Source organism: Hyperolius riggenbachi, chromosome 3 (genome assembly GCF_040937935.1).
Source record: "Hyperolius riggenbachi isolate aHypRig1 chromosome 3, aHypRig1.pri, whole genome shotgun sequence".
Lineage (NCBI taxonomy): Eukaryota > Metazoa > Chordata > Amphibia > Anura > Hyperoliidae > Hyperolius > Hyperolius riggenbachi.
Window position 1 is genome coordinate 99,381,357 of NC_090648.1, and position 144,179 is coordinate 99,525,535.

General features: G+C 43.6%; 2 protein-coding genes across 7 annotated transcripts in view; both read right to left on the reverse strand.

The window, feature by feature from the left end:
* SORBS3 (sorbin and SH3 domain containing 3) overlaps positions 1-15,763 on the reverse strand; it is a 101,629-nt gene extending 85,866 nt beyond the window's left edge. For 3 of the 6 annotated variants that reach the window (XM_068274675.1, XM_068274680.1, XM_068274674.1), the window contains exons 1-3: positions 15,587-15,622; positions 15,058-15,171; positions 259-426 (exon numbers count right to left, since the gene is read on the reverse strand). In XM_068274675.1, the coding sequence (XP_068130776.1) occupies positions 259-426; positions 15,058-15,171; positions 15,587-15,607 (303 nt within the window). In that variant the 5' untranslated portion in view covers positions 15,608-15,622. Of the gene's footprint in view, positions 1-258; positions 427-4,799; positions 4,891-15,057; positions 15,172-15,359; positions 15,554-15,586; positions 15,623-15,659 lie in introns of those variants that run through there. The other 3 variants (XM_068274676.1, XM_068274677.1, XM_068274679.1) reach the window with 3 other exon arrangements.
* A 22,075-nt stretch (positions 15,764-37,838) lies between these two features.
* Positions 37,839-107,484, reverse strand: PPP3CC (protein phosphatase 3 catalytic subunit gamma). Its single transcript, XM_068274686.1, has 13 exons — positions 107,267-107,484; positions 107,024-107,148; positions 99,698-99,809; positions 93,950-94,095; positions 90,555-90,694; positions 90,397-90,474; positions 87,109-87,203; positions 79,117-79,242; positions 77,706-77,783; positions 75,031-75,112; positions 67,613-67,710; positions 51,041-51,061; positions 37,839-41,234 (listed from the first exon to the last, which is right to left on the reverse strand). Exons 1-13 carry the CDS (start codon positions 107,430-107,432, stop codon positions 41,077-41,079), a joined length of 1,425 nt encoding a protein of 474 aa, XP_068130787.1. The 5' UTR covers positions 107,433-107,484; the 3' UTR covers positions 37,839-41,076.
* Between the last annotated feature and the right edge of the window lie 36,695 nt (positions 107,485-144,179).

Sequence of the window (144,179 nt, forward strand, 5' to 3'; positions counted from 1 at the left end):
GTTAGGCTGAGCTGGAGAGCATTGCAGATTACTATAGGAAGGAAGCATTCCTTATATGGGAAAGACCCATTGGTTTTATTTATTAGATGTAATTTAAAGAAAGTGTTTACTCTTGGACTCCCTGAAACACTGTGGACGTAGGAATGGACTACACATAACAACATCACATTCCACATTACATTGCTTGTTTGTTGGGCCTCAGTCAGATCACATTTTCTCCATTATTACAGCAATCCAGCACAGAAAGTTTATACTTACAGATCTGGAAGCAAATGGCATCCCATCTTCATCTGTAGGTCCAATACCGTCATAGCGGATCCAGCGCCTCTCTACTCGCGGGCTCGAGCTGTCACATGTGTCATCAGAGTTGTCAGAGGTAAGGACCATTGTAGCCTTGTACACCTGCCCATTGCCTTCAGAGACAACCTGTTTCATTTTAACAACATTGGAACAAGCGGTTTAGGTTTTCATTATGACAAGAGGGTCACACAGGCAACCTTTACAGAGTTGAGTTGCAATAGGCCAGTTGCCCAGCAGATATCGCCTGCTTGTTGGGGAAATACTTAATCAAACCTACGAGCATCAATTTAAAGAGGAGCTGCAGTGAAAATAACATTGTAAATAAAATTGCTTTTTTTTTTTTTTTTTTACAATATTAATTTGTAGATTATTTAGTCAGTGTTTGTCCATTGTAAAATCTTTACTCTCCCTGATTTACTTTCTGAAATTGATCACAAGCTACATCATCTTCAGTCCTGCTAGGTGATCTCTGCGGAATGTTTGTGATGGAGCAGAGTGGTCTGTACATGCAGATAGGCACCCAGTATAACAAGTTAGGAGTCTTTACTTGAAGAAAAACATGCAGAGATTTATTATACACCACCATCAGGAAATGCAGCTTATTTACAACAGAGAGAATACAGCGTGAATACAGGAAATAACTATCCCATAAATACATCCCGCTTTACACACAGTGACATCTTGTGGTTGTTTTCTATACTGCAGCTTAAGGTAATAGTGTTGTTAAATCTCTTACAGTTTGTTTGTTTACTGAGAGATCCACAGCCAATACAAAATACACCAGAATGCTTTGGAAGGGGGGTGAGGCAGGGCTTCTCAGCACACATTGTGCGACACGTAGTGCCTGAATTTGGCACAGCACTCCGTGCCCCACGTATGCAGTTGTGAGACCTCAAATTACTTCTCTCTTCGTGTTGCTACGACTCGGTGGTTTACAGGAAATCTACCAACACTGACCAGTAGTACCTCATTTTTGACACCTGCTGGAACACCAGAACTCTGCATCACCGGCCAGATAGGGGAACTTGTGACCTAAGAAAGGTCACACATGGGTGAGTTAGTGAGGGTTAATACTTTGGGCATGTTATGTGCCCAGGAAAGTTGTTCTGAAAACAGGTACTGGTTAGTTTAAACTCTGGCTGGCATGGGGGTGGTGTATAAAGATGGTGTGGTGAGCTGGCCATGTGCAATAATTCATTGGCTGGGTCACAAAGCTCAATTTTTTTTGTCAATGCAACCTGGTGAGGTAAGGAGTCCACAGGTGAGTAGTTTAGTGTTAGGAGTATTCCCCTCGGTTCCCCTACAGATTAGCTGTATATTCTACAATAAGTTGTTTTTTTTATAGTTGGGTATACGTAGCTGTATCAGAGTCAGGCTGCTTTGGCCTATCAAAAACCCATCTGAGCAGTTTGTGTCTTTATTTGGCTAGTTGAATTTGTGAGTGTGAGTGATGGGCATGTCTAGGAGAACTTATGGAGAAGCATGTGATCAGTTTGGTCAGGTCATAGATAGAGACGTTGCGAACGGTTCGCCTGCAAACGGTTCCAGGCGAACTTTGGGGGTTCGCGTTCGCCTGCACCAGGCGAACTTTCGCGGAAGTTCGATTCGCCCCATAAAGCTCTATTGAGCAAAACTTTGACCCTCTACATCACAGTCAGCAGGCACATTATTGCCAAACACACTGCTCTCACTGCTGGAGGCCCGCCCCCCCTCCTCCAAGCAAGGTCCTTATACCATTTGACTAGTCTGCCTACACTAATTATTTAAGGGACAGCTGCTTCCCTCCTCCCACTTCCCTCCTCCCACCCTTCTACCTATATATGTTAAGGACATGTAGCACCATCCAGCCACTGCTTAAGGATATGTAGCATGGCCTTTCGTGTTCAACAGTTGTCCAAAGAGAACCCCAGATAGCCAGGTAGATTCATCTCTCTCTCTCTCTCTCTCTCTCTCTAGTAGGGAAGGTCACCGCTTTCCGCGGAATTGTATTTTTGCGCATAAATGGATTGAGCATAAATGGTACATGCTAGGCTGGCTTCAGCATGTAGTGTTGGTGGTGGCAAGGCCATGCCTGGCTACATATCCTTAAGCAGTGGCTGGATGGTGTAAAGGTTAAGGGCTCTGCCTCTGACACAGGAGACCAGGGTTCGAATCGCGGCTCTGTCTGCTCAGTAAGCCAGCACCTATTCAGTAGGAGACCTTAGGCAAGTCTTCCTAACACTGCTACTGCCTATAGAGCGTGCCCTAGTGGCTGCAGCTCTGGTGCTTTGAGTCCGCCAGGAGAAAAGTGTGATATAAATGTTATTTTTCTTTTGGACTGAGCATAAATTGTACATGCTAGGCTAGCTTCAGCTAGCTTCAGCTAGAAGTGTTGGTAGTATAATGGATATGTTAGTTACCTACCATACACTGATACCTGGGTTCAATCCCCAGCCATGGTATGTTAGCTGGCTTTTGAAATACTGGAATTCCCTGGCAGATGAGACGGGTAGAAGGGTTGGAGGGTTTAGAGGGTTGGAGGGTGGAGAGGAGAGGAGGAGGAGGGAGGGCCAGGTATTAATACACTTGAAACATGTTTTTTAACATTATTCCAGCCAGTAGAAATTTTTGAAAATTTTGAAGTTCGCATCCCCATTGAAGTCTATTGCGGTTCGCGAACTTTTTCGCGAACCGAACTTTCCGCGGAGGTTCGCGAACAGGGTTCACGAACCGAAAATCGGAGGTTCGCGACATCTCTAGTCATAGATATGCAAGTCTCTGATTTGCTAGTCATGATCATGTGCTAAAGCAGGATGTGATAACAGCAAATCATAGAGCTTTGCAAATTAGATGCTTCTCCAGGAGTTCTTCTAGACATGACCATCACTAGTAATAACTCACAAGAAGCACTGTGCTAAACCTCTGCATAAGCCTGTGCATTCTGGCAGAAGAACAATCCACTGTCAGGGACAATTGTAATAAAAATATAAATGTTATTCATGAAACAGTGGTGCCCTAATTACACATTCAAACGAGCACAGAACTGAGCCATTGTTTTTTACAAGTCAAGCCAATAAATAATATAAGGAGTCTTATCCCATACTGTTCCTACTGGATACTGTTGCTATGGTGGTGTCATCCACTGGATGAGAGTTTTGAGCACCCGTCAGACTGGTTTGGAGTGTAGAGCATACCCTGTGTATTGCAGCAAAGACAGATCTTAGAAGCTTGCAAGTCCCCATGCATCTTCCATTAGTTTGCTTGGTCTCCAGCACTGGGGAAGTGACTTAATTTCAAGGGGTATGGGGATAAAATATTGTCACTACTTTACAAACTACTAGTGTCCAATACTAATGAATATTAAGCCCTTGGCCACCTTCCTGTCCCCTGAAGGTTGTGGTGATATGGAAATAATAAAGTTGTATGTATGTGGTGTGGAGATCCCCATTCCATGTAAAATATATGAAATGGATGGGATTTGTGTCAGCTTGAAACCAAAAAAGAAAGATAATACTGAGGATTCACAGCAGCTGGACTTCAATCAAGCACCGAATATGCTTCAAGCAATTAAAGGAGGATCCAGAAGATTTCAAGCATACCTTTACATTTATCCACATGGAACCTCATTAGCCATGTATCTCCCAAACCATTTAGTTTGCCTAGGTCACCTTAAAATGGAGACATCTGCAAACCTTGTGCCATCTGCAAACACAGTGACCTGATTTTTCTTTTCAGCCTCAACATAGTTTATGCAGAAATTGAAATGTAACAGACTTAAAACCAATATAAGCAGTAGCGCTAACAGGAAACACTGATGAGGAAGGGGCGGGACCTTTACCTCAGGAAGCTGAAGCTGAGTGGCTAGGCATTCTAAGAAATGACGTAATGACAGGTCAGTCGTCTACAAATATATGGCCTATGAATTCTGAAAGTAAAGTCTGAAACACATCGATAGAATATGGGTATAAACTATGAAGTATGCAGCACTTTATTTTGGTGCAGGGAGTGTCACACCAATTGCATAGTTAATGTTCTACATTTATAGGTTTAAAGGTAAGCATGCAGTGCTGTACTCAGGTAAGAGGTGTGAGGGTGCGGTCACATCCATGTACCTTGCTATGCAGGCTGCGAATTCAGAATGAAACTGAAAGTCATTTCTTAGTCAGTCACAAAACTTTTTGAGCAGCACGGTGATGTAGTGAATAGCACTCTTGTGTTGCAACACTGGGGTTCCAGGTTCAAATCTGGGTTTTACCCCAAAAACATACAGATAAGTTGATAATTGGTTCCCCTCAAAAATGGCCATAGACTTTGATAAGGACATTAGACTATGACTTCTCTGAGGGGCAGCTTTTGGCATGTATATGTATGGTGCCAACCAGTAGCAGTTCTTCCATGAATCAACGTGAATCAAGTGCTTCAGGGTGGCAACGATTAGAAGGTGGCTCCCCTCCCCAAATGTACCCCTCCTCGCACTCCCCATCTCCGCCTTCCTAGATGCGCAGAGCCGCTTCACTCACCTGCTCTCAGCATTCCAGCGATGGGATCACCATCCGCCCATCCAGAGTCCTGTAACCGTGGCTACAGAGGTGTCTCATGTGACCTGTTACTTGCTGCTGGGTCACATGAGGCATCACTGTAGTCAGAGAGGAAGTAGGATTTCATGTGTGGCTGGTGATCCTTTTGCTAATCTGCTGGGTGTGGGTGAGTGATACAGCGCCGCTGCAGCACATATCCAGCATCCGGGGGGTCAGATGTTGCGGGCCAGCAGGGAGGAGATACTGTCTTGGAGGAAGCAAAAGGAAGTAAGCGTAGAGCCAGTGCCTGCAATGCACAGCCCAATTATTGTGCTATTGTAACTGGGCCCCTGTTTCAGGGGGCTGGTCTAGAGTCCTGCATCATCCACTCCCTTGGCTTTGTATAGTGCTATTTGTTAATAAAACGGTTTCCCAACAGTCTCTGGCATCTCTTGTCCGGGGAAAGGGTGCAGCACCAGGGGTACCCAGTGCAATATATTGCTCATCTGCTGAGTAGGAATGGTCAATGGCTTATATGCAAATTGTATGCCGCTTGGATTAGGGCCAACCAATTGGATTTTCTTTCATTTCCAATTGGTCCAGTTCTAAGCTAAATATAATTTGCATGAAATTTACATAGATTGAAATCCGGAATTAAAGCAATCCCAAGGTGGGCAGAAAAACAATAGTTAAATGCACACACAGAGAGAGAAGCCCCTGGATCCTTCCCACTTCCTCATCAACCCCACCACAGGTGGCAGTCCTTAGTTTATGGCTGCGTTCCATTTAGCACGAGTGTGGCCATACTGTGCCTGTGCGAGTAATGGTGTGTACACACTTGAAAGAATTAATGAAAGATCTTAGACCAATTTTACCCCCTTCCATGTAGTACGAGAGCCATACTCTACTACACAGTCTATTCTATGGAGCTGAACTCCCCATCAGATACAAATCTTTGCAAGATGCTGCACACAAAGATGCCCGTACACATTCAAAAGATCAGTATCTGCAAAAGATCCGTTCCTGGAAAATGCATTCATAGTCTATGATATCTGCAGATCTCAGATCTCATACACACCTTGTTTAACAGACATTCATCTGCAGATCTGAAGATCCATCCTGGTGGATCTGATCTGCAGATGAATGTCTGTTTAACTACTTCCCGACCGCCGTATAGACAAATGGCGGCCGGGAAGCAGACGCCGCAAGGACCGCCGTATTGACAAATGGCGGCGGTCCTTGTTTGGGCATGGGTGGAGCGATCGCGTCATCCGTGACGCGATCCTCCGCCTCCGCCTGTCGCCGCTCACTCGCCGCAACATCCCGCCGGCCATACGGAAGCGCCGGCGGGATGTTAACCCGACGATCGCCGCATACAAAGTGTATAATACACTTTGTAATGTTTACAAAGTGTATTATACAGGCTGCCTCCTGCCCTGGTGGTCCCAATGTCCGAGGGACCACCAGGGCAGGCTGCAGCCACCCTAGTCTGCACCAAGCACACTGATTTTCTCCCCCCCCCCGCCCCAGATCGCCCACAGCACCCATCAGACCCCCCCCTGCCCACCCCCCAGACCCCTGTTTGCACCCAATCACCCCCCTAATCACCCATCAATCACTCCCTGTCACTATCTGTCAACGCTATTTTTTTTATAACCCCCCCCCCTGCCCCCTGCTCCCTCCTGATCACCCCCCCACCCCCCAGATTCTCCCCAGACCCCCCCCCAGACCCCCCCCCCATGCACTGTATGCATCTATCCCCCCTGATCACCTGTCAATCACCTGTCAATCACCCGTCAATCACCCATCAATCACCCATCAATCACCCCCTGTCACTGCCACCCATCAATCAGCCCCTAACCTGCCCCTTGCGGGCAATCTGATCACCCCCCCACACCAATAGATCGCCCGCAGATCCGACATCAGATCACCTCCCAAATCCATTGTTTACATCTATTCTCTCCTCTAAACACACACTAATTACCCATCAATCACCCATCAATCACCCCCTATCACCACCTGTCACTTTTACCTATCAGATCAGACCCTAATCTGCCCCTTGCGGGCACCCAATCACCCGCCCACACGCTCAGATTGCCCTCAGACCCCCCCTTATCAATTCACCAGTGCATTCATTACATCTGTTCTTCCCTGTAATAACCCACTGATCACCTGTCAATCACCTATCACCCATCAATCACCCCCTGTCACTGCCACCCATCAATCAGCCCCTAACCTGCCCCTTGCGGGCAATCTGATCACCCACCCACACCATTAGATCGCCCGCAAACCCGCCGTCAGATTACCTCCCAAATGTATTGTTTACATCTGTTATCTTCTCTAAACACCCACTAATTACCCATCAATCACCCATCAATCACCCCCTATCACTGTTACCTATCAGATCAGACCCTAATCTGCCCCTTGCGGGCACCCAATCACCCGCCTACACGCTCAGATTACCCTCAGACCCCCCCCTTATCAATTCGCCAGGGCATTATTTACATCTATCCTTCCCTGTAATAACCCACTGATCACCTGTCAATCACCTGCCAATCACCTATCACCCATCAATCACCCCCTGTCACCCCCTGTCACTGCCACCCAACAATCAGCCCCTAACCTGCCCCTTGCGGGCAATCTGATTACCCACCCACACCAATAGATCGCCCGCAGATCCGACATCAGATCACCACCCAAGCGCAGCGTTTACTCTCCTCTAAACACCCACTAATTACCCATCAATCACCCATCAATCACCCCCTATCACCACCTGTCACTGTTACCCATCAGATCAGACCCTAATCTGCCCCTTGCGGGCACCCAATCACCCGCCTACACGCTCAGATTACCCTCAGACCCCCCCTTATCAATTCGCCAGTGCAATATTTACATCTGTTCTCCCCTGTAATAACCCACTGATTACCTGTCAATCACCTGTCAATCACCTATCAATCACCCATCAATCACCCCCTGTCACTGCCACCCATCAATCACCCCCTGTCACTGCCACCCATCAATCACCCACTGTCACTGCCACCCATCAATTAGCCCCTAACCTGCCCCTTGCGGGCAATCTGATCACCCACCCACACCAATAGATCGCTCGCAGATCCGACGTCCGATCACCTCCCAAGTGCAGTGTTTACATCTGTTCTCTACCCTAAACACCCACTAATTACCCATCAATCACCCCCTGTCACTGCTACCTATCAGATTAGACCCCTATCTGCCCCTAGGGCACTCAATCACCCGCCCACACCCTCAGAATGCCCTCAGACCCCAGCCCTGATCACCTCGCCAGTGCATTGCTTGCATCTATTCCCCCCTCTAATCACACCTTGAGACACCCATCAATCACCTCCTGTCACCCCCTAGCACACCTACCCATCAGATCAGGCCCTAATTTGCCCCGTGTGGGCTCCTGATCACTCGGCCAAACCCTCAGATCCCCCTCAGACCCCCTTCCGATCACCTCCCCAGTGCATTGATTGCATCTATTTTCCCCTCTAACCACCCCCTGAGACACCCATCAATCACCTCCTGTCACCCCCCTAGCACTCCTATCCATCAGATCAGGCCCAATACAACCTGTCATCTAAAAGGCCACCCTGCTTATGACCGGTTCCACAAAATTCGCCCCCTCATAGACCACCTGTCATCAAAATTTGCAGATGCTTATACCCCTGAACAGTCATTTTGAGACATTTGGTTTCCAGACTACTCACGTTTTGGGCCCGTAAAATGCCAGGGCGGTATAGGAACCCCACAAGTGTCCCCATTTTAGAAAAAAAGACACCCCAAGGTATTCTGTTAGGTGTATGACGAGTTCATAGAAGATTTTATTTTTTGTCAAAAGTTAGCGGAAATTAATTTTTATTGGTTTTTTTTCACAAAGTGTCATTTTTCACTAACTTGTGACAAAAAATAAAATCTTCTATGAACTCGCCATACACCTAACGGAATACCTTGGGGTGTCTTCTTTCTAAAATGGGGTCACTTGTGGGGTTCCTATACTGCCCTGGCATTTTAGGGGCCCTAAACCGCGAGGAGTAGTCTAGAAAACAAATGCTTCAAAATGACCTGTGAATAGGACGTTGGGCCCCTTAGCACACCTAGGCTGCAAAAAATTGTCACACATGTGGTACCGCCGTACTCAGGAAAAGTAGTATAATGTGTTTTGGGGTGTATTTTTACACATACCCATGCTGGATGGGAGAAATTTCTATGTAAATGGACAATTGTGTGTAAAAAAATCAAACAATTGTCATTTACAGAGATATTTCTCCCACTTAGCATGGGTATGTGTAAAAATACACCCCAAAACGCATTATACTACTTCTCCTGAGTACGGCGGTACCACATGTGTGGCACTTTTTTACACCCTAAGTACGCTAAGGGGCCCAAAGTCCAATGAGTACCTTTAGGATTTCACAGGTCATTTTGCGACATTTGGTTTCAAGACTACTCCTCACGGCTTAGGGCCCCTAAAATGCCAGGGCAGTATAGGAACCCCACAAATGACCCCATTCTAGAAAGAAGACACCCAAAGGTATTCCGTACGGAGTATGGTGAGTTCATAGAAGATTTTATTTTTTGTCACAAGTTAGCGGAAAATGACACTTTGTGAAAAAAAAACTATTAAAATCAATTTCCGCTAACTTGTGACAAAAAAATAAAAACTTCTATGAACTCACCATACTCCTAACGGAATACCTTGGGGTGTCTTCTTTCTAAAATGGGGTCATTAGTGGGGTTCCTATACTGCCCTGGCATTTTAGGGGCCCTAAACCGTGAGGAGTAGTCTTGAAACAAAAATGACCTGTGAAATCCTAAAGGTACTCATTGGACTTTGGGCCCCTTAGTGCAGTTAGGGTGCAAAAAAGTGCCACACACGTGGTATCGCCGTACTCGGGAGAAGTAGTATAATGTGTTTTGGGGTGTATTTTTACACATACCCATGCTGGGTGGGAGAAATACCTCTGTAAATGACAATCTTTTGATTTTTTTACACACAATTGTCCATTTACAGAGGTATTTCTCCCACCCAGCATGGGTATGTGTAAAAATACACCCCAAAACACATTGTACTACTTCTCCCGAGTATGGCGATACCACATGTGTGGCACTTTTTTGCACCCTAACTGCGCTAAAGGGCCCAAAGTCCAATGAGTACCTTTAGAATTTCACAGGTCATTTTGAGAAATTTCGTTTCAAGACTACTCCTCACGGTTTAGGGCCTCTAAAATGCCAGGGCAGTATAGGAACCCCACAAATGACCCCATTTTAGAAAGAAGACACCCCAAGGTATTCCGTTAGGAGTATGGTGAGTTCATAGAAGATTTTATTTTTTGTCAGAAGTTAGCGGAAATTGATTTTAATTGTGTTTTTTCACAAAGTGTCATTTTCCGCTAACTTTTGACAAAAAATAAAATCTTCTATGAACTCACCATACTCCTAACGGAATACCTTGGGGTGTCTTCTTTCTAAAATGGGGTCATTTGTGGGGTTCCTATACTGTCCTGGCATTTTAGGGGCCCTAAACCGTGAGGAGTAGTCTTGAAACGAAATTTCTCAAAATGACCTGTGAAATTCTAAAGGTACTCATTGGACTTTGGGCCCTTTAGCGCAGTTAGGGTGCAAAAAAGTGCCACACATGTGGTATCGCCGTACTCAGGAGAAGTAGTATAATGTGTTTTGTGGTGTATTTTTACACATACCCATGCTGAGTGGGAGAAAGATCTCTGTAAATGGACAATTGTGTGTAAAAAAAATTAACAAATTGTCATTTACAGAGATATTTCTCCCACCCAGCATGGGTATGTGTAAAAATACACCCCAAAACACATTATACTACTTCTCCTGAGTACGACAATACCACATGTGTGGCACTTTTTTGCAGCCTAACTGCGCTAAGGGGTCCAAAGTCCAATGAGCACCTTTAGGCTTTACAGGGGTGCTTACAATTTAGCACCCCCCAAAATGTCAGGACAGTAAACACACCCCACAAATGACCCCATTTTGGAAAGTAGACCCTTTAAGGTATTCAGAGAGGGGCATGGTGAGTCCGTGGCAGATTTCATTTTTTTTTTTGTCGCAAGTTAGAAGAAATGGAAACTTTTTTTTTTTTTTTTCACAAAGTGTCATTTTCCGCTTACTTGTGACAAAAAATAATATCTTCTATGAACTCACTATGCCTCTCAGTGAATACTTTGGGATGTCTTCTTTCCAAAATGGGGTCATTTGGGGGGTATTTATACTATCCTGGAATTCTAGCCCCTCATGAAACATGACAGAGGGTCAGAAAAGTCAGAGATGCTTGAAAATGGGAAAATTCACTTTTTGCACCATAGTTTGTAAACGCTATAACTTTTACCCAAACCAATAAATATACACTGAATGGGGTTTTTTTTTATCAAAAACATGTTTGTCCACATTTTTCGCGCTGCATGTATACAGAAATTTTACTTTATTTGAAAACTGTCAGCACAGAAAGTTAAAAAAATCATTTTTTTGCCAAAATTCATGTCTTTTTTGCTGAATATAATAAAAAGTAAAAATCGCAGGAGCAATCAAATAGCACCAAAAGAAAGCTTTATTAGTCACAAGAAAAGGAGCCAAAATTCATTTAGGTGGTAGGTTGTATGAGCGAGCAATAAACCGTGAAAGCTGCAGTGGTCTGAATGGAAAAAAAGTGGCCGGTCCTTAAGGGGTAGAAAGCCCTAGGTCCTCAAGTGGTTAATCAGCTAATTCATCCAAAAGTCCTGCAATGGGTTCTTATTTCATGTATCCGTTTCACCTTTTAAGTTGAATGACTGAAATTAATAGACTTTTGCACGATATTCAAATTTTTTGAGTTTTACCTGTTTATATTCACTTATAGTATAAACAGATGTGTGATATACATGCTTTCTATGTGTGATATACCAGATTTTTCAGAATATAAGACACACCTAGGTTTAGAGGGTTAACACCGGGGAAATAATATATAGTAAACCTGGTGCATCCATGTTCCAGTAGCATCTAGACGTTCTCCCCTATTGTCCTCCTGTGTTCCCTTCTGCCCACCATTTATCCTCTTTTGACCCCTGTGTCCTCCTTTACTTCCCCTGTGTACTCCAGTGTGTCCTTTACCCCGTGTCCTCCTGTCCCTCTGTGTCATCACCTTCTATTCCCCTGCGTTGTCCTCTGGTTCCCAGGTCATTTTGAGAAATTTCGTTTCAAGACTACTCCTCACGGTTTAGGGCCCCTAAAATGCCAGGGCAGTATAGGAACCCCACAAATGACCCCATTTTAGAAAGAAGACACCCAAAGGTATTCCGTTAGGCTTTACAGGGGTGCTTACAATTTAGCACCCCCCAAAATGTCAGGACAGTAAACACACCCCACAAATGACCCCATTTTGGAAAGTAGACACTTCAAGGTATTCAGAGAGGGGCATGGTGAGTCCGTGGCAGATTTCATTTTTTTTTGTCGCAAGTTAGAAGAAATGGAAACTTTTTTTTTTTTTTTTTTTTTTCACAAAGTGTCATTTTCCGCTTACTTGTGACAAAAAATAATATCTTCTATGAACTCACTATGCCTCTCAGTGAATACTTTGGGATGTCTTCTTTCCAAAATGGGGTCATTTGGGGGGTATTTATACTATCCTGGAATTCTAGCCCCTCATGAAACATGACAGAGGGTCAGAAAAGTCAGAGATGCTTGAAAATGGGAAAATTCACTTTTTGCACCATAGTTTGTAAACGCTATAACTTTTACCCAAACCAATAAATATACACTGAATGGGTTTTTTTTTATCAAAAACATGTTTGTCCACATTTTTCGCGCTGCATGTATACAGAAATTTTACTTTATTTGAAAAATGTCAGCACAGAAAGTTAAAAAAATCATTTTTTTGCCAAAATTCATGTCTTTTTTGCTGAATATAATAAAAAGTAAAAATCGCAGGAGCAATCAAATAGCCCCAAAAGAAAGCTGTATTAGTGACAAGAAAAGGAGCCAAAATTCATTTAGGTGGTAGGTTGTATGAGCGAGCAATAAACCGTGAAAGCTGCAGTGGTCTGAATGGAAAAAAAGTGGCCGGTCCTTAAAGAGGAACTCCAGTGAAAATAATGTAATAAAAAAAGTGCTTCATTTTTACAATAATTATGTATACATGATTTAGTCAGTGTTTGCTCATTGTAAAATCTTTCCTCTCCCAGATTCACATTCTGACATGTATTACATGGTGACATTGTTACTGTGGGCAGATTAAGGAGCTGTTGCTAGCTGGTCTGGCTTTAACAGACAGCTGTAAGCAGCTATTTCCTGTCTGAACATTGTTACATTGTGGCAGTTTGCCAGGAGTACCGTACGGTACCAGAGCCTCTTGTGGGAGGGGTTTCAGCACAAAATCAGTCATACAGCGCCCCCTGATGGTCTGTTTGTGAAAATCATTATTTTTCTCATGTAAAAGTGGGTATCAGCTACTGATTGGGATAAAGTTCAATTCTTGGTCGGAGTTTCTCTTTAAGGGGTAGAAAGCCCTAGGTCCTCAAGTGGTTAACAAGGTGTGTATGAGGATCTGCAGATATCATGGACTATGAATGCATTTTGCAGGAACGGATCTTTTGCAGTAGCTGATCTTTTGCAGATACTGATCTGTTGCATGTGTACAGCATCTTTGTGTGCAGCATCTTGCAAAGATTTTTATCTGATGGGGAGTTCAGCTCAAGATGATGCTCTCATACAACATGGAAGGGGGTAAAATTGGTCTGAGATCTTTCATTAATTTTTCAAGTGTGTATGTAGCATTAGGCTGGGCCTGAACAGTAGTACGGACTACGGAGCCGCATGCGGACAAGCAGATATGTTCTTGCGGCCACACTAATACACAAGCTCTTGTCACATATGTTCAGAGGGTCCATGTGTGGCAACGGTGAGTAGGGAAGACACGGGAAGCCACAGTCTATCCTACAACATCCAATTTTCAAAAAAGTGGATCAGAAAAATATACCACTCTTGATTAATTATTAGATTGAAAAAAATGGGAAATTCGATCAGATTTCTTGCCAGAATAAAAAAAAACTTTACATTTTTCTTTACAACTTTTTAGCAAATTGCTGTAAAATTAAATTTTTGTTGAGAATGTAATAAAACATGATCAAGGAATTCCATGTTATTGCACAGGTACAATAATATATACTGTACAGTAAATAACACTCTAAAGACTGATAGTTCTCATAATGCTAGTCATTTTTACTGGTAAATCTTTCCAGCCATACAAAATGTAAAAATGTTGAGAATTCATTTTTCCCCTCTGACAGTGTTGCCAATAAGAATTCCCATTTTTCTGTTTTTGAAAGTCAGATCTGTCTTTATACAATTCATAAGTTTTACTGTACTAAAAAAAATCTATCACCAGATAGGTAGGCCAGGCACTGGCGCCATAAATGAAGACTTTATTTTCGATCCTCAGGACACCAAACAATCCAAGAAATGATTGATCCCCGATAGGACAGCAGGCCACAAAGGCCCAGGTCTTGGGTGGCTGCTAAACATGGAAGTGGAGTTGCAGCGTATATAAAGGAAGGTGATAAATTGCAAGGGGAGGCTTCAAACAGGGTGAAAATCATGGGAAAGGTGAGTTTCTTTCTGCCCAACGGCGATGTACACAAAAGACAGGGGCTCTTGTAAAAGAATATTACAAGTGGAAGAGGAAGCTGCACATGTAATGAGACAGCAATGCTGCACAAGGAAGTTGAGCCAAAAGAAAGTTGCCCTAGGGGCATAAAAGTCGAAATTCGGCCTTGTATGCACTCATCTTCTCATAACCTGAGAGCACTTCTTTTGTGCAGCAGCGCCTGTTGATAACTGTAACTAGCTATCCTTGACAGGGTGCTGAAAAACTGCCTGTAATGATATATTCTTGTCCTTACTCAGAGGATAATCCACACAACTACCCGATAAGACACACCCTTTTCAAGCCACGCCTCTTCATAAATATGCCACACCTTGTATTTTTTTTTCCTACCTCTAGTTTTTTAACCCCAGATTTCTTCAGTCTTGATTGTCTGAGGTATGTTGACAAACAAGTATTGCTAATGGTACAAAGAAGATTTCCTCAGGCAGGTTTCCTCAAAGGTTTCCTCAGGCCTGATTTACCTGCATTGAGGATTTAGCCTTGTAATTAAGCATAGTTAAAGCATGGCATGCTGACATTAATATGTCCAGCTGAATAAACCCTTTTCCAGCTTGCGGCTTTAAAATGCAATCTTACCTGCTCTTCTTCTCTTCTGAAATTCTGGGAGGGTCTTTCTTTCTTTTGCAGGTGTGGAGGAATGAAATCATCCAGTGAAAAGGGTAGGTCGGTTTCTAGCCAATCCAGCGCCATCTAGAGGAAGAGATGCAGTACATCAAAATCCAATGCATGGAGCACCTCCTATACACCTGTACAGAGCTATGGGTGCCTCTCCCTAGTCACTCAGCTACCAAGCACTTCTGCAGTCATGGCCAGTCTCACACACACAATACCACAACACTCCTATGCACTCTGCAACTCTCTGCTTAGTGGAAACTCACAATACAATCCCAGTGCTTGTTCCCTTCACAAAGTCCTTGCTTCTTGGCACCCCATCACACCAAAACAAACGTACGCTGAAAAAGTTACACAACCCAGAGCACGTCACACCAGATCTGACAATGACATCTCCTGTCACACAGTTATGTGCAGGGAAAAAAATGTATTTTCTAGATTTCTGCAGCCTGCTAGCACACACCCTGCACTATGGTGTTGCAAATATACACACCCCGGCTGTATTTTTTTCCATTGTACACTGTACACACCCTACTCTGCGTGTCCCATTTGAGGCACACACCCACCTGTGATGTGAACTCTGCCCCTCGGAACCCAGATAATGTTTAACAGCTGAAGGAGAGAGGGATTACTGGGATGTGTGGCAGGGATAATAGTAGGAAAAAGGATGGAGAGTGGAGCTGTGCTAGGGTGATTATACAGAGAGACACAGAGATAGAGGGAGGGAGATTATACTGAGTGGGAGAAGGAGAGAATGTCACAGGGAGGCGAGAGGGGTCTGGGTGACTCACATGCTGGTGAAGGGATAAAAGTAAAAGGAAAATTCGATCCAGAGCCCAGGAAAGGAAAGAATGACTGGGCAAACCAGAGAGAGAGGAATAACTAAATGAAAGTGAAACACAAGGGAATTCTGCTAAGTGGCTTAAAGGGTAACTGTACTTTTTAATCATTTTTTTCACAGAAAGTATAATAAATTAACACTGACAGATATGGCCCAATTTGTTGGTACCCCTCTGCAAAAAAATAGTAAAACCCACAACATGTACTTGGGAAAAGTTAGAGTCAATGCAATGTTGAGAACGTAATGTAACATAATCAAGGAATTACTTCCTGTCTGTAAAATACAATTTATATTTTTGCAAAAATAAGTGTCATCGAGATACTTTAATTCTAAGGGATCTTGCAAGGATTGTGAGGTATTTATGGTAAATAGATAAAACCCTTGGTTTATTTTAGGACTACATATCTCAGGCTGACATTGAGAGTTTTTTTTACCTGGAAGCAGTTAACTGTATGTGAGCAGGGAAGGGGGGGGGGGGGCATTCAGGGGGGCACAGTGATTCTAGGGGGAGGGGGGGCAGTGCCCCAGCGTGCCTCAGTGTAGCGTCACCATGATCACTGCACTCACTGAGTAGCAGTGACCTATCAGGTATCAGTGGGCCTCATTCCTTAAACAACAACAGAACGATGTCCATTGACACCTTATAGGTTACTGCTACTCAGCGAATGCACTGATTGGCCTCAGTGACAAAAGCCGTGGTCCCACCCACAAGACCATTGGCACCAATATAAGGACAGTAGTTCAAGTTAGTTCTTCTCCATAGTGCGCTGAAGCTGCACTCAGGGACACAGCGCAGCTCCATGGCGGGGAGATAGAGGAGGACACGGGGGGAAGTGGAGGAGAGAGACCGTTGCTGTACCTGTATGTACAGTACTTGTGGGGGCACATACTTTTGGGGGAGAAAAAGTGCATCTTATGGTCTGAAATGATTTATCTCTCCTTAACTGACTTAACTCATGGTTTACCTCTCCTTATTTTACTTAAAGGACACCAGATGTGAAAATAGTAATAGTAACAGAAACGGGGGAGCAGGCATATACTATTACCTGTCCTGATGCCTGTCGCTAGCCCCATGCTCCTTTCTGCCCCCCCCCCCCCCCCCCCCCCCCCCCGCCGCAATATGCCTAAAAGCCCCAGGGACCCTCTTATGGGTCGCTGGAGTCGGGCTTTACTGCACAGGCACTCGCTGGGCTGTGTGCGTACTACAGTGTGCGTCCGTGGCCGGGAGCTCTCTGCACATGCATATGGCGTCATGCATATGGCATAGTTACGTCAATACGCATGCGCAGAGTGCTCCTGGGCACGGGTGAACGCTGTATGACGTGCGCAGTCCGGCCCGCACCTGCGCAGTAAAGCCCCACTCCGGAGACTCGAAAGAGGAATGGGGGGAGCGACAGGCATCAGGACAGGTAAGAGTATTTGCCTGCTCCCCAGTTTCTGTTACTATTTTCACATCTGGTATCTGGTAACTCATGATTTGTCTATCCTTATCTGTTTATCTAATTATATCTCCTTATTTTTTTATCTCATGCATTAGCTCTCCTGAAGACTCGTACACAAGCCTGACTAATGCTGGGAATACACAATGCGTTTCTGCTGCTCAATTCTCTTATCTTCCGCTCATTTTTCTTCTGTTTTTCCATTCACTTCTATCAGAAATCGAGTGGCAAAACGATTTAACAGTAGATTGGACATGTCGGAAATTATCTATTGAATCCATCTATCTGCTGCAGCAACGCATCATGTATTCCCAGCATTAAGTTGGCTGGAGCGGCCGATAACGACCGCCTCTGCTGATAATCAGGTGTGTATACAGCGGCCTCCGACTCCCAACCCACAAGTAATCTGCCCGGCGGATCAACTCACTCCCAGTGACAGCCAATCGCATTGTTCACGCCGCTCCCCCGCCCACAGCGTGACGTCACAACACTCGCGGTTCAGTTGAGGTGGAAAATAAGAAAGCTTTGTAAACCAACCCCTATGAGAGCTACAATCCAGTGAAACTAAGCAGTTGCAGTGCCATCCTACCGCTCTAATTATTGTGACAGCTGTCTGGGAGAGTAAGGGAGATGGCATACCCATCCTTGTCTTCTTTGGTGGTAAGTATTGATATTGCTGTCCTTATGGAGCTGGATGGAGACTATGGGTTATTTTCATTATGCTGCTGTAAACTTTACATGTGCAAGCAGTACACAAAATCATGTAACACGGTATGTAATTTAACTTGCGTCATACATGCAATGCCTGGTTATATGTAATGTAGGCATTGCATGCATACAAATTATGTAATTACATGTTACGCAATTTGTGTAAAGCCTAGTAAGCATTACATGCGCCCCCTGCGCACTTAAAGCACACCTGAACTGAAACATAAAATTAAGAATACACAAGTCATACTTACCTCACGGGTAGTCTACTCATCAATCTCTCTCTCCTCTTCTGCCTACTGTTTGCTTACTGTGATCAGTGGAATTCTTCGTCCTCCATTTTAAAAATGGCCATGACTCAGTAACTGCTTCCGGGTCAGCACTGCTTTAACCAGTAATATCACTTGAGCCATAGGGAAACGTACATTACCTTGCACATCAGTTATCCTTTCAGTTATAACCGAAAACAACTGATATAGTGAAAAAGGGATCTAAGGCTTTCAGGTTCCTGAGAGACAAGTCTGACAAGATCTTGTCAGAACTGGAAGGAATCGTTGTTAGAAGAAAATGGTGAGCTTCTGAGAGGAACTGACAGTGAGGTAAGCATGTAATATTAATTTGCAAGTACATCATACAGCCATATCAATCCCTGCCATGCACTGCTGAGGACCAAAAGTCTGGAAAAGGCAGTCTGCATGTGGAGTTGGTGTGGCTCTGTAAAATGTAAAGCTATAGGCTTGATAGACACCAGCGGTTCTAAATGTAAGCCTGCCTTCAGGGGCATAAAGAGATAATTTGCATTTCAGTAGCGGTGCATTGTGGGTAACCACAGATTTTCACTCAAACCTGAATGATCTCAAATTCCTTCTTTTTTAAGAAGGCAAACCACACTTGCAGGTACATCATGTGTTTATTTTAAATAATTTTACTTGGTTCAGGCTTACTTTTAACGCTTTTCTTGGTACAGTGAATTGTATAGTGACATTACCCCTTTACCTGTAAACTATAAGGTGTCAGGGTACATTTTTATATACGAGTGCAAGTGAATGAAATGTACTGTATTTCTTTTCGGACCTAGAAACTGGACCTAGTGACAGGCTATTGTTAGTAAAAAATACACTCCCTTTTAGATAGGAATGAAGGAACTTTGAGATAAACAACCGATGATGATCCCTTCCTATCACTGTGTCAACTGAAATAGGTGTGTAGAGGCCTAACAATCTCTTTCTTATTTTAGACACGTTCAATAAAGCTTACACCCACCTCTGGAGATAACATTCACTGCTTAAGACAATTTAACAATTTCCCTTATTGTTTAAACAAAGGTGTCAGCCTATAAACCAGTCGGGCATTAAAGGGAAGCTGAGGTGTGAGACCTATGGAAGCTGCCATATTAATTTCCTTTTAAAACAATACCAGTTGCCTGGCAGTCCTGCTGATCCTTCTGGTCAGTAGGATCTGAATCACAAACCTGAAATAAGCATGAAGCTAATCTTGTCAGATTTGTCATAGACATCTGATCTGCATGCTTGTTCAGGGTCTATGAGTGAGAGAAGACAGAGGGGCGGGGAGAGGCGGAGATTGACTGGAGTAGCGGCAGAGCTACTGTGCAAAGCTCCGCCTCTACCCAGAAGCAGAATGATGCGAGCCCTGGAAGTTTGCAGGTCAATTTCAGGGCAATAAATAACTCATTCTACTGCAGGGATGCAGCGATTCAGCTTCGAATTTAATGGTGAAGAAGGATGAATAAGAAAATAAGGTATAAAACGAGACTTCACTGTCTCTTTAATCTTTGTGATATTCTGGGGGAAGTTCTGGTGTTTAGCTAATTTTGGTAGAGGAGATCATCGCATTAAGGGTCACAATTTACCAGCCAGTGAGTCTGTTTAAGGTTAAAATAAAACAACACAACTGTATTTTGTCAGTCAAAACAATGTCTGACATCAACACAAATACACCACACGGGGTATTCAGCAATCAAACTGTAGGCATAGCACGTTGCTTCTGTGCCAACCCTGACCTCAGGTTATCTTCAGGGTTACTGCATACCACCTCTGTTCACTCTCAACAGCCGCACCGGCTCTTCAGTGACACCCTGCAACCCAGACCCCCCCCCCCCCCCCTCCTAACCTGGGTCCCCTCGTTCTGCACTCTCCCCCCTCCAGATATGCGGCAGGTGGGCAAAGAATAACATATCACTCCTGCGTTCCAGGCACTGGGGCGCTGCATCACCGTCACCTGCCACAGGTCTCCGCCTTCAATGTCGCTCACTGTGCTTCCTGATTAGTAGAAGCACAGTGAGCAAGAGTGAAGGCGGAGACCTGTGGCAGGTGAAGGTGATGCAGCGCTCCAGCGCCTGGAATGCGGAAGTCAGGTGAGTTTTTCTCTGCCCGCCGCACCTGCTGCATATCTGGAGGGGACCCAGGTGATTGAGGAGGTGGGGTTCTTCCCCTGCCACTCTCCCCACTGTCCTTCTGGAGCAACTATATTATCTACTCTGGGGGCAACTATACTAGCTCTACTGGGGCAACTATACTACCTACACTGGGGGCAACTATACTACCTACACTGGGGGCAACTATACTAACTATACTGGGGCAACTATACTACGGATAAATATACTACCTATACTGGGCAACTATACTACCTATACTGGGGGCAACTATACTAGGGCGAATATACTACTTATACTGGGGCAACTATACTACCTACATTGGGGGCAACTATACTATCTATACTGGGGGCAACTATACTAGGGCGACTATACTACTAATACTGGGGCAACTATGCTACCTATAATGGAGGCAACGATACTAGCTATACTGGGCAAACTATACTACCAATACTGGGGCAACTGTACTAGCTATCCTGGGGCAACTATACAATAGGCAACTATACTAGCTACCTATACTGGGGCAACTATACTACCTATACTGGGTATGACTATACTACTTATACTGGGGGCAACTATACCAGATACCTATACTGGGGCAACTGTACTACCTACACTTGGGGCAACTATACTAGCTACCTATTCTGAGGGCAACTTTATTACATTTACTGGGGCAACTATACTGGGGGCAACTATCTCACCTATACTGGGGCAACTATACCTGGCATTACCCACCGTAGCACTTACTATGCCGCACTCGCTCTTTTCCTTTTTTGGGGGGCGGGGTGTCTTTTAATACCCTGCACCGGGTGTCAAATGCCCAAAGTAAGACAAAAAAAAATAAATAAAAAAGACGAAGACAAACATTTATATTCCGCTTTTCTCCTGGCGCACTCAAAGCGCCAGACTAGGACGCACTCTATAGGCAGTAGCAGTGTTAGGGAGAGTTGCCTAAGGTCTCCTACTGAATAGGTGCTGGTTTACTGAACAGGCAGAGCCAAGATTCGAACCCCGGTCTCCTGTGTTAGAGGCAGAGCCCTTAACCATTACACTATCCAGCCACTTTTGTAAGCCACTGATGTATACTGTACATGTTTATATCCAAATGGAATATCCAAAGTTACCGCAGCTTCCACAGTATATGCCCTTATTCAATTCACTTTTTGTCCTAAGTTTTCTCCTAGGGTTTAATTTTTCATCTTCTCTTTAAATAACTTTTCAGCACTTTGCATTTGAAAAGGTACCACAGAGTAGGTGAAAAGTACTGTCAAAATTCTGAGTATTTTCTTGCTTGCTGTCGCTGAAACCTTAAAAAAAAGTTAGACACTCACCTATGGAGAGGGAAGGCTCTGAATCCCATAGAGCCTTCCTGGTCCTCTCTCCGTGCCCTCGGTCCACCCTGTTGGAGTTATTCTCCAATTGGTTGAGTATGCCTTCGGGAGTATCTGAGTGCTTCTGCCCATGTTCGAGTGCGCACTCGCACATACACAGTACAGGGCCATCCATTTTCTGAAGCACTTGGGGACCCGAGTGTTTCGGGAAACCTTCAGAGGACTCCCAAAGGTGTGGGATTTCATCTGGGGGACATCTTTGGATTAAGGGCACAGAGAGAGGATCTGGAAGGCTCTATTAGACCCAGAGACTTCCCTCTCCATAGGTCAGTTTCTACCGGTAACTTTTTTTTTTCAGGTTCCCTTCACATTTGCTTTACAAGGTATTTTATTAGGAAAGTGTGAAAATATAATCTAGGAGAAAACTTAAGAGAAAAAGTGAATTGAATACACATTCCATCACTGGATTTAGGGCCGGTCTCCACTAGGGTGCTCCGTCCGTTTCCAAATCAGATGCGGTACCTGTGCTGTTGTGAAACCACAGCCAAATAGCTATAGCAGTGCATGGGCCAGAGGCGGACATAGGCCCGTGCAGGCCGTGCAGCCGCACAGGGGCCCCATGCCATCTAGGGCCCATGCAGCTGCATCACAGTTAGGGCATGATTATTCTGTAGCCTCTTCTCTGTATTTCTCTCTGAGACCCAGGAGGATCAGTGATATATGCTTGTGGCCCAGTCCTACACAAGTATGAAATATGTGCTACATAAACACAGCGCCTACAGAATGTAACCTAACTCCATGTACTTTTATGTTATCGACCTTATTTGGATCCAACTGTAATCTGTTATGATTATGGCCAGTCACATGGGGCCCCTTCATTTATTCTGCACAGGGGCCCACTGTTGGCTTTGTCCGCCACTGGCATGGGCTATAGGAATTTGGATGTGTGGTACCAAAAACTGCAGCATGTTATCTGGAATAGCACCGGTATGCAATTCGGATGGCAAGCCTATTATCTGAATAGGCAGCGTTTCCCCATCCAACTCACATGTGGCGAAATGCTGCATATTCAGAGGTAGTGGAAACAGGCCCTAATGTTCCTTTTCTATAATGTTAATAATTATTATTATTATGTGACAGAGTTTTGGCATATTCTGTGATCTATATATTACCCTACACATTGATCTTCCTGTGCCCTGTACAGTATTCTAACCAGCAGATAGTGGTGAGAGTTGACATTGCAGTGTTACCGTAACCAAACCGCTGACTCTGGCTCATACTCACCAGGATACCTGCCTCCATGTAATTTACAGCAGAAACAGTATCCCCACACCAGATCAGCAGTGTAGCTCCGGATGGTGCTTTTGTCTGGGTCACTCTGTCAGAAAAATGACAGTGGGTGTCACAGTGTTTGCAGACACAGCACAGCATGATCTCACAGGAAGGATTTTCTACTTCAAAGCACTGGACAGTTGGCTAAATAATTTTACATAGTCTAGTAAAAGGTAAAAAGGGCAGTGCAGAATTATTGAGAGAAAAACAGAAAATGACTCACCAAGTAAACAAAATAGTAACAATATGCAAATAGAAGGACTGTACGAAAAAAGGCAGAGCCAAAATTGTTCTTTTGCCTTGGTCCAGTACAGTTTAGTAATCTAGGTTGCTTTGCATTAGCTCCAGTTCCATAGTTACCAAATAAAGTATTTTTTTTCTCTGCCTGAAAGAGTTAACATTTAGGTATGCAAGTGATAGTTTCTCTGAAGTCGGGACTAAGTCGGACTTTAGGGTAACCCACACTAAGACATTATAGCCATAAAACTTTCCTGGCAGAGAATGTCTTCTTAGTGCAGGGAATAGATAAAAAAGGTCAATGGTTCATATATATTAGCTTCTGGGACATTGAATGTGTCAGCATATGAGGCAATATAACATTAAACATTTTAAAAATTCTTTTTTTAACCAATACAAAGAAAAGGAAACGGCTGGATTCTAAAAAAAACCCTATTTTTTAGGAGTAGGAGGATAGATACAATTACTCATCTCATCAGTTTCATTTTAACCTTGGGTTTCTTTTAAGGACAATTTTGCAGGTTGACAAAACTATTTATTGCATTTTTTTTAAAATGATTGATGTCTGTGCCCCCACCTTTTTTTCTTTCACCTTTCCTCCTTTGCTTGTTTGACAGGAACTGAGGAGAGCAATAAACCTAAACGCCTAAATTAAAATGAGAAATATGCCAATTATATCAAATATTTGTTCATATTATAAAGTATGAAATCACCAATTGGCTAATGTTACTGGACCCTTTTCTACGATCTAACATGACACAGTAAAGGCTGCACTTGTTTTCCAGCTGACAGCAGTTTTGCATAAGCCCAGACCAGATTTACTGGATCACTTCAAAAATCATCGTTTCATGTTCTCAAGTGTTATCAAATGAAAAGTTTATTCTGGAAAACCACAGGTCAGCTGAGCTCTGACTTTTACAGAACATGCCGCAGGGTCACGTGGGCATAAATCTGGGAACAGTGCCATGCATTAACCTTCCACCACTGGCCCACACTGACCATGTGGGCATGAAAGGCCCATTGTGTTTTCATTGGCGTACTCTGTCCGCTTGAAATGCATTTTTCCCCTCTGGTGCAGCATAATATAATGAATGCTATGGGGGATATTTATACAGTGCAGATGATCACCACTTATAGAATGGAGACTTTCTGAGGATTCAACAATTCTTACCAAAATACTGCTGATTACCAATGTAATGAAGTGACAGCTTGATGGATAGTTTTACTCCAGCAGTCTGTTTATCATACAGCCAATATTAACTAGTTGACCACTGAGTGTTTTTTTCCCCTTAACCAGAGCTATTTTCACCTTTCACCCTTTTATTTGACAATAACTTAACCACTACTTATCGCAACAAAATGAACTATATCTTTTTTTTTTTTTACACCAATTAGGCTTCCTTTGGGTGGTACATGATGATTTTTTTGTAAATGCATTTTAAAGGTAAGAATAATAAAAGACTGAAAAAAATTAGTTATTTCAGCCATTATAGTTTTTAAAATAATACAAGCTACCATAATTAAAACCCACACATTTTATTTTACCATTGGTCCCAGCTTTTGCAACATTTAAAATATTTCCCTAGTACAATGTATGGCGGCAATATTTTATTTAGAAATAAGGCCTTGTTCACATTAGAAATCGCTAGCGCTATCACAAGCGCTAGCGATTTATGGGGTGATTTTGAAAGCGCTTTTACAAGTGCTATCAGATCGATTTTGGCTTAGAAAAGCGCTTTTCTAAACGCTTTTGCAGAGCAATTGATTTTTCACTTCTTGACGTTAGTCAGGAAGTGAACTCTTTAACCTGGAAATGAATAAATACAATGTATTTATTCAGCAAAGCGCTCAGGAAATCACAATACAAATACTTTTTCAAGCGCTTTGCGATTTCCCCATACCTGCCATTGAGCCAAAACACTCAGAAAATAGTACAGGTAGCGCATTTGTTTGCGATTTTTAAAAAAATCGCAATGCTCAAATGTGAGCACTGTCATAGGAAATAATTTAAACAAGCGCTTTTAGAGCAATTTGCAAAATCGACAGCGCTTAAAAAACCAGCAAACGCTTATAGCGTTTACAAGCCCTAAAGGTGCATTTTTTTCAGTTTTGCATCCATCATTAATTAAAAGCTCATATCTTCAAAAATAACAGTAATATACCCTCTTGACATACATATTAAAGTTCAGTTCCTAAGGTAACTATTTACGGTATGTATTTTTTTTTTATGCAAACATTTTATTTGGGTAACTATGAGAGAGCGTGGGAGGTAAGGGGTTCATTTTAAATGTATGTGTATGACACTATTAAAATAAATGTATGTAGGTGTAATTTTACCATTTGGCTACAAGAGGTCCTCATTCATTATCTTCCTGAGCATACTATTAGTACGCTAACAGGAAGCAATGCATGTATAAATTACTTTCATTATTCCAATGACCGCAGGCATCTCATTGATGACGGCGATCATTGAAACGGGAACTTAGATTAATAAATGGGAAAAACTTGCACCACAGCCCATAGCCCCTTAGCTACGCCACTGCATGGAGATACAGTTCAGAGGTCGTGTGTGCCATCTGAGGAGGTGGGATTGAAAGTTTTACAAACAGAAAATGTTATGGGGCCGGACGTCACCCCTAAGCCACAACAACTGTACAGATGGTCAATGAGATGCAAAAAAATTCTTGTTTGCATGCACATTTCCTGAAAATTGTATGCAACTGGTACAGTAAATTATTCAGGATACCCACTTTTACAGTAATTTTCCTGGCTTCAGCATCAGAAACACTTTCTATATCTATATACTGCTGTATATTGGTATGTAGGCCCGCCCTCCCAGTGATGCTTAGCCTAGGCTGTTTTGCTGTGCGGAATTATCCTCCCAGAGTACTAGGCATTATTTTCACTGGCTTTGGAATTTTTAGAAACAAACACCTGTAAGTACTAAAGATGTCATCACCAGTGATAAATTTCAGAATATAAATCAGGGAGAGGAAGGATTTTACAATGGGAAAACACTCAAATACATTTATAAAGGAATATTGTAAAATAACAATAAGCTATTTTATTCATAGTTCCTTAAAGCAGTGTTCCCCAAACCTGTCCTCAAGGCCCACCAACAGTGCATGTTTTGCAGAAAACCACAAACATTCACAGGTGGGGTAATTAGTGTTGCAGCAGAGCTGATTAAAGGGGCACTACAGCGGAAAAACTGTACAATTTAAAATATGTGTAAACAAGTCAGAAGTCAGTTTTTTCAGGAGTAAAATGAGCCATAAATTACGTTTCTCCTATGTTGCTGTCACTTACAGTAGGTAGTAGAAATCTGACAGAAGTGACAGGTTTTGTACTAGTCCATCTCTTTATAGGGGATTCTCAGGGATTTATTTATTTTCAAAAGCCCTTAGGCCCAGTGCACACCAAAACTCGCTAACAGATCCGCAAAATGCTAGCAGATTTTGAAACGCTTTTTCTTATTTTTCTGAAGCGTTTCAGCTAGCATTTTGCGGTTTTGGGTAGCGGTTTTTGTGTAGCAGAATTCAGATATTGTTACAGTAAAGCTGTTACTGAACAGCTTCTGTAACAAAAACGACTGTAAAACCACTCTGAACTGGCGTGTTTCAGAGCGGTTTGTGCATTTCCTATACTTTACATTGGAGGCAGAAACGCCTCCGCAATCCAAAAAATGCCTCACCCCGGGAGTATGCGTTTAAGCAAAACGCCTCCCGCTCTGGTGTGACCCACCCCATTGAAATATATTACCCTAGCGTATCCAAGAAACGCCTGAAAAAACGCTCGGTGTGCCCCAGCCCTTAGTGAATGGCAGATGCTTTGTCCAACTGCCAAAAAACTGTGTAGGGAGCAGGGAAGCTGGCCAGCATCAGTGTTTAAATCCTTTTTAGGGAATATCTTTATAAGGAATAAAAGCCTTGCTGAGAATCCCCTATGAAGAAATGGACTAGTCCAAAACCTGTCACTTCTATCAGATTTCTACTGCCTACTGTAAGTGACAGCAACATAGGAGAAATGTAATTTATGGCTCATTTTACTCTGGAAGAGACGTACTTATTTGTATATGTTTGCACATATTTTACATTTTTTCCCTGTAGTGCCCCTTTAACTACCTCTGTGACTTCATACAAAACATGCACTCGTGGGCCTTGGGACCAGGGTTGGGGAACCCTGCTTACAGAGACACTGAAGTCTTGTTTTACCTTATTTTCTTATTCATCCTTCTTCAACAGTAATGCTAAGCTGAATCGCCGCAGCTGAATGAGTTATTTATAGCCATGAAATTGACCTGCAAAGTTCCACAACTTTGCAGGTTGTACATTCTGCTGCCTGGTAGAGGCAGAGCTTTGCGCAGTAGCTCTGCCTCTATTCCAGTCAATCTCCGCCTCTCCCTGCCCCTTTCAGTGAAAGAAGACTGAGATGGGTGTGGAGAGGCGGAGATCGGTGGAGATTGACTGGAGTAGAGGCAAAGCTCTGCCTCTACCAGGAAGCAGAATGATGCGAGCCCTGGTAGTTTGCAGGGCAATTTCAGGGCTATAAATAACTCATTCTGCCACAGGGATGCGGCGATTCAGCTTAGAATTGATTGCTGCAGAAGAATACCAGAACCGAAGTACACATGAGAAGCAGGGGGGCAGGCATGTATGGTGAGCCGCCCTGATGCCCACTGCTCTCACGATCTCCTTTCTGCCCCTTCGCTGCTTCTAAATGCCCTCCAGCACCCTCATCTGGGTCGCGGGAGTCGGGCATTACTGCACCAGCGCTGGCCCAGCTGCATGCGTCCTACAGAGCTTGACCGTGGCCGGGAGTGCTCTACGCATGGCATCATCATGACATCATTTGCATCCGCAGAGCACTTTCGGCCATGGCCGCGCACTGTAGGAGGCGTGCAGTCGAACCAGCGCAGACGCAGTGATGCCCGACTCTGGCGACCTGGAAGAGGGTGCCGGAGAGCATTTAAAAGCAGTGGAGGGTCAGAAGGAGAATGAGGGGAGTGGTGGGCAGATCAGGGCAGCTCACCATACATGCCTGCTCCCCCCAATTCTCAAGTGTGCTGCGGCTCTGGTATCATTTAAAGAGACTCTGTAACAAAATTGTCAGCCTTATTTCTTCTATCCTATAAGTTCCTATACCTGTTCTAATGTGGTCTGTGTTACTGCAGCCTTTTCTAGTTGCACAGTGGCTGTGTTATCTCTGTTATATGATCTAATCTTCTCTCTTCTGTCGGCTGAGGCTGGAATGTGTGGAATGTGCTGCACTGCTTGTCATTGGCAGAAGCTATACACACCCTCTCCAAGCTCTGTATGCATCAGAGACTGAGCTACTCTCAAGCCTATCACACTCTAGTTAGAAGCCATGTCTTTTGTTTGTAAACACTGCCTAAAAATGGCAATTACAAGCCAGGATTGCAGCAGGGAGTGGCAGAAACAGCACAGAGGGGCCCAGGAGAACATAATGAATTGAATGGTGTGTTTTTATTGTAAGAATTTTAGCGTACAGATTCTCTTTAAGAGCTATAGTTAGCATATGAACAAAACTTAGGACACCTGAACTGAGATGGATATGCAGGCTGCCATATTTCTTTCCTATTAACCTCCTTGCCGGTTATCCCGAGCTCAGCTCGGGGTAACCTGGCGCGGAGGATTCCTCAGGCCCTGCTGGGCCGATATGCATATTTTTTTTTTATACACGCAGCTAGCACTTCGCTAGCTGCGTGGCACTTACGATCGCCGCCGCTCCGCGCCGATTCGCCGCTACCAGCCGCATCAGAGGGTGCCCCCCCCCCGAGACCCGTGCGCTGCCTGGCCAATCAGTGTCAGGCAGCGCTGAGGGGTGGATCGGGACTCCCTCTGACGTCACGGCGTTGATGACGTCGGTGACATCATCGCGCCCGTCGCCATGGCGATGGGGGAAGCCTTAATGGAAATCCCGTTCAGAACGGGATTTCCAGATGGGCATATGCGCCGGCGTCGATCGGCGCATGCGGAGGGACACCGCAGGGAGGGGGAAGCATGTAGCTAGCGCTAGGCTAGCTACATGCTAAAAAAAAAAAATATACAAAAAACACCCTCCCTGCCGTGCGCAGCACATTTTTAGAACGGGAGGGAGGTTAAACAATACCAGTTGTCTGGCAGTCCTGCCCATCATCTACCTCTAGTACTTTTACTCATAGACCCTGAACAAGCATGACAATCAGATGGTTCTGACTGAAGTATGACTGAAATAGGTCCATGCTTGTTCCTGGTTTGATTCAGCCACTACTGCAGCCAAATAAATCAGCAGGGCTGCCAGGAAACTGGTAATGTTTAAAAGGAAAAAAATATGGCAGCCTCAATTCCCATCTCGCTTCAGGTGTCTTTTAAGTTTGTCTTAAATAAAATCTGGTGCCCTGTGCTAGTTGAAGTGCTGAGCAGACTTGTCAAGGATTGAGCTCTGTGCGAGCCAAACAGAATCTTTGCCCACCTCAAAATCTCCAATGTGAAATGTTTTCTGTATTTGTACATCTATGAGTAAGTCAGGGGCTGCCATATTTTCCCTGCTTCTCTGGCAGTCACAGGGTTAAAGCTTACCTATATAATCCCATAAAATATACAAAGGTCACAGCAAATAGGATAAGCTGTTGTGCAGAAACCTCACGTACATACATACACTGATAAACAGATCTGTAACTATATAACCTTCCCCATTCTTCTCATCATCTGATCTGTAATACCTCAGCAGCTTATAAAAGTAGCAGAGTGAAAAGTAAGGACAGTTCGGATTATTTCTGCACCTTGTTGTGCCAGGCTAGGCAGTGCATACATTTCAAAGTTCTGCATGTTAAAATTAGTGTCGGATCTACCAGATATTAGAATATTGGCAACGTTACCAATATTCAACTATCCTGTTCTCATTAGTAGAATATCAGTAATGTTACCAATATTTTACTATTGCATTATTCTTTCCTATCCCTGACTAACCTCCACACTATCTATGCCTAACACTACCCTACCCCCACCTATGCCTAACACTAACCTACCGCCTACTTATGCCTAACACTACCCTACCCCCTACCTATGCCTAACACTACCCTACCCCCTACCTATGCCTAACACTACCCTACCCCCTATCTATGCCAAACACTAACCTACCCCCTACTGAACACTAACCTACCCCCTACCTATATCTAACCTACACCCTACCTATGCCTAACACTAACCTACCCCCTACCTATGCCTAACACTAACCTACCCCCTATCTATGCCTAACACTACCCTACCCCCTATCTATGCCTAACACTACCCTACCCTCTACCTATGCCTAACACTACCCTACCCTCTACCTATGCCTAACACTACCCTACCCTCTACCTATGCCTAACACTACCCTACTCCCTACCTATGCCTAACACTACCCTACTCCCTACCTGTGCCTAACACTAACCTGCCCCCTACCTGTGCCTAACACTAACCTACCCCCTACCTGTGCCTAACACTAACCTACCCCCTACCTATGCCTAATACTAACCTATCCCCTACCTATGCCTAACACTACCCTACCCTCTACCTATGCCTAACACTACCCTACCCTCTACCTATGCCTAACACTACCCTACTCCCTACCTATGCCTAACACTACCCTACTCCCTACCTGTGCCTAACACTAACCTACCCCCTACCTGTGCCTAATACTAACCTACCCCCTACCTATGCCTAATACTAACCTATCCCCTACCTATGCCTAACACTACCCTACTCCCTACCTATGCCTAACACTAACCTACCCCATACCTATGACTAAGGGTGGCCATATATGGTACAATTTTTCATTTTTTTTCCGATTAGATAATTTAGTTTGATTATTCCGTTAGATCGAATATACAGATTTTTCCAGCATGTTCGATCTGATTTTTCTAATAAAAAAACGGGATAATCGTTCGAATTTCTTGATTGAAAAAAAAATATTTTTAACTTTCATTCGATTCGATCATTTAGATCGAATAAACGGGATAATCAAACGATTTTATTGTACCATGTATGGCCACCATAACACTAACCGATCCCCTACTTATGCCTAATAATAACCTATTCCCTACCTATGCTTAACACTACCCTACCCCATACCTAATACTAACCTATCCCTGCCTTATGCCTAATAATAACGTGTGTACATAGAAAAAGGACACCCGGAAATTTGGGAGCTTGAAATAGCCACTAGAAGAATATCGTTAAATCCCCCCCCCAACCAATGCCTAACCTTAATGACCCCCCCCCCCTCCAACACTAAACACCCACGTCCCACCAAAGCCTACCTCCCACCACAAATGTAAATCCTGCTCATGCCTTACACTAACCTCCACCCACCTATGCTTAACACGATGTCCCTGCCACAACTCAGTACCTGAAGTCACCGCTGCTACTCACAGTTGGCCCATACTGTAGTCACCCCCACAAGCCAAAGTTCAATTATATAATAGCTGAACTCCAGTGCCCAAGATACACAGTGTGCGCTGCCATACCTGCAATTTATATTGTGGCCTATAGCGGCGCCTATTGACTGTTTGAAATAACACTGCTTTTTTTTCATCCCTGAATTCCCCGTGCTTCCTCTTGCTCAGAATGCTCATTTATAGCTTGGAGTTTGCTTCTAGGTATTTCCCGTTTACTGTAGATAGCTTTCCCAGCAATCCATTCCTGCAAATTGCAATGATAGTCTATAAGATCTGCAGATCATCATACACACATGATTTAACTGACATTCATCTGCAGATCAGATCCACCAGGATGGATTTTCAGATCTGCAGATGATTGCTTGATCTGCAGATGAATGTCAGTTAAATCATGTGTGTATGATGATCTGCAGATCTCATAGACTATCATTGCAATTTGCAGGAATGGATTTCTGGCAGGAACAGATCTTTTGCAGGAACGGATCTTTTGTGTCTGTACAGCATCTGTGTGTGCAGCATCTTGCAAAGATTTTTTTCTGATGTGGAGTTCAGCTCCATAGAAAAGACTGTGTAGAGGATAGCTCTCATACTACATGAAGGGTGGTAAGATTGGTCTGTGATCTTTCAGTTTCCAAAGACTATAGTCTGATGTGTGAATAAGCCTTTAGGATTACTATTATTAACTGACACAGAAGCAATAAACACATCAGACTCAATTCTTAACTATTTTGCTGTTTAATCTGAACATTTTTTTTCTCCCAGTCTCTTGTGGAAAAAAATCAGCATGTACTTTAAAAACATTTCCATATTTTTTGTTTGTTTTTTTCATCTTTTTTAATACAAGACAACTCAGCAAATAATAAACTTAATGAAGAGGAGAATGCTGTAGATGGGGAGCCGAGGACTGGGCACATCTTCCAGCTCCCCCAAGAAGGGCCATCTAAAAACCTGAATGTGGGTGGAGGAACAAGTGTTCATCATGGTGGTGTCATGGTAGAGGCACCGGAGAAGACCCCGTCCTCCTGTCTGGATAATCGTTCTCTTCTCCGGTGCTGTAAGACCCTGCAGGAGATGTAAGGATGAGATTGTCTAAGGTAACCCAACTCCTGAGTGCCTTATTGCCTTGGCAATACTGGCCCCCGTTATTAAAGAAGAACTCCAGTTAGAGCCGTAAAAACAAAGGCCACACAGCAAGCTTCCTGCTAAATTTCAAGAAAAGTCGTATGGCCTTCACATCCAAAAACATGACAGCAGATTAAAGCACAACTTGTAAGGGATACAGGATGGGTATTGTAAATTTCTGATATTCATCTTCAGTTTAGAGGTAGAATTCAGGATTTCAGAAACACCAAGCAGTATGCTGCAAGGGCAACTAACACATGCTTAGGAAATACCGTACATGTTCATTACGAAAAGTGTGTCAGTATGATCAGTTGTTTTACAGATGTAACAGGAACATTGTCTTTTATTTCTGATGAATGTCAAGTTTGAGCTCTCCTACCAAACTTTACTTTTAGCAACGATGGTCAATGAGATGCAAATAATTCAGACTTGCAAGCCAATTGTATGCAGCTTGAAATTTCCCACAACTGAAATTACTGTGGGTTCCTGATATTTTTTTTGTGGCGGGTTAGCAGCAGGGGGGGGGGGGCGTTAAGAATAGGCGTCGGTGGGAGATCTCTTAAGCAGCACCAAAGCTTCCATGGCGCACCCTATTGTTATTTTTTTTGCGTTTGGTTTGCGGCGGTTGCGCTTGGCAATGATGGGGGGTCTTTTAAGGTTAGGCATCTCTGGAGGAGTGGTTAGGGTTCGGCATCCACAGGGGGGAGGTTGGGGGGATGGTTAGGGTTAGGCATTGGGGTGGTTCGGGATCGGCAGGTGGGGGGAGTGATTAGGCATCGGCGTGGTTAGGGTTAGGCATTGGAGGGGGGTGGGTAGGGCATCGTAAAAAGGAAGGCTCTGTGAGAATAGGGTTAGGCTTAGCTGTATTAAAATATCGGAAACATTTTATTTACCAATATTTTACTATCGGAAATAGCACTGTAAAATAGTAGAATATCAGTAGATGTACTGATATTCTACTAGCAGCTATTTCCGGGCACAATTTTTGCATGTACCTCTTGAAACTGGGCCACTCAAATGCAATGCCTATAGATTCTGACTGGGTCAATTCCAAGCAACATACAATTTGCATGGGAGCTGGAACTATTTGTATCTCATTAACTGTCTATCTATTTGTCATTTCACCCTTTAACTGCCCCTTTTTAATCTCCCCCACCCCCAATTGCAGAGCGGTGCGTTGATAGTTACCTAACCTAAATGAAGAATTGACTCTGCCATTGCAGGAACGGGTATGTTAGCAAGCACTGTAACAGTGACGTCTGCCTTCAACTGCCAATCACGTCATATCATGTGATCAGGATCTGGAGAAGGATGTTAGCACTACAACGCTGATTGGTGGTGGAAGAGGAGAGCCGGTGTAATGACACTCTCTGCTGCCCACACTGTTCTGCTGCCACGTCACTGCATTTTCTTGTGTGCATGAGCTGCAGGATTATTTTTCTCCTGTTACATCATCGCATTTTCTTGCACGCATGCGCAGTACATATCAGCTTATTCTGCTGATATGTGCTGCTGATATCTCTGCAGCTAGGCACCCTACACTCGCCAAAGTTTGAGTGTATGGAGGGGACCTCCTGAGCTACATTTGTATAAAATTGAAGCACTGGTTCCCGAGATGAGGCATATGAACCTTTCATGGGAACCTCTAAGACACGGAGCTGGAAATTGGCTCAGAGGTAGCTAGGGGGTCTCATCCATCCCCTCAAAATTTGGGGTGTGTATGAGGCCTACAATGTAAAGAATTGGCCAGGTAACTGTATGTCACAATAACATGATGATGTGCAGAGCAGTGATGTAGGCAGCACTAGGACAGTAAAATGTGACATTACACCGGTCCTGTATCTAGATCAGGTAAATATGAAGTGCTCCCTGCGCTACTCTGCATTGGGCTGCATCAAGCAGCCCAAGTTTAGCCAGCTGAGGCAGGAGTGCCCCAAGTTATGTAAAAGGAGATAACTCAGGCAGGGCAGTTAAAAGGTTAAATATGGGATGCTTCAGCGACCAACTAATTTTACTACCACTGACTTTGCCAACATGTCTGTGAAACTACTAATGAATGTGACCTGTGCTTTGCACTGAAGGGAACCTGTTATGACGTATTTTCCATAAGCTGCTCAATCAATACCGCCCAAGCTCTTCCCAGGCCTGCTCTAAGACTTTGTCAAACAGCATAAAAAGTTGAAGGACATCCTGTTCCTGAGGGTTGCTCCTCCACCAAGATAACCAACAACTGTCACATCACAAATATATACAACACTAATCACTGGCGCAACATAATTAGCAAAGATCCTCCCCACCCCCCAGGGCTTCTGTAACTCTAACTTTTCCATGCTATTTGATGATTAAAGAGCTGTGCCGAAGATCTTTGGTTATTTATTAAAACATCATATAAACCAAAAATCCTATCTCTGGTCAATCGAAACTCAATTAGGACTTCTCTATCAGAAAAGTTGTCAAGCTCTGTGTGTACCCTAAATATCCTAGGAGAAATCACTATGACTCTTCTCCTATCCTCTGCACCCTCAAAAACCCCATCTTACACAACTCAAGTGTCTCCATTTTGATCAATGTTGTCATGCGGTGAGCAATGCAGACAGCTATATATAGATGAAAAAGGGGACTGTAATTTTCACACGTTTAATGCTCTTTGTAAAATACAAACTGCCCAGTTCCACACCTCCTCCTACATGTGTAATAAGTTAGCACAGATCAGGAAGTAGCAGGAGTGTAACTACAAGGGAGCAGCCTTTGCAACCGCAGGGGAGCTCAGAGCCCCCAACTACTACTTCACTCCCTCTGATAAAGGGGTCCATCCTTCAGATCAGGTGTTTTTGTAGCTATACGTGTTATGGGTTTGAAGATAATGAGGCCTTACTTGTTTTATGACCCTTGCAAGTCGGGTTCCAGTCTCAAGGAGTAGGCAAGGGAAAGAGTGTCAGTATTGGGGAGCCCTAAAGTTTTGCTACGGGAGCCCCATGATTTGTAGTTACGCTCCTGGGAAGTAGTATAGATCTAGAGGAGCATCACTTGTACCAATCAGAAAACTGACCTCTCCAGTACTCACTTTACTCTCAGGAAGGCTGAGCTGTGCATGTGGCTGTTTCTGCCGATGCATCCAGCGTAACTAATGTGAAATTTGTATGACATCCATTGTGATGTATTGATCTATACTAAGGGTATTGCTTCAATTTTATTAACAAATGTAGAATGTCTAATTCTCTGGTCTTCAGCTGTAGTAGTATTTGAAGCCTCATACGAAGGCATCACTCACAATCCCCGCATAGAGCCTTCTGTCCATTGATGTTCCAGAGAAGGAATATCTTATCATCACCCTAATTCGCTAATTATACCTCAGAAAGGAATTAAGAAAACAGGAAAGGTAAATCATCTGTATTAGTAATTTGTCTTTGGATATCATAGCTAGTGCCCTACTTTGGAGCTCTTCTCTAATGATTGGTCAGCCGAGTATTTTCATGCCATATTAATTAAAAGTTACAACTTTGTGTCACCTCAAGCCCTTGTGATAGAAAGGGTTTTCTCTGTAGATAGCCCTAAAATGACCCCCCTAACACTGTTTATGTGCCCTGTCAGGGGGGAGAAGATGCGGGGGGGGGGGGGGGGGGGAGTGTACAAGGTTCGATAAAACCCCTTCAAGAAAGAGAATAAATTAAGCGCTCTTAGTTACAGCCATATGCGGAGAGACCAGCTATATATGGCTGCATCTCCATCCGCAATACATTCTGTGCATGCAGATCCGCCCAGTCACAGCAGAGCCACCCACGGCAGTGCAATCAGAGTGTAGTGTCACCCACAACAGAGTGTTCAGCCTGCAGGCCTCTTCTTGTGCTGCCCTCTGCAGGAGTCTGGGAATTCTATGTGCAGTACAAGGCCTAGGTACACAGCAGCTGCTAGTGGCACAGCGTAGTGTGCTGTGATCATACATTCCATGTCACACAGTGCTCTGCAGAGGCGGGCTACTTCCTCCCGGAGACAGATCTGAGGTGAATCAGGCACTGGACTTCTCAGAGAAAGTGTTGTGGCACAGGCTTGCTCTTTACACCAGCACCTCTTACCATCACTATACTATTGTTCAAATGTTATAAATATTTTATATTTTGCTCCTTATAAAAGCATTTGGCTACATTTAGAGCTTCCCCTTAAACTGACCAAAACCGGCTACAAACTAAAATGGGAAGAGCGAGCTTAGGGGGAGAGCAGGGCTTGGCTTCACCTCGTCCTAAAGATTGGCCAATCAAGATGGCAGGGGAAAAGGAGGGGGCATAAAAAAAAAGAAATCAACCTGCGTTAGGCCAGCCTAAAGGTGACTACTTACCAAACCATTTTTTATATTTACTTTCAATTCAAGAATTACAATCTATTTTTTTTTTTTTTAATTGACTGATTGATTTTTTGATTTTCAAAAACTGACCAATGTGTCACATCGTTGTTGGGGTGTCTTGGCACCCTATGGGAAAAAAAAGATACAGGAGACAAAAAAGGGAGCCCGATAGTGCAGTATGTCAATAGTAGGTGTGTGGAGAAATCAATTGATTGAAAGGGCTACTCACAAAGGAGGGTTGCAAGGAGCAACCGACCACAGGAAGCAGGTGGAGACCATAAACCAGACTCCACTCGGGGTGGTCCTGGACGGACCTGGTTGCGGTCGCTCTCTTAGATGAAAAAGGATGCACAAAACATTAACCGTGGTAAAACAACGGGTGTTCTGTCACCACCCCTCAGACAAACATGTACGGGGGTATAACTATGCACAATAAGGGAAAGAAGCGCCCTGATTTGAATAAAAGCTTTTAAAACCAGTTTAAAAACGAAAAAGAAAAATGAGGTATCTTACCTCAATGACGAAATCTCTGTAAACTTACAAAAGATTTTTATTTGAGCAAATAAAAATCTTTTGTAAGTTTACAGAGATTTCGTCATTGAGGTAAGATACCTCATTTTTCTTTTTCGTTTTTAAACTGGTTTTAAAAGCTTTTATTCAAATCAGGGCGCCTCTTTCCCTTATTGTGCAATGTGTCACATACACGTATTCAATGTCTCCCCAATTATGAAAGGAAAATGACTGAAAACTCTGAGAAAACTGCTTGGGCCTATACATGAAGAAATAACAATCTACCCTACGCCATTTACATTTCCTAAAAATTGGTCAGAGAAATCCGCCGCTCTTGATTGAAAAAAAGGACATTTCTTAAACGAATAAAACAAAGCTTTCATTTTTTCTGTACTACTGATAGTTTTGATCAAATTGCCGTGAAATTGAATCCTTTTATTGTATCGTGTGTGGCCACCTTAAGTCAGATTCATGATCTGTGACAACTTTTCATTGTCCCCCCCCTCCCCCAATATTTGTCAGAGCTCCGATATACTTCCTCACAACTTCAAATAAAATGACAAACTACCACAGAGTATTAACCTTGTCAAAGCCCTGAGAATAATGAAGTTCTATTGTTCTACCTTTACAAACAGTTGCTGATATGAAGAGCAAGCCACGTGCTGCCACTCTTTGAAAGCATGAGCAAGCTTACCTGTGTGGGTAGCAGAAAAACATACCTCACAGTTTCTCCAACCAGTGCCTCATTAGCACCAATGCACTGCTGTGAACTCATCATGTTACTTGCAGTAGCCCATGTGGACATGCAGTCTGTTCCTGGGTGCAGTGCAGGTGGCTCTGTGGCGGGTCAGGGAATGGGGGGGGCATGGGGAGGGGGCGGAATACACAACTGGCCCTTGTTTTATGGTAAAATACTGCAGCTGTAGCCGCCAAACAAACCCTACATTAAAAAACAGGGCTTTTATATTACACATGTATAAATATATATATAGAGAACGCAAATGACATTTACAAAGAGAATACAAACTGCGGGACAGACCAGCTCTGTGTGTGTGTGGTGTGTGTATGTACTCACAACTCATGTTTTACAAACGTGTGTTTTCTTGTCAGTCAGCGTGTGTCCATGTTCCAGGACTTGTGTGACCTTTTCTACAGCAGATGTTTGTGGTACAATAGTTATGCACCTTTTATTTACACAAATACCTGTATCATAGTTGGCTTAGTTTCCCACTCGTGTTTATCACTGTGGTACCTAAAAATTGTGTGTATACAGCAGCAACATTCAGTGTGTGTGGCGCAGTATGGGTCACCTGTACAGAATGTATGTACAGCAGTATGGCTCCAGTGTGTAGAGCAAAATGGGCCCTACATGCAATGCATCATGGGTACCGTGTGTGTGCTTTTAGGGTGTTTGTGGTACAGTACAAGTCCCTTGTATGAATATGTGTGTATGATTCTACAGGAGTAGGTCTGTAGTTCAGTATGAGTATGTGTATAGCACAGTATGCAAATGTTTGCGTAGGAGAGGAGGGGGGGGGGGGGGCTGGGGAGAGAGTGTGTGTGTGTGTGTGTCCTGTATGAGTATAGGAGTTTAATGGGTTTATCTGTCCGTCAGTACAGATTATAAATATAAATTTACGCGTGCAATAAATGTCCCTGCATGAGTAGATGATAAAATAATTATCAACTCTGTACAAGTGTGTGTACAGTACAGCATAAACTCACTGCATGACTATGTGTATAGTAGTGTAGACCCACACTACTGCTATGTGTATAGTAGTGTAGACCCACACTACTGCTATGTGTATAGTACAGTATGGACCCACATTACTGCTATGTGTATAGTACAGTATGGACCCACTATATAGCTATGTATATAGTAAAATATGGGCCCACTATATGGCTATGCATTTAGTACAGTATGGATCCACTGTGCATATAGTACAACATGGACCAACTGTATCTGTATGAATGTGTTTAGTACAGTAATGAACCACTGTACAGCTATGTGTACAGTACAGTATGGACCCATCATATAAATGTGTGTATGGTATAGTATGGATCCACTGATCAGATCTGCGTACAGTATAGATGCGCTGTACAAGTGTGTCTGTAGTGCTGCACGGACCCACTATTCGAGTAGTTTAGCATGAGTATGTATACACTGTACAACTATGCATACAGTATGGATGCACTATATGATTGGGTATTGTACAGTGTAAGTCCACTGTACATGTGTGAGTTATGTACAGTATGGATCCACTGTATGAGCTTATGCACAGTACTGAATAGATTCACTGTATGGGATTACTGTAGGAGTGTGTGTACAGTACAGTATGGCTCCACTGAATGAGTGTGTGTATAGCACGGTATGAGTGCCCTGCAGAAGTATGTGTGTAGTACAGTATGGCTTCCAATAGAAATGTGTTTGGTACAGTAAGGGCTCTCTGGAGGAGTATGTGTACAGTACAGTATAGACCCCCTATGTGTATTGTACAGGATACACTTCCTGTAGTATATTTAGCACGTAATATGGGTTCCCTGTAGAAATAGGTGTACAGTACAGGTCCTCTTTAGGAGTGTGTGTCTGTTATACAGTATGGTCCCTCTTTATTGAGCAGAGCAGAATGGGCACCACCTCCATATGCAATACACAATCCATGTAGAAATACAGATCCTTGGCAGCAATATTTGCCCACACCTGTATGGATCTAGCTTGGGTGTACAGCCGGATAGAATGTCAATCCAGTGGTATCGGGGACACCCCGTGTATCTGGCAGTGTGAACAAAGCACTATGGCCTCACTGTATATATGTATAAACAGTGTGTGTACATCAGAATATCGCTGCCCAGGTAATCTGTGTGTACAACTGTATGGTACCCCTGGCAGTGTACTGTTACCCCCCTCACCCCGTATGTGTGCACAGCAGCATGTATACACTGTGTGGGTGAACATGTCCAGCTGTATGGCTCCCCTGTATGTGCACACATGTATACTAGGGACTCCCCAGATAGCAGAACTGTGTGTGTAAGTAGCAGTGGAGATTGCTGTGTATATGGCAGTGTGGATTGCCTGGTATGGATATGCATGTACAGCTGGATTGCTGAACAGTGGGTATATGCAGCAGTAGTCAGTCTAGGACCCCTGTGCATGTATTCCCGTGTACAGCGCTATGGAGCCAATATGCATGTACTACAGTTTGTACTTGGCCTTAGCCTGGATTGAGAGTCCTGCCCTCGAGCACATGTTGTTGGTGGAGATGGTGGGAGAATGGTGCAGAGATTCTTAGGGTCACTGCTGGCCTCTGTTACTGTTCTTATCAGCGGAGTTCAGATTGATGTCCTGGGGGGTGGAGGGGCGGCGGGGGGGCATGCGCTCATTGATCCGGTCCAGACCCCGAGCTTCTTCAAAGCTGCGGATTTTGTGCTGTGGAGAGAAGCCTCGAACAGCTGCGGAGAGAAAACAGACAAAAGCAGATGAAGGAGAATATAACAGATGCCATCAGTCATTTCACAAAAAGTGCACTGAGCACCCAGAGTACATTTTTTTGTTTTTTTGTTGTTTTAACAATGAACAGCTGCAGCCAGCTATGGGGCACTTGCCAATTACACCAGTTTGCCCCATGGAAGCACCAGCCCTGTATTTCCCCATCTCGCCACACCCGGAACATTTTTCATGCAACCCGGCTGGAAAAAATTCTGGGGAGAACACTGTAGACATATGACTATGGCAGGGATTAGATTGTGAGCACCTCTGAGGGACAGTTAGTGACAAGACAATATACTCTGTACAGCGCTGCGGAAGATGTAGGCGCTATATAAATACTATATAATAATAATATTTGAGGGAGCGTCCTTGCTTACTTATGGGGAGCTGCTCCTCTAGCCCCTCATCCATTTGGCATTCACTATAAGCATCCGCAGCAGCCAGCAGTTCAAAGATTCCACCGGTGGAGCGTGGTTCCGGCCTACAGAATGCATGTTGGGAGATATAATCTGCAGATGTGAGTACAGAGATGAATTTACATCTGCTGACTACATCTCCCGGCATGCATTGCAGCGACCGGATGCACGCTCCATACCACAGGGACAGAGGGCTAGAGGAGCAGTCCCCCCCCCCCCCCCATAGTTAAGTAATGGTGCTCCCCCCAACCCTGCAATGGCAGCCTGCACTACTAACCAGCCTTATGGGGAGGTTCCTTGTAAAAAAAAAAAAAAAAAAGTATCCTGGGTGCTCAGTGTACATTTATTCCTCATTATCAATAAGTATTGTGGGTGCTGCCCACAGCAGGTTATTCACTTCATGTCACAGACTGTCCCTGAGTGGATACCTCAGTCTAATATCTAAGGCCAGGTACACACAGAAATTTTCACTTCAGATCCTACTTCCGATGAGAAAATGATTGGAACGGACAAAAAAGAAAATATACAGGCTATCGATTGCCACATGCTAAAAAATATCAATACAAATGCTATCGTTCAGTGTGCATGTCCTTTCAAATCATTTTCAATCAATAACGAATTAGAAAAATGATTGGAAGTATACGCTAACTTTCTTCTACATCCGATTAAGGTCAGATCTGAATATTGATACGATCACTCGCTTGCATAGACTCTGAATTGGAAATTGCAGGCTTGACCGTCTACAACCAATTTTTAAAGAAATCAGTTAAAGGGACTCCGAGCAGTGCAGAAACTATGGAAAGATGCATATCATTTTAAAGATCTCTTTCTCCTCTTTCCAATGATATATAAACCGCCGCCGTACGCCTTTTAGTTTTCGCTATTTTCGCGATTGAAATTGCCGCGGCCGCGATTTCAATCGCGAAAATAAAGAAAACTAAAAGGCGTAGAGCGACGATTTAGGTGTCGCCAGAAAGAGGAGAAAGAGCTTTAAAATGATATCCATCTTTCCATAGTTACTTGTATTACACAGGACGACACTTTCCCCAGTGTCAGCAGCTCCATTCAGCAGAAAAAGTCGCCCTGTGTAATACAATCTAACTATGGAAAGATGGATATCATTTTAAAGCTCTCTTTCTCCTCTTTCTGGCGACACCTAAATCGTTGCCCTACGCCTTTTAGTTTTCTTTATTTTCGCGATTGAAATTGCGGCCGCGGCAATTTCAATCGTGAAAATAGCGAAAACTAAAAGGCGTAGGGTGACGGTTTATATATCATTGGAAAGAGGAGAAACAGAGCTTTAAAATGATATGCATCTTTCCATAGTTTCTGCACTGCTCGGAGTCCCTTTAAAGTGGACCCAAATTAAAAATACAAGATTTCAGAAATAAAATCTATTTTCTAAATTATAATAATAAATAGCATAATTTTTTCATCTGCATGATGACAAATATAAAATATATTTTACATTTATTGGAGGAACCCCCTCCCTTCCTTTCATATTGCCGGGATTTTTCCGGCAAACTGGTGAAGGAGATAAAAAACAAAAACAAAACACAGGCTGCTACTGATGATGTCACAGGGAGGTGATCTCAGCTTGTGTGAGATTTCACATAGACGACACTCCTGTGAGGGAGGGTAGCTGATGACAAACTGATGACAAACACACCCATGATCTAAAACCTCCTAATAATCTCAGAAGTAATGGCTGCCACCTGTATAACCCTAGTTATGAGTAGAGAAGAGTGAAAAGCATACACTGAAATGCTCATAGACTTGAAGGAGTGTTTATTTATCTTTGTATGTGTCAGAGTGGCACAACTAAATATTTTGAATTAAAAAAATGTTTGGTTTGGGTCCGCTTTAACTTAGCAGCATGTATTGGGATGATAGAAGAAGCTGGAGAACTCGAAGGAAACTCGCAAAAACATGGGGAAAACATACAAATTCCATCCAGACAGTGGCCTCAATTCACTAAGATCATGCTGGTGATAATAAGGTAAGTGAAAAACGTATCCCCACACATCAATCGGTATTCTCAGCATTAATTCACTAAAGAAGTTTGCCTTATTAACATGTAGTGATAAGTTTACATAGGGAGAGTTTTGTCTTACCACTCCAGACCTTAAACGATAACTGAGGTATAAAAAAATAGTTTAACTTACCTGGGGCTTTTACTGGCCCCCTGCAGACGTCCAATGCCCGCAGCGGTACTCAAGGATCCTCCGGCCCCCGCCGTGGCTCACTTCCATTTTCTGCGACTTTAATGTCACGGGCCACTGCGTCTGCGCAGCCCTGGCTCGCTCCCGCTCACATTGTCGGGAGTGTCCTACACAGAATCTAGTATGCTGAGCCATCAAATTTGGCTTGCAAATGGTTCCCCCCACTTTGCATTATATCTGGCCCACTCTAGACAACTAGGGAAGCTATATTGGGAATAAAACCCTAGATCAACAGGGAAGCCATATGGGGGAGGGAGAGGGAAAGCAATAGACACCAGGGAACTGAATAGGGGGAAGGATGGGAGAGTCACTAGCCAAGAGAAAACTGTATATGGGAGGGAGTGGGGCATACATGTAATTAAGGCGCCGGGAAAAAAATATGACAGCCTTCATGTCTCTCACCTCAGGGACCTTTTTAAGAGTACTTGTGCATATTTTGGATACTTTCTTCATGCAGTATATAGCAATGGTAGGCTGCTTGTATTAAACTTGTTATACGACTTCAGTTTATGTATTTACATTCTCCAATATTACTTTGAAGTTTGTATTTCGTTAAGGTGTGTCTGGTCTATAACTGAAGACAGTTTCCTGGAATCACACAATTCCTGCATACCTCTGCATTCCTTTTCCACATTGCTGTTTATTTGATTAATACAAGGTTTACATGCAGTATGGTAATAACTGGTGCAGGAAAAAACCTATGATCAGTTAACTGAGTTCAGTAATATGTAAAAAAAAAACTAAAACTTGGCAGATGAGCTTTATGTCCCTAGGCTAATACATAAGACAAGGGGAAATGATCTAGGTATGAAGGAAAAAACATTTTGCCATCTATTTAGGAAGGGGTTCTTTAAAGTAAGAGTGGTTAAAATGTGGAATATTTAAACATGCATGCAAAGAAGGTTTGCATGCTTTCCTTCCATTTAAGGGCATCTGCAGCTATAAGTATAAGTTAATTCCCTGTAGAGTTGATCCAGGGATTTTGTCTGACTGCCACCTGGAGTCGGGAAGGATTTTTTTCCCCTTAAAGTTTAATTGGCCCAAGCCTTGTGAGGGTTTTTTGACTTCTGTTGTGATATAGCAGCCATTTTTGAACTTGTACCTTGTGTAAGCCATATTTTTTTCATTTTATGTCTGCTGTGGAAGGGAAATACTAGATTAGACTTGTATGTCTGTTAGAAATAATTGTCACCTGGACACTGGGTGAATTAGGAAGTGATCTTGAATGGGCTGCCTGATTCAACCTGTCTCTGTCACCTGTGAAAGGTAAATCTGCATTTTTCTGTAAAGGGGCTGTGAATCTAAATGGAATATACCAGCTAAGTTAAATAACCCAAAGACACCTGGACATTATGTCAATTAGAAAATATCCTGCTGGCCTCGACCACAAGGAAACGGTTAATTAGACAATTACCCAACCATTTGTCAGAAATAGTCTGATGTTCTTGAAAGGCGTTTGCATCGCATTTGAAGTCTGTATACACGTATACAGCCACCAGTAGTTTCAAATACATAATGGGACTGTCTAAAGTCTAGAGTCTGGGAAGGTTGAAGCAGGACAGGAAACTGAAATTTGCATATAAAAGCAAGCTGTGGATATTTCAAGAGGTCTTTGCAAACCGTGAGGTCATTATCTGAGGAAGATAGATTATTTATGATTTGTAGCCTCAGGTTACACTTCTTGCTATAAAAATCAGAGTGGAAGATTCAGAACTCATAGCTCCCCAGGAGATAGCAAGAAGTTAGGACTACCCTGGTCTAACCAGCTGCGTCCTCCCGCAAAATCAAGTTCAGACCTTCGTGCAGGTAACGTGATTCTTCGGTTATTCCTGTTTTTATTTTTGGAAACTGCCTTGTTGTGTGTCCTTGAACTTTTTACTTTGTTTTCTTGTAAATATATATATATATATATATATATATATATATATATATATATATATATATATATATATATCTATCTTTCTGCACTGTTCCACTTTTTTGGAATATTAAATCTTTATTTAAAGGGACCTCAAGCAGTAATTAAAATCAAAAAAACTTTCACTTACCTGGGGCTTCCTCCAGCCCACCGTAGGCTACGAGGTCCCCCACCGTCCTCCTGACTCTTCTGCGGGACCCACTGGCGGCTCTGTTGGTGGCGACACCCTGGTCAGGTGTCAGGCCGACACTTCCTAGCTTTGAATCCTTGGGACTCGCTTCGCGTCATCGCGCCGGAAGCTCAGCATCATCACGGCAGCCGGCGCCATGACGCGAAGCTGGCGCCAAGGATTCAAAACTAGGAAGTGTCGGCCTGACACCCGATCCGGGTGTCGCCGCCAACGGAGCCACCAGTGGGACCCACAGAATAGTCAAGAGGACTGCGGGGGACCTCGCAGCCTACAATGGGCTGGAGGAAGCTCCAGGTAAGTGAAGGGCTGGAGGAAGCTCCAGGCAAATGAAAGTTTTGATTTTAATTACTGCTCGGGGTCCCTTTAATAAGCCTGTCTTCTGATGTACTAAGCAGAGCTCGCATCTCGTAGAGAGAGACTGCAGTGTGATTGTATTGCAAGTTCAGTGCCCGATTGTATGCTGGTATTGTGCCTCGCTACCGTGTGAGATTGTGTGTGTGTGTCTCATTCTTGTACATTGGCCTAAAGCTGACCCAATGTATGTAAACGCCAGTCGAAGTGTGTAGCAGTACCGTCGTGGATGGCTGCTGGTAGTGGCAGAGTAGTGTTGGCTTGAATAAGGCTGCCCCCCTTCTCAATCTGGTCAAAAAGAAAGCCCCAGATGGGAACTGTCTCTGCAGGATTGCCGTGGTGCTGGTTCCTGACACCTTCCCCTAGATCAACTGGGAGATATAAGGGTGCAGAAGAGGAAGGTACCTAATGCTTACTTATTTGTTTATTATTATTATTATTATTATTATTAGTCTCATTGGATTTGATGGATGAATGTATTTTTTTCAACCAAATTAAGGCTCAGTGCACATCAAAAAGGCTTCTTTTCCACCATTATCCCTGACCCACTACTGATCCTCCTTATGGCTGACCTTGCGGAGAACACATCCCAACAGGATTGATAACTATGCCGGGTGCCATGTTTTTGACTGTGTGATCTCTACATGCTGCAACCTATGGCTGAATACATCTATGCTTCCGCTTTCACTGCATGAACTATTGCCTAGAAGCCTCTGCTTTGTCGTGCTTGTGCCTCACTGCGCTTATGCTTTATCATATATGCTGGAACATTGTGTCTAACTAACAGCAAGCTTCAAGTCTTGCATTTGCTACATGTTGCCACATCTGATGACATACATCTATGGCAGGTTGCTTTTGCCTTCAAGGAACTGTCCTTTTTGACTCAATCAAAAATCTGTATATGGTCATCTTTGGATAACATCTTTGAGGAATATATTCTTCATCAGCGACCCCTGCGAGTGGGGGGGTCATTGTTCTAAGGCAACAGTGTGTGCGCATGTTCCATGAACTATCCATCCAGTGGAATACGACATCTTTCAGTCCATTCTTTTGCCAGCGCAGATACATAAATCCTTTGTCTTTTTGGATCTTGGCACCAGTTTTTTGGATTAGTGGGGACTGCAGCCCCATCCATGAAGGGTCAGGGAGTAGTGTGGAATATTAGCCTTACCTTTTGTATTGGTTTTAGTGGGTTTTATGTACTTGTATTGTAAGAGGGATAGTGTTTTCTTATGTATATATCATATTTGCTAGATACATTTTTCAATAAAGTATTTTACTTATCTTCATGCACCAAAGAGCCAATTCTCTCTCTTGTTTACCTTTTTGCACACCAAAAAGCACTAGCATAAAAGCAAACGCTTAGTGCTTTTTGAAGTGATTTTTTTAAGGTGATTCTAGGCATGTGCCTAGTGATTTTCAAAGCATGCCTAGTGAACAGCTTCTGTAACAAAAACGCTTGGAAAATTTCTTTGATCTAGCGCTTTTCAGAGCGATTTTCTACTTTCCTATACTTAACATTGAGGCTGAATCACCTCAGAAATCAGCAAAAATGCTGCAGCACCAGAGTTTGCGTTTGGGGAAAAAAATAAATGCTGTGGTGTGCACCATCCCATTGAAATACATTAGCAAAGCACTTTTCAAAGCGCAAATATTTTTAAAAATGCTCAGAACCGCTCTTGGTGTGCACAAGCCCTAACTATGTAACTACCATGTGTACAATTTGGAGTGCTGCTGCCTTGTTATAAATTGTACTAATACTAAAATCAAAGTGACATGCTCCCTGCTGGACAGGAAGTAGTTAGTGGATATTTAGAGCCAATACTGCAATCTATAAAGATAGTTGTGATGACATTGACCTTATGCAATAATGGGCTGAGTGGTACCATTCAGCAATGCACTACAGAATCTGCGTCATTTAAAGCACTTCCGTCGCATTGTGTCGCACCAAGGGTACTGTGGTCAGTCACATAGAGACTAATGGGCACTGCGACCTGGGAGCGGTGGGGGAGAGTACCACTACGTGACGTGACCATGTGCAAGGGTGTGCAAGGGGCCTAAGAATGTATGGCGGACAGTTCGTGACATGAAAACGGGCTCCTTAAAGCAGTGCAAAAGGTGTCAGTGCTATATAAACACACAATAATAATAATAAATATAGAAGTATGACTGTGCTCTTCCACTTGTATTTTCATATACCTATAGGAGAATGCTCAACATAGTGCATTACTGTTATAACAGTTCCAGTCACACCACCAGTGATCCACAAGTGCTCCGCACAGTGTACTGCGCACACTAAGCCCCCTCAAGCATATAAGCTCACCAAATTACATGCACCTCAAACATCAAGTGGGTATAGCTTTTTTTTCTCTCTGACTAATACACGGAACACTGTCCTGGGACAGTTGTGAGGTATGTGTAACTACTGAGGAGAAGAGAGTTCTAAGATTCATCTGCTGGCCGGTTTAAATTTATTAGGAGTTGAAGTCAGTGCATTATTCCCCGACTGATTCCAGGTACCCAAAAATGACTCAGACTCCACAGCCCTGGTAATTCGCAATCCATCCATCAAATGAAGACAACTTGGTTCAATTGATCCACACTCTGTCCTAACACCAGAAAATGGTCCAGTGTACATTTTTAGGTGTCATGAAATCAACGGAGGACCTTGTGTTAGTTGAAGATCTAGGGACTCATCATTATGACCTGGATTAAAGAAACTTTTAAGCAAGTTGGAGCGGCTTCCGTGTTTGAGTTCTGGAGAAAAAAACCGCTAGACCCACCTGATGTTTGAGGTGGATGTAATCTGGTGAGCTCATATGCTTGAGGGGGCTTAGTGTGCGCAATACACTGTGTGGAGCAGTTGTGGATCACTGGTGGTGTGCTGTGACTGGAACTGGTATAACAGTAATGCATTATGTAGAGCATTCTCTTATAAGTATATGAATATAGAAGTGGAAGAGCGCTGTCATACGTCTATATTTGTGACTTTTCCCTGAACACTCTAATAGCGATCACACGATGGACATGCTTAAAGAGACTCTGTAACAAAAAAAAAAGTTACTCAGAGAGGGGGGAAGCCTCAGGGTCTCAATAAGGCTTCCCCCTTCGCTGTAACTGCAGGCAATCCAGCGCTGGCTCCCCCGAAGCGTCCCACAATCCTCGCTCGACAAGCCTGACAAGGCTTGATATATTAACCTTCCCTGGCTCCAGCGGGGGCGCTGTTGCGGCTCTCAGCATGGAGATTGGACCCGACAGAGATCGGCTATTTCGGGCCTCTCTACTATGCTGGCGCAGGAGATTTGCGCCTGCGCATTACAGCGGACCTACAGTGATCGGCTATTTCCGCCTATCTCCGAGCGGAGAGCCGATACTGCGCCTGCACTGGAGCCGGGAAGGTAAATATTTACATCCCTGCTGTTCGGAGGGGCACAGCGAGACCGCCGTGAAACACAGGAAGACGGGGGAAGCCTCGATAGGATCCGGAGGCTTCCCCCACCCGAGGTGAGTACCCACCAGGGGAACGTTTTTTAGTTACAGGTTTTCTTTAAAGGGAAGGTTCAGGGAGTAGCATGCTTCGCATGCTCCCGATGGCGCGCCCGACCTGGCCACGCCAGCTCGGGCTTCTTCTGTGCTCCAATCTGCGTCTCACTGGTGCGCGCTGACGTTATCGGACATCCTCTGGGCTGTACTGCGCAGGCTCAGTAGTTCTGAGCCTGCTCAGTACAGCCCGGAGGACGTTCGATGACGTCAGCGCGCACCAGTAAGACGCAGATTGGAGCACAGAAGAAGCCAGGTCAGGCGCGCCACCGGAGACCACCGGGAGCCTGCGAAGCGGCGCCGAGGGCACGTCCTGCCTGCCACGGGTAAGTGGATTTGGATTTTTATTTTGCTACTCCCTGAACCTTCCCTTTAAGTTCAATAACATCAGAGTAATAAAAGAGTATATTCAATAAACTGTGGTAAGCAGAGTAACATGAGTAACATTTTGCCGCACGATAAGCAGAGTGCATCAATATGTAGTGAGACTTTATGTGTGTTATTCTGCTTACCACAGTTTAGTGAGAAATACCGCCTAATACCCGAAAATGGACGTTCTTTGATTTGAAATGCGGTAGCGAACAGATTTCAGGTCAATTCTGTCTTACAGGTAAACCTTGATCTACATTTCTGTAAAAAAGAAAAGATTTAGAAGTACTGCACAGTAATCATCTGACTGCACTATAGCACCCTCTTGTGTCAGTTTTGATACCTACAGTGTTAAAATGGACAAATATTACAAATGAAAGTAGTGTCTGATGGGAATCAGCTGATGCCAGATAAGCATGCTTTCTAGTTGCTTGAGACTCGATGTTAAAAATAGGCCTAGCTAATACAGTACTATTCCTCACTCTATAGACATAACATGAACTCTGCACACGATACAGTAATGGAAAGTATATTAACCTTGGGGGAGCCGTGGTACCCAGTCTAAGCACAGCAGAGCCCACAAAACACTGGCTTCCACCACTGTCAGTGCTGCCAATGATTAGTGCTGGTTGGTTGAGACTGCTGGTTAGCGGAGTTCCAGATAACCGGTACTCTGCTGTATTACTTGTTGTGATTATATTGCATACATTTATGACAGTACATGTTTTATATAGAGCCTGTTATGGTGAGAAATGTCTCTTACCTTCCTGAGCTTCAACTGTGGCTGTATAGGAAACACAAAAGGAATAAAGATTCAGCAGTCATTCAAATTAGAAGCCTAACCAAGAGCAGAACTGTACTTAGAGTCAGTGCTGGACTTCATCTATCAGCATTTCTGTTATAAGCTGTCCAATAAAGCTATCAGAGTCAAAACACTGCCACCATTTAAGGAGCAAAAAATAATTACATCTCACTGGCAACTACACAGCAAGAAACAAGCATACAGGGGGTCAATATGATGTCTGCTTAACAAAAGGAAATCTCTTTGTGACTTTGCCATAGCTCCCAACTGTTTCTCTTTTGGAGGGACAGCCCCTCTTTGGGAACTAAATCCCACTGCCCCTCTTTCTTCCTCATGTGTCCCTCTTTCAGGATTGATGTACAGATTTGCGTAAATATGCATTTTTCTACTGAGAAATGTGCTTAATTGACTCTAAACGTTATTCCCATCCTTTAAATTGATATATTGAAATGTTAATAAAAAGGAAAATGAACCAGGATATAAAGGACCAGTGTGGTTTGAATTATAAAATAACATGTTTTTCCTATGAAATCTTTACGGTATGTGTGACCAGGGGTGTGTCCAGGGCGTGATTATGGGTGTGGTAGGGGTGTGGCTTTAGTGTCACTCTTTCTTATCTCAAAAAGTTTGGAGGCATGCTTTTTCACTACAAATAAAATAATGTGTGTGTATATATGTGTATGTATATGTACAGTATATGTATATGTGTGGTGGGATGGCTGAAGGGGGTCATGGTGCCCAAACTGTTATGGGGAGGTCTTGGCGGCCACACTTGTTATATGACTCGTGCCAGAAGTGCTCACTGCAGGCGAGACAGAATAAGAGCCCATGATCCATACCTTGATAATGTAAGTATTATTGTGTTGTGTATAACTTTAACAGCTCCCATTGTTTTGGATAGGCATTTAAAGTGATCATCAATCCAGTTGTATGTTTATTTTTGCTCCGTTTCAAAAAAACACTCTGCCTGTCCCCACAAGCAAGGGGTTAAAGCACTCTAGCTACTTGCAGAACAAACGTTTTTAACAACTTTCCTTGACAGTTTTGTAAGTGAAAGGTACATAAGATGATTTATAATCAATCAGATAAGAGGGAAGATAGCTGTATCTGAGGAACATAGTCCGCCAGCAGTGGCCATAAACCAGTGATGACAGATGGAATTCATAGAGGCATAAAACAGATGGTTGGACAGTGGTTGCTGTGGTATTCAATGCTTGGTAAAACTGCCAGCTTTAGTAGCTAAGACTGTGTGATTTTAACCACTTAAAGACCACAGTCTTTTCGCCCCTTAAAGAGAGAGTCTGAAGCGAGAAAAAATCTCGCTTCAGACCTCATAGATAGCAGGGGCACACGTGCCCCTGCTAAAACGCCGCTATCCCGCGGCTTAACGAGGGTCCCTTCACCCCCAAATCCCCTCGGTGCAGCGGGGGAGCGCTTCCTGGTTGGGACAGGGCTAACTGCCGCAGCCCTGCCCCACGCGCGTCTGTCAGCGCGTATCTCCGCCTCTCCCCCGCCCCTCTCAGTCTTCCTTCACTGAGAGGGGCGGGGGAGAGGCGGCAATGTGCCGCTGATAGACGTGACTGGAGGCAGGGCTGCAGCAGTTAGCCCTGCCTCCAGGAAGAAATAAATCTCGACCAAGTCTACGACCAACTATTGCAGGGGTGGGTTTGGGGGTGAAGGGACCCCCGTTTAGCGGCGCGATAGTGGCGGTTTAGCAGGGGCACACATGCCCCTGCTAACTATGAGCTCTGAAGCGAGATTTATTCTCGCTTCAGAGTCTCTTTAAGGACCAGAGCCTTTTTCTCAATTCAGACCACTGCAGCTTTCACGGTTTATTGCTCGGTCATCCAACCTACTACCTAAAGGAATTTTACCTCCTTTTCTTGTCACTAATACAGCTTTCTTTTGGTGCTATTTGATTGCTGCTGTGAGTTTTAGTTTTTATTATATTCATCAAAAAATACATGAATTTTGTCAATTTTTTTTTTATTTCTGTGCTGACATTTTTCAAATAAAGTAAAATTTCTGTATACATTTTTGTCCAAATTTATTGTCCTACATGTCTTTGATAAAAAAAAATCCATTCAGTGTATATTTATTGGTTTGGGTAAAAGCTATAGCGTTTACAAACTATGGTGCCAAAAGTGAATTTTCCCATTTTGAAGCATCTCTGACTTTTCTGACCACTTGTCATGTTTCATGAGGTGCTAAAATTCCAGGATAGTATAAATACCCCCCAAATGACCCCATTTTGGAAAGAAGACATCCCAAAGTATTCACTGAGAGGCATGGTGAGTTCATAGAAGATTTTATTTTTTGTCACAAGTTAGCGGAAAATGACACTTTGAGACAAAAAAAAAAGTTTCTCTTTCTTCTAACTTGCGACAAAAAAAAAAAAAAATGAAATCTGCCACGGACTCACTATGCTCCTCTCTGAATACCTTGAAGTGTCTACTTTCCAAAATGGGGTCATTTGTGGGGTGTTCACTGTCTTGGCATTTTGGGGGTGCCTAATTGTAAGCACCCCTGTAAAGCCTAAAGGTGCTCATTGGACTTTAGGCCCCTTAGCGCAGTTAGGCTGCAAAAAAGTGCCACACATGTGGTATTGCCGTACTCAGGAGAAGTAGTATAATGTGTTTTTGGGTGTATTTTTACACATAACCATGCTGGGTGGGAGAAATATCTCTGTAAATGACAATTTTTTTATTTTCTTTTACACACAATTGTCCATTTACAGAGATATTTCTCCCACTCAGCATGGGTATGTGTAAAAATACACCCCAAAACACATTATACTACTTCTCCTGAGTACGGCGATACCACATGTGTGGCACTTTTTTGCACCCTAAGTAGCTAAGGGGCCCAAAGTCCAATGAGTACCTTTAGGATTTCACAGGTCATTTTGCGACATTTGGTTTCAAGACTACTCCTCACGGTTTAGGGCCCCTAAAATGCCAGGGCAGTATAGGAACCCCACAAATGACCCCATTTTAGAAAGAAGACACCCCAAAGTATTCCTTTAGGAGTATGGTGAGTTCATAGAAGTTTTTTTTTTTTTTTGTAACAAGTTAGCGGAAATTGATTTTAATTGTTTTTTTGGTTTTTTTTACAAAGTGTCATTTTCCACTAACTTGTGACAAAAAATAAAATCTATGAACTCACCATACTCCTAACTGAATACCTTTGGGTATCTTCTTTCTGAAATGGGGTCATTTGTGGGGTTCCTATACTGCCCTGGCATTTTAGGGGCTCTAAACCGTGAGGAGTAGTCTTGAAACCAAATGTCGCAAAATGGCCTGTGAAATCCTAAAGGTACTCATTGGACTTTGGGCCCCTTAGCGCACTTGGGGTGCAAAAAAGTGCCACACATGTGGTACCGCCGTACTCAGGAGAAGTAGTATAATGTGTTTTGTGGTGTATTTTTACACATACCCATGATGGGTGGGAGAAATATCACTGTAAATGACAATTTTTTTTTCTACACACAATTGTCCATTTACAGAGAGATTTCTCCCACCCAGCGTGGGTATGTATAAAAATACACTCCAAAACACATTATACTACTTCTTCTGAGTACGGCGATACCACATGTGTGACACTTTTTTGCAACCTAGGTGCGCTAAGGGGCCTAACGTCCTATTCACAGGTAATTTTGAGGCATTTGGATTCTAGACTACTCCTCACGGTTTAGGGCCCCTAAAATGCCAGGGCAGTATAGGAACCCCACAAGTGACCCCATTTTGGAAAGAAGACAACCCAAGGTATTCTGTTAGGAGTATGGCGAGTTCATAGAAGATTTTTTTTTCTGTCACACGTTAGCGTAAATACCCCTAAACACCGCCGATGGGCGTATTGCGGTTGTTTGGCCCCAGCCCTTGCTGCCGCCCATCGGCTTAAGGCGGTCTGCAAGTGGTTAATTGATATACCGTATACAAAACGTAATGCTATATAAAATGAATGTGAGTTAAGCAATTATGATTATTTTGATTTTAGGTCTGTTTTATTGACCCGAGGTAGCTGGTGACGACCCGTGAAACACGTTGTCAAGAGTATAAGGGCCCTTTCACACCTGGGTGGTGCAATATTTTTACTGCACCCCAGCATCGGGCAATAAAAGTCTATGGAGACTCTCTTACTGCCACTGTATGGCGCGTCGCGATGGAAGTGGCGTTTGTTTGCCACATCCCTGACGCTTTCGTGCACTGCAGCATACCCAAAAGAGAAAGTGATGGCAAGTGCAGGTCACTTCTTGCGTGGCTGGTGTCCAGACAGGGAGCTCCGCGTACTAACGCAGTGTTCCCTAAAGGCCTGTTTCTGGCAGTGTGATGAGGTGCAGTGAGCGTGGCTGTGTTTGCAGTGTGAAACTGTCCTAACTGTTTTTTGATCATTAAATATTCTTTTTTCCCCATTCACTTGTGTAACTCAATATATGAGGCAAAATACCTCTTTATACCTAGTGGCTGCAGCTCTGGCGCTTTGAGTCCGCCAGGAGAAAAGCGCAATATAAAATATATAAATTTGTCTTTGTCATTTGTCTTTATACAATAATTTTTCTTCTGTATGTTAACCCACACCAAATATAAATATAATGGGCGCCTCTCCAACAACCAAATCCCCTTTGTAGTTTTAGTAGTGTGGCAGTAGTTTGTGCGCTACCGCCGCTATTATTTCAGCTGTGTGGTCGGACATCTGAGAAGATCTTGGCTGTTGGGAAGTGATTGTGCCCGCTAATGGCACTAGCCCATAAAGTGAACCCGAAGCAGCATAATGAGATAATCATCTGACTATACAGTGCAAAACATATTAATAACGAGACTGTTTTTCTTGTTTTATTTTGCTGTTTGAAATAGTTAATTTTTATACATGCAAGTGACAGAGGGACAAAGGTGTCCCTTTTTGTGCCACCTCTGTCCCCTTTACTTTTTCTACCCCCCCCCCCCCCCCCCCCTCACTTCCAGTGTTCTCCTGTGCCCTCCATTTCCCAAGTGCTTTCAGTTTCCCCCTCTGTGCCACCTCTGTTCCCCTGTGCCTCCAGTGTCTCCCTCTGTGCCACCTTTGTTCCCTCGTACCTTTAGTGTACCCCTCCGTTTCCCCAGTGCTTTCGTGTCCCCCTCTGTGCCACCTCTTTTCCTTCATGCCTTCAGTGTCCCTATGTCACCTTTGTTCCCCTGTGCCTTCAGTGTCCCCCTCCTGGGCCACCTCTGCCTCCCCTCCCCCCGCCATGTCACCTCTGTACCCCGTGCCCTCAGTGTATCAAAGTAAAATGTCATTTTAGGCCTCAATCCCTCTATAAGCGCTGCTGTGCGCAGTTCAGCAGCGCGTATAGTAAGCGACACGTAAGAACAGTAGAGGGGCATAGACACCTCTTCTACCGTTCTCATCATACGAGTAGTGGCTGGATAGTATACTGGTTAAAGCGGTATCGTCACCATTAAAATCAAATTTCAACAGCAACTGGTATGAGTGTATTAAGTGATAAAGATGCTAATCCTGCATTCAAAACTTTTTCTGCTGTTAGGATTTGGAGTTATCACATACTTAAGGAACACTGGCCCTTTAGTAGTCGTGCCAAAGAATTGCATGCTGGGGGTTCTTTTTATCTATAATGTATTCCTCCTCTTCCCTCTATTTCCCTGCCAGCTTCTTATCTGAAACCTAATCCCCTACTTACTTGTGTTTACAAGCAAGGCTGAAGTGATTCAGCGATTGGAGGAGACAAGAAAAAAAGTAAAGGGCAGAAATGACATCACGAGTTAGCCTTAACTGTGGGCAAAAGACATGTCCCCCACCAGGAGCAGAATTCTTGTAATTTACTATATAACATTCACTGAAATCAAAACGTGGACAGTATAATACATGTGTTATGTAAGTAGATCAAGTATTTATCTACTTATGTATGTGTTTTTTTCCCCTGGCATAGTATGGCTGATCCTACTGCTTTAAGGGCACCGCCTTTGACATGGGAGACCAGGGTTCCTGGCTGTGGTCAGTACCTATTCAGTGAGTTCAAGGCAAGACTCCCTAACACTGCCAAGGTGGCCACTTAAGCGCGTCCCAGTGGCTGCCTCTTGAGCTCTTTGACAAATGTTCAGATTATTATATGCGCTGCACAGACGTGTGATGCGCTATCGCACTGCTGCATGCACTTCTCGGAAATTGCAGTGCTGACCCATTCACTGTGGTGAATGGAATCAGCAGTGCAGCGCTAAATAGCGCAGATGACGCATTGCGTTCCAATCGCACAGCCATCTTTTTTATTTGAATTTTTTACTTGTTCTCACAGAATCAAACCTTCACATTTTTTGGCCGTTTGTTTCGGTGGGTCGTTTGTGTGTCGGGTGTTTGTAAGTCTGTGACTACCTGTACATGACAAAGTTCTCTGCTCTCCCAGTATGGGATTTGAACAAATAAAGTATTATTGGACCTGTTATCTGAGCTTAGCTAATCACTGTCTGACATAAGGAAGGTACAGTTAAAGAGACACTGAAGCAAAAAAAAAATATGATATGATTTGTATGTGTAGTACAGCTAAGGGCGTGGCCATATGGGGACAAGGTAGGTCGTTTTTAGGAAGTTAGCAGAATCTTATATTAACATGATCTGAAAAGAACTATAAGGACATTTCATTTCATACCAAATTCCCTTTAAAGAACATATTAAAAACATCAGACTTGGCAGGATTGTTTATGGGGTTGCAGCAGAAATTTCCCCTGCAGCTGCATGCTGCTCAGACTTGTGCGGCTGCGGAGGATGGAATGGCAGAGGATGGGAACTAGGAGCCTCAGTACAATTCTTCCATACAAAGTCATTGCTGTAGGGAGCAGGAAGCACCCTGGGTGAGGCGCTGTGTGACTCCCAGAATCTAATGTACAAGCTGCTTTTCTGATACTCGAATATACTGAAGCCAGTGCTGGAAAGATATGATAGACTAGTTAGAAAAGCAGTGACGATATTATGCTGAACCTCTAAACATAAACCTGCACAGTGACATAGTGGTTAGGGCTCTTGCCTAGTAGCGCTGGGTCAATTATCAGCCAGGGCACTACATGCACAGAGTTAGTATGTTCTCCCCGTGTCTGTATGGGTTTCCTCCAGGCACCAAAATTTTCCTCCCACATCACAGTATTCTCCCCAGAATTTTTTTCCAGCCGGGTGGCATGAAAAAGTAGCTGGGTGGGTTGCAATCAGGGGAATGCAGGGCCGGCAACTCTGCTTACAGCATAGGACATCCCTGCACCCCCTATCATGGCTCATGAATCCATGAACCCCCTATCACATACCATTCATCCCTGCACCCTCTATCACGTCCCATGTATTACTGCACCCCCTATCACGTTTCATGCCTCCCTTCAACCCCATTACCTTCACCTAATACTTTACTGCGGCTCCACAAATCTCCCAATAGACAACTCAAACAATACTATTTCCTTATAACATAGGTTATTGCACTCTCAGACACATTTCATACAATACTGTACCACTATCACATTCCACCTATTACTGCACTTCAGTATGCTCCCTTACAGCACCCACCACACTCCACATATTATTGCACCGACCTACAGACTACACAGCTTATTAGTGATCACATCACATAACCCTTCTTACAGCATACTACATTACAGCACATACATTGCAGCATTACTACAACCATTATATTTATAAATACACAACCATTCCATGATTATTACACTCTGGAGTATAGGGCACCCCCCTGACCTGACCCAGTGTGCTTGCACTTTAACACCTCTTCCTCCCCAATGTCACCTCCTCTCCCTGCTCACCCTTTTGGAAGCCAGAATCTGAATGATGAGCTGGATGGCCTCCTTGATACAGTAGCGCCCGTCCACCCTGAACACCGCACCCTGTCCTGCTGCAACACTGTGACCCACTTCCTCAGCCCAGCTTCTGATCTGGTACAGCTGAGTGTTCACGTTGACTTTCTTCAAAGCCATGATCACACGGGAGACTGCAGCCCAGGGGGAGCACTGGCCCGGCCACTGTACTGTACAGTAAATCTTACTGATATTATAAATGTGAAAGTTTGGTTGTTTGTTACTCAATCACTCAACAATGGCTGAAATTTGGCACACACAAAGTAAATTACCTGGAATAACATAGAAGATACTTTTTATCCCCTTAACCAAAAAGTGGGCGGAGACAAATACAAATGTCAATGGAAAAATGTAAACTGTAGCCATTCTTACACTGTTAATGGCAGGGTTCTCAAACTTTGCACGGTTGGTCACTGGGTGACTGGGATTAATATTAAGAAAAGTGGGTGGAGCCTACAAAACCCAATCAAAATTCACCTGGACCCTTTACGTAATATATATTAATGGTGTAATAAAAAAAATCTCATACATCTTTAACCCATTTCTGCTACTAGTGGGTGGGGGGAAATTAGTCAAAAAGAAAAGAGTTTTACTAAATAAATCTCACAAGAGAGGTCCAGGGACACCTTAGTGCCTAACAGAATTGTTTATTTAAACACAGAACACACTCCCCTTTATTATATGCTCTTGTGGCAGAGCCGCTGGCATGGAGTATCAGACCATGCCCTGATCCTGCATGCCAACAACTGTTGGCTTTAAAAATTCTCATACAAAAGACATACTATACCTGACGAAACCCTGTGAGAGGATGAAACATGTAGGGGGGCGGAGCTAAGACAGCACAGCATGTGAGACCACTGAGCCCTTGCTGATCCCTGCCAGGTAGATGCATCAAGCGGGTAGATTTCGGGCTGAGGCTGCAGTGCCGAGACACCAACTGAGCACATGACGCATGGTCCTTGAATCCGCTGAGTGAGTGGCCTAGAGCTAAAGACTGTCACAGTGTATCGGATCTTTAAGATCCCTGACGACTCAAGCGCAGACTGCAGTTTGAACTCTGCATGACTTCACGTGTACACGCCGGCAGGAGGATGGATCAGAGAACGCTTCTCAGGGAATGTCGCTGTGATCCATCTTCCTACGTCGTTAGGTGAGTATTCAGCTTAATGTTCAAAGGCATATATTCTGGCTATTTCCTTCCATTTCCTGACCACCCGGACTGCATAACTGTCTAGGTACACTATCAAGAAAAACCCTATTTTATGCTTTATTTATTTCTATATCTACATGTCGCATCCTATTTTATTTAGGTGACAATACACCAACAAATTATAATCCCGCCCCGTACAAGTCTATAATTAAAGGATACCCAAGGTGACATGTGACATGATGAGATAGAGATGTGTATGTACAGCTCCTAGCACACAAATAAGTATGCTGTGTTCCTCTTTTTGTTTCTCTGCCTGATAGATTTAAACATCAGGTATGTAAGTGGCAGTTCCTGTCAGGACTGGGTCAGACTACAGTGTCACCCTCACTGATGCGAAATTCCAACTATAAAACACTTTCCTAGCAGAAAATGGCTTCTGAGGGCAGGGAAGAGATAAAAGGGGGTCAATAGTTCATAGATTTTAGCTCTGGCAACTTCAATGAATGTGTGACTGAGCAAAAACAATAACAACTTAAAAAGTAAATTTAAATATAAAATAAAACTGTAGAATATCTTAAAAAGTCATTTTTAGGAGGAAGATGATAGATACCATTGTTTATTTCATTCGTTTATTTTCACCTCGGGTGTCCTCTAAGACAATGGAAAGGGACCTCTATTGACCTTAAACAGCTGAGTGCTTATGATCTATGCTGATTTACCGCTATGAACCTGTAAGTTCACGTAATGTAAACAATACTCAGAGCCTCCTGCTAATAGAGTAAAACTGGTGAAATTGTGAGTGAATCCATACAGATCATTCCCTTTAAATAAACCCTCTCACAACCCCTAACTGCATGTATATTAGAACAGACATACTAATCCTCTCCGGCTCCCTGCTGTCCTCAGGTTGTCTTTGCCTTTGCCCCTTACGGGTCTGAAATATGCTGCAGTGAATGTAGAGAGAGGTCACCCATTAATCTCTGGCCCGTTCTTTGCATGACACAGCAGAGCTCCAATTTCCTAAACATGTCGCACATGAAGAACTTCTCCAGACACATATCACATTCCAGACCTCGTCCTCACACTGCAGGTACTGACGACCTACACATAAGGTCATTGTTTAGAGGAGGGTACGGCAGCGCTGTGCACTCTGACACCCGCTCCTTCATCCACAGACATCTGCAGACAGCAAATACTGTATCATACAATCACACAAAAAGCCAGAAATACCACACTGCAGCACAATCTATCTAGAGAGGAATGGGTACCGGTAACGAATTGTAATCTTGTTTTAAAAAAAAAACTTTCTTTACCAGTAATGTTTGCCATTTATTCAGGAGGTACCGTACATATTTCTTAATTGACACCCTTTTTATGTGCATATTTTATTTTCTGAGCACATCCTATGCTCAGTATACCAATTGTCCAGTAAACTGGCACACCTGTCAATATTACGCTAGGCATACAATGAAGAAAGTGGTCGGCACTGCCAATGTGGTGTTTATTGGTGATTCATGTCAGCCAATACATAAATTGGGTGCTGCATCGGTAGGTGCCGATGAGCCTAACGGTCGTTTCGAGTGTGGTGCTTCTTCCGAGGCTAATAGCAAGCTATCTTCTACCTGTGAGCTCTTACAAGACCATATCTTCTACCTGTGAGTTCTTATGAAACCTTAACTTCTACCTGTGAGTTCCTACAAGACCCTATCTTCTACCTGTGCGTTATTATGAGACCTAGGACCATATGCAATTCAGGTTTTCTCCTGCGTTATCTCCTTGGAGATCATTTTCATATTTTCTTTAAAATAACTTTTAGGCATTTTACAATTGAAAAAATACTCCAAATTTGATGAAAAAAGTACTATCAAATTTTTTTGAGTATTTCCTTGCTTGCTGGTTATTCAAAAAGCATTTTATGACAAGGTTGAAAATATCCCCTAGGAGAAAACTCGGGAGAAAAAGTGAATTGCATATGGGCCCCTATCTTCTTAGGAGACCCTATCTTCCTTCCTGTGAGCTCTTACGAGACCCTATCTTCTTCCTGTGAATTCTAAAAAGACCCTATCTTCTACCTGTGAGTTCTTACGAGACCCCATCTTCTACCTGTGAGTTCTTACGAGACCCCATCTTCTACCTGCGAGTTCATATGAAACCCTATCTTCTACCTGTGAGTTCTTACAAGACCCTATCTTCTACCTGTGAGTTCTTACAAGACCCCATCTTCTACCTGTGAGTTCTTACAAGACCCCATCTTCTACCTGTGAGTTCTTACGAGACCCCATCTTCTACCTGTGAGTTCAAATGAAACCCTATCTTCTACCTGTAAGTTCTTACAATACACCATCTTCTACCTGTGAGTTCTTACGAGACCCCATCTTCTACCTGTGAGTTCAAATGAAACCCTATCTTCTACCTGTAAGTTCTTACAATACACCATCTTCTACCTGTGAGTTCTTACGAGACGCCATCTTCTACCTGTGAGTTCTTACGAGATCCTGGGCCATATGCAATTCTCTTTTTCTCCTGAGTTTTCTCCTAGGTGATATTTTTAAACTTGTCAATAAAATGCCTTTTAAGCCACCAGAAAGCAAGGTAATACTCAAAATAATTTTGATCATACTTTCTCACCTACTTTTTGGTACTTTTTTAGTTGAAAAGTGCTGAGAAGTTATTTTAAATTGCAGATGAAAAAATATCTCCTGGGAGAAAAGTCAGGTGAAAAAGTGAATTGCATATGGCCCCCTATCTTCTACCTGTGAGTTCTTACGAGACCCTATCCTCTACCTGTGAGCTCTTAGGAGACCCTGGGCCATATGCAATTCACTTTTTTTACCTGGGTTTTCTCCTAGGAGATAATTTCTAATCTTCGATTTAAAATAACTTTCCAGAACTTTTAAACTAAAAAAGTACCAACAAGTAGGGGTGAAAAGGTACTATCGAAATGATTGAGTATTTTCTTGCTTTCTTGTGGCTTAAAATGCATTTTATTTCCAAGTTTAAAAATATCACCTAGGAGAAAACTCAGGAGAAAAAGTTAATTGCATATAAGCCCCTATCTTCTACCTGTGAGTTCTTAGGCGACCCTGGCCCATATGCAATTCACTTTTTCAACTAAGTTTTCTCCAAGGTGATATTTTCATAACTTTAGAAAGGTGGAGGGCGCTTAGGTAGGTAAGTATAACTGTATTGCCTGCTGCTAACTAGTTAGGTGTGGGGACCCACTCACCTCACACAGAATGATTATATTAGGTAAACAGATACTAGTTGCGCTGGGTTTAACTGGTGTCTTGTATTATTCCCTCAATATAGTTTGCGTTCCAACCGTTATTCAATAGAACATATGAAAATTTATTCATCAATAAAATACATGTATTACATTAATTACATGCAAGTCAAGAAATAGTGGTGTATAGTTAATTCATTCAACCTGGCAGTCATCCACAGACCCTCCAATGTGCACAAATTGCCAAAAAAAAAGGGTACCAATAAAAATATGGAAAAAATATAAAAAAATATGTATAAAAAATAGATCCTCAATATTTTGTAGAATGAACTTCCTCTGAAAAAAAGGGGGTGTTAATATGTCCCAATGTGAGTCACAGTAAGGTCTTGCGGAGGGTCAGTTCTCTTGGACCTATTACCAAGGTCAATCTTCCAATGTGAATGTACGTTTTTAGATACCGAGCATCAGAGCTGTAATCAGCATATAGGTTACGTGTAATTCATAAAGTTCATAGGTGAGCTCACCTCCTTCCTCAGAACGGCAGCAGTGATTTCCAGTTGTGCTGTTGACAATAGTATTCACGTACTCACGTACTCAGGCGGGGGCTGCTGAAAGAGTTGCGGGGGTCCAATTAGTGTATCCGAGCTCCGGCCGGTGGTTCGATAACACTGTACGACTCCGTGTTGTGTCCACGATCTTCCGTAATGATCGGGTGCAGTAGTTCCGGGTGATGGCTGGTCTACTTCCGGTGACGTCACCTGCCTCCTCGCGTCCTGTATTGCTAGGTTACCGCTGATTTGCGGTTAGCAAGGGTAATAGACAGGTTGGGTCTATAGTGCTTGCTGCAAGAGGTCCTCGCTAGTGCAATGTAGGATGATACCGAGGAAGGGTTAAGACTAACGCGTTTCGGCAGTCTGCGGCTGCCTTTGTCAAAGTCAGTTGTGAAGTGGACGGCCACATCAAGGCTGATATATACTGCTGCCCCCTCCCATCTTTCAAGCATATTGTCTCCTGGGTCCTAGTGTGTCTTGTCCCGCTTGAATAGCAGTCCACACATGTGTTGCATATATATTTTTCTGTATATATGTTTCTCTACTCCAGATAGTAAAAAATAAAAATAAAAAGGAATTAAAATATACACATATATATATATAAGAGCTACATGTACACAAGAAAAATTCGTGTACATATATGCAAAAGTTGTGTAGAAAAAAAAATAAATATATATATATATATATATATATATATATATATATACTAGTGGGGATATGGCTGCATCTGGATTCTTAAGGCACAACCATATTGGAACGATTTGAAATTTGAAAAACGTTTTCAGGATTACATAAGTGAAGTATACGTGTAAATGAAGGGGTAACGTTTCAGAAATAGATATATATACCCCCCTGTGTAGTAGAGGGGATAGGCAATTCTGTATACATGTGGATGGTCTGCCACATTGGATAGGTCTGCTGCAGCCACATACATTCGCAAAAAACCCGATTCACTCGATTTTTTCATCGGGTGGATCTGGGCCACATTTATTCATAAAAACCCAAATATCTCAAATTCTGCGTTCAGGCCTCTGGGGGACATGGTGTCTAGATTGAAAAGCCAGAAACTCTCCCTACTGGACATTTTCGCTATATAATCACCTCCCCTGGCATCTCTACCTACTATCTCCAGGCCCATAAATTTGGTGTCTTGAATTTTGCAATTGTGTTTTTCTTTGTAATGTCTTGACAGGGGATGTCCATCCCATCCCTTCTTCATATTTTTAAAATGTTCCCCTATCCTTTCTCTCAGTAGGCGTTTGGTTCTGCCTACATAGTATTTATCACATGGGCACTTGATGCAATAAATTATGCCTCTTGTGTCACATGTGATTAGTTGTTTAATTTTCATGCAACCATGTTGTGTGGTGATCTCCATGATTTTGTTATAGCCTCTCGTGTCCCTACAGTTGTTACATCTACCACATCTTATGAATCCTTCTCCAAGTTTGTTATTTTTGTCTCCCTTATTGGTAGCCGTGGCAATCTTGAGGCCCACCGTACTGGCTTTCCTGAATATAAAGGATGGTACTTCTGGAATGATGGTGTGTAATGTCTTATCTTTCTTAAGAACGTTCCAATGTTTCCTGATGATATTCTGTATCTTTTTGTTGTTTGTATGGTATTGTAAATTAATACGCATTTCATGTTCATTTGTTATCTTTTTGGGTTTCTTTTTCAGTAATTCTTCCCTATCCATGTTGCCCATGATCTGTATTGCTTTATCTGTCATTTTGTTGATAGCCCTTCTCCAAGAATTTATCTGTCAATGTCACGGCCTCTTGTTTAAATTGGTTTTCCTCTGTGCAGTTCCTACGGATTCTTGCCATTTGTCCCTTTGGGATATTCTCGAGCCAGGGTGGAAAATGACCCCTTTTTTTCAGAGGAAGTTCATTCTACAAAATATTGAGGATCTATTTTTTATACATATTTTTTTATATTTTTTACATATTTTTATTGGTACCCTTTTTTTCTGGCAATTTGTGCACATTGGAGGGACTGTGGATGACTGCCAGGTTGAATGAATTAACTATACACCACTATTTCTTGACTTGCATGTAATTAATGTAATACATGTATTTTATTGATGAATAAATTTTCATATGTTCTATTGAATAACGGTTGGAACGCAAACTATATTGAGGGAATAATACAAGACACCAGTTAAACCCAGCGCAACTAGTATCTGTTTACCTAATAATTTCATAACTTGAAATAAAATGCATTTTTAATCACCAGCAATCAAGAAAATACTCAAAATAATTTTGATAGTAGTTATTCAACAACTTTTTGGTACTTTTTTAATTCCAAAATGCTGAAAAGTTATTTTAAATACAAGGTGAAAAAATTATCTCCTAGGAGAAAACTCAGGTGAAAAAGTGAATTGCATATGGGCCCCTATCTTCTACCTGTGAGTTCTTAGGAGACCATGGCCCAGTGCTGCGTAATATGTTGGCGCTATATACATCTAATAAATAATAATAATAATAATAATAATAAGCAATTATTTTTTTCACCTGAGTTATCACCTAGGAGATATTTTTTATCTTTCCTTTAAACCAAATTTTCTGCATTTTACAATTGAAAAAGTACACAAAAATTGGTGAAAAAATACTATCAAATTTATTTTGAGTATTTTCTTGCTTGATAGTGGCTTAAAAACCATTGTATGACAAGTTGTGAAAATATTACCTAGGAGAACACTCAAGAGAAATAGTGAATTGCATATGGGCCCCTATCTTCTACTTGTCTTCTGCTTTGTCTTCCCTTGTTCCACATACTACACTTACCATAATTTTACCAGGTACTACCTTTGTTTTTTATTTTAGGTTCTCTTGACCGCACGTCTCATCATTATAAATCATAAACAGGTATGAGCAAAGGCCAGAAGTGAGGACTAATTTGATGGTGTAACTCATGGGGTATACATGCCACATATTCAAACGAACAGAAGATCGGACTAAAACAGGACTTCCACATTATACTCAGATTGTTAATGTGTGCAGTATTGCCTACAACTGTACAGCATCTGGGATAGCAAACAGAATATTATTGTCAAAAGTTGTTTAGGTCGGGCTTCAAGTTACATACAGTAGATGTGGTCAGACTGCAAAAAGATTATACAATTAGATATCAACCTGATTGACTGGTGTAACTAAAACAAAAAACAAAAAAAGCAGTGTGGCATCATAGTATAGCATTTACCCATGAGAAGATGCATACCTATTTCTGGTGTATGTGTATATTGTGCAAAACCAAAACTGTACAGTTTTCCAAACAGCAGTTAACGTGTATCCAAGGTGACATGTGACATGATAAGAGAAACATGTGTATGTACAGTGCAAAACATATTAATAACCAGGCTGTTTCTTTTTTCTTTTACTGCCTGAAAGAGTTAACCTTCAGGTACAGTATGCAGGTGACAGTGTCTCTCTTGTCTGATCCTTGTGGGATTATAGCATAACCCTCACTGATAAGGAATTACAGCCATACATTTTTTTTCTGGCAGAATACAACTTCTGAGTACAGGGGACAGATACAAAAAAGGGTCAATCGTTCATAGATTTCATCTGTGGGACTCTTGAGAAACTGCAGTTGACAAGAGACAATAAAACTTCTACTTTGTAAATATTTAAATAAAATAAAACCATGGGATATCTTAAAATGTAATTTTTAGGAGTAGGAGGATAGATACAATTGTTTATCTTATCAATTTATTTTCACCTCGGGTTCACTTTCAATGTTCCTTCCCCCTTGTACAAGTGTAATTCTTACCGCTTTCCAGAGTCTGTTTTCCACCCGAAAGGACCCCTTGGGGCAGTGTTCCTGTGGGCGTCAGTCCTTTCAGTGTCAGAACACTCTCACTCTCCTCCCTGTGGACCAAAACATTGACCATCACTTTAGAGTTGCCACTTGCAGCATTACATCCTCACCTTAAACTACAAGCTGTTCTGGATATGGAACTGCTGAAAGATCTTATCCATTACTGAGTGTGATTTTCAGAACTACATCTCATAGATATACTGTAGCTGTCTCATCTCTTGGTTGACCAACAGGCCCATAATACATGTACAACATGTCCTAATAAACTTTCCCGGACCTTTGTCGGCTTCACCCATCAAAATCATCTACTCACTGCTACAGATCTTAAAAAAGAATGGCCACGTCACAAAATGTGACTAAACTATACAAAGTGGAGTCACACTAGTGTCTGTAAGTACTTCTTACAATCCTCAGGTTGATCTCTGAGCATCTAGTGCGCCCCTTAAAGAGACTCCGTAACAAAAATTGCATCCTGTTTTTTATCATCCTACAAGTTCCAAAAGCTATTCTAATGTGTTCTGGCTAACTGCAGCACTTTCTACTATCACAGTCTCTGTAATAAATCAATGTATCTTTCCCCTGTCAGACTTGTCGGCCTGTGCCTGGAAGGCTGCCAAGTTCTTCAGTGTTGTGGTTCTGCTATGAACTCCCCCTTCCAGGCCCCTCTATGCACACTGCCTGTGTATTATTTAGATTAGGGCAGCTTCTCTCTTCTCTCTTATCTTTTACAAGCTGAATAAATCGTCCTCTGAGCTGGCTGGGCTTTCACATACTGAGGAATTACAGACAAAGGCAAAGCTGTTTGCAGGAAGAAACGAGCAGCCTGAAACTTCAGTGCATGAGAACTGCAGGGGGAAAGAAACACACAAATGATCTCTTGAGATTCAAAAGGAAGGGTGTTTACAGCCTGCTTGTGTATGGATGTATTTTCTATGTGTGGACATACTGTACATCAACCTACTTCCTGTTTTGGTGGCCATTTTGTTTGTTTATAAACAAACTTTTTAAAACTGTTTTTAACCACTTTTAATGCGGCGAGGAGCGGCGAAATTGTGACAGAGGGTAATAGGAGATGTCCCCTAATGCACTGGTATGTTTACTTTTGTGCGATTTTAACAATACAGATTCTCTTTAATGTCCAAACGCGTTCTAAACTATTCTGTTCTATACTAATCTACAGTATATAGCTTTCTTGACTTCGAGTTAAGTTTTTCCACTACCAAAACCCTCCACAACCTGCCCAAAAGCATAGCCTTAGAGGGCAAGCAGCACCTGGACCCATATGCAATTCAACTTTTCTTCTAGGTGAGATTTTCGCACCTTGCCATAAAATGCCCTTTAAACCACCAGCAAGCAAGAAAATACTCTAATTAATTTTGACCTTTTCATAATTTTTTAGGTAGTTTTACAATTGTAAAATGCTTAAAAGTTATTCTAAAGAAGATATGAAAATTATCTCCTAGGAGATAACTCAGGAGAAAAAGTGAATTGCATATGGGCCCTGGACTCTAAATGTAAGGGAAAAAGGGCTTCACAGCGACATTTAACACTTGAGGAAACAGCGGGGGGGGGGGGGGGGGGGGGAGCTACTGCTGAATATCCCTGTTCCTTCTAGGGGAAATTAGGAGAAAGTCTATCCGAAAGACTGGAGCAGCCACAGGAGGGGCGTCATCAAATGAACTCTTTAGGCCAGACATTCAGCCAAGAGTCAGCTCAACTGTTTCCATGGAAATAGCTCTAAAAATAGCCATCATTGCCAAATAAACTGTATATGAAAATGTATTTTGTAATTATCTGTCTTTGCAAAAAGGGATAGTCCCTTTTTGGAGGCCAATTCTACTAGTAAGAATCTGTAAAGATCTTTCTATTTCTCTTGGAGACTCCCTCTGACATGACTGAGGATTTCCATCCATTGCCACAAAGCCCTTCTGGTGGGGAGATCTCACCTCCTGAGAATCCACGAAATGTGAGAAGGCAGCAAGGGATTCACCTTACTGGAAACTACCTAAGACTGAGATATCAGCTTTGGTCTCTATTTGTGAAACAAACACCTTGTTACTAGCAGAACTCACTCAAGCATTTGCTTCAATAGCGGATCTCACAGACACACACTCTCAGGCTTATACAAAGGTTCTTTTATAATGGAAAGTAGACTGAACTGTAAATCGAGATGAACCACAGAGAAAGTTTGTTCCCTGTGGATCTCCAATCTACCACCTGCAAAATTAAATAGCCCATTAACTGAAAGAGGGGTCTTATAAGTCTCTTGTCAGATTACTTTCTCACTATTACCTGCTTACATGCCACTATCTGCTGCTTCCATAATGGTGACAGGGCAGGGGACCTTGTGGATCACATGACACCGTTATGTCATTGTGATGATGAAACACGTTCTCTACACCAGGGTTTCTCAACTCAGTCCTCAAGTACCCCCAACAGTGCATGTTTTGTTGAAATCCAGAGGTAGTTACCGAGCTCTGCTGAGACACCTCACCTGTGAATGGTTATGATTTTCTGCAAAACATGCGCTGTTGGTGGTACTTGAGGACTGAGTTGAGAAATCCAGCTCTACACCCATATGCTGCTTTTTGAGAATTAGAGATACAGACCACTCTGGGATTTGTGTAAGCGGCTGTCCACACTTCCCTCACAGCAATAAGGAAAGTATTAGCTTTCCACTAGGATGCAGATGACAATTTAAATACTTGAACAAAAATAAGAGAAAAAATATGTATGAATAATATGTATGAATTATTTATGATTATATTTATCTACGTAGAGCTCTAGCCTATTGGATGGCTACACACACACACGATACAATGAAATGATACAATAACATGATACAATTGTACACCAATTCAATAAAACTGATTGGTTATGCAGAAAAATCTAAAACTTTTTTTTAATTTGTTCAAGAAATCTGATCGAATTTCCCATTTTTATCAATATAAGTTGATTGAGAGTGGTGGATTTTTCTGACCAATTTTTATGAATATTGAATGAAGTAGGAAAGATTGACTATTTCTGAATGCATAGACTCAAGCAATTTTTTCAGAGCTTGCAATCAATTTTTTTCATAATTGGGAAAAAATGTAACACATGTGTATAGTACATTAACCACTTCAGCCCACAGGGTTGTTCATTTTTTGCATATGAGCAACTTTCACCTCCCATTCATTTGCCAATAACTTTATCACTACTCATCACTTTCCGCCACCAATTAGGCTTTCTTTGGGTGGTACATTTTGCTAAGAATTATTTTATTCTAAATCAATTTTAACAGGACTATTAAGAAAGAAATGAAAAAAAAATCCTTATTTATCAGTTTTTGGCCATTATAGTTTGAAATTAATACATGCTACCGTATTTAAAACCCATGTATTTTATTTTCCCATTAGTCCCGCTTATTACACCATTAAAATGATGTCCCTATCACAATGTATGGCGCCGATATTTATTTGGAAATAAAGGTGCATTTTTTCAATTTGCGTCCATCACTATTTACAAGCCTATAATGTAAAAAATTATATTAATATACTCCATTGACATGCATATTTAAAAAGTTAAGTCCCTTAGGGCACTATTGATTTTTTTTTTTTTTAATTGTAATTTTTAAAAAAAAATTTTATTAAAAATTTTATTTGGGTAATTTTTGTTGTGGGAGGTAAACAGCTAATTTTAAATGTAAAATAATGTATTTATTTAATAAAAAATGGATGTCGGTGTAGTTTTACTATTTGGCCACAAGATGGCCACAGTCAAAAAGTCCTGGAAGCGATCGATCTTGCTTCCAGGAACAAGAATGACGACGGGAAACTTTTTTTTTTTTTTTTACACAGAAAGACCGCAGCCTCTGATAAGAGGCTGTCTGTTTTTCTGTGGGGGACTTTGATCAATGAATGGGATCTATAATCCCATTCATTGATCGCTGGGCTAACGGCGGCGGGAGTGCACGCAACCTATCTGGATGAGAATATTCGTCCAGATAGGCTTAAAGAGAACCCGAGGTGGGATTTACTTATGCTAGTGGGGCACAGAGGCTGGTTGTGCACAATAGCACTGTTGCCCCATGGTGTGCCTCCAGGACCCCCCTGCGCGCCGCTATACCCCTCGCAGTGCTGGCGACACGCAGCGTGTCGCCAGCACAATGTTTACCTCTGCCTGTCTGTTAGCACCGCTCCCCTGCCTCCTCCGTATCGGCGCTACCCGCCCGCGTCCCTTCCCTCCCGCTGATTGGAGGGAAGTGGCGCAGGTGGGTCTTGGAGGCACACCATGGGGCAACAGAGGCTGGTGTTAGTGTGCACAACCAGCCTCTGTGCCCCCTAGCATAAGTAAATCTAGGCCCGGCCCTAGACCATTTGCCGCCTGAGGCAAACTTTAAAGAACTCGCCGCCGCAGGAAGTGACGTCAGTGGAGCGCACGCTGGAACGAGGAAGAGGTGAGTGATCCCCGCCCGTTGCCTCTTATAGCTGCAGCCAGCCAGCGACTTAACAAGCTGGAGGGGAGCGGAGGACGGGGGACCCAAGCGAGGGAGGGGGGGTCCGACCCCCCTCCCCGCCGCTAGGCCCAATACCCCCTTCCTGCCCGCTATCCCCTCCAGCTCGGGCGGCCCTCCACACCCACGGAAGGGCGGGTGTCGCCCCCCCAGAAGTGCCGCCTGAGGCAAACGTTTCACCCCGCCTCATGGGCGGGCCGGCCCTGAGTAAATACCACCTCGGGTTCTCTTTAAGTGGTTAATCAGATTTTTGAAATGTTACAATCAGAATCAGAAAATTTGATTGCAATTCTTGAATTGAAAAGAAATTTAAAAAAATTGTATGTTGTGTGGCCGCCTTTACACTGACACATCCATCAGATGAAAGAAGTTGTGCTGCAAAATCCAAGGCCACCAGCACAAAACACTGTATTTCACTTTATAAAGTGATGCCTTCTAATCGGGATCTATATCACATGTGCGTCCATTTTGAAAGGCACCTCCATATTATCAATGGTAAAAGGTGAGAGGTGTGTGTAGAAAAACTCTTCTAGGTTCCTTATCAAATGTGTACAAATCCTACAATGGAAGTGCCCTTTAAAGTATGGACACATATAAAGTCATTATCGCAATGTTTACTTGAAACTTAAGGCTCGTTCAGACGGACGTCTGAACCTGCTGTGTGGCGCCTCGCTCAAATGCTTTTCTGCTAGTAAGCAGAAAAGCATCTGCCAAACTTCGGCCAGATGCAACAAGAAAATGGGGAATGACGCGATCGAGCGCAGTGTTTGTGCTAACGATGGTAAAAGCCAGTACTGAAGGCTGTCCAATAATTTGTATGGACATTGCTTAAAGGAAACCAGAAATGTACACTTTGGCTCAAAATAGACATCTCCCCCGATAGATTTTACAAAAGAAATACTATATCTGGTATTTTTGCCGCTCTGGTGTGCCATTTTTTGTGGTTTTTTTTACTAAAAAACTCCATGCAAAACACAGTTCTTCACAAATGCGTATTATTTAGAGGGCTGAGTTCAAAATGAAATCACCTCTTATGACTAACAAATATAGATTAAAAAAAAGTTTTTCAATGTACCCTTACATTAGCAGCTCCTCCCATCTCATCACAGCTCTCTGTGATGCTGCAGTATACAGAAAGGGGAAAGCAGAGCCACAAAGGGGCAGGCTTGGGCTTGAAAAGATATCAGAGAAGACAGGCTCAGCTATAATGATTCCTGAGCAAAGTCAGACTGAATGCTCAGTCAGGGATTTTAACAAGCAGGCTGAGCAGTGAAGGATGAAACAGAGAGCAGGGTAGGTGTTTTCTCTTATGTTCCCACTGATATATATGGTAAAATACATGAGGGTGCTTCGCCTCTGGTACATTTTAAAAAAGAACTTTAACCAAGGATTGAACTTCACCCTAATCAGTAGCTGATAACCCCTTTCCCATGAGAAATCTCTACTGTTTCTCAAATAGGTCATCAGGGGGTCTGTATGGCTGATATTGTGGTGAAACCCCTCCCACAGTGTGATGTCATGACCAATGTCATAAAAGTTTCCTTTCTGTGAACCTTGTTGCATCGTGGGGAATAATGGCTGTTTCTAACTGCCAAGCAACCAGTATCTCCCTCTGTGCATATGTATATCTATAAATAAAAAAAACTTTTAGCCTATCGCATTGTTAGTGGGTGTGGTTATAGATAATGGCAGTCGGTGCGGTCTAGTTTTTTTTTCTTGTCTGCCAGTAGTAAAGATGATGATGTACTGGGTCATTGTGGATCAAACAACATGAACGAATGACATGGCGAATATCAATCATTTCTTGATCTCTCTTCTATTTTTTAACTTCTTACTTTGCAATGTTTTGATTTATCCCCCCCTATCCTCCCACACACACACTATTTTTCAGTTAAGTTCCTCTGTAAGCGATGAGCACTGAGGCTGTCGTTTATTGGTGGTTCAGCGCCTGTCTGAACTGGCCCTCACTCCCAAAGTCTGAACTGAAATACCACTTTCCTTCCCTCTGCATACTGTTCCTATACTTTCCACAAGAAAATTGGAGCCTGTTTGGCGTGCTCCAGCCAAAACTGCTAATATCTGAACAAAACCAAGAGGGACAATGGCTACGCTTTATGATTACATAAGCTTGAGAGAAAAAATGCTGCATGTCAGTCAGGGCTGGATTTACCATAAGGCACTGTAGGCACGTGCCTACAGGCGCCTGCCTGATGATAGAAAGGCAGCTCACTCCCCTCCCCAAGCACCTCCCTCTCTCCTTCCCTATGCAGAGTCCTGATGAGAGTGTAAATGAGAGGTTACTCACACAGCTCTCGGCATTCCACTGACCAGATCTCCCTTCAGTCAGGGGCACCTCTACCTACTTAATACTGAGGTTCCTCTCGCTACCTAATACTTGGGGACACCTCCAGCTACTTAATATTGAGGGCTTTTCTGGCTATCTAATACTAAGTGGCAGCTGTCGCTACCTGTGATGGGTAAGGGAAGTAAGGGAGAGGTGACAGCTAGGCCAGCCAGCACACTTGTGATGTGGTTCGGTGGCATTTGTAGGTTCATGAAGGACGAAGTCTAGGGTGCCAGGACATCTGTGCCTATAGGCTCCTCTGAGGTAAATCCAGGCCTGATGTCAGTAGTAAACAAAGATGTGCAAAAATTTCCATCGTCTTCATCTCAGTCCCATAAGCTCCATGCAGCCTAAGCACTAGAACTGGCCAAACATGACGCACAAGTCAATGCATCTTGTAGTGACTAGGTCTATATTTAGTGCCTGAAGGAGCAGCCCTTGGCGTATTAGGTCTTTAATGTGAATGACAGGTGAATAGCAAGCTGTGTGTGTTCAGGGAGATAAGAGGTCAACATGTAGCAGCTGCATCACCTGAGAACGGAGAACACTCTGGCCATCTTCCCAATTGCTCGAATCTTGTTCCGTATAATCTCTTTACGTACAGAGGCGCCACCTAGAGGAGATAATACAACATTACTCAGCTTTAATATTGCTATTTTTACAGCAATAAGGAAAACTGCCTATTGGCTACTTGCTGCTACCACAACCCTCTGCAATGTGCTTTACTGTACACTATAAGCAAAAAAAAATCACCTCTATATAAAACAAAAACAAGAAGGAGCACAAAACTCGCCAAATAAAAAATCAGAAGAATGACTTGATTGTTTTATCTTTTAAAATAATATATATCGGCCACAACAATAACACTACTGGCAGGAGACGTGCATAACATTATGTTACCAAGTTACAAGGGCACCTGTCAGGCTGTCAAGGGACAGAATATATTAGGCAGTCAGACAATTGGAATAAAGACAGTCCAAATCTTAGGACTTGTGTGTGTTTAGGGTATGTAGTGATTAATACAGTATAATCTCGTCATAGCCGGCCTTTGACCTGAGCGGTCGCTCAGGGCGCCAGCTTCCAAGGGGGCGCCTATAGCTGGTTACCTATACTGAGGGCACCTACACCTGATTTCCTATACTGGGGGCACCTATAGCTGGCTACCTTTACTGAGGGCACCAACACCTGGCTACCTATACTGGAGGCACCAACACCTGGCTACCTATATTGGAGGCACCTACGCCTGGCTACCTATAGGAGGGGATGGAGACCTTCAACTGACTTCATATACTGGGGGCACCTATGCTTGGCAACCTATATTGAGGGCACCTACACATGAGATCCTATACTGGGGGCACTTATACCTGGCTATCTACCTATACTGAGTCTGAGGGCGTTTTTTTTTCTTTGTGGGAGGGGGGTGCACTGCGGCTATAACACATGGTGCAAATTGTCGGTGCTGTGCTATCATTGTAAATGAAGGGTGTGTGGGGGTGGGGGGGGCAGCTAACTGTCCCACTGATTTTGTTTTTATTAATATTCCTGAGGTTGTAGCCTTAATTTTTAAGTATATTCAGGATAATGCACTCTTTCCATCCATTTGTCATCAAAAAGGTTGGGAACCACTGTCCTAGGAGGTAACTCAAGAGAAAAGTTGAATTGCATATGGGCCTGTGTGTGTGCGCGCACGCGTGAAGAGGATGAAGGGGGGCACAAAATCAGGATTCGCTCAGGGCGCTGTGAAACCTAAGGCCGGCCCTGAATCTCGTTATAGTAAACCCTGATATACTAAAACGTCTGGTATAGTAAACTAAAAGGCCAGGTCTAAATGTTCATTGTAAGACCTATGCTTTCTGTGTAAGTTGCTGCCTGATTATTGAGGGAATTGCCCCTCTTCTATGACTTGCTTGTGCATGGCTGCAATGCGACAGTATAATCCAGACTGCACAGAAATGTGGACAGAGGAGCAAACTATAAGTGCTGTACTTGCATTAACTGGTGCTTCCTCTGCAAGTTGCTGTGTGACTATTGCATGCAAATCCCTGCATATTGAGCACTGTGCGTTCGGATCTATAGCTTAGACTGTTGCTCACTTGCTAAAGCATTGAAAAGAAGAAAAAAAAATGACTCCCAATGATTGACTGAATACTACAGTATACATTATGTGCTTGTGTGTGACAATTTCTGATATAGTAAACTACTTTTACTGGTCCCTTGGTGTTTATTATACAGGAATTCTACTGTACCTACAAAAAGTGTGCAAAGGAAAGACAAACAGTGAGTACCCAATGCTCACTGGCCCACGTGGGGAGTAAATGGTACCTCGCCATCTCTGGCTGCCCATGTTGGTCGCTGCTCACTGCTGAAAGCACCTACAGTGGGCACATATCAACTGAATCACAGAGCAATGGAAGATGGTTGCCTGAACTGATGAATCACATTTTCTTTTTACTTCCCATATCTCAGGCTGCTCAAGCATCTGTGGGATGTGCTGAAAACACTGTTTCCATCTATGTTGGCTCCTCCTTACAACTTAAAGGATTTAAAGCGGACCTGAACTCAGAATGCCCTCTCTGCTCTAAAAGATACGCAACAGCATAATAACCTTCAAACAAAAAATATTTCTATGTTACAGCAGATACAAAGCCTAAAATAAATCTGCACTGTTTCTACTTCCTGATTCATGGAAGCAGACATACTGTTAACAGCCTGTGCTTTTCAACAAGCTTATCTGCCATCTTTGCCATTGGCAGTCATGTGACACGGGGAGAGATGAAATTACAACTAGTTATTAGACACAAATGAGGGGGAATTAGACAGGCTAAACTCTCTAAATACATCCAGGGTGCATTTCTTTGTTTTCCTTCTGTCCTGTGCAAGTGTTCAGGTCCACTTTAAAGAATGTTCTCCTAGTGCCTTGGTGCCAGAGTCAGACACCCCAGGACACATTCTGAGACCTCATGGAGTCCATGCTTTTGGAGGGGCCAGAGGTGATTAGGTGGTAGAAGCGGGATGTACGCGATATTTAGCAGGTCGTTATACTGTTTTGACTGATCAGTGTATGTGAACACCTGTCAGTTACCACATATATCTTTAAAATTAAATAAAAAAATAGAAAAAAAAAAAAAGACAAGACAGAACAAAAAAGAAAAATAGAGAAGTGAAAAGAAAGCAACAGTCAGAAAAAGAGGAGGTACTTCTCTTACTTTCCAGTGTGTCCTCTCCTTCCGTAATCAGTTCATCATCAGAGCAGATACTGAGGATATTCACCAGCATCTCGGTCACTGGGGCAAATAAAGGAACACATAATCAGTCACTGGTCAGCTGTGATGTTTTGGGATGTATCATGTATCGCCAGGGCTGGATTTAGCATAAGGCACTGTAGGCACATGCTTACAGGCACCTGATGATAGAAAGGCGACTCACTTCCCTCCCCGAGAGCCTCCCTCTCTCCTTCCCCACACAGACCCCCAAGCAGAGCATAAATGAGTCACTCACCCAGCTCTCTGCATTCCACTGATGAGATCTCCCTCCCAGTGCGGGCACCACTAGCCAATTAATACTGAGGGTACCTCTGGCCATCTAATGCTAAGGGACACCTGTATTATATTACTGCAGATCTATGCATTTTAAATGTGGACCAGTGAACTGCTTTGATTGCAAGATTTAATTGGTCCATTTTACAATTCATTTTCATAATTAGTATAATTCTGTATCATAACAGTTAGACCCTTGACACCCACTAGGCCCCAGGAATTAGCATAGTTTGCACTGTGGATGATCCTGCACTGCTTAAAGAGGAACTTCAGCCTAAACAAACATACTGTCATTAAGTTACATTAGTTATGTTAATTAAAATAGATAGGTAATATAATCTCTTACCCACCCTGTTTAAAAAAAACAAACAGGCAAATGTTTGTGATTTCATGGGAGCAGCCATCTTTTTGGTTGAAAGGAGGTGACAGGGAGCATGAGATACAGTTCCAACTGTCCTTTGTCCTGATCACCCCTCTCAGCTGCGCGCATTAGTCAACAAGAACAACATCAGAAATCCCATCATGCTCTGCACAGCATCAGGGGCATATTTCTTTGATAGGGCGGAGCTTAGCTTCTGTGCAGCTAAAAATGAGGCTTGAGTAAGAAAAACAAAGTTCTGTGAAACTGTTAAAGAAACACCAAGCCTTTTCAGTGCTGCTGAGTAAATTTTTAGTCTGGAGGTTCACTTTAAATTCACTAAAGGGTCACATTAGGCCTAGACACAGATTTCCTTTATTAGGAGTGACGGTTAAATCATGGAAATAATGGCGCCTTTATGTATTTACCCAACATGACATTCAGGAGGGAATTGCAAACCTCTGTAGATAACATACAATAGGAAACTGAGTTAAGCCTTCCGCACACTAATATGTCAAAGGCTAAACGTCTCAGTTCCTGTGCAGGAATGTGTACTTTCCCATGAATACTGCGGGGAGTAAACAGAAGCTCTTTCACGGAGAGGTTCAAGGTAAAGCCATACTGATCCTTTAACCATGTTTATTTCTATTGAAGCTCTATGTCCATAATGTAAGCGAGTTCACACCATGTCTGCCTTGTGTACACACACACTGCATCCATTACCTTTCTCCCCGACAAAGGGCAGAGACCAAGTGAACACATCCATGAAGTTTGGCAGCCAGTAAGGATGTGGAGAACAATTAAACTGACGGATGTTCATCACGTTATTCTCATATTTGAGCACTGCGGCTGTAAGGACAGAAGAGGAAAGAGATGATTTCACACAAAGCGCAGACGCCTACACAAACAAATAGAGCCAGTAGCTGCTTCCAACATAAGACACACGTACACACACACACTGAGAATACACACTGTGACTATACACTCCGACTCACACTGAGACTACACACTATAACACACTGTGACTATACACACTCAGACTATACACTCCGACTCACACTGAGACTATACACACATACAGTAAGACTACAAGACACCCTGTGACAATGCACATCCAGACTATACACTCTGACCCACAATGAGACTATACACAGACACCCAGAGACTATACATACACAGGGCTGGTGCACACCACAATGAGACTATACAAAGACACCCAGAGACTATACACACACAGGGCTGGTACACACCACAATGAGACTATACACAGACACCCAGAGACTATACACACACAGGGCTGGTGCACACCACAATGAGACTATACACAGATACCCAGAGACTATACACACACAGGGCTGGTGCACACCACAATGAGACTATACAAAGACACCCAGAGACTATACACACACAGGGCTGGTGCACACCACAATGAGACTATACAAAGATACCCAGAGACTATACACACACAGGGCTGGTACACACCACAATGAGACTATACAAAGACACCCAGAGACTATACACACACAGGGCTGGTGCACACCACAATGAGACTATACACAGACACCCAGACACTATACACACACAGGGCAGGTGCACACCACAATGAGACTATACACAGACACCCAGAGACTATACACACACTGGGCTGGTGCACACCACAATGAGACTATACAAAGACACCCAGAGACTATACACACACAGGGCTGGTGCACACCACAATGAGACTATACACAGACACCCAGAGACTATACACACACAGGGCTGGTGCACACCACAATGAGACTATACAAAGATACCCAGAGACTATACACACACAGGGCTGGTGCACACCACAATGAGACTATACACAGACACCCAGAGACTATACACACACAGGGCTGGTGCACACCACAATGAGACTATACACAGACACCCAGAGACTATACACACACAGGGCTGGTGCACACCACAATGAGACTATACACAGACACCCAGAGACTATACACACACAGGGCTGGTGCACACCACAATGAGACTATACAAAGATACCCAGAGACTATACACACACAGGGCTGGTGCACACCACAATGAGACTATACACAGACACCCAGAGACTATACACACACAGGGCAGGTGCACACCACAATGAGACTATACAAAGACACCCAGAGACTATACACACACAGGGCTGGTGCACACCACAATGAGACTATACACAGACACCCAGAGACTATACACACACAGGGCTGGTGCACACCACAATGAGACTATACAAAGATACCCAGAGACTATACACACACAGGGCTGGTGCACACCACAATGAGACTATACACAGACACCCAGAGACTATACACACACAGGGCTGGTGCACTCCACAATGAGACTATACACAGACACCCAGAGACTATACACACACAGGACTGGTGCACACCACAATGAGACTATACACAGACACCCAGAGACTATACACACACTGGGCTGGTGCACACCACAATGAGACTATACAAAGATACCCAGAGACTATACACACACAGGGCTGGTACACACCACAATGAGACTATACACAGACACCCAGAGACTATACACACACTGGGCTGGTGCACACCACAATGAGACTATACAAAGACACCCAGAGACTAAACACACACTGGGCTGGTGCACACCACAATGAGACTATACACAGACACCCAGAGACTATACACACACAGGGCTGGTGCACACCACAATGAGACTATACAAAGACACCCAGAGACTATACACACACAGGGCTGGTACACACCACAATGAGACTATACACAGACACCCAGAGACTATACACACACAGGGCTGGTGCACACCACAATGAGACTATACACAGACACCCAGAGACTATACACACACTGGGCTGGTGCACACCACAATGAGACTATACAAAGACACCCAGAGACTATACACACACAGGGCTGGTGCACACCACAATGAGACTATACAAAGACACCCAGAGACTATACACACACTGGGCTGGTGCACACCACAATGAGACTATACACAGACACCCAGAGACTATACACACACAGGGCTGGTGCACACCACAATGAGACTATACACAGACACCCAGAGACTATACACACACTGGGCTGGTACACACCACAATGAGACTATACACAGACACCCAGAGACTATACACACACAGGGCTGGTGCACACCACAATGAGACTATACACAGACACCCAGAGACTATACACACACTGGGCTGGTGCACACCACAATGAGACTATACAAAGACACCCAGAGACTATACACACACAGGGCTGGTGCACACCACAATGAGACTATACACATACACCCAGAGACTATACACACACAGGGCTGGTGCACACCACAATGAGACTATACACAGACACCCAGAGACTATACACACACTGGGCTGGTACACACCACAATGAGACTATACACAGACACCCAGAGACTATACACACACTGGGCTGGTGCACACCACAATGAGACTATACACAGACACCCAGAGACTTTACACACACAGGGCTGGTGCACACCACAATGAGACTATACACAGACACCCAGAGACTATACACACACTGGGCTGGTGCACACCACAATGAGACTATACACAGACACCCAGAGACTATACACACACAGGGCTGGTGCACACCACAATGAGACTATACACAGACACCCAGAGACTATACACACACAGGGCTGGTGCACTCCACAATGAGACTATACACAGACACCCAGAGACTATACACACACAGGGCTGGTGCACACCACAGTGAGACTATACAAAGACACCCAGAGACTATACACACACAGGGCTGGTGCACACCACAATGAGACTATACACAGACACCCAGAGACTATACACACACAGGGCTGGTGCACACCACAATGAGACTATACACAGACACCCAGAGACTATACACACACAGGGCTGGTGCACACCACAATGAGACTATACACAGACACCCAGAGACTATACACACACAGGGCTGGTGCACACCACAATGAGACTATACACAGACACCCAGAGACTATACACACACAGGGCTGGTACACACCACAATGAGACTATATACAGACACCCAGAGACTATACACACACAGGGCTGGTGCACACCACAATGAGACTATACACAGACACCCAGACACTATACACACACAGGGCTGGTGCACACCACAATGAGACTATACAAAGATACCCAGAGACTATACACACACAGGGCTGGTACACACCACAATGAGACTATACAAAGACACCCAGAGACTATACACACACAGGGCTGGTACACACCACAATGGGAGTATACACAGACACCCAGAGACTATACACACACAGGGCTGGTGCACACCACAATGAGACTATACACAGACACCCAGAGACTATACACACACAGGGCAGGTGCACACCACAATGAGACTATACAAAGATACCCAGAGACTATACACACACTGGGCTGGTGCACACCACAATGAGACTATACAAAGATACCCAGAGACTATACACACACTGGGCTGGTACACACCACAATGAGACTATACACAGACACCCAGAGACTATACACACACAGGGCTGGTACACACCACAATGAGACTATACACAGACACCCAGAGACTATACACACACAGGGCTGGTGCACACCACAATGAGACTATACACAGACACCCAGAGACTATACACACACTGGGCTGGTGCACACCACAATGAGACTATACACAGACACCCAGAGACTATACACACACAGGGCTGGTGCACACCACAATGAGACTATACACAGACACCCAGAGACTATACACACACTGGGCTGGTGCACTCCAGAGCGGTTCTAAAGCATTTTTTAAAAAGCTTGCAGGGTGAAAACCACTTGGCTAATGAAAGTGAATGGGATGGTGCACACCAGGGAGGTTCGTTTTTTCCACAGACGCAAACTCGGGGGCTGCAGCATTTTTTAGATTTCTTAGGCGTTTCTGCCTCAATGTTAAAGTATAGGAAAGTAGAAAATCACTCTGAAAAACGCTAGATCAGAGCGGTTTTCCAGGCGTTTTTGTTACAGAAGCTGTTCAGAAACAGCTTTAGGGCCCATTCACACTAGAAATCGCTAAACACTAATGCAAAACGCTGAGCGTTTTTCTGGCGTTTTTTCCTAGCGATTTTTCACTGTATAGAGAGCGTTTTTCCAGCGATTAGCGTTTTGCGATTTCTAGTTCAATTCAAATACTTTTACTGAAACGCTAATCGCTCCAGAATCGCTCAGAAAACGCTGCATGCAACGCGTTTGCGATTCAGCAAATCGCTAAACGCTTAGATGAGAACACTTCCATACACTTTCATTGTGCACACGTTTTTCAAATCGCTAGCGGTTTTCAGCAAAGCTGAAATCGCTCTGAAAACGCACAAGTGTGAATGGGCCCTTACTGTAACAATATAGGACATCTTCTACACAAAAACGCTCCAAAAACGCTAGGCATGTTTAGAAAACGTCTCCAAACTTGCCTAGGAATCGCTCTGAAATATGCTTCAAAAACCTCTAGCATTAGCAGATCTGCTAGAGGTTTTTGGTGTGCACTGGGCCATACACTCTGACACCACACCTACACACACACACATATACACACGTACACTCCCAGAGGCTATACACAAACACACAGGCTATTCCTGTGCATGCACACACACACACAAACTACATACAACACATACTACGATACAAAACTGACACTACACACATACACGGAGACTGCACACTCTGACACCACACACATACACTCCCAGAAACTACACACTAGGAGACTATACACACACACACACAAACTACACACAACACATACTATGATACAAAACTGACACTACACACATACACTGAGACTGCACACTCTGACAACACACACATACACTCCCAGAAACAACACACTAGGAGACTGTACATACACACACACACACACTATGATACAAAACTGACACTACACACACACAGATTACACACATGCACACACACACAAACACAGTGATTTAACACACATGTTGAGTGTACACAGACACACACATAGAGAAGTACAACCCAACAGGAGTGATCATGTGTAGCCAAACACAAACAGGTTAACAATTCTACATTATTTGCATTGTCTCACACCCTCCCCCCCCCCAGGTGATTCTGTGAAAGTAAGTCAGCTAGAGCTGCTACTGTAGTATAAAGGGGCCCATACACTGGTCAATTTCAGCAATCGATTTGATGGAATCGATTTGCAATTTGATCTGACAGGATGGAAAATCTAGGTCGACCTGCTACTGGCAGCAGATCGATAGCCCATATGGTTCAGTAATGCATTTAGATTGATTTCCAATAGATTTCCAATAGATCTCATTTTTGAAATCTGTTCCTAGTGTGTGGCAAACATCAGATAGATTTCTGACGGGAATCTATCTGATTGTCGAATCTGCTGCAAATCTATCAGTTTATGGCCACCTTAAGTCATTCTGATCTGAAGACAGATCAGATAGGCAGGAAACAAGGGAAAACTGACAGGGACTCTTTTGCTGCTGACTGCAAACTACAGCATATGTATTGTACATTTTACACTATAGAAATAGGGTCTTCAGAAGGTTTTTAGTCTTTGTTAAGAGGAAGACTTTTCTAAGTACCAATACGTAAAACATGCTACAGAAGTTCAGCATTTCCACATCATAACATCCTCTATGCAAGAGTTGGATAATGTCAACACAAACTACAAAGTTCAGATAGTAACCACATTATGTACTTCATCTCATATATACTCAGCTCAATCAGTGACATCACCAGGCTCTGACACTCACACAAGGGCATGCAGTATATTTAACTAATGCTGGGTACACACGTTGAGATTTCCCGCTCGATTCACGAGATCGAACGGATCGATTAGATTATTTCAAACATGCTCGATTAGATTTCGATCGTTTTTTCCATGTTAAGTATGCAAAATCGATGGCAGGAACGATCAAAATCCAATCGAGCATGTTTGAAATAATCGAATCGAGCCACGAATCGAGCAGGAAATCTCATCATGTGTACCCAGCATAACAGTCATTGCACAGTATCACAGAACACTTACAAACTGTGGCTGCACAGTCCCATCCATAAACAGCACACTACAGTGAATGCACTATAATAGAATGCAAAGTGATAGGACATGTCTGCATATACAAATTGTAAAACAACCCTCTGCAGACAGCATAGTGGACACTGTACAACAAGACTGCAATCAGCACCTCTGAGATGTTTGTTCCCACTTACAGCAAGAAGTTCAAAAACAATGCCTCCCAGTACTGGTCATCCCTGGACCCTTCCGCCATTCTGAGTATGCTAATGCTACTAGTGCAGCGGATGGCCACAGCATCCAATGAGTAGCATTTGGGCACAATAACCAATAAGGTTTCAGCTGTATTCTATAGAAAGTAAGTTTAAGCACTTGCGGATTAAAATCTATGACATGTTTGGGTGTAGGGTGTAGATTTCAATCAGTCTCACCATGTGCCGCTGTTCTGTCGCTGCCCCTGCCTGCTCTGCTGTCATTGGCTCCTGACCCCATGGTTACTGTGAGCCAATCACAGAGCAAGCTAAGGAAAGGACGGCTCTGGTCCTTAAAGTGAACCTGGGGTGAAAATAAACTGATGAGATAAACAATTGTATTTATCCCCCTGCTCCTAAAAAATGACTTTTTTTTAGAGATCCCAGGATTTTATTTTATATTTAAACATTTAGAAAGTAGATTGAATATTTTGTTGTCTGCTCAGTTGCAGTCTATTAAGTGTCCCTAAATGAAAATACATGAGCTATATTGACCCTTTCTCTCTCCCTCTGCTCTCGGAAATACGTAGAAAAATGTATTCTGCCAGGAAAGCTTTTATGGCTGTAATTTGCTTATCAGTGAGGTTTACTATATTCCAAAAAGATACTGACAAGACAGAAGCTGTCACTTCCATCCTTAAAAAATAACTGTTTCAGGCAGCAAAATAAAACAAGTAAAACACCCTGGTTATTAATATGTTTAGTACTGTACATGCACATGTTCATCTCATCATGTCACATGCCACCTCAGGTACACTGGATGAGGAAAGGGTTAAAGCGTACCCGAGGTGACTTGATGAGATAGATAAGTGCATGTACAGTGCCAAATATATTAATAACTAGCTGTGTTCCTTTTTTTCTTTTACTGCCAGAAAGATTTACCCTTCAAGCATGCAAGTGACAGTTTCTGTCTCTAGTCAGACCCTTGTCAAATCATAGTGTAACCCTCACTGATAATGAATTACAGCTATACAAGTTTTTTTTTCCAGAAATGAACAACTTATGAGTGCAGGGGATAGATAAAAAAGGGCAATACTTCATGTATTTTAGCTCTGGGACACTTAATAGACTGCCCTTGAGCAGTGGACAATCAAACACTACATCTACCTTGTAAATCTTCTTTGTAAATGTTTAAACATAAAATAAAACCATGGGATAGCTAAAAAGTCATTTTAATAGTAGTATTAGTAGGAGGATAGATACAATTGTTTATCTCATCAGTTACATCTTCACCTCGGATTCACTTTAATAAATCATCCCAAATTGTTGCTGTTGTTCCCCATTATAGCAGTATCTTTAGCTAGCCACGAATGGGTATTCCCCCAGTGCTGGCCCTCAGTTTGGTAAAAGAAGAGGGGTGCAATCTTGCTGATAGTGGGAAACCCTTTTCATTCAGATGCACAGGATACAAATGTCCCTCTGACCTTTGTTGTTGTATACATCAAGGTAATTCGGTGCAGAGAAAATGGTGATGAGAGATGGGAAACCAGTCGTCTGGCTTTTTCGGTACATCCGGTAGCTGCAGGTTGAAAGAGAAATGTGAGATGTGGTGTATATGGCTGGCATCACCATGTTACTCTGCATCACTGACATCTACTGCAGGGACGCTGTGGAATTACCCCTGCCTAACGTACAACTCACTGACCGCCTACATAAGTACTGCTAGCCAGAGCAGCTGCATCTGTCCTCACCTCCCTACATTACTATCCTCTACACAGGAAATGACATTATGTCGTCATGGGACATTTTTTTTCCTGCTTGAGAACAATAGTAAGGGTAAGAAAAAATACCTCAATGTTCAAGGGCAGCGTCAATGGGAGTATGAACGATTTAACAAACTCAAATGATATTATCAAAACATCAATACACCATTATATATCCTAATCATGCACTTGCCAACATAAATTAATACAAAGTAACCAAGAAAAGAGAATTGGCTCTCGGGTGCATGAAGAGGATGAAAACTTTAATCACATATATATCATAACAAACAATATACAAAATACAATAATACAAAAAAACCCCATAAATATAGAAATAAACCCCATAAAAAGCTCCTCACAAACCCTCCAGAAAAACTAGGGGCTGCAGTCCCCCAAAAAGGATGAAAATGAGCACTCTGCACACGCTTGATGGTGGTATCATTATTGTGGGCAAATCAAGAGGCCACAGGCGTTCAGGCCCAGCACATAATGGACAGAAAACAGCAATGGGTGCCAACAAAGGCTCCTAAGTAATGTTCTTGAAATGTGTAGCAGGCACAGGCAAGTTGAAAAGCGGCATCCGAAGCAAAGCAAAAGCAAGCTCATGAGCTGACAGCATAGATAACATCAAGCAGGCTAATAGCATGCAGTATTGATAACTCGTAATGCAGATGGATGGCAGGTGATGAGCCTGGATAAGCAAGCAGTCCCTCAATCGCAGGGTATAAGGTGGTGAATCAAAGCACAAAGATCTTATCCCAGGATAAACACATATGACAAATGTTCTGCAAAGTCCCCCAATCGCAGGGTCTGTATGGTCAAACAGCCATATCTATGCGCTAATGCTGCTCACAAATAGTTACCAAACTTCATTGATGAAATCCGGAGCCCATGTGCATGTCAGCAGGGTTCCCTTGATGTGGCCATGCAGCTGATCCAAAGGCCAAAATGTAGAATGTCCGTGGAACCAGGAGGAACCGGAGAGGTGCAGGTGCCAGAGAGAGGAGGGATGGAGGAGAAAATCCGCGCTGTCAGGAGGAGCCTGACATGTTTCGCCGCCACTAGCGGCCTTTTCAAAGGCAGACAGCGTGGAGATAAACATGGACGCCATAACGGCGTCCATAAATGCTGAATGCGCCCGCGCGGCCCGCCCCCCCCGGGCACGCCCCCCAATTCCACGCACCATCACCCCACGCCCGGCAACTTGTCGGCGTGTGGGCGGCCCCCATCCGGAACGCAAATGCGCTCCAACCAACGCGCATCACGACAAAGCGCCGCATGGCGCCCAGCGGATGACGTCAAGGGGAGCCGTCCAATGGGGAGGGTGAGCGAGCGGGGCAAAGGGCGAGGCGGGCACCGCGGGCGCACGCAGACAGACCTGCCACAAGGCAATAAATGTAAAAAAGCAACTAGTTAATAAAGAAAAAAGTAATAGAAGAAAAAAATAATAAATAATGCTGATAATGAAAAAATACCAAATAAAGCGAACAAAACCCTTTTAAGTCTAAATTGAAGTATGTTAACTGGCGCTATGAGCCCAAATATCAGGCACCAGAACGCCAATCGCATACAATCAAATAAACCTATATATATATATATTCAAACAGAGAACAAAAAAACACAAAAAAAAGAGAAAGAGAGAGGCGGAGAGAGACCTGCCCTTAATAATGACATTATAATAATATCAGAGTGGGTATAGGTATCACACCCACATATAATAAGTGGCCCTAAAAGGCAAAAAGCCTACCGTAGGAGGAGAAAATACAGCAGCAAACAGGGAAAAAGGCGAGAGGGGCCCAAAATGGCGGGGGACCCTCACAGATGTCAACCAAAGTGCATCCAGGTGAGACAACCCGGATGGACAAAGGGTAGGGGGGGGGGAGGGGAAAGGGGGGGTTGGAAAGAAGGAGAACAGAGCAGACAATACATAAAAGCTTCATAAACTGAGACCACATCTCATGAAACTACATGGGCAAAAAAACCCGGTAATTTATACTGTCATTTAGACCCTTAGGTTCAGTGGCTCTAAGATCAAAAATCCAACGGGACTCCAGCTGTAAAAGGGCTTTGTCAATGTCGCCATCTCTGGGGTGGATATGGACCCTATCCAGGCCTATGAAACTGATAAAGCTGGGATCACCTCTATGCTCCAAATGGACGTGTCTGGAAATCGGGGATTTAAAGTTGCAATTTGCAACATCCCCCACATGGTTTTTAATTCTTTCTTTAAAAGCTCTCGATGTTTTACCAACATAAAAACTGCCACATCTGCAGTACATAAGATAAATAACACCCACAGTGTTGCAGTTAACAAAATGCTTGAAGTTTGGTAACTATTTGTGAGCAGCATTAGCGCATAGATATGGCTGTTTGACCATACAGACCCTGCGATTGGGGGACTTTGCAGAACATTTGTCATATGTGTTTATCCTGGGATAAGATCTTTGTGCTTTGATTCACCACCTTATACCCTGCGATTGAGGGACTGCTTGCTTATCCAGGCTCATCACCTGCCATCCATCTGCATTACGAGTTATCAATACTGCATGCTATTAGCCTGCTTGATGTTATCTATGCTGTCAGCTCATGAGCTTGCTTTTGCTTTGCTTCGGATGCCGCTTTTCAACTTGCTTCCCTGTGCCTGCTACACATTTCAAGAACATTACTTAGGAGCCTTTGTTGGCACCCATTGCTGTTTGCTGTCCATTATGTGCTGGGCCTGAACGCCTGTGGCCTCTTGATTTGCCCACAATAATGATACCACCATCAAGCGTGTGCAGAGTGCTCATTTTCATCCTTTTTGGGGGACTGCAGCCCCTAGTTTTTCTGGAGGGTTTGTGAGGAGCTTTTTATGGGGTTTATTTCTATATTTATGGGGGTTTTTTGTATTATTGTATTTTGTATATTGTTTGTTATGATATATATGTGATTAAAGTTTTCATCCTCTTCATGCACCCGAGAGCCAATTCTCTTTTCTTGGTTACTTTATAGTAAGGGTAAGGTTATTACCCAGCATCCTGTGCTTCATGGGCCCGGATCACCGACAGGAGGTTGTTGGTCTGCAAGAATTCACACACAGCAGGATAGCTGAAATACAGGCACAAAATATGTAAGAGTCTCACAATGCAAAACCCCCCAGAATACTGTTCCACCAAATGGACAGCTACCTGTAGAAGTAGGAGCAGCCGCGCACAGTGTTGTGAGTGAAGTGCTCCAATGTCTTCTCATTGCCATAATCCTCCGCAGGGTCAGACCACAGGAGATCACACATAGGGCCAAAGGCAGGAGGCTCCTTAAATCTGTCCAACTGATGGGTGGAAAGAAACAGAAGATAATATGAGAATGGTTAAAAGCTGATGACCCCATGGGGGCTACAGAAGAGGCTGAAGCATTGCCCCTCCTGCTTCCCTAGAATTATTTCCTGCAACTCCACAATATAATATTCCAAAAGCCTTTGCTGCAGAGTAAAAAAGCACTCAACCCACAATTGATACTTATTATTATGCATTACTATGGCAATTACACTTCACAAAGTACACTGAGCAAGTCACCTTGCCACCTGACTTTTTGGGCAGAAACATGAGAAGACTGGCACCAGAGCAGGATCATCGACCAGGAAACCTAGGCAGGCGCTTGGGGCCTGGTTGGTGTCAATGGGCCCACGTGTCGCCTTCTCTGACCTCCCTCCACTTCAGCGTACCAAAACGACCACAAGGGTGCCCCAAAAGGACAACAAAGGGGCCCAATATCTACAACCTTGCCTAGGGCCCCATTACATCTTAATCCATCTTTGACTGGCACTTCCACAAATAACATTTTAATCCAGAAGGCACTAGCCAACATTTTGAAACACAAAAGACCTTTCTTCAGAGCAATCAAAACGTACCTAAACGATTGGGCAGCAAAGCTGTTCCACTCGCCAGCAAGCCACGTGATCCTTCTGGTGGCCGCAGCACATTTAAAATACCCTTTTGCCCCGAAGAAGGGACTTTCATGTTCTGAAACATTGGCTAGTGTCTTCTGCATTAACCTCTAGCCAATGCGGCGTCAGTCCCAGGACCACTCAACACCGATTGGTGTGAAGTCCTGGGGGCGGAGATTGCAGAGGATCGCGTGCGCCAATGTGCGCACATCCCCGCTTGAATGACGGAGCTCCGCTATCAGTCTCCCAGCGGCGATCGCCGCTAGGCGACTGTTAGACAGCGAAACCGCCGTCTATTTACATTGTACAGCGCTGCGATCCTCCTGGGAGACAGGAGAGCGATTGGCTCTCATAGTCTGATGCCTGTAACAGCCGATCGCGTTGATTAGCTGGCGGGGGGAGGGAGGGATAAAAAATAATAAAAGAAACAGGCATATTTATTTTAAAAAATATATAAATAAATATGCAAAAAAATAAACAAACATTGGGGGAGCGATTCAGAGCCCAACAACAGAAATCTCTGTTGGTGGGCAGAAAAGGGGGGGGGGGGGATTACTCGTGTGCTGAGTTGTACGGCCCTGCAGCGAGGGCCGTACAACTCCACATAATTTGTGGAAGTGCCAGTCTCCTCAGGTTTCTTATCTTATGGATTAATAAAAGGGGTGTTGTCAATCACCCTAAAAATGAGACTAGAGCACTCCATTCACCATAGTTTGGCTTAGACCAAGGGTGTCCGGGTTGTTTTCTTGGTTGTCTTTTTGGGCAGGAGGCGAGAAAGAGACAATTAACCAATCAGTAGATCACATAACGTAAATGATGGACGAAAAGTGATGCCTTTGCCCTGCATTGTATATTGTATCTGTGAACAGCACACTGTGCTGAAGGTAGTAAACAGTGAGTTTAAAAAAAACAAAACAATTGAACATTGTTCTGTACTTCCACTGTAGCCAACAGCTTTCTCCACCTTCAAAGTTCTGAACACTTTTCAGCAACCTACAAAGTGTTGATCAGATACAATACTTTTTTCTTAAAGCCTAACATGTAGTAATCTGATCGCTCTTCTCTTCTTCCTTTCAAGAAGTGTCAAGCATGTTGGCAGCCCAGGGACCCCTCCATCCTCCTAAAAGGCACTCCAGGGAAATGTATGCACTATCTATACACATTATACCCTGCCATACGTCATCAGGCATCCCTGAAGTGGATTATAAGTTAAAAGTTCTGCCTCAGTAGAGGGAACCCTCCCCGATCCTCCTCCAGCCTTCCCCTCCAAGAGCTTGTTGGGTAAGTTCTCCTGGCCACGCTTGTGTCCTCGTACCGTACGAGCCTGGCCATATTGCATGTGTGAGTATGTTCTGTGTATGCTCAGAAGAATGAAGTCACTTGTTCACGGCTTTGTTCTCCATGCATGAGTGTCTACTGGGCATGTGTGGAACGTACTCGCACATGCCCAGTATGGCTGCACTTCTACACGGACAGGAGCACGGCCATGAACAAGAAGAGGCTACCAGGCAGCAGTGGTGGGCTCATGGAGGATCTGAGAAGCCTCTGAAGCATCCAGTGGTTTCCCACTATATAGAGAAGCATCTAACCTTTCACACCTTTCAGGTTTGCTTTAAAACATTACCATTAAAATACATCTGTACACATACAAGAAGTACGGTACATTTCTCACAGATTAAAATTCAGTGTAAATTACTTTTCTCCTATACTTCTGTCGCTTACAGTAGCATTAAACATCTGGCAGATCTGATAGGTTTTAGACTAGTCCACCTCCTCATGGGGATTCTCACTATGTCCTTTATTCTATACAAAATCAATCCCTATCATGGTGCCAAATTAAAGAGAATCTGTACTATAAAATTCTTACACTAAAAAGCATACCATTCTATTCATTATGTTCTCCTGGGCCCTTCTGTGCTGTTTCTGCCACTCCCTGCTGCAATCCTGGCTTGTCATTGCCAGTTTTAGGCAGTGTTTACAAACAAAAGACATGGCTGCTAACCAGCATGTGATAGGCTGAGAGAAGCTCAGTCTGTGACTCATAAAAAGCCTGAAGGGGGCTTGGAGAGGGTGTGTATAGCTTCTGCCTATCACAGTAGAGCAGCACATTCCTGCCTCAGCCGACAAAGCCGTCAAAGGAAAGAAGATTCGATAATATAACAGAGATAATATCGCCACTGTGCAACTAGGAAAGGCTGCAGTAAGACAGACCACATTACAACAGGTATAGGAACTTATAGGATACAGAAATAAGGCAGAAAATTTTGTTACAGAGTCTCTTTAAACAGCACTTCCCAAATCATTGGTGCTGGGGTTACATACACCCCCCCCCCCCCCCCCCAGGGGTGCAGCTTTGGTGTTTGCCATAGGTGTGGTTTCCCTAGATACACCACTGGTAGCATTTTATATGCGTGCTTAGAGAGTCTACACAAAGCTTGGGCCCACACTGTACAGAGAAACTGATATCTGGTTTGATGGTCTGCCCACCTCTTCCTGTTATCACCATCCACCAAGAATACCGTCATTGGCAGCTGAAGTAATATGACTGATTAGTGGATGGTAGGTAGCGGGCGGGGCAAGTTAAACCTTGAGGAATGCTGTACATTCTCCTCATACATGGGATAAGGAGATGGGACTCACCTTTCTGATGTCGTCCAGGCAAGTGATTTCAGGAGAGAGACCCCCATGCACACACAGGAACTGCTGGTTAAGCAGAGCTGCCAATGGAAGGCAGTCAAAGGCATCCATGCAGGAGTCATATATTCGCTCTGAATACTTAATCTTACCTAAAAGAAAAAAACAGGAGTGTCAGATACTGGCAAATATTATAGAGAGGTCATAAAAGTCAGGTTCTCCCCCTGAACACATGTTCTACAAATGGGTGTGTACCATCTGCAGTAAACTGACTCTACAACTCAAAACGGACACTCCATACATGGTAACCTAGCAACAGTCAAAGACCAATGCAGTGCGGCAACATTCAGCTGGCTATGCCAAGATTCCCCAGGATTGGAGAAATCCACAAAGTCTCCCTGGATTGGGAATTCAATCAAAAAAACTTTTTTCCTTCAAAAAATTTTACAGCAGAAAAACTTAAGAATATTCTACAGACTCGGTCAGTTTTTTGACTAATGCCAGCAAACCAGTCAGAGGGATAACTAGAAAGGCATGTACAGTAGCTTAACTGATGTGTCCAATTATAATGTCACCTCAAGGAACACTACAATCTGCCTCAGGGGCGTAACTACAAATCATGTAGCCACCCAGCAAACTTTGATGCCTCCCCCTCCCCATGTTCACACCCTTCCCTTGCCTCATCCTGGTGACCCACACAGCCTGGGGGCCCATCCTGCAAGGGTCATATAAAACAAGTGTGCACATTATTAACACCCATAACAAGTGTAGCCACAAAAACACCTAATTTGAAGGCTTGACCCCTTTAACAGAAAGCGTAAAGTAGTAGTTGGGGCCCCCTTATGGCTCTGGGCCCCCCTGCGGTCAGAGGAGTTGCTCCCATGTAGTTTCACCCATGCTCTGCCTGAGAAAATGTGCTTATTTTTGTTAGTGAAGCAAGAAGCGCAATCGTATATAGTCAATAAGCCTGATATAATAAGTGATCAGGTAGTGGTTATAGGTGGCCACACAATACACATTTTTTATATATTTTTTCAATTTGAGAATAAAAAACAATTTTTTAAATTGATCATATCATTTGAAAAATCTGACCAATGTATGATACACCTGTGTTCTATTTACATTCTGAAATGTATCACAGGCGGCCACATATTTAGTTCTGCCAGGTGATCTCTGCAGAATGTTCTTTTACTGAGAGTTCTATGCACAAAGGGAGATACCGCTAGCTTGGCAGTTGGAATCAGCTGTTATTTTCCACAATGCAACGAGGTTCACAGACAAAAAAAAAAAACACTGTGGGAGGGATTTTACCAATATCAGCCATACCGATGCCCCTGATGATCTATTTGGGAAAAAGTAAAGATTTGGGAAAGGGGGTATCGACTACTGATTGGATGAAGGTCAATCCTGGGTTAAAGTTCCTCTTTAAAAGTATATATTGATAAAACTGGAAATGGAGATGGGGTATTTCTTGTAATATGTAGATAATACATTGTATTGATTTCCTAATGTGAAGAATATCTTCCCTTTAAAAGTGATCTTAGGAAGATGTGAACGCTGGAGCCGCAGAGGCAGCAGTGATGGGAACAAAGGCCGGGGGACTGCGGCAGAGACAGTTAGCGGCTGCAGTGTGCAAAGCAGATGGGACATGCGGACATGTGTTTCTCGCTGAGAGCAGGTGGATGTCAGCTGCACAGATGGACGTTGTGTAACAGATTGGACTGTGCAGGATGGACAGGGATTAAGTGCGCAGCATGTGTGCAGGTGGCAGCATTAGGCTGCAGGCCGGACACACACACACCGTGCATTGATAGAGAATTCACAAAAGGTGTTATAGGAGTGGTGAAGAATAATCTGCTACCAGAATCTCATGCATCAATCACACACACACACACACACACACACACACACACACACACACACACACACACACACACACACACACACACACACACACACACAGCGGGGAGACATATGGCTGCCGGAACAGAAGCACACACAACATGTACAGCGGCAAGCAAGGCTGGGCAGCAGCAAAGTGCATAGAATCCACACAGAGGGATAAAAATAAATCCCAGCACAGCAGAGGACCAAACGGACACACACGGGTCAATTCATGAACGCTGCAGAAAAATATCTGTTCTCAGAATCAATAAGCCCCATCAATTGCAATTGGTTACATAGCCAATATGTAACTTAGAAAAAACTAACAAATGCGGGAGCAAAGGAAAGTAATAAAGTTTCTTTTCTGGCATGCACAAACAAGCTCAGTTGGGTGCTCTGGCCTCTGTGCCCGTTTCAATTACTGAACTGCCCGTAGCATATAAAAGGTGAACTGAAGCCATGAAACAAACAAGACATCTATGGAGGTTAAGAACTTACATATCTCTCCCCATCAGCTTCTCTGCTCACACTTAAAGAGCACCTAAAGCGTGCTCAGGCATACATTTTATTTGAAACTTGTGCTAAATAAATGTATGATTGACAATTAAAAAGTGCAATAGCTCACCTGCATGCCTGTAAAAGCTACAATTCTAAAACCCCACCCCACCCACCCCTCATTGGCAAAGCCAACTAAGCCATTTTTGCCCAAAGCCTTCCTGAAAGAGAGAGCACCCATGCTGCCGCAGTATAAAAGGCAGCTACGGATCTAAGGGTGGGCCATGGCAGTACGGGTGGGGGTGGCTGCAGAGCTATTGTCTCCTTCAGAAAGGATACAGGAAAAAAGCCCACTGGTGGAAGGAACAGGACTAGTTGGGGTTTGGGTTAAAAGCAGACCCAAACTTAATCAGGACATGGGAGAGGATGTGTGACTGAGCTTCTGCTCTCCACCTCTTCCAATCAGGACATGGGAGAAGATTTGTGACGGAGCTTCTGCTCTCCACCTCTTCCAATCAGGACATGGGAGAAGATTTGTGACGGAGCTTCTGCTCTCCTTCCCTTCCAATCAGGAAATGGGAGAGGTTGTGTGACTGAGCTTCTGCTCTCCTTCCCTTCCAATCAGGAAATGGGATAGTATGTGTGACTGAGCTTCTGGTCTCCACCTCTTCTAGTCAGGACATGGGAGAAGATTTGTGACTGAGCTTCTGGTCTCCTTCCCTTCCAATCAGGAAATGGGATAGGATGTGTGACTGAGCTTCTGGTCTCCACCTCTTCTAGTCAGGACATGGGAGAAGATTTGTGACTGAGCTTCTGGTCTCCTTCCCTTCCAATCAGGAAATGGGAGACGATGTGTGACTGAGCTTCTGCTCTCCTTCCCTTCCAATCAGGACATGGGAGAAGATATGTGACTAAGCTTCTGGTCTCCATCCCTTCCAATCAGGACATGGGAGAGGATGTGTGACTGAGCTTCTGCTCTCATTCCCTTCCAATCAGGACATGGGAGAAGATATGTGACTAAGCTTCTGGTCTCCATCCCTTCCAATCAGGACATGGGAGAGGATGTGTGACTCAGCTTCTGCTCTCCTTCCCTTCCAATCAGGACATGGGAGAGGATGTGTGACTGAGCTTCTGCTCTCCTTCCCTTCCAATCAGGACATGGGAGAGGATGTGTGACTGAGCTTCTGGTCTCCATCCCTTCCAATAAGGACATGGGAGAGGATGTGTGACTGAGCTTCTGGTCTCCATCCCTTCCAATCAGGACATGGGAGAGAATGTGTGACTGAGCTTCTGGTCTCCATCCCTTCCAATCAGGACATGGGAGAGGATGTGTGACTGAGCTTCTGGTCTCCATCCCTTCCAATCAGGACATGGGAGAGGATGTGTGACTGAGCTTCTGGTCTCCATCCCTTCCAATCAGGACATGGGAGAGGATGTGTGACTGAGCTTCTGGTCTCCATCCCTTCCAATCAGGGCATTATTTGTGAATTGTCCCCATCTCTTCTACTCAGGAGATGGGAGGGATGTGAGACTGACCCAGCGAATCAAAGCATTCAAGGCACATAATCATAGAACAGTCAGGCATGTGTCAATTTTGCTAAGAAATAAACATGGTAGACTTCACACCCCTCTCACTATAGGCTTCCTTTAATACAAACTAATGACAGTCAATACAGTTGAACTAAAGAGAAATGTTCCGGGTGCTCCAACAGTACCAAAGCACAGTAAAGCTGAAGTGATGGTAGTATGAAGGCCAACATCTAAAAGGAAATGTAGAGGCAAAAAAAGTTAGATACTCACCTATGGACAAGGAAAGCTCTAGATGCTATAGAGCCTTCCCTGTCCCCCTTGTTCCAGAGCAGTCGTTCCAGTAGTATGTACAGAAGGATCCGCAACCAAGCAGAGGTGGAAACGCTGTTTTTTTATTTTTATTCAAAAATTCCACATGACAGATGCAATAAAATCACAAGGTTTAACGGACGCGTGTCGGGCTTACAATCTGCCCTTAGTCATAGTTTTTAACTATGACTAAGGGCAGATTGTAAGCCCGACACGCGTCAGTTGAACCTTGCGATTTTATTGCATCTGTCATGTGGAGTTTTTAACTATGACTAAGGGCAGATTGTAAGCCCGACACGCGTCAGTTGAACCTTGCGATTTTATTGCATCTGTCATGTGGAGTTTTTAACTATGACTAAGGGCAGATTGTAAGCCCGACACGCGTCAGTTGAACCTTGTGATTTTATTGCATCTGTCATGTGGAATTTTTGAATAAAAAAAACAGCGTTTCCACCCCTGCTTGGTTGCGGATCCTTCTGTACATACTTATGGATTGGCCTGGCTTCCCAGATTCTGCACCCTTTGGTTAAACTGGCAGGGGGTCTGAGCGTTTCTGCCTTCCTGGATTCGTTCCAGTAGTGATGATCGTAATCTGTAAGTTACGATTATGCAAAATTATGCGTAAACTACGCGTAAATTCATGCGTAATTACGAATAAGAACAGTTCACTACGAAATTCATTACGCTGGTCCCCGAAATTTCGCATTACGATTAAAATGCGTAATTGCGTATTACGATGCGTAATTACGCATGGGCATAATTTATGCTCATCACTAATCGTGAGCACTCGGCCAGTTTGTTTAATACACGTCTGTGAGCTCTCGGGAGGCTTCAGAATCACTCATGTCCCTGAGTGCTTCCGAAGAAGAGCAGCTTCGTACGGCGTATGCAGGAGTGCGCTTGTGCACACTCGCCCATGCACAGTGCCGAGCCGCCCATCTTCGCAAGCATTCGAGTACACGAGTGCTTCTGAAGCTTCCAGAGGCGGCAAATTAGATGGGGTGACGGCCATGGAACGAGGGGTACAAGAGAGGCCAGGGAAGGCTCTATAGCAGTGATGGCTAACCTTGGCACTCCAGCTGTGACAAAACTACAAATCCCATCATGCCTCTGCCTCCCAGAGTTATGCTTAGAGCTGTAAGAGTATTGCAATGCCTCATGGGACTTGTAGTTCCACCACAGCTGGAGTGCCAAGGTTAGCCATCACTGCTCTATAGCATCCAGAGCCTTCCCTCTCCATAGTTAAGTATCTGACCTTTTTTTGCCTTTACATTTACTTTAATTCCTTTTTAAATATAGAGTCACATGTGGAACAATCAAGCAACCAATAGAGTAAACACAGAGTCAGGTCTCTTGTAATGTATGCATGTTCTGAGTCAGTAAAGCTCTAAAAGGCAAGGGGATCACCCTGACAGCCATGTTATGAAAAGGTAACAAAAAACCATGCCGGTCTCCACACTGATGACACATATGTGTTGCTTTGTGAACAATCCCAGCTGCCCAGCAGCCCCGCCTTTATCCTGGATATATACTCACATTCTTGTTTGAAGGTGAAATACTCTGTTAAGTGTCGGCACTCGTGGTTCCCTCGCAGCAGGAATAGGGTTTTAGGGTGGATGATTTTCAAGCTCCAGAGGTAAAGGACACACTATATGGAGAGAAAAATCAACAAAAATGTTTTACAAGTGATCAGCACAATAACAACACTTGTCAGCCTTTCATTTTACCTACAGCCAATGATGTACTTAGAAAATAAAAAGGTAAAAACCATCTGGCTGCTACAGCTATCTCCTTAAAGGACAACTGAAGCGAGAGGGTTACGGAAGCTGACATGTTTATTTCCTTTTTAACAATACAAGTTGTCTGGCTGTCCTGCTGACCCTCTGCCTCTTATGCTGGATACACACCATGCGTTTCCGCGTCGAATGCGTCCGTCGATACGCATCGATTCGATTATTTCCGAGCATTTCCGAACGCATTTCGATGATTTTTAGGTCGATTGCCATGTAAAGTATGGCAAATCGACCTAACGATCCATCGAAGCTTGAATCTGACATGTCGAAAATAATCGAATCGATGCGTATCGACGGACACATCGAACGCGGAAACGCATGGTGTGTATCCAGCATTACTCTAGGAATACACGGTTCGTTTCTGGTACTCGATTCTTTTATCTTCCGCTCATTTTTCTTCTCTTTTTCCATTCACTTCTATCCGGAATCGAGCGGCGAAACGGTCGAACGGGAGGTCGGACATGTCGGAAATTATCTATTGAGCCATCTAAATGACTCAAAAATAAACCGTGTATTCCCAGTATAATACTTTTAGTCAAAGCCCCTAAACAAGCATGCAGCAGATCAGGGGTTTGTGACATAATTGTCAGATCTGACAAGATTAGCTGCATGCTTGTTTCTGGTGGGATCCAGACACTACTAAAGGCAAATAGATCAGCAGGGCTGCCAGGCAACTGGTATTGTTTACAGTGAAATAAATATGGCAGCCTCCATATTCTTCTGACTTCACACACATACTAACACACATACTGTAAATGTAGTTATCAGTTTACCTCTAAATTAAAATGACTAAATTAGAGCTTTATGTAGGCAGGGCCGGATTTAGGCCATGGCCCCACAGGAGCAAGGGCACCAAAGCAGCTGACTAAACTGGTGCAGCATTGGCAATCTTGCAAATGCTGCATGCAAGGAGATCAGGCGAGCGCTTGATCACCCTGCTGCCAGCCACCAGTGCAGCTGCCACCTTGCTCTCTGTGCACGTTTGTGTTGGTGTGAGCAGCTATGGACTTGGGCAGCATTGGAGACTGAAGGAAAGAGGAAGCTTCTGCACTGAATACAAGCAGAGAAGTGAGTGACACTGATGGCTGCTGGGGTGTGGAGGCGAGCTGTACTGAGAGGGGGAGTGGGAAAGGGAGGGATTAAGGGAGTCATCAGGCTATCTATACGGGAGGGGGGTCATCAGGCTACTTATACTAGAGGGAAAGAGGGGATGGGTCATCTGGCTACCTATACTGGAGGGGGGGGGGGGTCATCAGGCTACCTATACTAGAGGAAAGAGGGGGTTCATCCGGCAATCTATACTGTAGGGAACGTGATAGGGGTCATCTCGCTAGCTATACTGAAAGGGGGCGGCTGGTGACATTGGCCTTGGGCGGTAAAGAGTACAACACATATATCAGAGGTTGGCGCTCACAATGCCACCTACCCTCCCACCTTACCCGGGACGCTATAGGAGGGCAAAGCTGATCGAGTGCGCGGCGGTCGGAAGTCCACCAGAGGCGAAGGGAGACCCAAGCGAGCCGGCCACCCTGGCGGGGGAGAGCCCGCAGGATAAATTACTCTGTGCGAATTATCACTGTGGAAATTGTAAGTGCAACTGATTTTAAAATTTTAATTAAAGTGACAGTATTACGCTATGTGGAGTATTTTTATTGAGGTACATTGAGGAGGATATAGAACATATTGGATTTTCGGAAGTCGGGTGGATCTTGCCAGAAGGGGTGAGGGACGACCCTGTGACTATCCCAAAGTGTCATTTGACCTATCAGCAGGTCTAAGCATCTGGTGAGTGTATCTCACAGAGGTGTGGTGACGGGCTATTGTCTTTTGGAATCTTGAATCTGCTAGCAACTTAAGAAATGATCCCTGATTGAACACTGATTGTGATAGGACTCTATTACACACACAGATTGTTGATGTTGGAACTGGAATTGATTTAAATCTTAGCCGATTTTATAACTGCCAAGTGGACATTGAGCATATGTTTGGTTTCTAAAGGGGAAACATTGCTTTTTATTGAATTAAGGTGGGAGGGTAGGTGGCATTGTGAGCGCCAACCTCTGATATATGTGTTAACTACTATTGCAAACAGAGGGGCGAGCCAGTGCGGGTTGATTCATTGTGTTCCCAAGTCAGCGCGAAGTGTGTAACTTTTAGGTAAAGAGTACAAATCCGGCCCTGTATGTAGGCTGTCTGTATACAGAGATCTGACCACTACAGTTTATATAGCAGAAGTAATAATTTAATAGCAATGTCATTTTCTATCTAACCAAATAAGCTAGACAGGAATCCGGGTTCATTCATCCAGAGCAGAGCTTCTGCAAGTTAAGGTGGGCCTTCCAACATCATTGTCCATCACCACCAGAAGATCTCTTTTCTCCTAGAATCTCTGGGTAGGCTTGAGATGCCATTACTGCTGTTTACAGAAGTCAGTGTGAATTGGAGGGCAAATGCTGCAGTGACCAGATCTCTTTATAAGGATATCCTAGGTAGGGGGCATCCTGCATTTGCTAGGGTCGCCTTCTCCCATGAAGATATCACTTTAATGATGGGAATACACCATGAGTTTTTTTGGCAGAGAGATGGCTCGATAGATAATTTCCAACAGGTACGATCTGATTTCTCATCAATTTTCTCATAGAAGTGAATAGAAATCGATCAGAAAAATGAGCGGAAAATTGACAGTAAATCTGCTGAAAAAACTCATTGTGAATTCCCCGCATAAGTCATGATAGCTCAGCCTCGTGGCCTGCTGTTATTCACTCTCTCCATCCCACCACCACCGGTTAGACAGTGTAATCAAGGCGAGGCAAGGAGAATGATGTGCTGAGGCTTCAGAAGGAAAAAGTGGCCTCACACCAGCGCATAGAAAGACAGAGGGGTATTTGAACTGGGAGAGCAGCAGGAAGGCAAGGGATGTAGTACAGATGCGGCTTTCTGTCACCTTCCACTGATCTGGCCCACTAATTACCACGGAGTCAATGCCGCATCAGAGACGGCCAGCCACAAATGCAGTGTAGATTCTTACTTCTGTGGCCCCAAGTGGGTTAAAGAGACTATAAAGTCAAAACTAAAGAGGTTGTGCATGCGGTTCTTCAATAAAGTAATCCCGACTTCGGGGGTGTGAGAAGTGTAACTCACTCTCGGAATTCCCCTGCGCACCCACTTTTGGTGCTAAGCTCCGCCTCCTTACAGTGGAGTGCTGCAGCATTCTCAGTATCAGAGATACAGAGCGCCACAGAAACGCCGCACACTCGGCTGTGGGTGGGCGGGGCTAAGAGCACAGGCGGACTCAGAGGGTCAGTTACACTTCATTCACCCCCAAGTTTGTATCACTTTTTTTGAAGAATCACATGCATAACATCTTTAGTTTTGACTTTATAGTCTCTTTAAAGGATTACTATACTTACACACTTAAAGGATACCCAAACTGAAATGTGACATAATGAGATAGACATGTGTATGTACAGTGCCCATCACACAAATAACTATGCTTTGTTCCTTTTTTTCTTTCTCTGCCTGAAAGAGTTAAATATAAGGTATGTAAGTGGCTGACTCAGACAGGAAGTGACTACAGTGTGACCCTCGCTGATAAGAAATTTCCCTTTTTTATCTCTTTCTTGCTCTCAGAAGCCATTTTCTGCTAGGAAAGTGTTTTATAGTTGGAATTTCTTATCAGTGAGGGTCACACTGTAGTCACTTCCTGTCTGAGTCAGGACTGAGTCAGCTACTTACATACCTGATATTTAACTCTTTCAGGCAGAGAAAGAAAAAAAGGAACACAGCATAGTTATTTGTGTGCTAGGCACTGTACATACACATGTCTATCTCATTATGGCACATTTCAGTTCGGGTATCCTTTAACCCTCCTGGCAGTCTATTAAAAAACGCCAGGGGGCAGCAGAGCAGTTCTTTTTTTTTTTCTTTTTAAATGATGTAGCATGCCCAGGGCTCGCTACACGATAGCTGCTGTGCAGCGGCATCCCCCCACCCTCTTTGATCGCCTCCGGCGATCTCCGATCAGGAAATCCCTTTCAAAGAACGGGATTTCCTGGAGGGCTTCCCCCATGGCGACGGGCGGCATGACATCGCCGACGTCATTGGGAGTCCCGATCTACCCCTCAGTGCTGCCTGGCACTGATTGGCCAGGCAGCGCACGGGGTCTGGCAGGCGCGGAGAGCGGCGGCTAATCGGCGCGGAGTGGCGGCGATCAGAGTGCACATGCAGCTAGCAAAGTGCTAGCTGCGTTTTGCATAAAAAAAAAAAAGTATGCAAATTGGCCCAGCAGGGCCTGAGAAATCCTCCTGCGCGGCATAGCCCGAGCTCAGCACAGGCTTACCGCCAGGGAGGTTAAAGGACAACAGGAGTGAGAGGGATATAGAGGCTGCCATATTTATTTCCTCTTAAGCAACACCAGTTGCCTAGCAGCCCTGCTGATCTATTTGGCTGCAGTAGTGTCTGAATAGCACCAGAAACAAGCATGCAGCTAATCTTGTCAGATCTGATGATAATGTCAGAAACACCTGATCTGCTGCATGCTTGTTCAGGGGCTATGGCTCAAAGTATTAGAGGCAGGGGATCAGCAGGACAGCCAGGCAATATGCATTGTTTAAAAGGAAAAAAAATATGGCAGCCTCCATATCCTTCTCAGGCCAGTTGTCCTTTCAATGTAGTTTTCAGTTTACCTCTAAATAAAAAAAAACTAAATGGGATCTCTATGTAGGATGTCTGTATACTGTAGAGATCTGACCACTTCTGCTTGCACCTTGCAAATTCCCGCTGGCAGTAAATAATTGCTATTTGTAATTTCTGCATAGTCGCTGGTAAGTAACTATGGGGTTGATTCACTATCATTATAGCTCTCCTGTGCCTTATCAGAGTTGCCATGTCTTATCAGAGTTGGCATGCCTTAGAGTAGCATAGCAAGCGCTACAAACTTACGCCTGCTAATTGGCAATGACAAAAGCTCCACTCATCCTGCCCTGAGCCCCTGCGGGTCCAATCACTTTAAAGGACATTATCCCTGCACTTTGATTGTCCCAATAGGCAGCGTATTGGGCCAATCAAAATGCGGGGATAATGTCCTTTAAAAGGAGTTATCAGCCGCCGCCGTCCCGGTCTCCGCCGCTGTCAATCATGCCCACGTTGTACGCGGCTTACGTACGCCGCATACAACGTGGGCTTGATTGACAGCGGCGGTTCGTGCAGGCGCAGTGCGGACGACCTCGGGGTCGGCTTTCGCACAGAGTATGGAGACCGGGACTGCGGCGGGGAGCCCAGGATGGGGAGCGATCAGCGTGGGACTAGGCTACTGGGGGCTGGAGAAAGCCCCAGGTGAGTAAAGCTCATTTTTCTTATTTTAGCTGATAACTCCTTTAAAGTGATTGGACCCGCAGGGCACTCAGGGCAAGACGAGTGGAGCTCTCGTCATTGCCAATTAGGCAAAAGTTCGTAGCGCTCGCTATGCTACTCTAACAAGGCACGCAAACTCTGATAAGGTACGCTAGGCGTGCAGTAAGGGGAGCTATAGTGATAGTGAATCAACCCTTACAAATTTTCAGTGTGTTTCTTTTCCTTTACATTTTTTACAAGTGTTTGTCTTGATAAGCAACACTGTGACATGAAAAGCAACAGTGTTTGTATCCCAGTACAGACTGGGAAAAGGGAATGTGACACATTAATACAGTGCCTTCAGCTTCCAATCTAGGTTTACATACTGGTACTTGTCTGTGATTCCCAATATTTGGTCCCATCTACACTGTGTTGTGGTAAAACCCAGTGGTACAAGAGAAGAGGTGTTCTGGATAATCTGGGATCCCAGCAACACTTTTGTATGCAAAAAACCAAGGCCAGGCTCCACCAGTTCCAAAAATGCAAAACTTTTATTGTAGTCAAAAACTAGTTTTATGCAGGCATGAGTGACAAGCGCTTGTTTTTGACGACAATAAAAGTTTTGCATTTTTGGAACTGGTTGAGCACTACCTTGTTTTTTTGCATCCATGTGGCAGTAGCTCCCAAGCTTGCGAGAGCGTTCCATTTCCAATAAGGGCGAATTCATAGTGCTACGTTGCATTACGCACGTGTTATAATGAGTGTGAACTGCAATGGAGACTGTACAGTGACTTCAATTCATCAAAGGCTGTTCGATAAAAAAAAACAAGGCCTTAAAATACCGCGTTTGGTATTTTAGACTTTTTTCCTTTGCTAATTCATCAAGATTTTCAGAGGTGCGCCCATTGACAAAAACCTGTTAGTAACAGCAGAAGGGTCTCTGTTGTTACATGCTGTTCTCTGTGCAAAGACAGCATTACAATAGTAAGAGCCATCCCAACATCTCTTTAGATGTGCATGTTTTGTTATACTGTTTCTTATACTGCCTCTGTTGCTCTGACTCTGTCCATTAGTTCTCCTTAACATTGTATTTAGTGGCCATAGCTTAGAAAAACTTCCAGGACAGGGGGGGGGGGATATAATAGCTAGACCCTCCAGAGAAGCCTTCACAACCTATCAGTGGGACTTGCAGGAGACAGGGGCTGTTTTTATTGGGCCCCTGCTCCTGTCAATCATTGGGATATCCACATGGAAGGCATTCAAAGCTGGTTTTCGCAACCTCAGAACAGCCGGTAATGATCGAACATGATGCTGGGCTTTACCGCATGCTGTAACCTTCATGAATTGATATTTACTGACATGTGTTGAGGTAATTACCGCACAAGTTGGTAATTTACCTCACTGCTCAGGAATTTCCGCTTTCCATGTGGCAACACCCTTGATGAATTGACATTTTTCTAAGTGCTCAGTAACGTCAGCTGTTTTCTGCATTACTGAATGCTTGGTGAATTGAGGCCACAGACTTTAAAACAAAGTCTGCATGCAGCGAGTTAGAATAACGCGATCCATTACAGTACTGTATTGTAAACAGGCCCATAGAATTGTATGGGGAGTGAGTGAGTGAGTGAGTGAGTGAGTGTGTGTGTGTGGAAAGCTGGTGACATATGCTGCCTTGTCAAGCAAACCAAGCAGATTAGAAAGGTCCCAGTTGCGTAATGCAGATGTGCATTGCACTTACCTCTATACTGAAGTATCCTCGATCCACATAATCCCCCAAGAAGAGGTAGCGTGTGGTGTGTGGAGAACCGCCAACCTCAAACAGCTTCATGAGATCAAAGAACTGTCCATGAATATCTCCGCAGACTGGATAAAAATCGTGAAGAAAACAGTTACTGGGGCAATGTATGAAACATATTTATAAACTATAAAGAAAAGAAGAAAGCAGTACTGCAGAAATGACTGAACAAAATGACAGGCTTGCCTGTGATGGGGGCTTCCACTTCCAGCATAGTCTTCTCATGTCGTAAAATGGCGGCTCCCTCACGTATGATACGTAAAGCCACCTCTTCTTCCAGTCTCCCCTCCTTAATCAGGTGATTCTTTAGTGTTTCCAGCTGAGGGCGTCCTTCCACAAAAACCTCATTCATGCTCAGCCGCCGCGTGGGTGGGAAAGGGACGGCTGCAAATTAAAAAGAAAAGGAATCACGGTCACAGAGAGGAGAGGGGATCAAGGTGTGATGTGTGAAGAGCCAAAGATCAAAGCACCTAAGGCTGTTGTCTATCTAGTAGTACGCTGCTACGGCTTTCTAAAGGTCATCAATTCTAGTGTGTGTCCAAACTGCAAGACTTAAGCCTGGTACACGCCTTCAACTTTGGTTGGCCAATCACTGGCCAATATTAACTCCTCCATGTAGAATGAAAGCTTATCTACACCATCTGCTCATGGTATTCAAAATCTGTTGGACCTTATACTACATGGAGGTGGTAAAAGTGGTCAGCAATTGGCCAATCAAAGTTTAAGGTGTGTACCAGCCTTTAGGCTGTGTTTCCACTTGCGCCGGATCATGTGCGGCCAGTGGGAGTGGACAGTGTAGTGTCCACTCTGATACCGCTGGAGCCTGGAGCAGATGCATTACCACCATAGGCTATATGGGGAAATAATCTGCACTTCCAGGATTATTGAAGACTGTGCAGAAGTGCTGCCCACTTACTGCAACAGATCCAATAGATTCTATTTTATAAAATGGGAGCCATTCACTCTCAGTTTAGGGATGAGTGAAGAAAGGACAAAAAAATGTCCATTCTCAGCTGAAGTTGAAACACAGCCTTATGGTATGTACACACATTATACAAAAGTCACTGGAAATGTCAGACGAATGACCGAGTTTGAGAAAAAAGTAGATGAACAACAATGACAAGCATTTTGCCCTATCCATCCTGCAGATGAACGCAGAAGACTGTTGTGCAGATGAGTGAAATGTTGTTCAGTGACAATGTTTTACTGCATGCACGCATTACATGCGAAACGTCCCTTCAGCTTGCATGCCCAGTAATTAAATGACTTGGTCGTTTGCAAGGTCAAGGTCAGTGGGCAAGGTCGGTGAAAAGACTCATTTGTCTTTGTCAGGGGTGAAGTCCTTTCTGCGACATTACTCGTGTTTGTTTCCAGCAACATTTGTATAGCGTGTGCACGGACCTTGAAATGCATGACTGACCCTGATAGACACGCAGATACAGAGTTTGCGGGAAAGCGGTGCTGGACGGGATTTCCCTAATCCCCTGTCAAAAATACCAATTTCTTTCCTGCAGAGTCTCACGGTAGTAACGTCACTTCCTGCAGAGAATGCTCTGGAGAGATGAAGTGTCGACCTTCTCTCCATATATTTGGATTTAAACACATATCTAAAAATAAATTATGTGAAACCTTTTCATGGAGATGATTTCTAACAATTGCCAGCTTGTCCAAATGAAAGCAGGCTGTCTCAACAAGTTTAATCTGAACGCAAATTCACTGCAAGATGCTGAAACCGCAAGCCCCAGAATTTCATCAAGGGACCTACAGGTAGCTCTCGCCTCTACTGATATCAAAGTGCATTGGTCTAAAATTAGAAAGAAGCAGCAAAAATTAGATCTACGTGGGATGTGTGCCAGGAGGAAACCTTCGCTGTCCAGAGAGATCATCAGGGCAAGACTAAAGTTTTGCTCAAGAACACCTAGGCGAAGGCTCATGGAACAGTGTGCTCTGGACGGACAAGGCAAACAAAAGATTTTCTGTAACAGTTCCAGAAATGTTTAGTGGAAATCAAACACAGCTTTTGACCAGAAGAAACTAAACACCACCTATAAAGCTATGTACACACTTCAGATATTCATCTAAACCAATCAGGAAGGCTTGTTTCAGCTGAGGAAAATGTGTGTACAGGCGTCCCAGATGTTGCTGGCCTCCTTGTTAGTGCTCTGGGGAGAGTGATCGCTCTTGCCCCTAAAGGCCATACACACCAGATGAAACTCGTCCAAGGCAGCCCGATAATGACTGCCTATGCTGAGAATCCAGCATGTATGTGGCAGCCTCAAATGTCCACGACCCATTCTGGTTGATCAATTCATCTGAGCAATGGGGAATAGCTATGTTCTTGCCACCTACCCCACCCACGCATGATGTCACTCCTGCACCAGATTGGATTGAGCAATGGTCCTGTGTGCATATAAGTGACAGGACTATTGCCCAATCCAGAGCTGCCTGCATGCGATTATGGCGCTGCTATTGGCGCCGAAGGTGGTTCAGGTGGGCTTACCGAAAGCCCCTACGTTGTATGCTCAGGTTGACAGGCAGCATTTTGGGCCGATAAAAATGTATTAAAGCCACTACACATCTCGCGCTAGAAGGAGCGGCCGTACTTTAAAGGGAGTGCGCGTAACTTTAGGAGCGCACGCTACGCAGCATTACAGTGCATAGCGTGCCCTGGGGATTTTTGTCAACTAGTGCTGCTCAATTTAAGTTGCTTTAGCAGCGCAGCTAAATGAATCAACCCCTATGGCTTTTTCCTTAGGAGCATGTGTGACACTATGGCATTAGAAGCAGCGATGCTTGCATGTGGGCCCATAATACATGAGGGTCTGTTGTGTGGGGGTAAAGCTGCCACATTTATAACAGTACCTACAGCATGTGTCCCAGATTCACATACTTCTATGTTATGCCCCTTATTTGACCACACCCACATAGCTTGTTTTTGCCTTGGCATGCCACCACACAACCACCCTCTTCTTTAATGTCCAAAGGTGCCAGAGGCCTTCTAGGATCCTTGCTATACCTATGCTCTGCATGATCCTAAACTTGGCTCACACCCTAGTCCTCACCCCAGACATCTATAGTGACTAACGGCATCAGTTCAAGCATTTCCATTCCCTGGTAGCCGGTTAGGCCGGTTTACCACTTGACGCCAGCACTTGTACTCAGCGATTACATATACCCCTCTATCTGTAATATGCACAGCTATGGGGATGCGGATGTGCTGTCTGAAATTCTGAAGCAGTACTTCGCCTTTTTTTCCCGTACGTGAATTCGGAAGCATAATTCACAAAAGACTGCGATTACACTTCCAGATTTATGTGCAGGAGATTGCGCAAAATCACCCCAAGTGGTAACAGGATTTTACACAAATGAGTAACTGTCGCATAGGCTGTCAGAGGAGACTGACTCTGATTCAGTTATCAGAGGAGTCTGACTCTGATTCAGTTCATTTTTCTTCAATTCAGAGCAGCCTACCTCCTTTCTTCTCTGGATTCAGCTGCTGAGCGGGTCAATCAGGTATATTCATGTGACAACCAAAGTTGGAAGAACAAAAGGTGCTAGATTACCTTTACCGGCCGTCCTTAGCTACTCTAGCTCGCTTTAACATAGCAAATAGCTCCGGCAATCCGCATTTCACTTATAGGGTAGCGCACACTGACCCCTGACCATTAGTATCGGTAATAAATGCACATGGCAATTTTACCACTACTATGTGCATCAGGCCCCATATTTCTACATGAGTAGGGAGGACTTTGTAGTTCACAAGTAGTAAGTGAGAGCAAATGCAAAACCTCAGCTCAGCCAACAGGAAATTAGAGTGTGGAGACGTCTTAAGCCTGTATGAATAGATGCACAGTTGCAGGCAGGCAAAGCTATTTAAATGACTTTCAAAAACTGAAAAGTTTATTCCCCAAAACAATTTACTTAGGATTTACACTAACATGATCGTTTTCAACATTTGCCCTGCTGAACTAGGTACATATGCTAACTTCGGCCAAAGCTGCTGTTAAGGACCACTTCAGGCAAGAATCTAGTGTGTGTAAGGGAGTCCCCGATGTCTTCTAAATATCTAGCATGCCGGATCTTTAGCAATGTCCGACCAACCCCAGCGCATTGTTCTCCTTCTTCGCCTGCCGGAAGCCGTTATGTCATGCACTGATTGTCATCTCTCCGCCCCCTTCCATAGCAAAAGATCTGTTAGCCCATAGGCTAGTGACGCGTGTGCACAGAACTCCGCCCCGAACTGACACCCAAGGGATCGAGTCCTAATCCTTGCAAGCAACAGTCCTCGTATGTATGAGCTTTACAACATGGAGCAATGTTTCCTATAACAAAAGGAAAAGAGACTCTTTATCTATATAGGAAACAGATTATGACAAAAAAAAAGGCAGAAATGCTTTGTCTTCTTAGCTATACAGTGTTTAGCATTACACAAAAACATAAGTAAATATTTAGTCTTTGCTTTTGCTGGACAAAACATGTGCCCGTGTTGAAACGTGAGCTGCGTATGCGACAACCCAAAGGGTTTCAATGCAAACCATTATATTATACTTTGCTGGTAATAAGCAAGGGACAAATGTTGCTGTAATAAGGAAGGGAAAACAATCCAATACTATAAGCAATCCAAGCTGCTCACACACACAAAGTTGCATCCATAACTCAGACAAAGGCACACACACAGTGCCCGCGAGTGCTGAAGAACACAGCATTCCCAAATATAGGGTCTGTCTGTGCAGTTTCTGTGGCAATGCCAAGGGGCTGTCAGTGTGTGAGGAGCAGGGTGCTAATTACATGGCAGGGAGAGAATCAGCCCCCACAAGACATGGCTGCCCGCACTGCACCAGTGTATGTGTGTGGGATAGAGGAGTGTACATCCCTGGAGAAATACAGGAACATGCAGCATAACCCTTTCACTGCCATATGCTGCAGACAATAGTACCATCTGATCCAGGCTAATGCTGCACTGCACAATTCCTCATGGGATTCTACACACAGGCTGCTATTCCTGCTAGCAGAGATCCACAATCTAAGTGTGTGCTAAATGGGCTCCTGTGGAGGATTTCTGGACTGCTCGGGCATCTCAGATGTAGGTTAAGCACTGGCATCAGGTGACTGCAAGCCAATCCGGCGATTTGTAAGCAGGCTGGGCAAAGGTCTGATGTAGGTGTGGATGTACCAAATTCCCTGGTCTGTGTCTGACCAGAGGGGGAAAAAAAACACATTACCGAGCCAATTGCTACCGTTTCCTTCAAGACAGGCCAAAGCCAGCGCTACTCAAGCTCTCCCATTTCATACACAGCAATTATGCATGTACAGACAAGGCTAGTGTACATGTTCACAGCTCACTCAGCTACGGGCCAATTGTTATGGAGACACTAATCTGTGGTAAGGAAAATTTACATAAATGTCTAATTGGGAACTGAATGTTCCTTTAGACTTTACATTCGTGGAAACCCTTAAAGAGAACCCGAGGTGTGTTTAAAGAATGTTATCTGCATACAGAGGCTGGATCTGCCTATACAGCCCAGCCTCTGTTGCTATCCCAAACCCCACTAAGGTCCCCCTGCACTCTGCAATCCCTCATAAATCACAGCCATGCTGTGAGCCTGTGTTTACATCTGTAGTGTCAGTCTCAGCTGCTCCCCCGCCTCCTGCATAGCTCCGGTCCCTGCCCCCATCCCTTCCCTCCAATCAGCAGGGAGGGAAGGGATGCAGGCGGGGACTGGTGTTCTGCACGAGGCGGGGAGAGCAGCAGACTGACACAATAGAGATAAACACAGCCAGCTCTGACAAGCTGTTTGTCAGCGGCGTGGCTGTGATTTATGAGGGATTGCAGAGTGCAGGGGGACCTTAGGGGGGTTTGGGATAGCAACAGAGGCTGGGCTGTATAGGCAGATCCAGCCACTGTATGCAGATAATATTCTTCAAACCCACCTCGGGTTCTCTTTAATGCTGAAAATTCCAGGCAAAATGTTTCAGCTTGAATAGAGTGGTAAGAACTTTTATATTCTGTTCTGTGTCCTCATCTGTGGGACTGTTCATCACTTCCTGCGCAGAAAGGAAGTGGTACAATCGCTCCAAAAATGACATACAACAAAACATCTTTTGTGAAGCGGGGAAGAATTAGAATCCCCAACTGAGTTTCCATCACCACCCCCTTTTTTCCCAGTCCCCCCAGACCAGTTTTAAATTACAAATACAATTCTCTATGCAAGTCCCAAGATAAAAAATTTTTCCAGAGGGGAACAAGACAACAATACTATTATAATGATTATTTATGGTATATACTGCCAACATATTCTGCAGTGCTGTACAGAGTATATATTGTCTTGTTACTTAACTGTCCCTTTAGAACAGGGGTCAGGAACCTTTTCAGCTGAGAGAGCCATAAACGCCACATATTTTAAAATCTATTTCTGTGAGAGCCATACAATAGGTTTCAAACTGGGACAGTAGGGCTCACGTCCCTGTTGCCATGGTGATGTGTATACAGTTGATTCGCTGGGCAGCGACAGTGTCAGACACGTCTTCAGCTTCTCTTGGGTTTCAGCGACATCAGCAAATTACCTGAGAGCGATAGGAGAAATACCGACTAACAGCTTGTACAATTAGCTAGCTGACTTGGGGGTTGATTCACTTTGTAGGACGAGATCGCCGCACTTTGGCCCAATAGGCCGACTGTCACAGGCAGCCTATTGGGCCTAAGTCCGGGGATGTCGTCCTACAAAGTCACTGGACCTGACAGGGTCCAGAGTGGGTGAATTTCGTTTTGGAGGAAGCGCGAGTAAGTTAGTAGTGCATGCAACAGCAGTAGCGTGCACTACTTTAAAAATGTTACTTGAGCTGTCACACTAAGCCACCGTTTCAAAAGGTTTCTAAAACCTTCCAAAGCAATTCAAAACTATAAATCTTTCAGCTACATACATACATACAATCGTAATTCCATCACCCAAAATGATCATGGGTGTGGAAAGCTGGGCAAGCTGGAGGCAGAAGGAGCATGAAAGCAAAGCTCCATACCTTTAATTTGCAGAAAGCAGCACAAAAGGATCTCTGCTTGACTTCTAATCTAATATCCAATGGGACACTGGCTGAATTATCCCAAATACCTTCCGTTGTAAAAAGGCAAACTTTTGTTTTGCCTAACATTTTAGTTAGAGGGCCTTTTGGTCCTTTGTGACCCCTTACACACTCCTAGGAGCTCTGGTTCACCATGAGCTTGCTGGGTAATCTGTAACAATGTGGTAAATGATTAATATCAGATACATAATATTTGTTATATACATGTGCTATATGTATGTCCAGCATTAGCTACCTTGCTGTCCTCTGAGGAACTCTGTTGTACTGTTTCATTTCCACTGCTAGCAGTCTGTGGCTGTGCACGCTACAGCTGTGCTATTTTGCAGCTTTCCCTGACTACTATTACCAGCCAAAACAACATGCTCATATCTATGATCTGTTAGGGCACAGACAGGAACAGAATGGATTACAGAGAAGACTGATCAGGCTGATATGTACAGAACAGATCACAGATATACAATTCCTGCAGCACTTGCTCCATCTCTTTATGCATAGTAGAGTAGGTTTGTCACATAATTGTGTTTTTACGACTAACAATATGAACAAATTTTACTTAGTGTATGCATACGTATGTGGTTATTATGGGACTGTGCATCTATTGTAATAAGCTGTGATCAACAGTAGATAGATAGCAAAAAGTCAGACGTCAGTTTTCAGGTTTAGGCACCCTGGTTGCCTGGTTCCATAAACTCCTCAGGTCTGATTATAAGCTTCTAAGGCCCAGTTCACACAGATGCTTGCCGGGCAGTAAACAGCAGCGTTAAAGTGCTGCCTGTTCAAATGAATGGGCAGCAACGTCACTGCTTTTACTATTGTTTCTGAAAACGCTGCATTTTGATCTCTATTTTTCTTGTTGTTTGAAGCAACCCTGGAAGGTATCGGTTGCTTCTAGGGTCCTTTAACACCACCCCTCTGTGTACCCCTGCAGGGGTGAAAAACACTGATTGCCACCGAAAGCTGTCAAATGCTTTTCTGTACGCTTGCAAAAAAGCATGTGATTGAGACGCTGCAGGACATCCGTGTGAACCGCGCCTTAAAGTGAACCTGAGATGGGCACACAAAAATATTTTATACTTACCCCGGGGCTTTCTCCAGCCTCATGAGCACTGATGCATCCCACGCTGCCCTGCCGAGTGCCTCCGTTCTACTTGTATCAGTCACTGTAATCTGGCTCAGTCACACCAGTCAGCTCTTCTGCGGATGCGTGGAGGGGATGCGCATGCATAGAAGTGCATACTGGCGCGACTGAGCCAGATTACCAGGCAAACTGAGGCACTCAGGAGGGCAGCGAGGGACACATCAGTGCTCATGGGGCTGGAGGAAGCCCAGGGCAAGTATAAAATCTTTTAATCCACCCATCTCAGGTACACTTTAAGGGGAATTGTACTGTACCTGCTAATTCAGCTAATGCCCTCTTGTGCCTCCTGGTGGACCCAATCTTTGCGCCCAATCTTTTACTTGGCTGTACATTTTCATGTCCATTCGTATGCATGGAAGAGGAGAGACTGAGCTAGTGTGTGAATTAATATTGCAAGGCATGATGGGAGGATAGATTTTTTCCCCTTTCAGCTTTTCATTACAATTCCAGAGTTCCCCTTTAAAATAAAATAGCAATTTTGCAGGCTTTCATGGCATGACTCATTGTGAATTGGCCTCTTCTATTGCTTATGACAGTATTAAATCAGAATTCAACTTCTCAGGCCGTCCTATGACACAGATGGTAGCTGGACAAATGATCGCTCGTGGAGAACCTGTCTATCCAGCTACCATCTGTGTCTTCTAGAGACTAACAGGAGGATCAGAAGCAGCTTGTGATCAGCATGGAAGCCAGAAGTCCATACAGGTGGTTGTTAGCTGCTAATCATAAATCTGTTTCCACCTTTACAAGAGTCCTTATCACTGGGCTGAGCTTTCCTGTCACCACTTCACTCAGACACAAGCAGCTGCGCACATTCAAGGACATGCATATTGTTGGCTGTGAGAACTGCTTTTATTTTCTTTGCTGCACTTCCTGGGGAGAACTTCTGTTCATTCACTGAGGACCAAAGACTGCTCTGTGTAAAGCAACAGGCGAAGGTGTCTATGCCTCTTTACTCCTCCTGTTGAAATGTGAGGTTTGCTATCATGTCCCCAAGAAGTCAGTGGCAGAACAATAATAAACATTCACAGTGATATTGTTCATTAAACAACATTAATACAAAATAAGAAGTCTATAAGCCTTCACTTGTTAAAGTTTGTGAAGAAGCACATCAATAAGTGCAAAATCAAAGATAAGATAAGCAGGGGAGTGCTGAACTGGTTAGTACTAGCCCTGCTGTCTGTCTTTAAAGTGGGATAAAACTCTGTTAGAACATTCAATAAAATGTGCTTTCCTCTTTTTTATTACCCATATGGCTATCAAATTAGCTTTTTTTGTGCACAAGTAATATTGTCTGTCTACAAATTACAAATGAACAAAAAACAAAGTACAGTTTTGCTCTGAAACCTGCCATTGTATTTAGTTTCAAATTTACTTTATTGGTTCCATTGTAGAAAATGTACATACAGTAAGGATGCATATTGAGCAGATAACTGTATTAAGTTACATAGGTCATATAAGAAAAACTTATGGCAGTATGACATTGTACATAAGCCTGAGTCATGCATTTTTGATAAAAATAAAGTGTGGAACGATCAAGTATTAACATTTGAACAAGGGTAGTATGCCAACAAGTGTGAAAGGTTGTATTTAGTATGGTTAGAGATGCTTAGGGCATAAGGAAGAACAAGGTACCTTTAATAATCAATGAGGTATTTGTAAAATGTACACCAGATGAGAACAAGAAAACAATGTTGGGTTGACTTATTATTTTAAAACTGTTCGAGTGCTTGTTTAATATTTGAAGAGGTAACATTATTAAGCCATGGTTGCCAAATTTTATCAAAATGGTGGACCCTATCCATCAGGTTAGCCTTAATTTTTTCGTTAAGCATGGTCTCCTGCATTTTATCCAGGACGCATCGATAGATGAGTGCTTGCTGACGCCATTGAGATGCAATATAGGTTTTAGTAGAGTTGGCAGCAAACTGTATGAGCTTATGATAAGCATAAGGAATATCTTCCGGTTTATAGCCCAGAAGGAAAATCATGGGGTCAGCTTGTAACTGGATTGAGAGAATTTTATTCAAGTTATTTATGATCCTAGACCATAGCTGCGCTACCTTAGGACAGGTCCACCATATATGATATATTGTACCCGGAGTTTGGCAACCCCTGAAACATGAGGAGGGATTTTCTGGTGATATTTGGTGCAGTTTTGTGGGAACTAAATAACTACGGTGTAGAACTCTAAGGGAGACCTCCATGTTTGTAACCTGGAGGCTACCCTTACAGAGGGTGTCCATACATTGCATCCAGTCTTCTTTATTCAATGTTTTATCACAGTCACGCTCCCAGGCAAGTTGAAAAGGAAGCTTATTTTGGGATGTGGTAGAATTGAAGGAGGAATATAGAGTGGATAACATGCCTCTGCACAAAGGATCCGATCTGCAGATGTTCTCTAGAAAAGTAGACCTTGAAGTTTGGTTAGTGGGGCATAGTGACTTCGCAAAGTGAATAATTTGAAACGCTCTAAATCTTTCATTCAAGGGTATTGACAGTTGTAGTTGTAAGGAGGCCAAAGCAGGGACAGGCCCACCCTGTGTTATATTACCTAAGGTTTTAATATTTTTAGCGGTCCACCATCCAAACAGAAGTGGGTCATGCCCTCCAGGGAAGTCTGGGTTGTTGAAGATTTCTACAAGCTGTGATGGCTTAGCCTGCAAATTATGCTTATAACGAACTTTTTTCCATAAAGATAGGGTGAGGTAGGTATATGGAGAGAGTATCGTAATGTTTTTAATGTTTTTAAGAGAGGACCATAGCAGGCCTCTCCAGTTCAGAGGGCGGACCAGAGCATCCTCCAAAGAGAGCCATCTGGGTCTGTTGTTTTCAGCAAATATCATGGGCAGGAAGGCCAGCTGGGAAGCCAAATAATACTTGTAGAGGCATGGCACCGATAAACCCCCTTCTTTTTTATGCATCATCATCATTTTGCGGTTAATACGTGGGTGCCTATCATTCCATATGAATTTAAAGATGTTTTTTTGTAGCCTTTCTAACATTCCCTTAGTCAAGCAGACCGGGAGGGTTCGGAATAAATACATAAGTTTTGGTAAAAGGGTCATTTTTACTGCTGTTACCCTGCCTGCCCAAGATATTTTATAACCCTTCCATTGCTGTAGAAGTTCTTCTAAATGCTTTAGCATTGGTACATAGTTCCAGTGATATAATCTATCAGGGTCAGAGGAAATCTTAACCCCAAGGTACTTCAAGTAATGAGGCTGGTATCTAAAGTTAAAAATGTTGGAGATATATTCTCCCATTCCCTTAGGGAAGTTGCTAAATAAGGCTTCTGACTTTTCGTAATTTAATTTTAGTCCTGATAAGGATTCAAAACGTTTAAGTTCTTTTAGTAGGTTAGGAAGGGAAATGACTGGATTCGTAAGAGTTAACATAACATCGTCCGCAAATAGCGACAATTTAAATTCGTGTGTATGGATCTTATAGCCTTGGATATTTACGTTAGATCGTATAGAGTTAGCTAGGGGTTCCATCATGATAGCGAAGATGGCTGGTGAAAGGGGACACCCTTGGCGGGTCCCACGTTGTATCTTGATAGGTTGGGAGGACGGTGCTGGTAGTTTTAGACGAGCAGATGGAAAGGAGTATAATTGTTGTATTATGTGAAGCAGTTCACCTGTGATACCTATGTGTTTGAGTGTCTGCAGCATATAATCCCATGAGATGGTGTCGAAGGCCTTTTCAATGTCCAAGGCCAACGACACCACCTGGGTCTTGGTTGCTTTAGCATGTTGGAGGATATTGGTGATTCTTCTGACGTTGTCAGGGGCTTGGCGAAAGGGAATGAATCCGACCTGATCCAAATTGATCAGGTCTGGTAGGAGTGGATTGAGTCTAGAGGCCATGATGCCTGTGAGGACTTTATAATCTATATTGAGTAAGGCTATTGGGCGATGATTTTTAGGTAATAAAAGATCTCTATCAGGTTTGGGGCATACTGTTAAGTGGGCTTCTAAGAACTCATAGTGTTTAAGGGGATGTTTTCGTAGATGATTGTAGCAGTTGGTAAGGTGAGGGAGAAGTTGGGGTAGGAATTTCTTGTAGTATAAAGAACTCAGACCATCTGGTCCTGGAGCCTTGTGTAGTTTTAGTTTCTTAATTGTTTGAGCTATTTCCTCAGAGGTAAATTCCTCGTTTAATTTTTTAATGATAGCTGGTGTTAGCCTTGGAAGTGAGCTGGAGTTAAGGTATTTTTCTAGTGGTATTTCTGGGGATTGGGCAGGCTTGGAATATAGCTCAGAATAGTATTTGTGAAAGATATTATATATTTTTTCTGGGTTACTCGTTATACGACCTGAGGGGTCCCTGATTTTAGAGATTACATTCATTTTCCGCTGGTTCCTCAGCTTGGCTGCCAGCCAAGCGTCAGGTTTATTCATGTATCTATAGTACCGGGCTTTGGTCATTCTTAGGGCCTTCTCTGTAGAGCGTGCTAATAAGACATCTAGTTGTTGTTTGGTCTCTTGTATTTGTTTTAAGAGGTATAAGGATGGGTCATCTGCGTGGAGGTTTTGCAGTCGACAAAGTCGATATTGCATATTTATTAGGCCTGATTTAAATTTTTTATTTCTTTGGGCGGCTAATTTTATCAGGTGGCCTCTTATAATGGCCTTATGGGCCAGCCATAAAGTAGTTGGGGTGATCTCCTCCGACTTGTTCTCTTGAAAGTAAGTGTCTAGGGTTTCAGCTATATGGGTTCGAGAGTCCTTATTGAGTATTAAAGATTCATTGATCCTCCACCATGGGCGGGTCATTACTTTCATCTTCATGTCGATGCAAAGCAAAAGAGTATCATGGTCTGAGATCGAGTTTGGAATGTGGCGTAAGTAGTGCAATTGAGGTACTACTGAAGTAGTAACTAGAAAATGATCGATTTTAGCATAGGTGCCATGAGAGCTGGAGTAGTGGGTATAACTTTTTTTACTACCATATAGCTCTCTCCATACATCAACTAGAAAATTTTCCTCAAGAGATGATATGAGTTGGCTACGTTGATTTTTAGATAGTTTGTCTCCTGATGGGTGAGACTTGTCTAGGGTATCGTTAAGTGTTAGATTAAAGTCGCCACACCAAATAAACATCGTTTCAGGCGGGACCTCTACCTTCTTTTGCATCGACATGAAATGTTTATACGCATGTTCGGGTGGGGCGTAGGAGTTCATGAGGTGAATCTTCTGGTTAAATAGTGAACCTTTTAAAACTATGTAGCATCCTTCTGGATCTGAGGTCACTGAATCTGTTACCCATGGTAGGGAGTTCTTAATTAATATAGCTACACCTCTATGCTTTTTGCTAGCATTTGCTGTGAAAATTGTTTTGTAGTTTTTATGGAAGTAATTTGGCTGGGATGTAGAGGAAAAATGTGTCTCCTGGAGACATATGATATCTGGGGAGTGTTGTGCAAGATTCAGAAACAGTTTCCCTCTCTTTGAGAGGGAGTTTAGACCCCTAGCGTTTAAAGAGATTATTTTCAGGGTAGACATTGTAGAGTATTAGGACATGTTCTCAATTTAGACAGTGCACAATTGACTTTGAGGTACCTTTTGGGGTTAAAGGAAACAAAAAACCAAACAACAACATAAACAGAGCAGAAATATAAAGCTGCTACATATAACAGGGTAATGTACCCTGGGTAGGTCAGGAATGGGAGGCAGAAGTACAAAAATAAAATACTACCTCTCATCGTTAGACCTGACATTAGGGTGGAGCAACAATAGAAATCCGAGTGGAGCTGGGTGAATATTATCTTAAAGAAACCTGCCATTGTATTTAATAGCATACAGTAGCTGCTGTATTTATATCTTAAACTGTATCCGCGGAGTACTTCCTGGGTCGCAGCTTGGCTTCCTATTGGAGGAAGCTAACAGAGGCGGAGAGTGGCGGGGGGAGCCTGGCATGGAGGCGGCGGTGAGGAGGAGGCTGATTAACAAGCCTCACATAAATAAAGCAGGGTAGCGACAAGCAGATTGTTGCTAGCCTGGCAATATTTTAAAGGGGGGAAAGCAGAGCATAGGGGGAGCTGGCAGCGGCAATACAATGACCCAGAGGCATGTCATTGTGCACACAACATGCCTCTGGGTCCTATTATTAGGATTACAATATGCCACCTTGGGTTCTCTTTAAAGAGACCCTGAAGTCTCTAAAAAAACAAGTTTTTTTATTTAATAAATATGTTTAATACTTTATCCCTAACTAAACCCCCGCATCCCCGCCGCAGTACGCTATCTAAATCCCCCCAAACTACCCCCTACCTCTCCCCCGCAAAATCCACGACTTTCTTGGATTTTGCTGCTTAAGCACTTCCGTGTGAGGCAGGGCTATGAGCTGCAGCCCTGCCTCACACGCGACTGTCAGCGGAGGATCTCCACCTCTCCCCCGCCCCTCTCAGCGAAGGAAGACTGAGAGGGGCGGGGGAGAGGCGGAGATCCGCCGCTGACAGACGCTTGTGAGGCAGGGCTGCATTTTGCTGATTGCCCCCCGGGGAGTTTGGGGGGGGATTTAGATAGCGTACTGCGGCGGGGATGTGGCGGTTTAGTTAGGGATAAAGTATTAAACATATTTATGAAATTAAAAAAAACGTTTTTTTTAGAGACTTCAGAGTCTCTTTAAGCACATCTGAAATGACAAGTTATATGATAAGATAAACAGACAGTTACTAGCCCTTCTAAGAAGTCCCTTTCTGTTTTCCAGTACAGCAAGTGTCAAAAAAACTAGAGCTGTTATCTATGCAAATGAGCTTGTGAAACAGCTTGTGAAATGAAGCAGTTTCCTGCCAAGTAAATAGAAGCCAAAAGCGTGTTACCAGAGTGAGAAAAGGCTTGTGATAAGGTTTTAGTGCTGGAAAGTTCAAAAAGTAATTACTTCTGTTTGTTTTTCAGATCAGCAACACAGATTTGTCACAACTGCTGTTTTGAATTAAGGATGTGTACACACATCCAATTTTGATTGGCCAAAGTTTGGCCATTTTCACCTCTACTATGTCGTATGAGGACAAACAGACTTTAAATACAGATTGTGTAGGTAAGCTCTCACATTATATGAAGGTGGTAATATTAGACAATCATTGACCAATCAAAATTGGATTTGTGTATAGTCTTAAAATGAAGCCCTTAAAGTGCACATGGAAAAATAACACTCATCTCTATGTTACATTTACCTTTAGTAAACACATACAATTACGGTAATCATCTCATAGGTTTATTTTCACTTCATTTTAGCTTTAAGTTTGGCCTATAGTTGGACTTTTAGGCAGGGCTGTGGAGTCGGAGTTGTGGAGTCGGAGCAATTTTGGGTGCCTGGAGTCGGAGTCGGGAAAAAATGCACCGACTCCGACTCCTAATGAATTTGTAACTGTAATTAAAATAGGAAATATGATAAAATGTTCTATTTCTCATATAATAGTCATTAAAAATAATGTATATATACAGTATATATGCAGTAATAGCTGTGTTCAGTCCACAAAAATGAAATAAACCAATCAAAATTAGTTACTTGTGCTGCTTCAATAAAGCAGTCCCCGTATTTTTAAAGTCAGATATACATATCTGATTGTGACTGTACAGTATATATGATGTGTACACAGGAATCTCTTAGATATACTAAATAACGTCTATGCTGTAAGAATAAAGCCTGATGTGTAGCCATGTCACTAATCGAGATGGTCAATGAGATGGAAATAATTCTGCATTGATGATGGTTTATGCAAATGTATGCACTCTCTTTGCTCATGAAATCAAATAATTTGATATGTTGTTAAAATTTGGTTTGGTGACTATGAATTAAAGGGTACCTGAGGCGAATTAAAAGAAAAGCTTTATACATACCTGGGGCTTCCTCCAGCCCCCTTCAGGCCATTCGGTCCCTCGCTGTCCTCCTCCACCACCTGGATCTTCTGCTATGAGTCCAGGTATTTCAGCCAGTCAGAGCAGTCTGGCTACGTGCCGCTTCCACAGCCAGGAGCGTTCTGCACCTGCACAATAGTGCTGCGCAGGTGTAGTATGCTCCCGGTGGCGGAGTGTGTGCATGCGCACTACACCAGACTGGCTCTAGTACCTGGACTCATAGCAGAAGATCCAGGTGGCAGAGGAGGAAAGCGAGGGACTGATTAGCCTGAAGGGGGCTGGAGGAAGCCCCAGGTATGTATAAAACTTTAATTTCATCTGTCTCAGGTTTGCTTTGTTACACAGTAGTACTATACTCTACATATGCTCTCCCCACAGAGCTGCACGGAATCCACTGAGAATGTTGTGCACATTGAACACAGAGGTGTTGTCTATCACCCATAAACCTGGTTCAGATTGTGCATGAAGGATGTGTAATAGAGGAAGAATCTCCTCATTCCCCTGCAGAGTACCTGCACATCATACTTACATGTACCCACAGTCACATTGCCTAGGGCCTGATCCATGTTCCAGATGTGTAATAGAGGAAGAATCTCCTCATTCCCCTGCAGAGTACCTGCACATCACTCTTACATGTACCCACAGTTACATTGCCTAGGGCCTGATAGATGTTCTTTGTTCCGGTCTGTACATTTTACAAGTACTCTTACCAAGGACTAGTTTTAGTCTAAAGGGAATAAATATAGTAGTCTACATATCCTTCTCACTTCAGTTGTTCTGTAAAATTCCTAAGCGTTGGCAGTTAAGAGACGAATTTCACGTTACATACTGTTAATCAACAAAATTGTATATGCAAATTAGAGGAGTCGGAGTCGAGGAGTCAGTGGAATCCTAAACTGAGGAGTCGGAGTCGGTGGATTTTTGGACCGACTCCACAGCCCTGCTTTTAGGCCCATTTCACACTATTGCAGCGCATCATGTCGCAGTACTTTCTCCTGCCGCAGTTGCCATTAGTCTCTACGAGAATGGCCACAGTAGCCACGGTGCGACAGAAAGGCTTCAAATCACGGTCCGGCAATGCAGACTCGACAGTGCGTTGCCGAGTGCTACCACTTGGCACAAAATTGCATTGGAGTGAATGGCATGCGCCAATCATTTAAAATTCAGTGACATACTTCCTGTCCAGCTGAGAGCATGTCACTGAGCGTGCAACCGGCTAACCAAATTACCCTGTCAGCGCACTCTACCGCAAGGTGATTAAACAACAAAATGGTGCAGTGCGTTTCTCCACCCCTGCCACAGGACAAATCGCACCAATTGTGCAATTAGTCTAAATGTTTAATAAATATCATTGTCATTGAAATCACTGACAAGTGAAGTGAATAGCACTGATTATCCTGTTACAATGGCACCTGCCCAGCGGTGAGATGTTTCACAGCGCTGTGGAGTCATCCGACTCCTCAGTTTATGAAACCTCCGACTCCAGGTACCCAGAATTGCTCCGACTCCTCGACTCCGACTCCTTGGTCTAATTTTTACAAAGGCTATAGATTTGGTTCAAAAATCTGACTCCGACTCCTCAGTTTATTGAAACTACAGACTGACTTCAGGTACCCAAAATTGCTCAGACTCCTCGACTCCGACTCCACAGCCCTGATGTTTCAGGCAGAAGGTGAGCAGAATTAAAGGCGATAGATTTGAGGTAAGGATCTGCAGGACTTTACAAAGGGTAATGAAGGCTAAGGCTGTGATGACTAGACAAAGCATCTACAAAACTGTCTGGTCTTGTGGGGGGTTCCCGGAACGCAGCGTTCATTACCTACCATTAAGGCAGTTGGTGGCAGGGGGAGCCGAAAGATGGCTCACCCTGCTGCTGCTGAAATTCCCGTCTGCGTTAAATACTATTCTCCTTCTGAGTAGCAGCAACTTCTGGGGGCGAGGGACGTAATTCGAGGTCCAGCTTTTGCCGGCATCCAAAGTACCGATACACGGCCACGGACTATAGCATTGCAGAGAGACTATACCGTGTGCTGAGTTGAGCTGCTTTGCCATTAAGTGATCTAAGGAAGGACAACTGATGAACTGGGAAAAAGTATCATGGGTGACAAGTCTTATTGATGCACATAGGCAGAGAAGGCTAGCCCATCTGGTATGATACAATAGAAGAGCTCCTGCTTTCACAGATTGCTGAAACACAAACCAAAAGCGACCCTTAGGGCCTGTTTCCACTACACGCAGATTGGATGCAGAATGGATGCAGAAAAACTGACTCCAATGAATGCTTATGGGAAAATCTGCATCAGAAAAATCACGTTTAGTGGAAACAGCCCATAGGCATTCATTAGAGTCAGTTTTTCTGCATCCATTCTGCATCCCATCTGCGTGTAGTGGAAACAGACCCTTAGGACAAAAAATTAGATCCTTAGGTCTGAAGGTAGAAGCCTCTGGATCCTTCAGAGTTCAGAGGATTCCCATGTCCTCCTCTAAACCACCGTCGCTACCCGGGACACCCTTCAGGTTTGCGTCCACACTCCCCGCTCTGCCCAAGTGTGGCCATCCTGCTCGAGCACGGCCGGGGCTTGCACAGTAGCACGAACAGCTCTGCCTTACTGCGCACGTATAGGCTGTAATCCCTCAAGCGAATTACAGCCACACTCAAGCATGAAGAGGAGCGCAGCCATGTAACTTATCAAGTGACAAGTTCTTGTTGGATATGTACCAGGGGTCTGTGAGAGCCAACAGGGAGGGCCAGGAGGACGTGGGAAGCCTCTACAGGATCCAGAGCCTTCCCCCTTCTTAAAGTGGATCCGAGATGAACTTTTACTCATTGCATAATTGTGTTCCTTTCCTGTTGTTTATAGGGCATTCCTCAAGCCAAATACTTTTTTGATTTTGTTTTAGTACTCTAATTCCCTATAAACTAAACAAGCCATGCCCACAGGTTTTCAGAGAGCCAAGGCACTTTCAGACAGTAGCAAGGGCTCATGGGAGCTCAGTCTGGGCAGGAGGAGGGGGAGGTATTACTAGCCAGAGATTTCAGAGGAAGAGGGGAGGGAGGGAGGGAGGAGGAGGGGGATTAGGTTTTTTTTGCTAAAGATGCAGATAAGCCTGCCTCTGTGTAATGTTTACAAACAACATGGCTGCTGTCATTGTATCACAGGAAGATATAATCATTTTCTATTAAAGCTGTTTGCAGGTAGATTTGCTGTGTAAGCTATCTAAACTTTAGATAAGATATATAGACAAGTTACTTGTTATAGTTCGTTTTTCATCTCGGATCCGCTTTAACCTATTTTAGTTCCTGGACGTAGAAACTACGTCCAGGAACCATGCGTGTGCACGCGCGATCCCGGCCCGTGGTTCGTTAGCCAGGTAATCAGTGAATCGGGCTATGGTGCCCGATCACTGATTCCTCTCCCCCGCTGAAAAAGCGACAGCTTCTCTCGGAAGCTTCGCTTTTTCTGGCTGTAGCGTCCCCCATGCGTCTCTCTAAGCGTATGCTACGCTTAGAGTGACGTCATGTAAACAAACTCATGGCCGCCATCTTGTGGCCAAAAAGTAATACTACAACTAAAAGTAAAAAAAATAAAAATCAACACACATTTACATTATAAACCTATTGTTTACATCCCACCCTCCCAAAACTACCCAAATAAAATGTTTAATATAAAAAAAATAAACATTACAATAATAAAAAAAAACATGTAAATATTTACCTAAGGGTCTAAACTTTTTAAATATCAATGTAAAGATGAAATATTTCTATATTTTTTTTATTTTAAACTTGTAAATAGTGATAGATGCAAAACAAAAAAAATGCACCTTTATTTCCAAATAAAATATTGTCGCCATACATTGTGATAGGGACATAATTTTAACGGTGTAATAACCGGGACATATAGGCAAATACAATACGTGAGTTTTAATTATGGAGGCATGTATTATTTTAAAACTATAATGGCTGAAAACTGAGAAATAATGAATTTTTTCCGTTTTTTTTCTTATTCTTCCTGTTAAAATGCATTTACAGTAAAGTGGCTCTTAGCAAAATGTACCCCCCAAAGAAAGCCTAATTGGTGGCGGAAAAACAAGATATAGATCAGTTAATTGTGATAAGTAGTGATAAAGTTATAGTCTAATGAATGGGAGGTGAACATTGCTCAAGTGAAAACGACGGAACGAGAGTGGGTTAAGCAAGTATCTGGGTTTTTTAATTTTTTTCGCCTCAAGTACACTTTAACACTGCAAAGGTGTCAGAACACACAGTACGTGACATACCAATCAAAGTAGCCATGCTAACCCCTGTCCATTCCTGAAAGCACCATGCAATAGGCACATGAGCTTCCAAACCGTGTAATGGGAGAGATTAGCCTAGTCAAATGAATCAGGTTTTATTTGGCTTCCAAATTATACAGGTTGCAGCCGGACTGAGCAGCTCTGGGATGTGCTGGACAATAAAACCAATCCGTAGAGGCCCTAGAAAAGGGCTTTGCAAAAATTTGCTGCCGCGCAGATAAGTGCCGGAAGGTGTTAAAAAAAAAAAATCACTCACAAAATTGTAAAACGCTGGCGTCAGCGATTGCAATTTATAATGTGAACAAGGCCTAAATGTTTCCCTTAAATAAGGGGCCTTTCACACTGGGATGTTGTGTTGCAGCGATTTACCACACTGCTAACGCTGGAAAATAAAAGTCTATGGGGAAGTTCACATTACCTGCGTAGCGGTGCTGTCCATAACTACTGTACCGCGCATATCTGTGTCGGATCGGAAGTCATGTTAGTCTATGGCGACACTGGGATTTAAAAAATGTTGGCGGCAATAGTGCGACGAAGTTACGACGCCCCTGCGCCGACGGGTATTTTCACAATACGCTTCCCTGCACTTCCGCATACCCGAGGCAGGAAAGACCGAAAACGTGCGTCACTTCCTGCTTTGCCGGATGCCAGAAGGGAATACTGTGTACTAAGGCGGTATTCCCTGAAGGCTTGTTTTTGGTGTTGCGATGCGGTACGTTGGGCACGACGCACCATTTCACTAATGGCAGTTTGCAGTGTGAAACCTCATGCTAACAATCCTAAGTTCCTGCCAACTCCAGAAGCATGCAGCTAATCTTGTCAGATCTGACCATATTGACAGAAACACCGGATCGTCTGCATGCTTGTTCTGGGTCTATAGCTAAAAGAATTAGAGGCAAAGGAATAGCAGGGAAGCCAGGCAACTGGTATTGCTTAAAGCAGAATATAACTCAGCATTTCTACTTAGCTCTAATAGATTATTTACAGCATATTATATACAACCAGCATTTTTTTTTTTACTAGAACAGCATTCAAAGGATTAACACAGGCTTTAGAAGCTTCCCTGCCAGCAGAGCTGGATGCATCCGAAGTTAATGTTATCTTGTGTTTAATTGTATCAAGTGAGGAATGTGAACAAACACTTCTCTGACACTGCCTGGTCTCCTTAAAGAGGTCCATACACTTACACGATTTCCCGCCGATATACAGCAGATTCGATCACTGTGATCGAATCTGCTGTGAAATCATTGCGCAAACGCTGACCGTTCCCGTCGATCTGTCCGCGCAGAAGATTTCCCTCGATCGCTGGCGGGTCGGGAGTGCGTCGATAGCAGCGTTCGAATGTCCGACGACCGACGCTAGCAGCAATACATTACCTGTTCTGCCGGCACATGTCACCGCGGCCCCTTCTCTGCACTGGGCTCCGGCTGGCTTCACTTACTTCCAGTCCCGACAGGAAGTTTAAACAGTAGAGCGCCCTCTACTGTTTAAACTTCCCCCGACAGGAAGTAAAGTGAAGCTGGAGCCCAGAGCAGAGAAGAGACAGCGGAGATCAGGTAATGTATGCTAAGGGGGGGCGGCGGCAGCTCCACAGATTGTGAATCGGTTTCATAGTGAAATCGATTCAAAATCTGTTTGCAGTGTAGGCAGCCAATAGATCCCTCTTTGATCAGATTCGATCACAGAGGGATCTATCTGCTGGTTGATCTGGTGGCAATCGACCAGTGTATGGCAGCCTAAAGACAGTGATACAAATCAGAAAGCATCAGAAAGCATTTATGCTTAAAGAGAATCTGTATTGTTAAAATCGCACAAAAGTAAACATACCAGTGCGTTAGTGGACATCTCCTATTACCCTCTGTCACAATTTTGCCGCTCCCCGCCGCATTAAAAGTGGATAATAACAGTTTTAAAAAGTTTGTTTATAAACAAACAAAATGGCCACCAAAACAGGAAGTAGGTTGATGTACAGTATGTCCACACATACAAAATACATCCATACACAAGCAGGCTGTATACACCCTTCCTTTTGAATCTCAAGAGATCATTTGTGTGTTTCTTTCCCCTTGCATCTCTCATGCACTGAAGTTTCAGGCTGCTCTTTTCTTCCTGCAAACAGCTTTGCCCTTGTCTGAATTTCCTCAGTATGTGAAAGCCCAGCCAGCTCAGAGGAAGATGTATCCAGCTTGTAAAAGATAAGAGAGCAGAGAGAAGCTGCACTAATCTAAATATCACACAGGCAGTGTGCAGAGAGGGGCCTGAAAGGGGGAGTTCATAGCAGAACCACAACACTGAAGAACTTGGCAGCCTTCCAGACACAGGCCGACAAGTCTGACAGGGGAAAGATACATTGATTTATTACAGAGACTGTGATAGCAGAAAGTGCTGCAGTAAGCCAGAACACATTAGAATAGCTTTTGAAACTTGTAGGATGATAAAAAACAGGATGCAATTTTTGTTACGGAGTCTCTTTAAGTTAAGACGAAGAATAAAGCAGTTATGAATAAAATGCAAAGTAAGCTCTCAGAGTAAAAAAAAAGTGTCTTTTGGGAACGTATAATTTCTAAATGAATAATAATACTTCTGCACAAAAGCAAATATGCTAACTGTATGGCATATAAAAAGTAGGAAAACATGTTTCTATTGAATATTATGTCAGGGTTTTATACCGCTTTAGTGTAACTGCCGGGCATGAAATCAAAAATCTATTTTTTATTTGTATCTGGTAAACAAGTAGTAAGGATGCTAACCAGGCAATCCAAAAGTTAAAATCACTATTACTTTTCTTGTTGATAAATGATCATTCAACAATTTACCTGATTTATTTGGTACACACAAAATTTGGTACACAAAAAGGATGTTGCAGGGCATGCTGGGTTGTCTTTTTTTGCTTCTGTATTTCCCCTCAGACTTAACTAATGCAGTCTGATTGGCTGAAGCCTCTTTCCCTCCTGTTTTCCCCTCTCACACCTCTGTTCCTCTCTGATTGGCCAATATTTCTCATGCTGAGACAATGCACTTTCTATAGTGAAGGGCGGGCAAAGCAGGCAGAGGAGAGTAGGACAGGAAATGACATCAGGATTGGCGTCAAAATAGCCACACTTAAAATGGGAAATGCTAAAAAGGATTTTCTCTTTTTTTACTATAGAAAAAAAATCACTAAAATCAAAACGTGGACAGTGCAATACGTGTTATGTAAGTAGAGCAAGTATTTATCTACTTATATATGTGTTGTTGTTTTTTCTGAGATAGTATGGCTGACAGCTCCTCTTTAAAAGGAAATAAATATGGCAGCCTCCTTGCTACAGACAAGAGCACCCTGGGAGAAACCACACAAATTGGAAGAACATACAAACTACATGCATTAGATGTGCATCATATCCAGGATTTAAAAACTGAAGAAAGTCAGCATGCTAACGAATTAGCTCAAGTAGTGTCCAAGGATAGTGAAAAGGGTTAGATTCTCTTTTTTTCATTGTTGCATCCATATGCAGGAGTATCTAGGAGACTTTCATTCCTGACAGGGACACATAGGAATAAATACAACCATGTTCCATAACATTTTTATTGTTCCCAAGACTATTAGAGTTTATTCAGGGGGAAGTGATGGAAAATCTTTCCAGTGGGGACACAGATTAGAAGACTTGGACCATGACATATCCAGAGTCCCCTGCTTGGCAAATGTGCTGTAACCACAGTCAAGGGTCCCATTCTTCTTGTTGGACTGTTACGTGATCTTATGGTGAATGTTACAGCAGTGGGAACACCCAAAGTCAAATGTGGGCAGAAACAAAGCTTGGCACCATGGTAGGGAGGTGTCATTGCTAAAAGCCTCCAAGCAGCCTGCTGGTGACTTGGTCCAATAGATGACACAAACAACTGAAATGTCTCACTTGAAGGAGCTAATCCTCAAGTTCTGAAAGACAGCTGATGCCTGGAGGGAAAGGGAGGGGTTGTTCCTGGAAAGAGTTTCTTCATGACCATTATAACTTAGAAATGGAATTATTCTGAAGTGTCTTAAGGCAATAACACAAGAAAAGATATGCTGTGGCCGTACAGGTATGTAGAATAACAAGGAGTAGGTATGTCGAGCCTATATAAACACTCGTGCGGACTACAAAAGTAAGGATCTGCTGACTGGAAAGGTCACAGGCCAGTGAACACAGCACCTGTTCCTCAAGGTTAAAGCCTGCCATGTGCAGATAGATGCAGATAAATATATACATACACAGATACAGTGTACAGCGGTCACCAAGCACTGAGGTCAGCTGTCCGCTGGACACTCCTCTACATACTCTGTGGAGCTCCAGCTATCCAGGTAACCCGTGCATACTCAGCAGTTAGAAGATGCCAAGCCTGGCTATGGGAGGCAGGATGTTCTTATCCTAGCTACTGTGTATCAGCACCCACATACAATGGCAGCCTTGTAAGACCTGGGAGTCACCTCTCTGCTCCTGGTGACTGCACACTGCGCAAGAGTAGCAGGCTGGACACGCCAAGAGCATAGGCTTAGGAAAATTACATCTCTTGAAGCTGATGGCAACTAGACAAGACAAATAAGACAAAACAAATAACATTTAAATTGTGCTTTTCTCCTGGTGGACTCAAAGTGCCAGAGCTGCAGCCACTAGGGCATGCTCTATAGGCAGTAGCTGTGTTAGGGAGTCTAGCCCAAGGACTGAATAGGTACTGGCTTACTGAACAGGAACCACTGAGATTCAAAGGATGATGGGTAGAGTAAGGAAAGAACAATAATTTGTTGATAGAAGGAGGGTATGTGCAAAGTGTGACAACTGGACACACTCTTGCTCCCTCCCCAACAAGAGGGTATGTGCAAAGTGTGACAACTGGACACACTCTTGCTCCCTTCCCAACAAGAGGGTATGTGCAAAGTGTGACAACTGGACACACTCGTGCTCCCTCCCCAACAAGAGGGTATGTGCAAAGTGTGACAACTGGACACACTCGTGCTCCCTCCCCAACAAGAGGGTATGTGCAAAGTGTGACAACTGGACACACTCGTGCACTGTCCCCAACAAGAGGGTATGTGCAAAGTGTGACAACGGGACACACTCGTACTCTCTCCCCAACAAGAGGGTATGTGCAAAGTGTGACAACTGGACACACTCGTGCATCGTCCCCAACAAGAGGGTATGTGCAAAGTGTGACAAGGGGACACACTCGTGCTCCCTCCCCAACAAGAGAGTATGTGCAAAGTGTGACACACTCGTGCATCGTCCCCAACAAGAGGGTATGTGCAAAGTGTGACAACGGGACACACTCGTACTCTCTCCCCAACAAGAGGGTATGTGCAAAGTGTGACAATGGGACACACTAGTGCTCCCTCCCCAACAAGAGGGTATGTGCAAAGTGTGACAGCGGACACACTCGTGCTCCCTCCCCAACAAGAGGGTATGTGCAAAGTGTGACAATTGGACACACTCGTGCACTGTCCCCAACAAGAGGGTATGTGCAAAGTGTGACAATTGGACACACTCGTGCTCCCTCCCCAACAAGAGGGTATGTGCAAAGTGTGACAATTGGACACACTCGTGCACTGTCCCCAACAAGAGGGTATGTGCAAAGTGTGACAATTGGACACACTCGTGCTCCCTCCCCAACAAGAGGGTATGTGCAAAGTGTGACAGCGGACACACTCGTGCTCCCTCCCCAACAAGAGGGTATGTGCAAAGTGTGACAATTGGACACACTCGTGCACTGTCCCCAACAAGAGGGTATGTGCAAAGTGTGACAGCGGGACACACTCGTGCACCGTCCCTTGATTCACACAGCAGATATCACTTGATTTTGTTCACAGCACTATGAAAATAGTGCTGATAGTTTTTGTTTCTGAGCAACGATAAATGAGGCCAAAAGTCTTTGCACAGCAAGTTATGCAAAAGATCATTCTAAAGAAGAAGTCGTTGCAGAGTGCAGACTTCATATGCATGGCCGCATAAATCATCCAGCCTGCTGGCAAATTCCTGGCACCCAAGAGGAAATTGACGTGCTGAATATAAGAGGCCTGCCAAGTCAGGATCCTGCCAGTCAGTGGACATGTAATGGTGAGATGTGTGATAAGATCACACACTGGGCTGCCAGGAACACTGTGAGCTGGAAAGAGGTGGCTGCAGCCTCAGCTGGTGCTCTCTGATCATCTGAAGACACCGGCATTATCACATCTTTCATCTCTCACATCAAAAACCCTTCCTCAGGATGTTTCCATAAGCTTTCATTTAGAAATATTTTGCACTGTGCAGGAGTAACAAAAAACCCCATCCGCAGCTCTGAGTTCCTATACAGCTAAAAATGATCTTCAAACGCTTTTCTGTCTGGATGTGAAATACCGACACTGCTACATTCTGGAACACTAGGAAAGATGTTACAGGAGCACTGTAGTGAGGCGGATATGGAGGCTGCCATATTTAATTTTAAACAATGCCAGATACAGCATCAGCAAGGCAGCTAGGCAATTGGCATAGTTTAATAAAAAAAAAAGGCAGCCTTTCCCTTCCCTTTCACTCAGGGGTGTAATTATAAACCATGTGGTCCCTATGCTAACATTTTTCATGGGCCCCCAGGGTATACCAAACCAATATATATATATATATATATATATATATATATATATATATATATATATATATATATATATATATATATATATATATACCCACAAAGCGTAAGTTTGGTGGTCTAGTGGTCCCAACAACTTGTTGCTTCCCTAGTGGTCTCTTCCCATCCCATGTAGCTTCCCTGAATGTCTAGTGCCCCACTCTCCTCATATACGTAGCTTGCCTGGTGGTCTAGTGCAGCTTGTACCAGGAAGTAGAAAATCAGCTGTGGCTACAGAGGACAGATTGGATGGGGGACCCGGGCCAGCACTGGATCAAGTGAGTCTTATAGCTTTTGCTGTCGATACTTTGCATTGGAGGGAGCACTAGAGGGGGAACTTGGAGAGGGTGGGAGGAGAGTAGGCAGGTTTAGGTGAAGCAGTTGGCCCCAGTGTGTCTCCAAAACTACCCCCCCCCCTTTCCCACACACACACACACACACACACACACACACACACACACACACACACACACACACACACACACACACACAGTTGCGGTGACTGTAGTTACGCCATTGCTCTCTCTATAGGGTTACATTCATTTGTACTTAAGGCATTCATTCTAGCTGCATTTATACATAGTTATATACACTGCATGGCCAAAAAATTTGAGACACCGTATTTGAAAGTCAACCGGTCCAACAGTGCTGTAGAGCGACATAACAATGCAGAGGTGCTTATAAAATAAATGCTCAGCTTCGGACGACGTAGTGATCACCGAAGTTAATGTCAAAATAGGTAAGAGGCAGTGGCGTACCTAGGGCTTTTGGCACCTGGAGCTGGTTATTAAAAGACACCCCCGCACACAATCCCCCCCCCCCTGGAAAAATGGGCGTGGCCACAACCTGCGGCGTGCTTCGCGCGACGCGCCGAAACATGGGCGTGGTCATGACGAGATGAGGACGGAGCTAACTGTAATTTAAGGTATTAGTTAGTGTAGTTGCCCCAGTATAGCTAGTACACTTGCCCCCAGTATAGCTAGTACACTTGCCCCCAGTATAGCTAGTACACTTGCCCCCAGTATAGTTGCCCCAGTAAAGCTAGTATAGTTGCCCCCAGAATAGCTAGTATAGTTGCCCTGAGAATAGCTAGTATAGTTGCCCCCAGAATAGCTAGTATAGTTGCCCCAGTAGTATAGTTGCCCCCAGTATAGCTAGTATAGTTGCCCCCAGTATAGCTAGTATAGTTGCCCCTAGTATAGCTAGTATAGTTGCCTCCAGTATAGCGAGTATAGTTGCCCCCAGTATAGCTAGTATAGTTGCCCCCAGTATAGATGCCCCCAGTATAGTTGCCCCGGTAAAGCTAGTATAATTGCCCCCAGTATAGCTAGTATAGTTGCCCCCAGAATAGCTAGTATAGTTGCCCTGAGAATAGCTAGTATAGTTGCCCCCAGAATAGCTAGTATAGTTGCCCCAGTAGTATAGTTGCCCCCAGTATAGCTAGTATAGTTGCCCCTAGTATAGCTAGTATAGTTGCCTCCAGTATAGCTAGTATAGTTGCCCCCAGTATAGCTAGTATAGTTGCCCCCAGTATAGCTAGTATAGTTGTCCCGAGTATAGCTAGTATAGTTGCCCCCAGTATAGATGCCCCCAGTATAGTTGCCCCGGTAAAGCTAGTATAATTGCCCCCAGTATAGCTAGTATAGTTGCCCCGAGTATAGCTAGTATAGTTGCCCCCAGTATAGATGCCCCCAGTAAAGCTAGTATAATTGCCCCCAGTATAGCTAGTATAGTTGCCCCAGTATAGCTAGTATAGTTGCCCCAGTAGTATAGTTGCCCCCGGTATGGGGGAAGCTTGGAAGGAGGGGTGGTAGGGAGGGGGGCCAGACCCCCCACCTCCCTCACCTGGGCCCCCTCCTTCTTGCGCTTCCCCCCTCCTAATCAGCAGCAGCTTTAGATAAGCGGACAGGAGTGGGCGGAGAGGACTTACTTGCTTCCTGGAGATGGCGCACACGTCATCCTCACGTGACGCTGGTCTCCGACTTCTCTGTCACTCACTGCGCTTCCGCTAATCAGGAAGCACAGTGGGCGGTGGAGAAGGCGGAGAGCAGCGTCACGTGACGATGTGCGCCATCGCCTGGAACGCAGGAAGCAGGTGAGTAAGTCCGCTCCGCCCGCTCCTGCCGCATATCTAAAGCTGCTACTAATTAGGAGGGGGGGGAAGCGCAAGAAGAAGGGGACCCAGGTGAGGGAGGTGGGGGGGTCCGTCCCCCCTCCCCGCCGCGTTTCCCACCACCCCTTCATTCTGTGTTGCTTCCCCCTCTGTGGGAGGCCTTCATGACACCCCCTGGGGCACCAGACACCCGGAGCGGCACGCCCCCTGCCGCCCCATGGTAGGAACGCCACTGGTAAGAGGAAAGATTTAAGTGACTTTGAAGGAGGGATGATCGTCGCTGCAAGAAGAGCTGGTGCTAGCATCTCTGAAACGACAACTCTTTTAGGATTTTCTCACCCAGTAGTATCTCTGGTGTTTAGAGAACGGAAGTTCAGAAAAAACTCAAAACCATAAGACTATTGTGGTCAAAAAAGGCTGGTGAATGAGAGAGGTGAAAGGCAAGTAGCATGCATAGTCAGCAGCAACAGAAGGGCAACAACACAAAAATTACAGCCGGATTCAATGCAGGTGCATTACAAAGTGTATCACAATAAGATGGACTTTGTAAAGGATGGGATTAGCAGCAGGAGACCATCAAGAGTGCCTTTGGTATCACAGAAAAATAGGAAAAGATGCCCGTTTTGGGCCCTTGCCACCATGCTCGGTCGGTGTCAAAGTGGTTTTTGGAACGTCAATCAGAGTTTAACCTGCTTTCATGGCCAACTCAGTCCTCTGATCCCAGTCCTAGTGAGCATTTGTGGGACGAAGAGGAAAGATCACTTCAAAGCTTGGAAACACCACCATCCAATCTGACCCAACTTAAACCTGCCATTATATTAGCATGGGCCAACATTCCTCAGCAATAGCATCAGCATCTTGTTGAGTCCATGCCAAGAAGAATATCAGTTGTGATCAAAGATAAAGGTGGACCAACTCATTATTAGAGAGTGTCTCTAATTTTTTGGCCACTCAGTGAAATTCCTTATTGGCTGTTCACTTCTGAACAGGACCCTGACTAATGTTCTTCTGAAACCCATGTGTTCAAGTCTGCTGTCTTATTTGTAAACTTTTTTTCCTGGGGAAAAAGAGCATTTTAAATGGTACCTGAAGTGACATATAATATGATGAAAATGTGTAGTCCCAGTTATGCAAAGAACTAGCCTGTGCTTGTTTAGAAAATAAACTTCCTAGTTGGGGTTGCTATAATATTGTAAATCAGCATCTGTAAAAAATGAAGCCATGGGCGTATGTATATCTGCAGCAGGAATTGTATATAGAAAAGGTACCTTAAACTCATAGGAATACAGGAGCTGCTAATTTTACTTCCTTTTTTAAAAGATGCCAGCTTCCTGATTGTCAAGCTAAACTACTGACTCCAAGTGTACTGTGTAAACACTTCCAAGGAAAACTGCAACTTTGGAGCTAATTACATCCTGTGGGCTGTCACTGAAATTACAGTAAATATGTCAGTCATGTTAATAATAGCAACATCTGCATATATTTTTATTATACTGAGTTTTGGATGGTAATTTGCTCTCTTAACCACACATCCTGCATTTTATGGCTACTTTAGACACAGAGGCGGAGTCAGTGTCAGCAGGATGAAAGAACGGCCCAGAAACAGAATTATCACCAGGCCACTCCCAGGACTGCATACAATGCTATAACTGCAGAGGATAGATAAAGCCACAGGAAGTGTGAAAATCTTAAAATTTAAAACACATACAAATAAGAAGTTAATTTCTTCTGGAGTAAAATGAGCCAAAAATTACCTTTTCTCCTATGTTGCTGTCACTTACAGTAAGTATTAGAAATCTGACATTACTGACAGGTTCTGGGCTAGTCCATCTCTCCATAGGGGATTCTCAGCATGGTCTTTATTCTTTATAAAGACATTCCCTGAAAAAGATTTATACAAAGATGCTGGCCAGCCTCCCTGCTCCCTGCACACTATTTTGGCAGCTGGACGGAGCAACTGCCATTCACTCAGTGCTTTCAAAAATAAAGAAAACCCTGAGAAGCCCTCCCCCTCCCCCCATTTGAAGATGGGCTAGTCCAAAATCTGTCAGTAATGTCAGATTTATACTACTTACTGTAAGTGACCGCCACATAGGAGAAAAGTAATTTATGGCTCATTTTACTCTGGAAGAAACGTACTTCTTATTTGTATATGTTTACATGTATTTAAAATTTTAAGATTTTTGTGACAGAGGTCCTTGAAATTGTACACGCCTTAGAGAGGAACAGAATTCTTGCAAGGAAAACAAAGAAATGCAACCTGTATGTTCTAAGAGAGTTTAACCTGTATAATTCCCCTCACCTGTCACTAAGCACAAGCTATTTGATTCCGCAGCTGTTTCAGCTGACTGCCATGGCAGAGAGCTCCATTGTAAGCACAGGATGTTAACAATATGCCTGCTTCCACGAAAGCAGGAAGTATTACTATTATGTAGTATTTATATAGCGCCGACATCTTCAGCAGCCCTGTACAGAGTATATTGTCTTGTCACTTAACTGGTCCTCATAGGGGCTCACAATCTAATCCCTACTACAGTCATATGTCTATATATGTATGGTGTAGTGTGTGTGTTGTAGTCTAGGGTCAATTTAGGGGAAAGTCAATAAACTTGTCTATATGTTTTTGGGATGTGGGAGGAGACCGGAGTCCTCAGAGGAAACCCATACAGACACACAAACTCCTTGCAGATAGTGTCCTGACTGAAATTTGAACCGGGGACTCAGTGCTGCAAGGCAAGAGCGCAAACCTCTATGCCATTGTGCTACAAAAACTGCACATCTATTGCAGGATTTGTATCAGCTGTAACAAAAAAAAGATTTTCTTTAAAGGTTATTATGCTGTTGCTTATCTTTTAGAGCAAAGAGGAAGCTCTTAGTTCAGGTCTAAAAAGGGCATACATGGAACTTTGTTGCGTATACGGAAATGCCAAACTGAATTGCGGGCAAATAGCAATGGATAATATATACGCACAAGACAAGCTTCTACATGAGAAATATAATTCAACTGTATGGCTAACTAAGGCAAAATTTCCCATCTAAAAATTGGTGAGAACTCTAATACCTGCTGTCCCTGGGTGCAAACAATACAGGTCCAGCTTTTATCATTATTATTTAGTATTTATTTAGTGCTGACATCTTCTGCAGCCCATTACAGAGTATATAGTAACGTCACTAACTGTTCTTGCAGGGCTGTTCAGACGGTACAAAAATCATCCAACTCTGACTCCTCAGTTTGTGAAACTACTGACTCCAGGTACCCAAAATGGCTCAGACTCCTCGACTTCGACTCCTTAGTCAAACACTTGCCAGGGCTGTGGATTTGGTACAAAAATCCTCCGACATTGACCCCTCAGTTTAGAAAGCCACTGACTGACTCCAACTCCAGGTACCCAAAATTGCTCCGACTCCACAGCCCCAATGCTCACATGACTAGTTTTGCTGACCATCTGCCCGACTGCATTATACAGTACATTATGCTTCAGCTACCTTGCTGGTTGCTTTATCTCCCTCCTTACTACCTACTGGCTGCATTGCTAAAGTACACCTGCAGTGCATGTAACCTTTAAAGGATGACTGAAGTGAGAGGTATGTGGTGGCTGACATATTTATTTCCTTTTAAGCAATACCAGTTACCTGGCTGTCCTGCTGATCCTCTGCCACTAATACCTTTTGCCATAGACCCTAAACAAGCATGCAGCAGATCAGGTGTTTCTGACATTATTGTCAGATCTGACAAGATTAGCTGCATGCTTGTTCCTGGTGTTATTCAGACACCACTGCAGCCAAATAGATCAGCAGGGCTGCCAAGCAACTGGTATTGTTAAAAAGAAAATAAATATGGCAGCCTCCATATTCTTCTTACTTCAGTTGTCCTTTAACCTGTTAGCATCTTCAAACAAAATATTTAGTCTGAAGATGCACACTCATTTTAACCTCAGCTGGCAGAACTCGTTGATCTGCCTAATAAGGTCAGGCAGAGGAGTGCAGGGAGCGTTTTTATAGTTACCTGTTCCGGACACTGGACAGGCTCCTCCTCTTCATCCACCAGTGGAGCTGCACTCCCTGCATCCTCTTCTGACTTGGTATCACATGGGATCGGGGCTCAGAAGATAGTGTCAACAGCGCAGCACCACCCGATGGTGGAAGAGGCAACCCTGCAAGGAAGGAGCGCTGTCCAGCTGCATCACTTGTGTGTACTGTCGCAATGGTGGACAGAGTAGGGATGATGGAGCAGTGCGCAATCATTGTTATCCCTCTCGCTTCAGGTTCCCTTTGAAATGAATAATAGTGACCTATTGTAGCGCTTTCATAATAATTTGTATATATCACATTTGGAGACTAAATGATAGTGCAGGGTTCAGGTCCACTTTCACACGTGCTTTTCAGTTAGTGCAGGGATGTTCCAAATATTTATTTCTTTGGTACACTTACTAACTAAATGCCATATTGAGCTGAACAATATTTGAAAGTTAAAGGCAGTCATATTAGTTATTGAAATAACTTGGAATTGACATTAAAATGGGTAATGGGAGGGATGGTAAGTATTTGCTTATGCCCCTCCCCCACCCAATACACCTGCACTTATTACCAGAGCGCTCTAGCTCTGGTATCCTTTCATTACTACCTGCATAATACTTTAGCGTCCATTATACCTGGTACACACACAGATTTACTGCCAGATCATTTCCAACATGTCTGATCTGATTTCCGATCGACTTTCCATAGAAGTGAATGAAAAATCGATTGGACATGCTGGAAATAATCGATCTGGCAGTAAATCTGCCAGAAAATCTCCTCATGTGTACCAGGAATTAGCTAGACCGTTTGCTGAAGTAAGAGGATTAGCTGCACTTAGAAAATACCTGGGAATCCCCTTCACTGATTATAGCTGAAGAGCCGACAGCAGCAAATGTTGATCCAGGCAAAACCTTTACAGGGAACCTGAGGTGAGAGGGATATGGAGGCTGCCATATTTATTTCCTTGTAAACAATGCAAGTCTCCTGGCTGTCCCCCTGATATTGTGTCTCTTATACTTTTAGCCATAGACTTTGAACAAGCAGACTGACTGGATTAGCTGCATGCTTGTTTCAGGTGTGTGATCCAGATTCTACTTCAGCCAAGAGATCAGCAGGACTGCCAGGCAACTGGTATTGTTTACAAGGAAATAAATATGGAAGCCTCCATATCCCTTTCGCTTCAGGTTTGCAGGGTGCAGGGTTAGGTCCACTTTTACACGTGCTTTTCAGTTAGTGCAGGGATGCTCCAAATATCTATTTCTTTGGTACACTTACTAACTAAATACCATATTGAGCTGAAAAATATTTATGGAGAATTCCATAGGTAATAGAGCCACTTTAAGGAACAATAGACTCTGCCAGGGTAACCATGTTTATCTTTGTTTCCTCAGCTGGCATGTTTGTGTTTGTCTTGGGAAAGTTGTAAATTGTGTACCGATGTCCCACGACATCATTAGCTGCCCTCAGGCAATTGCCGTAGGAACTTTCTTTTCCTTCCTTCTTTCCCCCTCTCTCTAAAGATCATTTCAGACAACAATCATTTTAGGTTTGCAAGTAGCTTTACTGAAAGAAGACAGAGGGGCGGGAGGAGGCGGAGATCGACGCAGATTGACGGGAGTAGAGGCAGAGCTACTGCCCAAAGCGCTGCCTAAATCTTCCCCGGGGGATTTCGGGGGATTAAGTGAGAGTTCAGCCGCGTGGATGTTGCGTTTCGTGTAGGGAATTAATGTTTAAGAGGACTAGGAAATAAAAGGTGATCAAATTAGTTATTCCATAGAAGATACCTGTAGTGCACAGGTGACTGGAGTCGAGAGCACGTCTGGATCACTCTTCTAGTCCTCCATTGGTGCCTGCCACATACTGTTTTGGTCATATTAGTTATTGAAATAACTTGTAATTGACATTAAAATGGGGAACGGGAGGCGCGGTAAGTATTTGCTTTTGCCCCTCCACCCACTACACCCGCACTTTTTACCAGAGCTCTTCGGCTCTGGTGCACATATCATTGTTTAAAGGGAACCTGAAGCGAGAGGGATATGGAGGCTTCCATATTTATTTCCTTGTAAACAATACCAGTTGCCTGGCAGTCCTGCTGATTTCTTGGCTGAAGTAGAATCTGGATCACACACCTGAAACAAGCATGCAGCTAATCCAGTCAGTCTGCTTGTTCAAAGTCTATGGCTAAAAGTATTAGAGACACAATGGCCTCAATTCACTAAGATCCTGCTAGAGATAATAAGGCAAGAGAAAACTTACCTCCACATAAGAGAGAGTTATCTTACCTCTTCATTCCTTAAGTTACCTCCTCTGTAGTTATTTTACCTCCTCTGTAGTTAATTTACCTCCTCTGTAGTTAATTTACCTCCTCTGTAGTTAATTTACCTCCTCCGTAGTTAATTTCACATTCAGTTAATAAACAGCCTGTCTTTAACTCTGGAGTTATTTTAAGGATTGAAGAGTTAACTTAAAGACAGAAGAGTTAACTTTAGGCTTGCCTGAGGTAAAATGTTTCCTGAATACTACATGCCTTATCACCATGGTAACAACTCTAGAAGAGTTATTAAAGACAGGAGATAAGCTTAGTGAATTGAGGCCAATATCAGGGGGACAGGCAGGAGACTTGCATTGTTTACAAGGAAATAAATATGGCAGCCTCCATATCCCTGTCACCTCAGGTTCCCTGTAAAGGTTTTGCCTGAATCAACATTTGCTGCTGTCGGCTCTTCAGCTATAATAAGTGAAGGGGATTCCCAGGTATTTTCTAAGTGCAGCTAATCCTCTTACTTCAGCCAACGGTCTAGCTAATTCCTGGTACACATGAGGAGATTTTCTGGCAGATTTACTGCCAGATCGATTATTTCCAGCATGTCCAATCGATTTTTCATTCACTTCTATGGAAAATCGATAGGAAATCAGATCAGACATGTTGGAAATGATCTGGCAGTAAATCTGTGTGTGTACCAGGTATAATGGACACTAAAGTATTATGCAGGTAGTAATGAAAGGATACCAGAGCCAGAGCGCTCTGGTAATAAGTGCAGGTGTATTGGGTGGGGGAGGGGCATAAGCAAATACCATCCCTCCCATTCCCCATTTTAATGTCAATTGCACTATTAGTCTCCAAATGTGATATATACAATTTATTATGAAAACGCTACAATGTCACTATTATTCATAAACTAGTCTAAAATCCTATAGGACTAAATAAAAACGAGTCCAATACTGTCACAGCAGACTATGTATGTGTGCGCTCTATGATGGCTTCGGCAGAGCCCTTTAAGACAAATCTTGATATTGATAGACAGCGCTTAGCGTTATCAAACAATGCACCACCATGCACCCCACAGGGGATCAAAACATTTTTGATCCCCTGTGGTGTGCATGGTGGTAAATTGTTCAATAATGCTTAGCGCTGTCTATCAATATCAAGATTAGTCCAAATGTGATATACAGTAAGTGCAGCCTATCTTATTGGGCACACTGGACAGGAAAATATGTAAAGTCCCCTTCAGTTTGGTCCACCTCAGAACTCAGAGGGGCCGAGGTGGCACAGGGGGACTGAAGATGGCACAAGGAGACAGAAGGAGGCACAAAGGGAGACAGAAGGAGGAACAAACACCCGTGTGGCCGTGGCTTTGTCCAGGAGGAGGAGCTTCATCCAGAAAGTGGGGCTCAGTTCATTGGGCGGGGTTTAATCAGGGGCATGCGCCTCCCAGGACCAATGGCACTCCAGGCAGTGGCCTGTAATGCCTATGCCTAAAAATGTCTTTAGAGAGCCATTTTAAGGGGTGGGATCGTCAGTGCCAATTTGTAAGAAAGAAAATAGAAGAACTTTTGATCTCTAAGCATGTCAATTGGTGAAAAGACTTACGGTAACAAAAAGATGTTCTGGACTTGTTATTCAGCTGTTGGAACTGGACCATTAGTCCTAGTTGATGGAATGATGAACAGTTTGATGTACACAAAAGTGCTAAAATG

Excerpts from the sequence above, each read along its gene's own strand:
- PPP3CC (XM_068274686.1), bottom strand. The coding sequence starts at position 107,432 with ATGAATGAGGTTTTTGTGGAAGGACGCCCTCAGCTGGAAACACTAAAG. Across the intron at positions 90,695-93,949 it reads GCCTGGACGACATCAGAAAG|TTGGACAGATTTAAGGAGCC; the intron begins GTGAGTCCCATC and ends TCCACCCATCAG. Across the intron at positions 77,784-79,116 it reads GCCCTTTGTCGGGGAGAAAG|TGACCGAGATGCTGGTGAAT; the intron begins GTAATGGATGCA and ends TATTTGCCCCAG.